Genomic DNA, 121,932 nt, shown 5'->3' with positions numbered 1-121,932 from the left:
TTCTTTGCTGACAGGAGTGGCACCCAATGTGGTCTTCTGCTGCTGTAGCCCATCCGCCTCAAGGTTGGGCGTGTTGTGCATTCAGAGATGCTCTTCTTCATACTTTTTTGTAACGAGTATTTATTTGAGTTACTGTTGTCTTTCTATTAGCTGGAACCAGTCTGGCCATTCTCCTCTGACATCTGGCATCAACAAGGCATTTGCGCCCACAGAACTGCTGCTCTCTGGATATTTTATCTTTTTTTGACCATTCTCTGCTGAGATGGTTGTGTGTGAAAATCCAAGTAGATCAAGTTTCTGAAATACTCAGACCAGCCCGTCTGGCACAAATAATCATGCCACGCTCAAAGTTACATAAATCATCTTTCTTCTCCATTCTGATGCTCAGTTTTGACCTGCAGCAGATTGTCTTGATCATGTCTACATGCCTAAATGCATTGAGTTGCTGCCATGTGATTGGATGATTAGAAATTTACAGTACTGAGCAGTTAGATAGGTGTACCTAATAAAGTGGCCGGCGAGTGTATTTGCGTATTTTTGGATTGGCTGAGCAGCCAGTTGCGATGTACATGCTTTTGTTAAATTTTAGATTATCAAATAAATGTAACCAGAATGAACACAAGAGCCTTAATAAACATGTATTTTGAAGGTCAAATATGGACATATAAATTATAAAACGCACCCACATGCGGTACATCTAGAAGAAAACACACGTGCGTGTTAGCAGTTGTGTAACGACTGTAATTATCATTCCTGTTGGGTCTGCAAGTAGGGAGGGACTCGGCTTTGGGGGGCTCAGTTTGAGGATAAAAAGGGGCTGCCATTCGTCTCCTCCACACACCCGACTCTGCCTTGTGAACTGCAAACAGAGAGAGAAGCAACACTTCTGCAAACATGACGAGTGTCGTAGTAAAGATGCTGTGCCTTCTGCTCTGCGCAGTTTTCGCCTCGGCTGATGTCATGCCCATGACTGACTTCGACCTGCAAAAGGTAAATTCCTCAAATATACGAGCATTTACACCATGCGTTAAACTGAAGGGCACTAAGTGAGATAATTGCGCTAACAAATTTTCTTCAGGTGGAAGGAAAGTGGTATCTCGTTGGCTTTGCTACAAACGCAAAATGGTTTGCAAGTAAAAAGGTTGACATGAAGATGGGAACTGCCATGCTGGTGCCCACCGAAGAGGGAGACCTTGAACTCAATTGCTATAAACCAAAGTATGCAAACAAGCTTCATTGGTGCCAAAGGAAATAGTTTTGATGCATTACCTTTTGATCAATACCTTCGGTAATTTGTTTTTTAGGAGTGATGGTACCTGCTGGAAAATGACGAACCTCGCCAAGAAAACCGAGACTCCTGGAAGATTTGTCTTCTACAGCCAGCGTAAGATTGTTTTTTTCTTATTTTTTCATCTAATAGTTAACATGCTTTATCTGGGCTAAAATACGAATGCAAATTTTTTTTCAGGTTGGAAAAATGACAATGATTTGCGCGTGGTTGATGCCACATTTGACAAGTACGCTGTTATTCATGTCATCAAAACCAAAGCAGGAGAATCTGATGTCCTCAACAAACTCCTCAGTAAGGACATCTTTTGTAGACAATACAAGTAGCCGCTTAACCTTAATGTTGACAATGTTTTCCCTTACAAAAATCAACCATAGTAAATGAACCATGGTTTTATTAAAAAAGGCTAGTCTGGAGTAAAACCATGGTAACAAAAAATCTATCATGGTTGTGCTACCATAATTTAAGAAAAAAATATTAAAAAATCAGTCATGCCTCTAACCAAGTTATTTAAAAAATTTGAAGTTATTACAAAAACTGAGATTCCCTTGGGATTTTTGTCACAGGTCGCACTCCAGAAATTGCTGATGACTTGAAGGAGAAGTTCAGGCAGTTCTGTCGGGACACTGGCATTCTTGATGAAAACATTCTCATACTTCCACCAGGCGGTTTGTTTTATGATTTTTCATGGGGAAAAAAATGTTATTTTAAAAAAACTGACAATGTGTTGAAAGAAACATCATTTATAAATAACTTTCTAACATAAACTTGTGTTCTACAGGAGAATGCTCAGTTGCCGCATAATCACCTCATCAAGCGAAGACAAAGACAGCTTCAGCCGGTCCACTCATTTCAGACAAAAACAGATCTGAATTTACTGTCGGCTTGGTTTTGGTCTCTTTCACTTTGTATGAAAACATTCTTTGTGCCTTGAACAGTCATGGTGTGCTCATATTGATTGACCAGTTTGCAACTACAGAGTAATCAAAAGCAGAGGTGAGAGAAGTATTTCCTTACCAAAACTCAGTTTTTCATGTTCTAGACCATAAGTGCCAATGCTAGCTAACAAGTCTGATCACCATTATGGCACACCACCTGTAAGACTTTTATAAGCTGTTTCATTTGATTAGATTTTTTAGAATTTACGGTCGGCTTGGTTTTGGTCTCTTTCACATTATATTGTTTTTATTTGTGCCTTAAACAGTCTGCACAATCTCAAGCAAAGGGAAGAGAATCACAAAGTATTTTTTACACCAAAATGATGCGTTTTTAACTCAATTCTTAATGATGTATCATGTTTAGAGGTGCCACTGTTGGCTAACATGTCTGATCACCATTATGGCACACCACCTGTAAGAATAACTTCTTTTTTCTCTTTGTTGGTTTTGTTTGCTGCCGATGGATTAAATAGGTTGGCAAAAAACTAATGTGTGAGTGTGTGTGTGTGTCATTCATGCTCAATTTTATAATGAAAAGCAAACACCTTGGACACAAAATACTGTTTATTACTTCTGTATTTACAAATATTTCATATACACATAACATAACCTCTTTTAGAATCTGTTTATTCCAAATTATACATTTTCTGGATCTGTGTAAAAAATAAAATTTACCCTAAATTTCTTCATAATAACAATAATAATAATATTTATTTGAGGGTGAGTTTTACAACAAACAGACCAAAAGCCAAATGGCCACATTCGAGGAGTACACAAACATACAAGCATCTAAATTAAAACAAATTTAGATTTCAGTCTGATGTAATGACGGCACACTCTGATCAAAGCTTGTTATATTACCAAGAAAACCTAAATTACATTCAAGTCCAGACAGCTGTTATTGGTAAATGAATGTGGCAGCACGGTTTGGTTTTAGAACCCAAATTAAAGCCTATATCAGCCATTTGCTCTCAAGTGACAACACTTTTCCAGCAGCCAGGGCATGAGGTGATTATTTCTAATTAGTTTTCATTAGACATTCTGCACATCTGAAGCTAAACATAAAGCATTAGCACCATCGTTTAACGACAATAGACTTTTTCAAGCCCATTCTCAAAACTTGTACTAGTAAACGCATGTGCACATTCACGCCACAATCATCAAAGCTGTTCACACACAGTTTGTGTAACATGCAATGCAGGAGTCATAATTCAAATGTATCACCAGATGCTCAATATCAACATGTAATGCCATCCACACTTGATTTAATATGCAAGATTATCTAGAGGTGCATTTACCCTACAGCTGGTCACAACAATGGTTAGCTTTTTATTCTTCAGGATCTAAAGAAAGGTTCATGAATCTTCGAAACATTCACTTGAACATTATAGAGGGGTAATCAGACACATTAGATGGTCCATTTACTCCCGCTTTCATTCTTTCTATACCATCTGCAATCTGAAAAAGCTCAACCAGACTTCGCTTTCAGCCAAAAAGGCCACAGCTATATCAGAATGAACCTTTTCCTGATTGGAGATAGTATGGCAGGTCACATGGTAGGCATTAGGTCTTTATGATGCCTCATGATGTGCTGATTCTTCTCGGATGGTCTTCTGAAACCTTTCGAGCAGAAGTCACAACGGTGAGGATAGTCTTTGGTGTGAATGGAGATCACGTGCCTTTTGAAACCAGACGCGTCGCCTGTGCTGTAGTCACAATACTGGCATTGGTACACCCTTCGCTCCCGGTGACCCTTCGACAAACCGGCACCCCCCAATATTTTCTTACCTCCATGAGCTCCGAGTCCAAACGTCTTCTTAAGACCCTTTTTATCAGGAAATGCCTGTTGCTCCTTGGTGTGCACCGACAAAATGTGCCGACTGAGAACAAATGGATCTGCGATCTTGAAATTGCAATGCCTGCATTGGTGCAACTTCTTAGCCTTATGGGCGGCCGAGTGTTTCTTGAGCTCGGACGGCCGGTGGAAGCCTTTGCCGCAGACTTCACATTTATGTGGATAGTCTTTGGTGTGAACTGAAATAATGTGGCGCTTCAGGTCACTGGAGTTCGAGCTTTTATGGTCACAGTGGGTGCACTGGTGCGTTTTGGCTTCCTCGTGCGTTAAGCTGTGCTGTAGAAGCTCCTCTGGTTCAGCGAATGTCTGGAAACATCGGTCACACTTGTAGGGCATTTCTTTGCTATGTTTGGTTTTAACGTGCGTCTTTAAATTGGACGAATCGGCTGATTTGTAGTCGCAGTAAAGGCATGAGTACGGTTTTTCACCGGTGTGTGTTCTCATGTGTTTCTTCAGCTCTGAAGGATGCCGAAAACCTTTCCCACACTCTACGCAAATATGCGGGAAGTTCTTGCTGTGAACGGCGAGCAGGTGCCGGTTGAGGAGTCCTTGTTCTGCAGTCTCGTATTCGCAGAACTTGCACTTGTGCATTTTGGTGGTTGGTGGTGAGATCTGAAGCTTGGCTTCTCTGTGGTGGTGCTGCAGACGATGGGAGAACAGCGCAGCCTGCTGGTGAAACTCTTTCCCACACACTTCACACTCAAATGGGGCTTTACTACTGAGAGTGTGGATCTCCATGTGGTTGTGGAGACTGACTTTTTTGTTAGTGGTAAAGTCACAGTCTGTGCACTGGTATTTCTTTCGGTTGACGACATCCTGGTGGTGGTTCTTGGTGTGGCGCTTGAGGAAACCACGTGACTTGAATTTCTTGCCGCAGAGCATACAAGGGTACACTGTAAGAGGCTGGCCGTAAGGCCCGATGATGATTGCTGAAGTTGAAAAAGTAAACAAAAATGAATGCAATATATTTTAGCACTGAGAAAGATTGAGGTTGGAAAGAGTCTTTAAGTAAGCTGCTTTCATTTGGTCAAAAAATGTAAAACTCTACAATCTTGAAATGTTATTTAGAATAAATACTTTTAATTTTTATTTCATTTTAAATGTAATGAACACAAAGATAAACGTTCAGCATTTACTTAGTCTTCAGTGTCACATAATCACAAGTGTTTTTAACATTGATAATAATAATATATTTAAAGGGTCACGAAACCCCCGTCTCAGCAGGGTGTTTTCATACCTCTAGTGGGTGAGTCCCGCACTGTATAGGAGGGAGTGTTGAGTGGCAAAAGAGGGTAGGGCTTGCATAAAAAGGGGAGTTTCATTAAGTGTACTACAGCTGATTTCCACACCGGCAACACAGTCACAGGGGAGATGATAGTGACTGCTTTTACATGGAAATCAGTAATCAAATGATTTGCCTTAATCTGAATAAGACAATAATATGATTAAAGCGTGTACATGAGTTGTGTTTTGATGATCCCGTTTTACATGTTATTGTACACAATTCGACACAGCACTATCCAAATTCCCTCTGGAGTTTCATGTATTTTCGGGTGTTTCATTCTTAATTTTTTTACTTTAACTGAAGTTTGGCACTTTCACTTTCATTCAGAAACCTTTCATGCATGCCCCCCATGACAAAACGAGATATTGGATGCGTGGAACAGCTGGAAGTGTAGTTTTAATGGAATTTTATACCACACAAAGTAGAGAGCACAATGATCGCACACTTACCAAATCTGTGGAGACAGGACACACAACACAAACTGGAGCCGTGTCTTTTTTAAAAGGAGCTGAGCGGCAAATACGAATTTCACCATTTCCAGACACAAAAAGCTTTTGGGTAAAAATGTTCTTTACAAACATTTTTGTTGCATGTTAGCAGACTACTGTAATCCACACGAGTCCAGCTGTGCTCTCATAGCGGGAAAACTGATGACCCATGTCTCCAAACAATTCTTCTTCTTCCACCTTTTTTAATTATGATTGGCAACACAACATGGCGTCTCTCTGATTGGTCTCTGAGTTCGCTGATTGGTTTGAACCAAGTCTTTCTCATAAATAATGCTGAAAGCTCAAAGATGTCACGTTGTATTTGCTGGTACAGACATCCAATCAATTTGCTTGAAATAGCGCAAAAACAACCAATTGTCACTTTTTTTTGTAAATATGTGTGTCCTAATAGTGTTTTTAGCAGCGTAGGACACATACAGTTGAAGTCAGAATTATTAGCCCGCCTGATTATTTTTTTCCAATTTCTGTTTAACGAAGAGAAGATTTTTTTTTCAACACATTTCTAAATAATTCATTCCTAATAATTGATTCATTTTATTTTTGCCATGATGACAGTAAATAATATTATATTAGATATTTTTCAAGACACTTCTATACGACTTAAAGTGACATTTAAAGGCTTAACTAGGCAGGTTAGGGTAATTAGGCAAGTTATTGTATAATGTTGGTTATAGTCTGTAGACTATCGAAAACTAATATAGCTTAAAGGGGCTAACAATATTGACCTTAAAATGGTTCTTAAACAATTAAAAATGGCTTTTATTCTTGCCGAAATAAGACAAATAAGACTTCCACCAGAAGAAAAAAATATTATCAGACATACTGTGGAAATTTCCTTGCTGTGTTTAAACACTATTTGGAAAATATTTAGAAAAGAAAAAAAAGGGGGACTAAAAATACTGACTTCAACTCTATATGACTGTCAACATCTCAAAAAATGTGTTTGTGTTTCGTGACCCTTTATGAATATACATGTCGCAAACATTTGTGTTGCTTAATATTTTTGTAAACACTGTGACAGGTTTTTCAGTGGAATTTTTTCACCAGTTTTTGCATTTACTGTTACTTTTGTAGTTAAAGTTGGTAGTATAATGTATTTTAGCTGAACAGAAGTTATTTCTTTTATTTCTTACTTTGTTTTAATTTTATTTTTGACCACATAAATTTGCATATAATATGTAACAGCTGTTTAAAGGTTAATAAATAAATTCAAATAAACAATGAACTATAAAAATAAAATCTAAAAAACCAACAATGAAGCAGTAAAGACGCACCTGTCTGAATGTGCCGAAATTCAGAGCGTTTTTTGCCCCTGTTCTTGTTTCGTTGCCGACTGAGCCTTTCAATCATGTCAGATTCATCAACATGCAGCAGAGCACTAGCTGCTCCATTCCGGTTCTCACAGCTTTCGCTCTCTTCCCCACCTGACAGACATTATATTAATTACCTTTCTCACATTGTAAACAAACACATTTACAAACTCCATCTAAACACATTTTCCCAAATTTATCCAAATAACTGTAATAAGCAAATACGTTCATTCTATACCAGGGAAAATATAAATGATAAAAGGAGACATACAAATGCAGATTTTCTTTAAAATTAACTGTAAAAAATATATGCGTTAACCATAAACAATGGTGACTTTACTGACCGTAAGCAGCTGCCCAAGCCACAGGCATGAAGTCTTTGCTAAGTGATGCGTTTTCAAGTGTCCTCTGAACATTTCCAGGGTCTTCACCCCCAACCACCACTTCCATGTAGACCTCATCTGTGATTTTAGCCACATCTGTTTGGGGAAGAACATGCAGTCTCAACAGAGCCGCTCTTCATATTTAAGGGATAGTTCCGCCAAATATTGAGTTTCTTTCATCTGCTCAACTCAAAGGAAGATATACTAAAGAATGATGGGGAAGAGTCACTGATGTCCATACTATTTTTTTTCCTACTATGGATGACAATGGCTGCATTTTTTTCAACATTCTGGGTTTGTTGTCAACCGAAGCAAGCAAGTCAACCGCTTTTCATTTTTGGGTGAACTACCCCTTTACAGAATCCCCTTCATATGAAACTGACAGTAACAAGACTCACTGATGTCATCCTGACTTTGATTGGCTTCATCCATTGACATGTACACCATTTTCTCTCGTATGGGCAGTCCAGAAGAATCCACCAGCTCCACGGTTTCATCCACATCTAGCTCAGCGTCTCCTATGTCGACTGTGCCTCCTGTGAATCACCAATAACTCTGTTAAAAACTATACTAGTAAACAACTAGAAATGATTTCATAAAAGGATATTGCAAACAATTTTTTAAATGCAAATGCAAATTGGATTTTCAAATGCATTTTCAATATGTGGATGGATAAATTGTCACATAATGCAAATGCAGTTGCAAATCCCGCATTGCACTTTCGTGACTTTGTTGTGATTGCCCCATTTCAAATAAAAAAATCCCAAACGTCCATTGTCTTACAATCTTACAAGCTATGCACCTGACATATCTAAAAAACAATATTAATGGCTGCATTTGCTTATTCTTTTTCCCTGCATCGTGCATGTAACCTGCCAAAGTGGAATCGCAAATACTTTTGTCATTTGAATTTCCGATATCTTCACAAAAACCTGTCAATCAAATGACAGTGGTGGGTCTACTTTATTGACATGTTTATTTTGGGAAGTCACATCACCAGTGCCAGCCCGTCCAACAGGCAGTATAGACGGTCGACTAAGCCACTGCGTTTCTTGAAGGGCCCCACGAACACTGCTCTTGTACATTTACTGTGAATGTAAGGGTGAGGATGAGCGCGCACGTATAAATCCTTAACAATACAAATTGAAACCGCATTAAAAGCGATACAATTCACAACAACAGTGAGAAGAAAAAAAAAACCCTTAATTTCATTAAGAGAATAGCTCTGCATAATTCATACATGACAAATAGCTGAAAACTATAATAAATACACAACAGTCAAATAAAAGCAGAAAATATTAGAAACATATCCAGCAGCACCACACTCTAATTTGCATAACACCGCCCTCGCTCGGCTATTGGGTGAACTACAATGAAGTAACGTTCACGCTAGAGATGCGCGGTTGGCGGTTATAGCCGCGGACTCCGTGGATAAACCGCGGATCGGGCGGATGACGTTACGAAAAAATAATATTTTAATTAAATTCGGGCGGGCGGCGGGCGGTTGTACTGTTTTTATAGGCATAGCTGGCACTCCAACGAAAAAGCCTAGGACTGACTTCACAGAATGGGAGGAGGAATCGGATACACTAATTCTGGATGAAGTACAGAAGTATTCCTCTACAAACTTCCGTATAGACGGATCAGCAGAGGAAAATCTACTTCCTTTTGGGAGAAATAAGGCCAGTCATTCCCACGACTACAGCAACTTTCCAAGAGAATTCTATGCATTTCAGCAACAAGTGCTGCGAGCGAGCGCTCCTTCAGTGCAGCAGGGCGCATTATAGTGGCTATGCAGGCGCTCCCGTCTGAATCCTGACACAGATGCTATTTTATTCCTGCATTGTGCCAAGAAAAAAAATCAAACTAGACCTAAGGTCAGGCATATTAAACCAATTAGCCTATGTTATTTAGGCTACACATATGTTCAATATAAACTTTTGAGTTCGGTCAGCTGATAATTTTACGTTCATATTGGTTTAGCCTGTTCTATTCTAGACATGTTGGCCTCGCTTTTACGTTTCGAGGCTAAGGTTATTTTGCCAGAATTTCTTTGTCGCAACTGGCGTAGTATTTCGTTATGCTTCAAATTTGAGGGGAATGGGCATAATCCTAAATCCATGGGTTATTGGGGCACTTGTCATACATGCACTTAGCCTGGTCAGACTTTATGTTCGCTCAAAGAGGGATGGCATATCTATTTTTCTAATTTAATTTCTAATTGTGGGGGTGACTGAGCCTACAAGGCTTAGGCACGGTATGACGTTTTTATTAAAAAAATTTTCAATTGTTTGCCAAAGCATGCGACTATAGCCTATGCCTACATTAAGATATTTATGTTAATATTTTTTTACTGCCTGTTGTTTCTTTTGGCATATAAAATAGGTATTGTCTGATAGAGATATAAATAAAGGTTCATCTTGTCGCAGAACTGGTGTTGTTTCCGATTTCTACAAGCTCAATAACATCCACAGCAAAAAATAAAAAATAAATAAATAAAAAATAGTCGAAAAACTGTGCCCATTAATTAGATGTGCAAGGCAAGCAGGTATGCTTTTGGGGTTGCTATGGACAACTACAAATGTAAACATTATTAGGCTATAATGTAAATGACTTATTATTCTATCTATTTACTAAAAAATAAAGTGAAATAGGCATTTAGTAGTAGACTAAATAGCAGCATGTTGAAATGATGTGTCAATGCGTTTTCTGTTAGGCTACAATAAAAAAAGTTGTATAGTACAGTGCGTTTAATTTAGGCTATTTATTTACTTTTGTCCCTGTGCGCCGATTGGAGACGGAGTTCACTGCTGATATTCTGAGAGCTCGGGTGCTTCTCATTTCTTATTTGTGCATCCTCGTTTCCTTTCCTTGTTTTCTTTCCTCGTGTTTCCACCCCACCGGGATACGAGGGAAGGACGCAAGGAAAAGACTGAAGGACCGAGGAATCGAATCAAGTGAAAAGACACGTCCTCGTATCTTTAGCGTAACTTCAAAGCGTCGTCAATTAATGACTTGCACGTTTGGATTAACTGCATGTCTACATTAAAGTCATTCTCTATTCTATAATGATCAATAAAGAAACATTCATTTAATAATAAAAAGGAATAAGCCATTCAAATAAAGAGCCCAATCAGCAGATGGCGGGCGGGTGCGGTTTTAAAAATTGGTCAAAAATGTTACTGCGGATGGATGGCGGACGGATGATGAATTTTGTCATGCGGTTGCGAATGAAATAATAGCCCATCCGCGCATCTCTAGTTCACGCTCACGTTCAATATAAACTCAAAAAAGTGTCTTAAAGTCTTAAGTAAAATTATATCACAAGAGTCGTTGCCATTTTTAATTGATCTTAATCAAATTTGAATTTGAATTGAAACGGCAGCTGAAAAAAGGAAGCAAGCTCAAAGTAAAGGTATGTTTTCTTTTATCAAAATAGTTCATATAATTCAAGAATCTGTGTCTTGTCCAACCTGTGCCCTTCTTTATTAATTCATTAATTTATTTGTACTTTATTTTATTTAGTTTGTTCTATATACAATTTCTTTTCACAACACACTTGCATTTTCATTTGCAATACTTTACAACACTTGCCAACTTACACTACCGGTCAAAAGTTTGGGGTCAGTTTTTTTTATTTCCATGTTTTCTTTTAATTATTCTGTTCATCAAGGCGGCATTTATTAAATGTCAAAAATTGTTCAATATTTATTACATTTTTAAATAACTTATTTGAACCTTTATTGTATGTAGTTTCAAATGAAATTATTACTAATATTAGAGTGATCATGTGACGGTAGACCAGAGTAATGAAGCTGAAAATTCATCATTAAATTCACTGGAATAAATTATTCAATTAAATGACAAACTACTTTTGAACAGTTCTTATCTTTACACTTTGTACTGTATTTTTGATTAAATAAACGAAGCCTTGGTGAGCAGGATAAGCTTATTTACATTTAAATTTTTATAAGCTTTAATTACTAATTTTTTTAATTCTTTAAATATAAATTTTTATACACTTATAAAACATTTAAAAATCCTACTGACCCCAAACTTATCGCTAAAGACCCATAGTGTGTTTGTTTAAATATGAGTGAATATTTGAAGAGTTCAGCTGCAAACATCTCTGAATGCCATCTAAACTTTTCATCTAAAATTAGCATTTTTCTAAGGCTCTTGTGGGTAGGTTTCAGTAAATACACTTTTAGGTTGAAATAATTTAACATTAACATAGGAGGTTGAGAAAAATTTTCATTTTTGAAAGAAATTTTAAATGGCATTAAGAGTTTTTGCATCTGAACTCTTCATTTTTAAATGTACTAAATGTAAATATGTTACAGTTAATACAAATGTATACATGTAAATATTAAAATAGTGTTTTTTTCTGCTTTCTTCTTTATGTTTTTACACCTGTGAGCCCAATTTTTTTTTTTATCTCGCCTAGGGCCGCCATTGCATGTCATTCACAGTTGGCGTAGTGTTTTGAACTTTACAGTCTATAGCTTTGAACAATGGAGGTAATTGGTGAAATTATGAAGAGCGTTTTGAAGCATTTGAACAGACTCGGTAAAAACACTGTAAGGATTGTGTTGGCTTAGTTTGGACAATGACTTGAAGTTTCAATCATATGCAATCTACTTTTATTGCAAAATAAATAAAAACCTGTTTAGAATCGTTCATAAAAAACAAAATCACGATTGATAAATCACATGTATATATTTGTGACGTACCCAAGTCATCCTCCCCTGGGTGAGCCTTGATGATGTACACTTTGATGACCTCTTGACCATCATCATCCTTCTCCACATCTTCTGAATCCTCTAAAGTGCCCTCAATGGTGACCTTAGCATCTTCATCAGACACCACCTTTCCAGCTTCATCCACTGAAAGCAAGTGAGTGTTAGATTATGGAAAATGTAATCCATATTTTGGAAAGCAGCAGCCATTATCTTCCATAGTATTATTTTTCCTGGTTTTGATGTCAATAGCCATGTTTCCATGCAAAGATCCAAATTAGATTTCACATGAAATGGAAATGGAATATCACATGAAACATTATTGAATAAAGACACCATCACACCAATTATACAGCATGGCCTGGAGAAAAAAATAAATCACAAGACTTTTTTGATGTGCGTGTTGGAATTGATTCAGTTTACATGTGCATGCTTTTTCTTATAGGATAAAAAGGTTTATCAAACAGAGTTGTGCGCATCAGTTGTTTATGCTCATTGCATTTTCAACATTTTTGCACATTTTTCCATTTCCATGAAGCTTTTTTAATGTGACATCCTGAAATGTGCATAAATATAGGTGAATGGAAACAGAGCTAACGGCTATAACATTCTTTCTGTGTTCAAGAGAAGAAGAAAAAAACTCAGATGAATTCAGAACCACTTGAGGGCTAGCAAATATTTACAGATCATTTTCGCTACAATCTCACTCACAGGAGATCATCAGATAGTCTCCGCAGGTGTCTGGATCCTCTTGTACCTGAGCGTCGGTCACCACATCCACCTGCAGCCCTTCATCCTCCAGAGCCACATCATCAGGTGACATCACACAGGTCTCCACGGCAATGGTGCCAAGCCCTTCATCATCGTCATCATCAACATCGTCCTCTTCATCAGTGCAAGGCACATACTCCGCCACCACATCCTCGATGGCCTCCTGGATGACCAGCTCCTCATGAGTGAGACCGTGCACCGCGATCTTCTCACCCTCCACATCAGACACCAGCACTGACTCCTGCAGCTCCACCACCACCTCGTCTTCTTCTCCATCACACTCTTCTCAAAAAAGAAGTTACAAATTCCAAAACATTAAGGTGAGATATTATTTTTTTCCATGCACATGCCAATTCTGAGATTTTGATTTGATTTTTCAGTCTTCTTTCTATTCTTACTTCTTTTTTAACAACCTTTCAACGTCCATATTCATAATCAGTATCAGGTTCAGCTATTCCAAACTTAAAACGAGATAAGATGTTTAAGATTACTTAAAAAAAAAAAAAAAAAAAAAACTTTTAACCTAAATCTGGTTAGACACTTTCAAAAATGTCAACAGAATAAATAATAGTTCCTGAAATGTATTTTTTGTCCTAAACAATTATTTTTCACCTGAATTCATCTAAACAATTGTTGCAAATTGGAACATATTTAACAAAAAAAGAATGCCTCATTTGCATATTTAAATTGTCCATTTTTATGCAAAAATGTCTTTTCTAAGTGAAGTTTCACAAACTAATTTCAGGAGGAGCATGTGATATGATTGACTACAGCTGGTCCTTATCGCTAATCATCAGCTAGCCTATCGGATCATTCCAAAATATCCTTATAGATAAGTTTTCATTCCCTATCTTCATTTTGGAAAACCCTCCTACATCCTTCCCTTCTCTCTTCTCCACAATTCTAGGATCGGGCGACATGGCAGCTCAGTGGCTGGTGCTGCTGCCTCGCAGCGGGAGGCCCAATGGTTCAAGTTCAAATTGAGCCAGTCGGCACTCTCTGCAGAGTTTGCATGTTCTTCCCGTGTCTGCATTGGTTTCCCCCAGGAACTCAGGTTTCCTCCCACAGTCTAAAAACGTGACATAAGCGAACTGTAATAACAGTCACAAGCACTTAACACATACATACTGAATTAATTCTAATAGATCCACCTTATCAACCAAAGTATAGGTAAAAACTTACTGGGGGGTTCTCGGGAAATACCTGATCTCGTATCCATACTAATGATCATTGACCATGCGGGAACCTTGGTCTCATCTATCTCCAAGCTCAGGGGTCTCTCCCGGGACAGCATGCCAAATCGGCTATTATAGTCAAGCATTATCTAAGTGTGAACTCTCGTAGTGGTTTAAACTGTTGGTTTAAAGTTGTGTGGCAACAGTATATGATACAGTAACAGTATAAGCCTCTAATGGTAAACATTAACAGTAATTCATACTTAATTCATTATATTCATTTGTAGCTCCGTCCTCTTTTGAAAATAGCAAAATCTAATGTGAATTTAAAGCGACAGTAGCTAAAATGCAACAATTTAGAACAAAGCCTAAAATGAGCAATTTTAAATAGCTAAAAAAGATTATGTGTGGGGTATTTTGAGTTGAAACTTCACATGCAGTCTAAGGACAGAAGAGACTTATTTTAAATGTTGTAAAAACGGGCATAATAGGTCTCCTTTAAACATTACATTTTAGAAAATGTACAATTATAATATTATTTAATTCTTAATATAAATCAAAGCAGGGGAATAGTTTATTGACTTTAAGTTGTGGTATTAACTATTAATGGACTAACCTTAAAGGGCACATAGTTTACCCCTTTTTTATGATTTAATGTTAATATTATGGTTCTTCTGAGTGTGAAAGTTTAGGTTCAGTTTAACACAGTTCAGATGTTTTTATTAAAACGTGTTAAACGGTGGTGGGCGTTTACACAGCTCGCTGTTTTAGGGGCGTGTTGCTTCACATGAAAATTTGTTTCAAGTTCCTGCCAACGTAACTAGGGGGCAGAGTCAAGAGCTCCAACGCTCTGTGTTTAGCAACAAACAGGCAGAGAAGCTGCATGAGAGGATCAGCATTCAGCCGTGCATGTACGCATCGGCCACAGACCAAGCAGAGAGTACAAAATCATTTGTGTCTTTGTATAGTTTTACAGCCAACTGTGTGCTAGTTTAAAGTAACGAGCTTGTACACCGAGACTAATAACCATGCACACTAAATTAACTTTGTCTGAGGCACCGGATGACCCGCTTAGAGCCGCGACACGGCACACCAGACACGGACATTCGCATGTTCAGATGGCGCTCTGTGGTAGAGATCTGCACGAGACTAAATTTTGAATCCCGCTCCCGCCAGGTTTTAGCCCGAACCCGACCGCTCCCGCTTATATTGAGCATTTGTTCTCCCGCTGCCCGACCCACCCTGTTTCCTACCCGTTGTGCCCGTTCCCGCTAACGAGTGGGGAGGAAAACAAAACCGAAAACCACCCAGCTATACGGAGTCCAGACAGCCTAACAAGCTGTCTGTATCAACACACACACCAACAAACACGCTAAACGCAGCATCACGATGTCTCATTCACATACATACATACACGTGCTCGCTCGCTCCAGCGGTACAGCCGCGGGAATGCAGACCTCTACTCTGTGGGGCGGCAGATATGAAGTCAATGCTGCACGTCGCCAAGCAGCGCTTCTGGTGTGCGACCTGCAGGCAAGTTTGCTATTTTATTTCCAATGGAGCGACACTCACATGAGGCAAAGTCGCTCACACTTTACAGCTGCACCTAGTTAAGATCACACTCACAGGGAGCTTCTGTGACCAAGAAATGCAAACTTCTGAAGTTTAAGGTAGATGCAATAAAAAGTACACTAGTATGCAAACCTACCTACAGACAAACTAAGTTGCAAACAATAATTCCAATTAGAGCGATCATGTGGTGAATGCTGATCTTGTGTTGAGCCCAGTGAGCTTTACATCTAAAAATAGAGCAAGGGTGTTCCTTTAGTGGCATCGCTTTGACTAACACGCTGAAAATGGCGGACGTGAAACGACAAACTGAAGATTAGATGGCGTGTGCCAGTCAATCAATATTGGTGGGCGGGTGGACTGCACTCCTACGTCAAGTTGCGGTCAATCTAAAAACCGCTCCAATTGGTCCACCGTTTTTATGTTGTTAAATTGAAAAAAAAAGGACTGGGTGTGTTTATATTACCCCAATATGACGGTCTATACACTATACTTATACACATGTCTGTCCAAACAGCTTGAAAAGTAGATTATTTACCATAGATGCCCTTTAAAGCAGTCCAAACTCTGTCCCAGTGGGCCGGTGTCCTGCATAGTTTAGCTACAACTTCCTTCACCACACCTGCCTGGAAGTTTCTAATATATCTAAACTGCTTGATTAGCTGGTTCAGGTTGTATAATTGGGGTAGGAAATAAAGTATGCAGGACACCGGCCCTCCAAGATTGAGTTTAGACACCCCTGCCTTAAAGGGTTAAAAGTTTTAGTGGTTTGGAACGACACGAGGGTGAGTAACTAATAACAAGATTTTAATCTTTTTAATGTCTTAAAACAAACAAACAAACAAACAAAATCAAACAAAACATATGTGAGAGACTTCAGCATAATGACTGTTTGTTTACCTGTGCCGTGGAATATGATCTTAGGCTCATGGGAATGAAGAGAGAGAACAGTTACATCTTCATCCATTGTCTTCACCGTTCATCTGCATAATATAGGATCTACAAGAGAAATCACACAAGAAATGTAACAAAATTCTTTTTTTTTTTATTCAATTAAGGTTTAGTTGTGTAGCTTTATAATTTTTTTTTTTTACAATATATACAGTGAGATAAAGAAAACTACATCACAAAACAAATGAACAAAACAGTTAAGGTGTTCTTGCATTCCTTTATTGCAAGCATACATACATACATATATATATATATATATATATATATATATATATATATATATATATATATATATATATATATATATAATAACTATATATATAATAACTTTAATTACTATATAATTACTTAATAACGTCTTGATTTACTGCATAAATAGAATTAAAAACTAAGATGGAAGTTACTTAAAATGAAATTTAATAAAACTTTTCTAAATATAATAATTACAATTTCTATAAAATGTTAGAAATAAAAATGCTTTGCAAATCACTATTGTAATGAATATTGTAATGCACTTGTAGAACTTGCATCAAGTGAACATTTTGATGGTTTCTGCATTTAATTCAGACAACATTTTAATGGATGCTTAATTCTCATTTATAGGTCATAACCATAAAGTAATATTTTGTAAAGAATCTATCATAATTAATAGATATTGGCAAGGCTTTACTTAATGGTCTTAAGTTAACATTTTATGCTAATGAACAGACATCAAGCAAAACATTTGCTACAGTATTAGGTAGTAGGGTAATGTTATCTAAAACAAGCAGCTTTTCATTGTTAATAGTTTATTTTAGATTAGGTGCATTAAATTAAATTTACTAATACATAACAAAAATAGCATAAGGTTAGCCTTAACCAACACAGATAAGAGTTCAGAGGTATTTTTGATGTAATGTAGTTAACTAATGTTAATAAATTAAACTATATTGTGAAGTGTCATTACAAATTTAAAAACACAACCTTTACATAAAAATAATTCAATCCTGTTTGCATTAAAACTGCACTTATTATTTATTTAACATGACCTTATGCGTTAATCAAATGAATATTAAATAAAGTACCTTATCTTGAGCTGCCTATTTCTCAGTCTATGAGTTGCAAATACTTTAAATTATAACTCAAGCATATTTATTTAATTATAAGTAACAGAGTTAAGAAATGACTGCACAATAAGAAGTAGGTTTAGCACACCAACTGTAACCCAAATAGCCTCCCATGAATCCTATAATCTGATACTGTAGGGTTGACGCCTCTCCTCCTCCCATCTGTTTACAGTAAAAAGGGCGTTTCCTTCTTGAGCCTTGACTATATCCCGCCCATCGTTATGAACCACCAGCCACGCCCCTTTGCCTAACATCGCCATTTTGAATACATTAAAATAATCCATTAAATTTCATAAATATACAATTTAGTCAAAGCAAACTAACACTAAATATAATCCCCAACACACACTGTAGTCAATGTAAATACGAAATCAACGTGTAGCTCTATTAGTGTATATAAAAACAGTCAAGTGGGTCGTGAGAGTCTGGTCTCCGCGGCCTACTTTAGGCCTCTGCAGGCCGCGGCTCGCTGCTAACAAAAGGCCTACGTTCCATTAGAGCGGCGTTAATCTCGCAAACCCATAAACACGCACTTCACTTCCCCTCTAAACCAACAAAACCTCACACATGTGTATTTTAAGACCGTGTTAAAGCCTGGGGCCTACCTGTTGTAGTATATATACGATTTGTTCCCAAGGCCGTGCGGGTTTGCGTCTCCCACCCCCAGACTCGGGCAGAATCAGACGGGGCTCTTGTGTGAGTAGGGCGGGCCGCGGCGGAGCGCGGAGGGGAGGGGCCGAGTCTGATGCGCTCCGCGGCGCTGCAGCCTCCAGCTCCTCCGGCTCTTACACCGCCTTCAGAGGCGCACGTCACTGCCTCACAGCCGCAGGAAAATGCGGAAGGAGTCTCAGACGAGTGGCCGCGCTCCGGCGCTTTTGGCAGGCCCACAAATTCTGTTTTTCTACGGTTTTGAAAGCAGTCGGTGTGTAATAAAAGCGGACGAATCGCTTTGTTTTTTGTCTGGCGCTTTTGAGGGAACGCTTGTGGAGTTTAATTTATGGTCCGCGAATGATGCGGAATGATTAGCGAGCTCGGAATATTAGCCAGTAATGGATTTACCATTAAAAATCTGGGTGAAAATGACCATTACACTGTTTTGTTGGAGAAAAATTGCTGCGTAGTACATTTACACTGTTCAGTGCGAATACTGATTTTACCGTTTTCTGTTTATATACGTTTCGCTATGGAAAAAAATAAGAGACGACTTCATAGTTATGGTAAAGTTTTTTTGTTTGTTTGTTTCATTTTGTAAACTACCGTTGACATTCTGTCGAATTTCAAATAAAAATGTAATTTGGAGATTTATTTTTTATTTTTTGCATAAACAGCCCTGATTTTTCATCCAACACAAAGTAGAACATTTGTTATTCTGACCAATCTTCCTTTGTGGAAAAAAATTACTTTTAGTTTCATTTTAAATTAGTTACATTTTTTATTTGGAAATGTTCATAAACCTTTACAGAACAAAATATATTTTTTATAATAAACTTTTATATCTTTTAAATTGTTATATTAATTAAACTAACATTTTCTTCTATATAGAAGTTCTATGAAGAACACATAGAAAACTAGGCAAACATATAAAACAATGTACAAATTGTAAGACAAATGCTAGTAATATAATGATACATTATGCGACCTAAATGCCCAAAATTATGGTAATATTAATTCTTTAACCCAATACATTATTTTAATATATTATTGAGTGTATATTTCAGCCGTTTTTTTTTTCAGTCACACTTTAAATAAGGTTTCATTAGTTAATGTTAATTTATTTACTAACATTATGAACAATACTTGTAATGCATATATTAATCATAGTTCAACATGTTCTAATGCATTAACAACCAAAATCCTGCTTGTCAACATTAGTTAATTCAACGTGAGTTAACATTAACAATGAACAACTGTATTTATATCATCAAACATGAACATATACTGTGATAAATGTATTGTTCATTGTTTGTTCTTGTTAGTAAATACATGAACTAATATGAATGAATACATCCTTATTGTAAAGGGTTACCTAGTTTTCAAATACTCTTTGGATAAACTTAAAGGCAGTGTGGAGGTAATTTTTCATTATTGTTAATTTCATTAATACATTATTAAGACAACTGCCACTCATTCAAAAGCCTTATAGTCTTTCTTTAATGCACAGACCATATTTTATCAGTCTTTTCAGTATGCACTGACAAGTTTTACAGTTAATCCCAGTTGTAAGAGCAACAAATATTAACTTGACTTCTGGTTGATCATTTGGAAAAGTGGCAGAAAATAGATTTTTCAGATGAATCAACTGCATCCCAATCATCACAAATAATGCAAAAGACTTCTTGAAAACTGCATGGACCCAACATTCTCACAGAAATCAGTCAAGTTTGATGAAGGAAAAAATCATGATTTGGAGTTACATTTAGTATGGGGGTGTACAAAAGATCTGCAGAGTGGCAACATCAATAGCCTGAAGTATCAAGACATTGGTGCTGCCCATGACATTATAAACCACAGGAAAGGGCAAAAGCTTCAGCAGGATAGCGCTCCTTAGACTTCAGCCTCCACATCAAAGTTCCTAAAGGCAAAGAAGGTCAAGGTGCTCCAGGATTAACCAGCCCAGTCACCAGATATCAACATTATTGAGCATTTCTGGGGTAAGATTGAGGAGGCACTGAAGATGAATCCAAAAAATTTATGAACTCTGGGAGTCCAGCAAGAACGATTTCTTTGTCATTCCAGATGACTTTATTAATAAGTTATTTGTCATTGCAGAAATGTATAGATGCAGTCCTCCGAGCTCATGGGAGTCATACACTACATTCGTTCTTTTTTCACTGCACCATGACTTTATATTCTATACTGTACATTATTTTTGTTAAGTGACAAGACTTGTGTCTAAGCAAAGTCAGACCTCACTGTCTTAATTGAATAATTAAAAATTAAGGCATGATCATATTTTATTTTGGTAAAATAAGCGTAAATCTAGTGGCCTTTGCCTTTCAAATAAGCTGCTTCTGATAATGATCAACTTAAGTCAAGTTACTTGCTGTTCCTAAAACTTAAATAGGTGACAAGACTTCTGTCAGGTAGTGTACAGCAGCGTTTGATCAAGAAATTTCTTCAGGAACAAAAAAAAAATTATAACAAAAATCAACAGTACAGTCTTGAATGAGTATCCCTACACTATTAATAAACCTTCATGTCACATTAAAAATTCACGAGTCATGTTTACAACACGGTTTGGCCAAGGTATGTTTACCCCCTTTTTAAAGATCAAGTACACAATTTAACTGCAATAAAAATAGCTTAACATCATTGCACACACTGAAGAATTATATTCTAATAACATCCTGCTGTTGTGTGAAATGAAGCACCATTCACAGACAAAAAGCACAATAATTGGTTTGATCCAAAAGGTTTTTTATTTGTCATCACTGAAAGATGTTGACAATTTCTTCGCCAAGCCAAGGAATAATGTTTTCATTGCATTTCTCATATAAATGACACCAATCTTTCCTCTGAGTATGGCGAACATCTTAAAATACAGGGCCAGTGCGTTCCCCTCAAAAAGAGCTCTTCCCTTCACTCTGCGCTGATGGCGAAACGCGCTGGCCTGTGCTCAAGTGTGTGTGAAAATGGTTTAATAATTATGTCCGGTAGAGAGACAGTGCCAGCCACTGACAGGTTGTGGTCACTCCTCAATCATCGTCGACTGTTGGTGTGATGGTTACACCTCTCCTGATCTGCCCCCATCCGATCAAACTAAAAAAAAAGAGAGAAAGAAGTCACCATCACTGTTTTAAACTGCACTAAAGTCTTAAGAAAGCATAAAATTCGACATCGCTAGACTTTTGCCACATTCGCTTAATTTTGCAATCATGTTAATCCATTATTAACCTGCTTTATTCCTTTACTGAAGTATGAATGTGTGAAATGTGACAGGAATATTTAAGAGGATTAGTTTAGTTCAAAGCTTTATTAATCCCCTTAGGGCAATGGTGGTGCTTCACATATAACAAGAATGACACACTTAACACAATGAACACCAACACTTCAAAAAAAAAAAAAACAGAAAAAAAATGTATGAATAATATTACCAATAATGATAATAAAGTAACGATAATCCATTGATTAACTACATTTATTACGTAACCGAATTACTTTAGGTGCAAAAGTAGATTTTTAACAATTTGTAAAACATCCTATTGTCCCTAGATGTCACCCAAGGGGCATCCGCGCTCAAAATATTTGTTTAAAATTCCCAAGAAAACAAAACTATTCATATGTTTTTGTTAGCTCACATTGCTAGCTTTGTGGTGAACAATTCATCTGTGCATGTCATTAGGAAAAAAAAAAGTTAAACTTTATTTGAAATCTGAAAATGTACTTTTTAAAAAATAAATAGTCAGAATATATACTTATACATCTTAGAAAATGGGGGTGGCTAACATGTTTAATCATGCCGCTCCAACTGTCAGTTTTGACAACAAACAGAAATGGTGAGCAGGAGTCTGTTTAGTTGTAATACCTCTACCCAAACCCTTTTCCCCATCTTTCTGAATGAAATGCCTACTTTACTACATCCATTCATCCTGCACTAGAAAAAAAACAAGCCACGCCCACAGTTTGCTCATTTAATATTCTGTTTCCCTAGGAACTGCATCACAAAACAAAACAAAACAAAAAATTTGTGGTAACAGCTTCAGGTTCATGGGGACTTTAAGGGGTGTGTGCTATCTCTTATTACTTCATGTGCCATCCTCAACACCTGCTGTTCGTAATAGGATGCAATACTTTGCAGGGGAACTCCCAAAATTTGAGCACAAATTAACACTGTCTTGAAGACGATTCATGTTTTTTATAGACAGTGAAGAAAACCAGCAAATAAGGAAAAAGGACAAATTACTTTCAACAGACTAAATATAAAAGGTCTTAAGAAGAACTCACTCAACATTAAATGGGTTGAGTTCCACAATAAAAAAAAAGTCTCTGATGAGCCTTAATAATGTATGCCTGTTTTGATTAAATTTCAGCTGTTATCAATAATCGTTACTAGGTATGTATAATCCTCCACAACCTCAAGCATTCAAGCATGAGCATTTATTTGGTTTTTGACACATTCAGATCTACTTTTGTTTTATTGCACCATGAGATAAAGTCATGCAAGACTGGTCCATGTTTCTGGTCTGGTGTAAGAAAGCAGGGATAAGAGCGCAGTGTCATCTGCAGATATAACCAGATAGCTATTTTCCAGCAGGGCTCGAAATTAACTTTTTTACTTGGTAGCACTGGTGCTCCCAACTTCAAATATTTAGGAGCACCAAAAATTTTTTAGGAGCACCACCAAAAATGAATGAGCACCGCTGCAAATTGTTTTTTAAGGGATTTATTGTATTTTAAAACAGCATCAATAGGACTGACAAAAACCAGAAACAACCATCTAACTAATGCTGCGAAGACATTGATATTTGTGTGCAATAATTCCAAAATGAATGTCTAATAATTAGGCCATAGAATATTAATGATGATGAAAATAATAATAGTAACAATGAATTACATTTCTCATTATGATACTGCCTTGTAAAATGAAGCATTGCAGTAAGAAATATTTATTTTGTACTGCTGTTTTTATATGCATGTCAATTTAATAAATAATATTTCTGCTACAAAACAAACAAAAGATTATATTAAATCATTCAATTCAATGATGAAAGCTGCAAAGTCATCAGTAGATAAAAAAAAAAATAATATACACCTCAAAAAAGAATAGACAAAAGAAAGTAAATAAAGTCTCACTTCTATCACTCTTTAAAAGTTTTGGTTTCAGTTTGTGTCAATTTAAATGTTCAGTCTGAGCTGATCTTCATTTTTCTGTGTTAGTGGAAAAGCTAGCGAGTCAGCCGATTTATGAGCAGGCAGAGCAGGATTCTTGCGATGAAAACCGGCGCAATACCGCTCTTTGTTATGAGCCGCAGTTTCAGTGTAAACTTGGTAAAGGCGAGCTTCTTTGGCGATGATATGTACAGTATTAGATTTGACTTTTAGTGGACATTTGTGCTGAACACGCAGTGAATGCAAAGCATGGAGATTCGGGCGCCTTCTCCAAGAAGCGCGTACTCGATTGATCTCAGCTGGTGGATCATTATTCACCACGTGACGTGTCATGATCGCTCTCATCTGCGCCTCAACTTTAGGTGGGGTTTGCAAACCTGTGTGCTTTAAGTTTTTACTCTTCAGCCGTTTGCATTTCCCGTGGTCATCAAGCTCCTTCCCTGTCATCTGACAGCGGAATACCTTGAGGGATTGACAGCTAATATAAACCAATATAGCGGCAGGGAAGAGCGATTCAGCACGTTTTTACAAAAAAATCAAAACAGGTCGCACTACAACCATTATCTGCAGTCGCACTAATGCGCCCAAATATATTATGCGGTCGCATAGATTAATTTTCGGGCGCATATGCGACCAAAATGGTCGCAATTTCGAGCCCTGTCCAGTGTACTCTGACAATCATTTGTATATACAGTGGTATTGTACATTACGTTCTAAAAATAGCCCGCAATAGGTGAAATTTACGAAGTAGTAGTTTTATTTTTTACAATGATTAGATACAATTTCTTAGACAGGCATTAACATTTTCACACTTTTCTCTCTTGTTTAAAACTCAAACACAGTAAATTATACACTTACTTTATAATCATACTTACTGTTACTTTTACACACACACACACACACACACACACACACACACACCTGGTGGTTTTTCTTTTACAGATATACCTGTACATCTATAAATGCAAAAAATGTTGAAAACGTGCCATAGACGTAAACATTTTTCAAAACGAAAGACTTCCATGTTTGGCTACTTTTTTGTCATGTAAACATAGCCTTGGATGATTTCTCCATTCAAAGATTTATAAAAATGTGTTCTCATCTCAAGCAACAAAAATAGAATATGGTAAATTTCTGCATCTTGAGAGAATTACATAGCTGTCGTTTAAGTTTTAATGAATTAATATGACAATAAACATAAATACTTCTAAATAATAAGTTAAATTCACAAATGATTACGTTTACCAAATAAACTGATTTATATATAAAGTCTTGCAAGCCCATTGCCAAGTAAATCTAAACAACAGATCATTTCAATAGTGATTTTTGTGGATTAGCAGCTGATTGGTGTGCATGTAAACTTGCTCGATGGATCATGAACTTATTTTGAATGAATCTTTGCTCACCGCCAATGTTTCTCCACTCTGCGACTCAAGGCGATCTTCTCCCCCACCTCTGTGCAAACAGGGTTTGTGAGCACAATCTTAGCCAGATCAGCTTTGACTGCACTCACACGGCCTCCTGTTGACAGCGAGCCAATGTTTACCATCAGCACCTCATTCTTCGACAGCTTCTGAACCTGTGGGCCAAATCAAATCAAAGAAAACTGTAACCGCTTTCAAAAAAAAGTGCAAGGGTACATTAAAAACTGACTACACAGCTCCCACTCTTAGCCAAATATAAACTTTTCCCTGACTTTCATTCATGTCAAAAAAGCTGAATTAGAATTACCATTAATAAATCAAAAAATATGGTTGTTCTTTGCATAATTTTAAAATAGTTCAGGCTTGAATGACATTTTTCATTAATTTAATAGCCGTAATAAGAGAAGCAATGGGTAATTTACCTCTGATTTTGAAAAGAAATTATAATGCAGGAAGACTACATACAAAGTCAAACAGTCATCGCATATACACAAATGTAAGCGAATTTCCTCTGGACGGCACAAATGACATAGAATTAGCCTCAAACACATTCTTTATGCAAGTTCAAATAAATAAACTTGAGAGGAAAATGCAAATCTCTTGAAATGGTCATTTCTCTGGTATGTGTGCCTCAGTTGATGTCTTGACTCACATAAGCAAGAGAATGAAAACAAAGGAACCGCCATGGTCGACCAGAGCTCAAACAAACATCGTTGTCTTGATGTACAGCCACAAAGCCAAAAAGAACAAAATCTACTTTGTCCTGTTGTTGTTTTACGAGCCTGTTAAAAGGTCGAGCGGTTTCACTTTCTCTAGAGAGCTCGCCACGCGTCTATATTTGAAAAACTTTGAGCTCATATTAATAACGTGCGCGTGATTATTGAAGTGCTTCTGACATCCGATCCTTTCAGAAAGGGACAAACGCGAAAGTGAAGCGCGAAAAAACAAAGGAGAAGGAAAACCAGCAGCAAATCATGCTTTCTGCAACCTAAAACATGAACAAAATGCTGTGTCTATCATCGCCTTTTGGACTATTATAAACTCAGAATGACGAAATTACTTTATAACATAAGGTTACAAATGCTGGTGAAGATTAAAGACACAGATGAGAAGTTTGAACCTGTGGAAATATAAATTTATATCATCTAATTTCAAATTAACAATAATCTACGTATAACTAAAAAGTTATATTCTCTGGTTTTTAATTATATAATTTCATTAACATTCCAGCTAGGAGGGACATTAACCTTTATCTTTCTGACAACAGGCTAAGCCAAAGTAATGCAAATTGTCAGTTTCACAGCATGGGGTGTCTATTGTTTTCTCTTTTCGATCAAATGGTCAGGCGGTTTCTGTCTCCAGAACTTGATGAGATTAGACCTGAGAAGCAGTTTACCCTGCCGACCACAACCCTTAATTTGCATCCTTTGTTTAGCTATATCCCCTCCTCCTAAGAACACAATATAGCCATGAAATCTTTGTCTTAATTCAGACTAATTCAGACTTGTGTGAGACTTGTGAGAGACTAGTGAAAGAACTTGCAGACTGCGGACCTCTAGTAGGCTCTTGCAGACACGGACATCTTAAAGACGCTGTATGACTGCAGATTAACCAACACGTCTCAATAAAGGAATTCTGCTTGTTTCGAGTCTCCTGGACTGGGTTCTCTCTCTTCTCTTTTCATTCATTTATTTTTTTTTACAACAAACCGATTGGGCTTGTTGCATGTTGTTTTTGAAACCAGCATCTGTTTTGTGAGAAGTGCTTTCTCATATGATATGTGAATGACCATGACGGAATTTTCTTGAGTAAAAAAGATGTTGTCTGAAACTTTTAGTACCCTTTTGGCAGTGGAAACGCAAGCCTGATAAAGGTGACCCATACCGACCGGTACCGTACTGTACAGTTTCACTCAGTGAAAACGGGCCATTAGTGACTGACAGCTGACGAGAAGGAAAGGTAAAAAAATGGTGCTTATAGTCAAAAACAGCCTAACCTTTACAATAGGTCAAAGTAGGAAATAGAGAAATATTGAAACTACATGATACAGTATAGAAAAACTACATTTTGATGAATGGAAACTAAAATTTGAAGTCAAAAATCTCTTATGATCCATGACTTTTAATGTCTATAAGATTCCAAAAAATTCCATGACCCTTGGGAACCCTGCATATCCACGAAAAAAATGTTTAATTATGAAGTAAATAATCTATTGTATAAAATCTACACTATATTTCTTCCCATATCATAGAATATCACACAAATAAGCTATTAGAAATATAACACACAACCAAAAAGTAATGGCACCTTGGGTATACATTATCTAATAACCGAACAGCAAGAGGTCAACTAACTTCTGCCTAAACTACTTTTACCACACCTCAAGACATTGTTTAGATTAGGGCTGAACAATGTGTTGCTTGAGGATTGATATCGCAATGTGTTTATCGTCAATAGTCACATCACATGATTAGCTTTTTATTAAAGATTAAAATATACAGATATTTTTAAATATTACGACGACCATGTTATTTTACAATTGACTGTTCAATTTCTTCACTTGAACACTGCCCAGAAAACAATTACTTATTTTTGCTGTCGTATTAATATGTGCTTATAATTTATTAAATAATTATGCTGATGCACTGCATAAAAAAAAGACTTCATCATCCCAGTCAATCTAAATTAATGAAATCTTTTTAAATAGAGCCATTCAAATCAACCAGTTGAAATTATATTTATATCGCAGCAAAACAAAATACTGCAATGTTAGATTTTTTCAATAACATGCGGCCATAGTTCAGGTGCTGTATTTCAAGGCATTTGTCAGGTTTTTGACCTAAAACATCTCCTCTGTGATCTTAAACCCTTCTGTTTTGTTTTGTTATATGGAAGTGTCATGCAGTTAGGATTTGTTAAGAACTGCTTTAACCATATATAACAGCATGCCTTAACATGTTCATCATCCAATCAGAATCAAGCATCCAACAGCACTGTAGAATAATGAAATTTGCTAAAAGATGCAAATCTACGGAAAAGTTCTGAAACGGGGTGCCCAACAAAAAATATGCAAACCACATCCGAGTTTGTTGTTAAGTTTTGAAGCCAAGATGTGCTCAAGTTTTTCTGAGGGACAGAATGCCATTATATTATACTGCATGAATACATGTTCTCCCCGTGTTCGTGTGGGTTTCCTCCGGGTGCTCCGGTTTCCCCCACAAGTCCAAAGACATGCGGTACAGGTGAATTGGGTTAGCTATAATTGTCTGTAGTGTATGTGTGTGAATGAGTGTGTATGGGTGTTTCCCAGTGATGGGTTGTAGCCTGAAGGGCATCCGCTGCATAAAACATATGCTGGATAAGTTAGCGGTTCTTTCCGCTGTGGCAACCCCAGATTAATAAAGGGACTAAGTTGAAAAGTAAATGAATGAATAAGCAAGATTCCAGCAAGATTTTCCTATGGCGGTTCAATCTTCTGGCTTTGGACGTTATTTGTGCACCCCTCTATTTAACTGTAGTTTAATCACAAATGAAAAGCAAATCTCAGAACAGCTCGTTATAAAAGAATAGTGAACCATCCTCATGTATTGATGCATAAATGATGAAACCAGCATGTCTACTAGCGTTTTCTTTACTACATATGAAAAACATCACTTATACACACAGAGACACTCATCTCTGCTATGTGAGCTGTTAAAATAATAAATAGAGGAAAAATGCTAAGACTGTGTTTTCTTTATCAGTATAAATTCTCAAATAGATATAATATAATAGATATAATGCTGATAATTTTATCCAGGACTCACTGAAAGAAGAGAGAGTAATATCTCAGTGTGATTTCCTGTTTAAGTAAAGAAATATAAAAAAAATAAATCATCATCATCATCATCATCCAACTTTGACCTGACAGTTTCATTTTTCATAAGGTCTTTTCGTATGCAAAATCGTGTTTTAAAACAATCCTGTTTCTCAATTTGCATCATGCTCCTGATGTTTATAAAAATGTAATTTATAATGTAGGATTTTGTGTAACAACAACAACAACAACAAAAAATGGAGATAATAACCTTGGCTGCTTTCTTGTCCCCTTCAGTGCGCACACCTAGCAGTCTTCTCAAGAGGAAGTAGGAGATCTCCAGCTCTGTAAAGATCTCAGGAAGAGCCCCCACTGCACCGAGGACCTGACCCACCATTCGATCCGCTCTGCACAGTGTAGGGTCAATCTTGGTGCCAACACCTGCAACCCAACGTGCATGGCAAATACTAAATCAATCATGTACTTCATTATTTTGCATAAAAAACTGAATAAATGGCGCAAATGTACAAATTAAAGATACTCTTGAATTAAAACAACAGATCCCCATGAAGCTATTAGTTTTAAGCTTTAAATCATCTGGTGTCTGAGAACAGAGAACATTACACAGTGACTCTGATAATATCAAAAATAAGCTATATGCACAGCAAGTGTTTTTCAGTCACAGATAAACTTCCAATTTTATAAGGTTCCTTTTATAGCATTGATGATGTAATTTAATTAAAAAATAGTCCATTTTATAGACTTAAGCATTAATTTCGTTGTTCAAGTGTAAAAGGAGATGAAAGATTGTTTAAACGAAAGTGCCTTCAGGAGCAGCAAGTGAGTGCAAAAAATCTGTTAAAAATTCTGTCACTGTGTTTATTATATTTTAAAGTTTTGGCGTTTACAATGGAATTTAATGCAGTGCTTTTTATCTGGTCTGAGACCCACTTCATAAATCGCATCTCAACCAGGCAGTGAAGATCATTGATTTTTATAGAAACCAGATCTTAATTGTGCAATTTTATAATGGAATGACAGTTCACCGGAAATGTTTGAGCTGGCTTAAGGCTGGTTCATACGTCTGTGTTGAGTGATCGCTGTGATCCACAGCACCTCTGCATGCTGTTTGTGTTGCTCTGCAATAACACTTCTAGAACTCTTGATGGCATTGGGAATTTTATGTTCCTCTGTTTCGAGTTTCTTTTTCTCCCCAGAATGCTACCTTAATATACCAGTAGCTACATCTCGCTTATTTAGAGGAGGGAACTGGCGGACGTGCAACAACTTTAATCATAAGGTAAACACAAAACAAAAGTTTCAATATGGAGCTCCTGCACAGGACTTAACATTTGTAAACACTCGCTGCTCAACTGCGGCTCTCAGCACCGCGCACACTCTTCAACGCTACCAAACAGACCAATCAGTCGTTGTTGCGACATGTAGTTACATTTTTTTTGAGAGGTTAGCATCAGCCACGGTGAGGGGTTTGTGACCTTACAAAAGATGTGCTGGACCATACACGTGTGCTCAAGGCAAAAGTATGAACCAGCCTTTACTGAAAATTAAGTCCCCGCGCATACACCCCACTGGAGAAAAAAATGGGACAATTATTTTAATTAATTTCATGATAACTTTAAGTTGTAAGGATAAACTGCTTATGCTTGTGTTCTAGTACCCATCTTTTAGCTTATTTTATGCTGAATAATTTTGGATAAAAATATAATATTGAACATAAATTAGATTAGTTAAATGGCGGATGACAAAAAAAAAAAAAAAAAACTTGCACTCAAGAGAAGATCTGGATACAGGAGTTTCATAGTGGATGTATGGCCAACAACAACAAAAAAGCATTGTTGAAGTCAGCTCCAACAAAGGGATATCCTATCATTTGCAATATAATGATAAAAATGCTCCGTACAATAAGACTTAATATTCTTGCAGCACTAAAAGTACTGCCTACAACTGGCCTCTCTAATTACTCCAGGAGCATGTGTGCAATACAGTTGTGTGTGTGTGTGTGTGAGCCTGTAACAAATAAAGAAAGTGATATACTTTCATTTTAAATTAACTTTATAACATAAGTCAATTAATCATTACATATTTTTTGCAAAAGCTAATTTTGTAGGAGATTCATCCTGCAAGATCGCATAAGGTTCAGTGTTAAACCTAAAATCTGAACGTAAGCGGTCACAATAGAGATACTTTCAGGTTAATTTAGTCATTTGTAATGGAATCACTGAGAACATGTTAATATGATGTGGAAAAAGGGAACTCTCTTTACAAGCACAATTACATAATTCCAGCAACATTAAAGTTTGCATACCAATAAGGCCACCAGGAGCAGCATACTGAAGGTCATTGTGTTCGGCAAAAAGTGAGACGATTTTGGAGAAGATGGGTTTGCACATTAATTTCCCTTCATGGTCCTTTGAAACGATACCTGGTCTGACCTCAAGCTCCTGTCCGACCTTGAACCAAAATAAATACAGAGGAAAACAACATTAAAAGAGGAACAGTAGAGCAGAAGGCTGGCCTGACAATAAACCTGTTCAGTTATTGTGGAACAGAAATGGAGCTTTTACTGCCTCAAACTAGTCAGAGTTATACCTTCAGGACACCTTTGAGGATACTTCCTCCAGCTACACCACCTTTCAGATCATCTACTTCACAGCCAGGCTTATTGACATCAAACGACCTGATTACTGTGGGGAAAACACAATCATTCATCTAAACTTTTATAATAAGCCCTCTTCAGTGCCATTCAAATGAAAGCAGTCTCATACCAATAAGTCGAGGCTCAGAGGTGAAGTCGCGGACAGGCACGGGGATCTTATTTACAATGTACTCGCAAACAACTTCGATGTTGTACTTGAGCTGGGCTGAGATCGGGATAATTGGAGCTCCCTCTGCTACTGTACCTGTAGGAAGATGAACGAGAAAGAAATCACCTCATTTTGGAATGCTTTAGAAGTTTGTATAACCCAGAAAAGCAAATCAGCTGCCCTTTACACTGTTTTTTTTGTTTCATACCTATTGACCTTATTCTTCGTGTACAAATGGGCGCAGCCTTTTGAATCTTTTCGGCTTGAGACTTTCGGTCTTATTCAGTTCTATTCATTTTTAGACGTTAAAAACAGCTCTTTGCGCTGCCTAATGTTGCAAACTAACATTTTCTTATTATATTATTCTGCTTTTTCTGTATTGTCATGCACACACTTGTTGTTGAGCAAGAAATTTGACCGTTTTTTGCTGTTTTTTATTCCTAGTCATTTCTCCCATAGGCAAATGAATCGGAAGTTCTAAAACAAATAGCAAAAACGAGCGCACTTCGGTATTGAAGAATAGGGTAAATAGATTAATCATTTTGTTTCGAAACAGATTAAAATTACTACTATGCTATGTTTTGTTCTTGTTGTGGTTCATTTTCATTGAGCAAAGTTTCTAAATGGACCAAAATAGTTCAAACTAGTCACATGCGAGTAAACAGAGCGCAATTGCAGTGTTCACATGCCCAAATGAACTGAGGGGGGCAAATGCACCAGGATTCGAAATAAACATCTAGGTGTGAAAACACCCTAAAACAAGTTTTTTTTAAAGGTTGTTCATTGCATTCACACAGCATTGCTTTGAAAACTCTCAACACAATGTTTTAGTTTGAAAATGCTGGCATTTTGTCTCAGTATAGATAGACTTAAATGCTGGTTTTGCAACCAGAGGCACAGCATTGGGCTTTTATATTAGCACATTCAGGCATTCTCCTTGATAATATAATTTCAGAAAAGCATTCTTTGCATTGCTAAATAGGAAAATCATATTAGCAGGCAATGACTATCAAAGTACAACTTTGTTAACAGTCAATTAAACAGTCCTTTTTTTGAAGTCATATTTACAAGCAATTTTCGACAGAATATTTAAAGTAGCCTAGTAAACAATATAGGAAGCGTGTCACAAGTTGTCACTGTTCAAAAATGAATGAATGTGCGAAAATAAAACCAACTTCCCCTCAAAAGCCATGGCTTTCCAAAATAGTTCTCTGATTGGTGTTCTGGACTATTGCATATTGATCCCTGATTCATCAAGCCCTTTTCATATAACCTTTAACGCTACACAGCAAGTATGGATGCCAGCAAAACATCTGCATGTCCATTAGGCATCAAGTAACACATCATGTATTGTAGGCTGTATAGTGTGCACTGAGATCATCTTCTGTAAGGCAGTAAAAACAGCAGCTTGGACGAGAAATGTTTTCATTCTAAAATAAATGTTTTAAAATAATTGTACAATAGTTTAAACTGTACTTTAGAGCAGTGGTTCTCAACCACTGAGCCGCAGACTGGTATTTTATTTTGAAAAATGACCGCATTCTCTCACTTAGGTCTCTGTCACTTGAGCACCCAAATTTAACCCACAAGCAGCAAAATGAGTAAGAAACAGACATCTTTTTGGAAAGTTTCTTTGCTAAGGGGAAAATGCCCAGTGAAGGACCCACGAACTGCCAAGGAATAGATCCGCAACCCATGCGTCAACAAATCAGGTGAATCCAACATGTCTGTGCAAGATAGTCAAATGCTGGAGATCGCAAATGACATATCGTGTATTTTGAGGAGTTTGTTATTTCCAAAGGAAGCACACGGCGTGATGCGCTCGCGCCTTCCTGACCCATCAAGTTGAATGAATGTGCAAGCGCACTGCGGGTCACATGACAAGAACTGATTAATCAGTTTCATGTTTTATATAAAATATACACATTTCGGTAGACTAATTATCTCAGACAAACACAGAACAATTTTCTCCATAAATAAAACTTGTACGAGTGACACATGTTTTGTCAGCTTGTTCCTCTTAGAAAACGTTGATGGTCACCTAGCCACCCACAAAGCGTTGACCAGTCCGCGGTGATAAAAAGGTTGAGGACCACTGCCTTAGAGGACACATAAGCTAAAAACAAGGTAATAGAAATGACTATATTAAGCCAAAAGCTTGATTTTTTTTATTATTATTATTATTACTACACTTTGGAATAAAACATGTAAGAACCTACTAAAGACAACAAAAACAGTATTTTATCACTAAAAGCGGAAAAAGCAGCTAAAAGTAGCTGAAACTTCATAAGTATTAAAAAATACAATGGCATGTAAACATAAAAAAAATACAATTTAGCATCAAAACTTTGAAATACACATTTAGAATTAAAAATATCTAATAAACACAAAATCCACAAACAAAACTGTGCATTGCTAACTATATATAAATGCATTATTAGTTCTCTGCAAAAGAACACAGAAATAGTTCTGTGTTGACAGCACTGTACTACAGTTGAACATTTTTAAAGACTATTTAGAAGAACTGAATAAAACGTATCAAAAGTGACAGAAAGTCATTTATGTTACTATAAATCAAGCCCTTTTGACCATTGATAATTCACCATCTTTTCACCCTCAAGTGGTTCTAAATTTTAAGCAGGTAACACTGCAGCCCGGAGACCTCCAAGTGGTAGGGATTACACCTCAGGTAGGTTGGGTGACCTCCAAGTAACCACAGTTTGGAAAATTCAAGGTTTTAAAACCGTAAAAAAATTCTGCAATACCATCCCTAATGTATGTGTAACAATTTTTTATTGACATTTTTTGTTTTTTGTTGTTTTTTTGCAGTTTCTTCAGCAGAAAAAAGACATCTGAAGATGCTGTTTTAAATTGTAAAATAAAACTGTTTTTTAAACAAATGAAGACAGAAGTCAATAATTCATTCAGCCTAACACGTTTACTCTTCCAAAATATTTTAAATGTTTCTTAAAATAAAATGTGTTTAAAAGGGAAAAAAGTTTTTTTTTACCCAGACATTTAAAAAGAAGCATTTCAGAGCAGAAATCATAATACCGTGAAACTGTGATATTTTTATCCAAGGATATCATACCGTCAGAATCTTATACCGGCCCATGTCTTGTGAAAAGGACTTAAACCACAAGTAGGTTGGGTTTAGGTGGTGTAGGTGAAGTAGATATTAATAAAATACATCATGTTACTGTGAGGTTGGGTTTAGGGTTGGGGTAGGTGTAGACATTCATAAAGCATAATATTGGACTCATTAAATAAAATGCCATTAAACAAAAACATAAACTACAGGTTTGTACAGCCTACTTGGAGCTTGAAAGCCCACCCACTTGGAGCTGGCACCACCCTTCATTTATACAGTTTATATGATTTTTTTCTTTATTTTTTGGCATTTATGTTGCTAAAAAAGGCATATGTTTCAAATAAATCAAGTGCTTTTGACCATATTTTTTTTTTATCAAGCTTATGGACTCAAACTCCAAAGGTACTGTGATTGTACACCAATTAAAGGCATAATTCACCTAAAAATGAAAACTTACTCACTTTTTTCAAACCCTCAAGTGGTTCTAAATTGAGTTTATTTTATTCTGTTAAACATTAAAAAAGGCTGGAAAGTGGAAGACATTAACTTCTATTGTAGGGGGGAAAAAATCACAGAAAAAAGAAACTTAACCAGGTTTAAAACAATTAAGAGGATTATTAAACGATGACAGAATTTACTTTTTTAAAGAAAACTATCTCCCTTTAAACCTCTATGCAGTAATACCATTATGGTTTCCCGTAACCATACCAGTAAATCTATATGTCAAATAAAACATTGAGCTAAAACTCTTACCCTGCACAAACGCCAGGATCTGTTCATACTGCTCTTTGGCCTGACTCTCTTTCACCAAGTCGATTTTATTCTGCAGAATCAGTATGTGCTTGAGCTTCATGATCTCAATGGCAGCCAAATGCTCTGACGTCTGAGGCTGAGGACATGATTCATTGCCAGCTGAAGAGAGAAAAAAATGATTATCATTAGCCACTTGTACAACAATAACACTTTGGCTTAACTTCAAAAGTACCCTACATGCTGCAAGGTAAATACCCACCGATTAGGAGCAGCGCAGCATCCATTACAGCAGCACCGTTTAACATGGTGGCCATCAAGATGTCGTGACCTGGGCAATCCACAAATGAGACATGTCTAAAAGAAAGAAAAAAAGAAAGAATCATGAAATGCACACTGGATCTCTGAAGCAATTACAACTGAATTACATAAAGGGTAAAGAATAAATCAGAATACTGCAATAGTTCAGCAAATATGAAGTTACCAGAAAGTTCAGGGTGTCAGGCTTTTACTTGACTTATCAAAATTTTCTCTGGCCCAACCAAAATTATATATTTCTTAGCCAAGTTTTAATATCAAAACAAGTCAAATACAGTCGTACACATACACTTTTTATTTAACATCAACTTATTACAATTTGCTCATTTTCTAAAATCAAAATTAAACTTAGTGTGATTTAGTCATTTTATAGGATCATGGCAAGCAGAGTTTAAGTCAGACACAGAATTCTGCACTTATTTTAAGTTTTACCTTGCAAATCAACTAGCAGCTATCACTCACGCATGATCATTGAGATTTTTGACAGTAAAAATTCCATGACATGTTTTTGGTGCTCTGGTATGAGCAGAGTAAAATATATATTTTCAATATTCATTAATCACCTCTGGTTCAACCTGCTACCCGAGTTCTCTCCGATAATGTAATAACCAGTGGGGTGGGGAAAACTGTTTGCCTGTTCAATAATTGTAGAGTTATTGAGTCTGCCACAATGAAGACATTTTTGTAGTAACATGAACAAAATATTTCAGGCCATTAAATATGAAGTCAAGGGTTTAAGACTTAAAGCCCTTTTATAAAGCAAACTTTAAGACATTATTACTTTTTAAAGACCTGTTGCTACTATGGAGTTACATTTCAGACAGAATGTAGCCCGTTTTGCGTTTAAAAACAGCTTCAAATAAAGCCAGAGCAGAACATTTGTGTCTCAGAGCAATGCTATCATTTTTAGTCCATGCTTCAATGATCCTTGCTAAATGAACCAGACACCTTGAGGAAATCATTTCAATGAATATTTTAAAAGGCACTCATTAAGACAAGGTTGCTCTGTCATCTACTGGCAATTGGATGTCAGACTGATTTAAAAAGCACCTTGGTTACCCCTTTTTCAGAATAAATATGAGTCTTTTGTGTCTCCAGATTGTGTCTGTAAAGTTTCAGTTCAAAACAATTATCAGATTTTTTATTATACCTTTTATAAGTTTCTGTTTTATAACTCTGAGCACCAGGTAGCGTTTTTTTGTACAGCGCCTTTAAGCCTGGTCTTCCTCGCCCACTGTTTCTATGTGCCTTTCAGCGTGCCTCATCTCCCCCCTCGGCTGCCTCAGACAACAGACAGACATAAAGGAAGAATATCTCACGTAACATTTGTGAGAAATACTACAGTAAGAACTTTTTCCAATGAGTATTTGATGCAGTTGTTGTAGAGTTGCAAGGACGAGTCAAAGACAATGACTCGTCGTTGCAACTAATACGTCAAGTTGCTGTCACTCTGAAAACCGCTCTAATTGGTCCACCGTTTTTATGTTGTTAAAAAAAAAATAAAAAAAAGACTGGGTGTGTTTATATCACCCCAATATGACGGTCTATACACTATACCTACACATACGTCTGTCAAAACAGCTTGAAGAGTAGATTTTTCACCATAGGTGCCCTTTAACAAATAACAGGCCCAAGCCAGCTAATGTACAGCACAAAAACAGACTCAGCAAAATGGTTTAATTATCATTATACAAAAAAAATATCTATTTTAAATTAACTAATTTACTTATCTTAAAATTTTTGTGTCTATTTTGTAACTAAAGCCCAGCAGTAGGGGTTGCACAGACTAGTCAGCTGGTCTGCTTTAATCCTCTGCCATGGCGCTTTTTGATTGACATCGACAGGGCATGACGTGCAGATCACATGGTTTTTGAGCTGAAATATATGAAAGGTGGGTTCACGGAATGAAACCCTTCTTAGATTATTGAAATTCATTTAAATGTTATTTTGAATGTTATTTAAATGTTATTTTATTATTTTGAAACTTTAAAGTGTAATTGTGAAAAAGGCCAGACATGAGCGAGATTGAATGATTGATGAAAAAGCATAAATTGGAGAAGCCGGAGGAAACCCACACGAACATGGGGAGAACATGCAAACTCCACACAAAAACGCCAGCTGGCCCAGCCAGGACTCGAACCAGTGACCTTTTTCCTGTGAGGCGACAGTGCTAACCATTGAGGCACTGTGCTGCCTTTATGCATTATTTTTGCAATAAAATATCTGCTTTTGCTACATTCTTAGTAAAACGTGCAGTGATCAATGTGTTTACTGCATTTATTTTGCAGCAAAATTAGCCCGTGCTAATGTTGAGTTGGTAACTAAATGAACAATGCTGAAAATTTATTCGTTTTCCACTAAATTTGTGATTGGTAAAGTTGCATTGTTTTTGCAACATGTTATGAGCTGCCAAACAGCATGTATATATATTTTTGCTGCAAATAAATAGCAAATCGTGGCATGATGCAAAACATTTGCATCTTGAGTTTTAGTGATTACATCATAAGTGACCAGTCGACATCAGAACATCATTGAAAAAGTATTTCAAACTTTTCTTTACACATAAGCATGTAGAAAAAAAAAACTTGGCTATAATAATATCAGGACCTTTACTCTCAACACTTTCTTAAATGTAATCTAATAACACACAAATAAACATACCGGACTAGTTTGAAGTTGCCTTTGGTGCCAGGAATGTCTGTAGGGAACTCATCAGGTGTGCTGCTGCCACAAGACCTGTAACACTCCGGCCGTGGACAACTTGGGTCGTCCAATTTATACACCTAAATACACAAGATCAATGTAAAAGATTCACATTTTCAAGAAAACATGACAACAATCTAAATAAATCAAACCCTGGGGAAAAAACACTTTTACCTTCAGAAGCAATGACATGTAACAGCCTCTCTTAGAGGTGAAAAAACAACAACAATTTTCCCTAAAAAGAGAAGCTGTAATTTGCTGTTGCAAGCTTAAATTGAGTCAAATAACTGCTATTTCTAGCTTCTGACTCAGAGTGTAGCTTGCAATATTTTTTATAGTTAGCTTTGTGAATGACATACACACCTTGGCATTAGCATAGCCCAACTTGATTGTAATGTTCCTCTCCAGCTCGTTTTTGAATCTGACAGTGTGAACTCCAGAGATGGCTTTCACCACTGTTGATTTTCCATGGGCTACATGACCAATAGTTCCTACAGACAAATCAATAGGTACAATTAATTAATATTTGGACATTGACTTGCTCTCCAACCAGAATCTAACAGAAAAAAAAGAAATCTTACCTATGTTTATTGTGGCTTGTCTGCTGATGATCTCTTGGGAGAGAGGAGTCAGTTTGCTCACATCCTACAAAGCAAAACCAATCTTTTAATACCAATCTTTAGTACAAATTAAAAAAAGAGAATTGCAAACTGCTTATCAGAAATATAAGTTAAGAGCTGCTGCTGCATATAAAACTGTGTGATGTGATCGATTCTGAATGAGAGAACAAAAACGACATAATTTTTACATAAATATAAATACATATTGATGTTCATGTACTTAGTAGAAATTAACTATTTATCAGACAAGGAGCTAAATAAGAAAGTAATTATTGTTCAGTAGCCTTGTAATAACCCCACGTAACACTCCAGAAAGTGCCCATTAAATAGTTAAAAGTTTTTTAAAAGAAAAACTAACTTTTGTGGAATTAGTAATTATCAGTTTACTTCTAAATGATTCTGGAAAAATTAGATCGATTATAGGTTCTGAATGTCAATTTCGTTTACTTTTCAACTAATCGCCCAGCCCTAGTTACTACTTTGCGGCGTATTTGGAGTGTCTGCAACAGAGAGTGCCCACTGCTGACCATACAACATTGTTTTCCTGACAAGATGTGCATGATAATGAAAGTTACAATTCAATTTCAATTATTCACTCAACCCTAGTTTAAAACTTGTAACAGCCTCTATGAAAGGGTAAAAATGTTTTACCCTAGAGAAGGGAAGCTGTTATTTGCTGTTGCAAGCTTAAATTGAATCAAATAATTGCTATTGCTAGCTTTTGACTCAGAGTGTAGCTTGCAATGATAAAAAAGGAATTCGCGGTTATACTGACAAACAATTTAAAAAGTGAATTACAGTAAAAATATAAATACTCCATCGTTTAACGATAACTATAAGATAAGGAGCTTGGCATAACGTTAATGAAACATCTAAGTACTGTCAACCACATCACACGAGACGTCAATGACGAATTGATTAGAAGTTAATTCAACCACATTTGTCGATAATTGGAACTATATTGAAAATAACAGCACGATATAAATGACAAACAACGTTTTAACGATATTTTCATATAATTTCTACACGGGGTCCTTCTCCATCCCCGAATGAATCATGTGGTGAGCTTTCACCGGTACTGCTAACCAGCACGCCTGCCTTCATCAGAGAGCACAAAACCGCTCTACTCGAACTGACGACGAAGACAGTACATCTAGATCATTTCATATTACCTAAATGAACACAAGATGCAGACTTACTAGTGTACTGAGATCTTGTTTATAAAGATGGGGCTGACCCAACGTTGTTCCAGACTCGTCGCCCGCCATCTTGAAAGAAAAGGAATGAGGGTATGACCACGCAAGCGCCTGACCGTTTTTTACAAATAAATATATGCGATTAAATAATATTCTGTGCAATTACATCGCAGTTTCGGTCATATGAAGTTAGATAAAGTTGTAATTCTTACTATTACACTGTATCAAACCATTAAATGAGACAAATAATTATAAACTCATATATTTAACGGCGTCCAGGAGGTAACGTATGGGATGATGCAATCCGATTCTAGAAAAGGACAGGAAATCCCAAGAAGAGAAGATAGACCGGAAATCGCATTCTAAACTATGGGTAACAAATAAAATGAAAGCAGCAACATACAAATATCACGATTTACCTAATTGTGATTAACGTCAGCAAACTTGAAAACACGTTGGGCTGATACTGATGAAACAAGGGTCCGTCTTATTATAATGACGTCAGAAGTTTTGTAGTTCTTATGTTATTCGTGAAACTCACAATCAGTGGTTGTTATTTGCGAAACGGCTGTTTGTTTAATGATTTATATGTTAAGAAATGTACTGTACAGTCTACAAATGCTGCAAACTACATCTTTCAGAAAAAAATGGCATTTGGTTTTTATGTGTGTCTAAACTGGATTTTATTCAAAAGTAATGCAGGCGGAGGCGGTTCATTCCGTTGTGGAGATTTTCCGTTGTAAGTAAATAAGCTACTAAGACGAAGGACAGTGAAGGAATAAATGATAATGCATCTGATTTTTGGTTTCCACATCAAAATAAATGTACGAAATTTGTGCAAAGAAACATATTGCTTGCAATTTTGCCACTAGTGTTTCAAATAATTTTAATGAAAATTCAATGTCAAAACATGGGTGAATAAATAATTTGAGTGAAAATTAAATGTCAAAACATGAGTGAATATCATCATTCAGTGAAGCAATTGCTTATGTAATATAGGCCTTCTTATTGTAATCTCTAACAATTAGTTATGAATGGGCAAAACATACTTATTTAGGGTCAAGAGCACTCACAAATTTTTGCCTATTTTGTCCAGTAAGTTTAATTAACCTCATTTTATTTGTGTTATGTTGTGCACAAATAGAGGAAGCATGAACACTTAAAAATTTTTAATTGGATTTGCTCTTTTTTTTAAGCTAATGATTGCAAATGGTTCTTAATGTATGGTTGCAAACAGTTTATATGGGCAGCATTTGAACAAACAAATTAATTTGAACATTACCAAATTTAGGCGAGGCATTGGTGCAGTAGGTAGTGCTGTCGCCTCACAGCAAGAAGGTCGCTGGTTCGAACTTCTGCTCAGTGGCCGTTTCTGTGTGGAGTTTGCATGTTCTCTCTGCCTTTGCGTGGGTTTCCTCTGGGTGCTCCGGTTTCCCCCACAGTCCAAAGACATGCGGTACAGGTGAATTGGGTAGGCTAAATTGTCAGTAGTGTATGAGTGTGTGTGTGTGTGTGTGTGAACGTGTGTGTGGATGTTTCCCAGAGATGGGTAGTGGCTGGAAGGCCATCTGCTGCGTAAAAACTTGGTGGATAAATTGGCTGTTCATTCCCCGGAATAATAAAGGGACTAAGCTGACAAGAAAATGAATGAATGAATTACTAAATTTAATTTGTTTGTTTAAATTCAGCCCCTCAAATTTTTTTTTTTCAATAAATCAAATGAATTGTTTTTTTTTTCAGTGAACAGGGGACGAAATATTTTATTGTCTGACTTCCACTGTTGTTTAATAATGAAAGAGGTATTAGAAATGGAGGAGATCAGCCTATAAAGTAGACCTAAAGACTTTGAGAATTTGGTCCAGTCCAGATAACGTTCTGCTTCGTAAAAACATGTGCCGGATAAGTTAGTGGTTCATTCCACTGTGGCGACCCTGGATTAATGGGACTAAGGGACCAATCTGAAAAAAAAATTAATGAATGAATAATATTCTGGTGGAAGATTTGGAAAATCTGGAAATTAGTTTAGTTTAAAAACAGACAGTATCTAAAAATAAAAATGAGCACTGGGAAGGCAAATCTTTTGTGTATTAATATATTTAAAAAGTAACCATTTTGAGTGATTGCTTTAAAAGCTTATTGGTGACATGTCACCCAAAATAACTTTCTATATCAGTTTTGATTTAAAGAAAAAGTATAAAGTCAGTGTAAATAAAAATATCACATAAATGCTGTCAACTACACATACTAAACATTGTAGAAACATGAATGTGGGGAGTGCATCATGTCTCTTGTACAGAGGACTGTGTTTTTATTTATTTATTTTTATTTCACAAAAAAATTTACAATTAATCAACATTGACATAAATGTACTCAGAAGAGCCCTCTAATTTTTTCTCTTATATACGTTTACTGTATGTGTATATCACTGTCCTATATGCCCCATTCAGTGTTGACCTATTTTTTTTCAATCTGCTGAATAACTTCCCTTCAGGGATCAATAAAGTACCAATAATGTGAGAGGGAAACTAGTTCAAAGCCTGCACTACATTGCGAAGAACCATTATAATCTCCTAGCGTGTCTGAATGTATACAAATTCTGTAAAAGTAAACAAATAAAAAATATATATTCTTAAAATAAAACAAGTAAAAATAACAATTTTGAAAAAATGGTAGCCTTTGACTTCTATTATTTTTCATTAAGTTGGCTACCGGTTTCCAATGTTCTTTACCTCTATGACTGCCGCTCTACTAAACGGTTGACCATGTTAATACTGTTTTAAATAAAGACTGTTAAAGTAATTTAAAGAATGACTGTTTTAAATATTAGTTTACACACAGCATTGATGGTTTACAAAAAAATAAATAAAAATCAAACAAACGTAACCCTGTTGCACTACTGCACTTGATTAAAATTTTACTGTAAAAAAACAAACAAACAAACAAACACACAAGAAAGCATGTTAAATGAAAATGTAAAATATTTTATGCCATACTTCAACAAATAAAAATGATTTAGTATTCAAAATGTTTTTATTTTGAATATTTTTTAAAAATAAATTGGTCCTACACTTTTCATAGTATACGTGTTAATTCCATTAATTTTACCATGCACAGACATATCAATCATTTGGTAGAGGCTGATATTTTAGAAGTTATTGGATGTGCTGAAAAAAAAGCATTGAGTGTGTTAACTAGCAACATTAGGAGTTGGAAATGTAATCTTTTTTTTTTTTTTGGTGGGGCAGTTAAAGGGTTCAAATGTATTTTTGTGTTAAAACAAAACACAAGTATTACAAACATTACAAAAGTAAAACTAATAAACATTCGAGGGGGAGTGAGTGGTGAGGAACTTTTTCGGGGACAAAGTAACTCTATAAAAGGCTGATAATAAAATAATATTTTATCACACAATGGCAGCAAATTAATTAACTGGGTCTTCATTTGAAATAATAGGTAGTAGGTAGGTAGTGCTGCCGCCTCACAGCAAGAAGGTCGCTGTTTCGAGCCTCGGCTGGTTTAGTTGGCGTTTCTGTGTGGAGTTTGCATGTTCTCCCTGCATTCGCGTGGGTTTTCTCTGGGTACTTTGGTTTCCCCCACAGTCCAAAGACATGAAGTACAGGTGAATTGGGTAAGCTAAATTGTGTATGAGTGTGTCTGAATGAGCGTGTGATTGTTTCCCAGTGATGGGTTGCAGCTGGAAGGGTATCTGCAGCGTAAAAACATATGCTGGATAAGTTGGTGGTTCATTCCGCTGTGGCGACGCCTGATTAATAAAGGGACTAAGTCAAAAAAGAAAATGAATGAATAATATAGCTATAATATAATATAATATAATATAATATAATAATATAACATAATAAAATATTAATTAAACAGGAGATTTCCCCTCTCAAATCTTTCAACTGCCTAATGCATTATCTAAAATCATAATATAGTCATAAATTTTGTGCTCATAACGATTTCCAGCTCTGTGACGGACTAAAACATGTTCATTTAGACTCCATAGACAGTCATTGCAGTGGACACAGAGAAACTCCAACAACATTTCCGTCCGACCGACAAATGTTCGGGAAATGACGTCAGTGCAGACAATAATATGGCGTCTACGATCGCTGTGGTGCCTATAGACAAACAACATTTAGCGATTCCGTACAAATAACATTGATTTATTGTCACCTAAAGTCGCCAATGGGCAGCACAGCTCCGTCGATAATGAGATGTAATCTTTAATTTCTCTGCTCTTTGTCTGACATCAGCACTCCATGTCCGAAGGACCTCGGGCTCCCTGGTCGAAGCGGGGTTGCGTGGAGTCGCATCGCCGAGGTAAAGCCTGCTACAAACCGTCTCATTTCACACAGCAACATTGTCATGCTTTAAAACACACTCCTTTTAACCTGGCGTTGCCGAAAACACCGGAATTCTTATGTTTGTAGAGCGTTGACATTTGCTAGGACATGTCACCGGTGATTATTGACTGTGTCTATGATATTGACCTATCTAGTGAGCTCCCTAGGTAGACAGCTTGTTTGGTCATTACATGTAAGTGAAGCGTTTTTTTGAGATTTAGTGATCACGAATGCAGTCTAGGCGGACAGATTAGTAGGTGACACAATATTGACAGTCAATTTTCAGTTTTGTTCAGATACTGAATTCTGAACATGACATAATACATTAGATGATAATAATACAAGCTTCTCTGTGAATCAGTCAAGTGTTGTTTTTGTGTCTGATGGTGGTTTGCTGAGATTTTGAGCATGAGGTCATTCAAATTCAAAGGTTTTCATTCATGTAAGGTGTAATATAAGGTTTAAGAGTAGTATTTGCCTTTAGTAGTGTTCACACTTTTCTCTAATTGTCTTGTTAGTTATTGTTACAGAGATGTTTATCACATTGTATGTCAAAACAAGAAGATTTATTGTAAAAAAAAATTTATATAAAATTAAGAGGCATCTGGGTAGTTATGGAGCAGTTAGCATTTGAGACATACAATTGAAGTCAGAATTATTAGCCCCCCCTGAATTATTAGACCCATTTATTTCGCCCCCCAATTTTTCTTTAACGGAGAGAAGATTCTTTCAACTAATTTCTGAATATAATAGTTTTAATGACTCATTTCTAATAACCGAATTGTTTTATCTTTGTCATGATGATATTTTACTAGATATTTTTTAAGGCACTTTTATACAACTTAAAGTGACATTTAAAGGCTTAACTAGGTTAATTGGGCAAGGTGGGGTAATTAGGCAAGTTAAAATACAACAATGGTTTGTTCTGTAGAGTATTGAAAATAAAAATAGCTTAAATGGGCGAATAATTTTGATCTTAAAATGGTTTTAAAAAAATTAAAAACTGCTTTTATTCTAGCTGAAATAAAACAAATAAGACTTTCTCCAGAAGACAAAATTTTATCAGACTGTTATTCACTGCTATTATAAATATTATTCACTGTGAAAAATTCCTGTGCTCTCTTAAACATAATTTAGGAAATATTTAAAAAAGAAACAAAAATAAAAATGTGGATAATAATTCTGACTTTAACTGTATGAGTGACATTTGAGTTTTTTTTTTATTAAGTTCCATCTAAAATATAGGGATCTGTTCAATTTTTTATTATTTATTTAAAAAGAAGTGTCATGTAAAAAAACAACTATAAAATTAGGATATATTAACATGTAGGAAAATGACCTTTATTATAGTAATATTAATATAAACGTAAATCAGTTCATATTTGTTTCTGTACTACACATAAATGTGATCTATTATTTTAATGGCAAACCTAATTTTTGGTATACAGTAGCCTTTATGCAAGTCCTAAGTGCCACATGATCTTTGAATAATCATTCTCATCCACCTAAATCTCATTCCCATCCCAAACGAGCCCCCTTGTATCCTACTGCAGTTCTACTGCACCCAACCCATGCTGAGCTGGGATCGAACCGGCGATTCTTTGTATGGGAGTTGGTTGCCTTAACAAGGAGTCTAACGCCTCACACGGGGCTCAAGTGTCAACGCTTGACAGAGGACGTGTCTAAAGTTAGGGCTGACGTGATCGTCATAGCAACGTCAGCCAATGAAAATAGTCAGTAATAGGCCACTGTCTGAGCTGGTGTATTTGCATACCGTGATCTGATTGGCTGACACTTCCGTCGGTGCTTGAAAAGTTGAGCAAGTCCTAACTTCTGCAGCGAGCAACGCCACCAAAGAGCTTAGAATGACCAAGAGGCGACACTCTAGTGTAATTTGGGAAACAGCCACTAGAGGGCGGCTGCCATTTTGGTATGAAAACTCCAATAGAACAACAGCATATTATAAGTCTGTTAAATAAACTATTAAAAGTGCTGATGATTGTGATAGTAAGTGTTGTATTGTCGTCTTTCAGGTTGTATCTCAGCTTTAATGCGCTTTTTAAATAAATAAATAAAAAACAAAGCAGCTGCTTGCCATCGCGACAGTAATGAGATCCAATGGACGGCCGATCACTTTAACTCCAACATGGCGGAATCCGGGGCTGTTGCTGGGTGCTGCTGTTGCAATGGAACGTTCTATTGAGTGTCGCCTCTTGGTCATTCTAAGCTCTTTGACGCCTCTGAAGCGGCACCGACGGATCCACAATGCAGTTCGGCAACGCCTGACATCATCCATTCAAAGTGAATGGGAAGCTTTAACGCTGACGCCCCATGTGAATGTGGCGTAAAGGCCATGGCCTCTAGCATTTGTTGCTAGCGCACCTTTTAAGGTCAGAGAAATGAGGTTTACCTGCATCTCCGTTACCTACAGATTCATGATCATGATCTATTTTGAAATAATATGTGCTGGATCATGTTTGAACTATTTACATTTGATCACAATTTATTTTAAGATTCTTTGATTAATAGAATGTTTAGAAGAAGGTTGACGCTGTGGCACAATGGGTAGCAAAATTGCCTCACAGCAAGAAGGTCGCTGGTTCGAGCCTCAGCTGGGTCAGTTGGCATTTCTGTGTGGAGTTTGCATGTCCAGAAGACATGTGGTATAGGAAAATTGGGTAAGCTAAAATTGGCCGTAGTGTATGTGTGTGATTGAGTTTGTTTGGGTGTTTACCAGTGATGGGTTGCAGCTGGAAGTGTATCGGCTGAGTAAAACATGTGCTGGATAAGTTGGCGGTTCATTCAGCTGTGGCGACCCCATATTAATAAAGGGACTTAGCTGAAAAGAAAATGAATGAAGGAATGTTTAGAAGAAATGCTTTTTATCTGAAATATGTATATATTATAGCATTATAAATGTATTTGCTATAACCTTTAAGCAGTTTATTGCCTACATTGTACATATTTCCTTAAAGTGAAATTTCTCTTGTATTACACATGTAAATTATGATTTCTTCAGTATCCGTTTAATTTTACAAATTTTTTTCCTAATTTAGCAAAAGTGCAAACTATAATAAAATAACACACAAAAAAAAAACTATATAAAATAACACACAAAAGCAAAAATGCTTTCTTTTCAAAAATGTTTCCTTAAGATTAACATGGTGTTGTTTAAAAGTACCCCTATAAAAATACATCAAATATACCCCAATATTAATATTACCCCAATAAAACAAATTGTGTTTCATTAAGACTGTAAATAACACATTGAATTACACATGATATCTTCAAGTAGATATGAACATGAATCAAATGCTGCTTAGTGTCTTGTATGTGTATTGTAACATATTTTTGCTCTTTAAAAAATATTTTTTAAAGGGTTTTAAAGAATAAAAATATTGGTAAAAGAAAAATACGATAATCAAAAAATATAAATGATCATTATTTATCCTGTCTGTTTACAAGCATCTGGATGTGGTCTTTGTTTTAGAGCAGGGCAAGTACAAGCAGAGGAAATGTGAACGTCCCTTCAGCGCAGTAAAGCCCATGATTGGCCAGGAGGCCTCGAAAAGGTAAGGCCACAAACTCATCACACTATTGTTTTCTTAACTGCATAACTTGGTAAGGATGAGGAACATGAAGTGCTACTCAGTGTCATACATATCAAGTGCCCTGATATACTCAAGGGTAGTTCATTTAGGGCTTAAAAAAAGTTTAGTTCAAACAAGGGCTGGGCGATTTGGCCTATAAATTTAAATCTCGATCAATTAAACATTTTAACTCTGTTACAATTATTGAGTGATTATTTATTTATTTCGCCCTCATAGTTTACTGACGTGTTTTGTACAGTAAATATGCTCACATAATACAAGTGACAGATATTTCTGAATGAAGCGTGCATTACTTGATTGCAAAATGATTGAAGGAAACACAGTCTACTTTCTATGATTATTTACAGACATCAACTTTGAACAACTAAAATTAAAACACACATCACCCAAAACAAAGTCACGTTTTTCTTATAAAAAACAAAAATAAATAACTTGAAAAATTATTTTCAGTATTTTTCATATGAGAAGTAAAAATTAGGAATATCTCTTTTAAATAAAATAACACTTCTTAATTGTTTAAACAGTACATTTCTTGCATCTACTATAAACAAATATTTCAAAGTAAATTATAGTTTTAGTGTAATGGAAAATAAGCCATCTCAAGGCATCTCTGGTGCAGCTTCCATTCATCGTCAATGTAGTGCAAAGTAAGGCTCAAGAATGGGTCCATCGCCAGGAACCGGTGGACGTGCAACATCTTTAATCGTAAGGTAAACACAAAACAAAAGTTTCCATATGTAGCTTCTTCATGGCACTGTCCACTTGTTAATAATCGCTCCTACATGCTCTCTAGCGACTCTCCGTGCTGCCCACTCGTCGCCGCTACCAAACCGATTAATCACAGAGCTTGTGCTACATGTAGTTAATAGAGCGGGGGCACGTGACCTCACACGCGGTAGGGAAAGTTATTGAAAAAGTCGACCAGGAAAAATTTGATCGATTATATTGTTCTGAATGTCGATTATATTACTTTTCGATTAATCGCTCAGCCTTAGTTCAAACTGCAGAGAGTGTGTTCAGATGAATATGTAAATATATGTTGCACGCTTTCCTCCAATTACCACAATAAACATACAGCTTAAATAACATCAATGGGAAAACAGCAGTTAAAACATTAGTTCAGGAGCTGAAAGATCACATTGCAATTTTAGTGCAGCATAAAAGGCCTCTACTACACAACACCGCCAAAGGAAGAAGGCTCTTGTCTAGCAAAATTAGGTTTTGTTAACTACAAATGCTCCTCAGATTCACACATTAAGTAATCCTGTTTAAAAGATGCACGTGGCAAAACTTCCAAGTAGTCCTACATTGTTTCACTAGGGTGGCACAGTGGCTGAGTGTTTAGCACTGTCGCTTCACAACAAGAAGGTCACTGGATCGAGTCTCGACTGGGCCAGTTGGCATTTCTGTGTGGAGTTTGCATTGGTTTCCTCCAGGTGCTCCGGTTTCCCCCCACAGTCCAAACACATGCGTTATAAGTGAATTGGATGAACTAAATTGGCTGTAGTGTAAAAGTGTGTGTGTGTGTGTGTGTGTGTGAATGCAAGAGTATAGGGGTGTTTCCCAGTACTGGGTTGCGGCTGTCCGCTTTGTAAAACATACGCCAGAATAGTGGGTGTTGTGATCCCTGATAAATACTAAGCATGAATGAATGAACGTTGTTTCTCCTTTTTTGTAAAGGGAATTAGGTTTGGCTTAAGGCTTGTGCACACCGGGACGATTATCGTGTGTGATTATCACTGAAGTTTAATGCCATGTGATTAAACAGAGTGAGCTAATGCACAAAACCCCAGTCATAAAAGCGTGATAAATAACCCCAACACATCGGCCTTGTTTCAGTTTGACACTTTTGTCATGTTAAAAACCGATCATGCAACCGTGATTGATGCTTTTGTCCACATGCCTTCAGCTGCTGAAGTTGCAGTAAATTGCACACAACTTGGTGGCACTAGCATGCAGGAATTGGAATTGTTCTAGCCAAGCACACAGGAAATGCAGATCAGATAGTATTCAATGGTGGGTTTCCTTGCAAACTTTTAGACCAGGTGTTTGTGTGCTGTAGTGGAGAAGATCAGACAAAAGCGGAAAAGCTTATGCGACCAATAGACATGGAAAAAACGTAAAGGTGACTACTTCTGTTCAACAAGCCAGTGTCATCACTAGTAAGAATCGATTGTGCATAAATGTTGTATAACAACTCTAAATAAATACACTGGTGATAAGTGTGAGTGATAAACCATTGGGTGTGCATAAGGCTTTAGTCTTTGCATGTTTGACTTTGTAAACACTTGGTTGGTCCTTGACTATCAACAACTATGTAATGTGTGAAGTTGTGGACACACATCAAAGAGGAAGTAGAATAAAAGACAAGAATATGTGGTTAAAAGTGTCTGATTTTAAATATAATTTAGAAAATGTCTGACACTAGCTATGTTTCAATCCAAAGCTGCAAATTAGATTAATGGGCAAATCTGCAATATCGCAGAAAACATTTGTGAATAATGTATTTGATGAGTCAAAGAGAACAAAATCACCACTTCCTTATAAACTGATCCCAAATATCAAAAAGAAAAACTGAATTTGCTGCAGTGACAGTGAAACTCCTTTTTCCTTTTAAAATAAATGTCTTGTGCCTCAGAAGACAAAGACAAAATGCAATGAATGGGCAGTGGCTTTTGAAGGCACGGGATGACTCCTATGGAGCGCAGCTACTAAAGGCGGTTCTGAGAGATATTAATACTGAACCACTTTGATGACAGACTTTGGCTGAGGCATTTTACATTGACCAAAACAACATTTTGGATGTTTTACAATCTGGTTAATCTGCTGGTTTGTCCATTAATGCAGTATCATTGCACATATCACATTGACCCCGTTTCAGAAAGTAGACCACGCTAACTGTCTCTGTTTCACTGATGCAGTGGTGTTGCTTTTTTAAATATATGGTCAAATTTACTAAAACTTCACAGGAGCATATCAATTTCAGCTGGAGAAAGAAATGCTGATCTCTTTTCTCAGATGTTGCCATGGTGACTCGTAATATCTGCACTCTATTGATAATGCCTTTTTATAGTTGCGGTGTGTGCACTTAACTCTGAGTTAGTCTACTCAAACTCGATTGACCTGACTCAGATCAGCTATTCTAAAACCGAAAACTCTGAGTTTTTAATCTCTCTGTAAATCAACTCAGAGGTCAAGTTTAAGCTCCAAGTTGGTTGAACCTTCTTACTTAAACAGGCCCATTATCCGTTTAAATAAAATTTTATGTGTACTTGTATAGCGCATTTATTGTGTATGGCCATACACCTAAAGCACTTCACAATCATGAGGGGGGTTTCTCCACACCACCACCAGTGTGCAGCATCCACTTGGATGATGCAATGGCAGTTACAGGACAATGGCGCCAGTGTGCTCATGACACACCAGCTATAGGTGGAGCGCAGAGACAGTCATACAGCCAATTCAGTGGATGGTTAAGGAATTTACAATAAGTGCCATGAGATTTCTAATGACCACAGAGAGTCAGGACCTTATTTTAACGTCTCATCCAAAAAGAAGGAGCTCACTGACAGTACAGTGTCCCCTTCACTATACTGGGGCAGTAGGACTCACAGGTTGAGCGCCCTCTGCTGGCCTCACTAAAACCATTTTCATCAGCAACCTAGTTTTCCTATGTCTCCCTTCCAGGCTCAGCCCTGCTTAGCTTCAGTGAGTAACCGGTTTTGGGCTGCAGGGAGATAAGGCTGTGGCATACTGTAATTTGTTCTGTTTCCTTCATCTTTTATGCACATTTTTTCTTATCAGATAAAAGTTTATGCTACTCGTTTATGAGCAAGTTTTTTTATGTACATTTTCAAAATGTATGCGCATGATGGCATTTACACTAAGTATTTTGTATGCAAAATTTTAAAATGCAGATAACAATAGGTGGATGGAAACAGCAAATTTAGCTAGATAACTCCCAAGTTCTCCAATCTAATGCTTTAAAAAAGCATCTCCTATAAGAATGTGGATGTTTGTACCAAATCAAATCACGTTTATTCAGATAGAAGTCTGTGTGTTTTAAATAGTTTTTGCTTTTCAAATTGTGTTTATGTTTGTATTTGTAGATTTCCAAGTTGAAGAAGGCAACAAACAACTAATAATAGTTGCACATGATTATAGTTCCACTGTTTAGTTTATTAGTTTAGTTTAACTGAGGCAAATATTTCCAGAAAATTTCCTTTGTTATGTGGTTTCAAACTTCTGTAACAAATGTCTAACTAACACCATGAAGCCTGATTTACCTAGAAATGTATTTTACAGGATATTGATGTATTTTACAGTATGTTGATGTATCTAACAGTATATTGGAGCATTAAATGCATTTTTTCCCTTCAGCTCTGTATTCAAATTTGCAGATTAAATGTTAAAAGGTTTCTCTTCTGGTTTATTTTCAGTGTGCAAAGTGGCATAAATGTGTATGTGATCAATGATCTTCTACCTCATTTATGTATCGAGTAAAAATGTTTCCTGTTTGCACACAGTGGGACGTTCGGTTTTTGGTGCATCTTTAGTATTTCAGTCTGTTGGTAATGATTACATAAATATAATGATCAGGGCTTGTTCAATTTGTCATTTAGGTGAATATCTTCAGAATTAAATTTCCTACGGACACAAGAGGTACTGTCCTCTGATTGGCTCGGACACCACCTGTGACATGCCCGTGGCCAATCAGAGGTGAGTGTGCTGTGTGTGTGTGCATTAGAGGGAGTGTGTGGGGGAGCATTGAGACTGAGTTTGGCTTTCAGCAGCAGAAACTGAAGTGCTGAGGTGTGAAAGTTCTTGAAGTCCTTCCAGAGCCTTTATTAAAGTCTGGCATGTTTTTTCACTGTCTATTATTCACTAAACTACAAGTAGATCAGACAATTAGCTTGATAATGAACTTGAGGAGATGCTGTTTAGTTTTAATAAGCATTTAATGAAAGACTTGAGTAATTATATTTAGTTTTAAAGGGATAGTACACCCAAAAATAATCTATACTTCAGTAAATGAAATTCTTAATGAAATAAATGTCTTATGTTTACTAATTTTGCATTTATTTTAGCCTTTGTAATTATTAATTATTGGTAAATAACTGAGTTGTGATAAAATAACTGAATCATATTAAAGGAAATGGACAAAGAACAGCAAAAATGTATAATATTTTAATATAATAAATGTTTTGTGCTGCAAATATTAAAATGTTTTCTGAAGGATCATGTGACTGGGGTAAGAATGCTTTGAAATTACTGGAATAAATGACAATTATATATACACATTTAAATAGAAAAAAGTTATTTCAGTAAATGTATTTTACAGTTCTATTCTTTATGCTGTAATTATTTGGTATCAGATAAATATAGGCTTGGTGAGCAGAAGAGACTTCTCTAAAAAACTTTCAAAATCTTACTGTTAGAAATTTTAGTACTTTATGTGTTATGTATTTAAAATATTGAAAATGCATAACTTGTATCTATATTCAGTTTTTTATTCATTCTAGATTTTCAGTTCACATCAAGTCAGCTTTATTTCTATAGCACTTTGTATAATCTAGATTTTGTCAAAGCTGCTCTACATGGATGAACAGAAGAAAACAGTCAAAAACTATATTTTCTATTGTGGGACACAATCAGCAGGTTGAAAAATAATGCTTGATTACTAGTTTAGTTCTAGTTAGTTAAAATATTTAGTTCAAAATGGTAAAATTTAACAGGATTCACAAGATTGGTGGTCATTTTATTTAGTCATGCATTTAGGGTCCTCATGGATTCCTTTTATCATTAAAAAAAGATCTTTTAAAAAGTTTTTTTTAAAACAATTGTCCAAGCTGTTTGTTAGATGCTGTTAGTTTCTGTGTACATAATATATACTAATATACATAAATACTACCAGGCGAGGTAGTAGGTACTAGTGGCGCAGTAGGGAGTGCTGTCACCTCACAGCAAGAAGGTTGCTGGATCGCTGGTTCGAACCTCGGCTCAGTTGGCGTTTCTGTGTGGAGTTTGCATGTTCTTACTCCCTGAGTGTGATTGTGTGTGTTTCCCAGAGATAGGTTGCGGCTGGAAGGGTATCCGCTGTGTAAAAAAAACTTGCTAGTTAAGTTGACGGTTCATTCCGCTGTGGCGACCCCGGATTAATAAAGGGACTCAGCCGACAAGAAAATGAATGAATGAACATAAAAACTAAAATACTTATAATTAATATGTATGACGAGAAAATTTGGCCATCTTCTATAAATACAACTTGTCTCCTACAAGTTTCCTCTAATATTTAAAAACAATGGGATAGTTCACCCAAAAATGTAAATTCTGTCATCATGTACTCACCCTTTATTTCTTCTGTTGAACACAAAATAATTTATTTTTCAAGAAGGCTGGAAACTTGTAATCATTGACTTCCATAGTATTTGTTTTTCCTGGAACTCAAGGGTTACTGGTTTCCAGCTTTCTTCAAAAATAATTATTTTGTGTTGAAAAGAAGAAAGAATCTCAAGTTTTGGAACAACTTGATGTTTGTGTCTCTGCAGGTGCCTAATGTCGGGGGATGTGGAGGTCTACCTTTCCCAAGTGCATGACGGCAGCGTGTCGTCGGGCTTCAAAGCCTTGTATGAGGAGCGACTGCTTCTCGATGTCACTCTGCTCATCGAGGAACACCACTTCCAGGCGCACAAGGCTCTGCTAGCAACTCAAAGCGACTATTTCCGGGTCATGTTCACGGCAGATATGCGGGAACGTGACCAGGATAAGATCCACATGAAGGGGTTGACGGCAGCCGGCTTTGGTCATGTCCTTCGCTTCATGTATTATGGCTCTTTGGAGTTAAGCATGCTCACGGTGCAGGAGATATTACAGGCTGCTATGTACGTTCAACTCACTGAAGCTGTAGAGTTCTGCTGTTCCTTCCTGCTGGCCAAAATCTGCTTAGAGAACTGTGCCGAAGTCATGCGTTTGCTGGAGGACTTTAGCGTCGGTGTGGAAGGCGTGCAGGAGCAGCTTGATGCGTTCTTGTTGGAGAACTTTGTGCCCCTGATGGCCAGGCCGGACTTTTTGTCTTATTTGAGTTTGGAGAAGTTGATGGCATATCTGGATAGTGACCAGCTAAGCCGATTTCCAGAAATTGAGCTGTATGAAGCTGTGCAGGCCTGGTTGAGACACGACCGGAGACGCTGGAGACACACGGATGCAGTGGTGCAAAACCTACGCTTTTGTTTGATGACGCCTGCCAATATCTTCGAGAAAGTAAGAATGGTCTCTTGGTTTATGTGTGTGAATGACAAATTACAGCTCAAGGGAAAAGAAAATATAGGGTGAAACAGGGTTAAATCATAGGTTCCAAGATTTTACAAATGTGCTCTGTGTTACGGCTTGGGAAAACTTGTGTATTGGTTTCAAGAAAGGCGTAAGTGTAATCACTTTAAAATGACTTTTTTTGCTAGTGTGAAACTTATTATTTGCTAATGCTGTAGTATATATGTTCAATCATAATCTTATTATTATTAGTTAGTTGAAATGAAATTATTGAATTCTTTAAGTGTGATCTTTATGTTGTTCAGACATAAAAATGATCTTCTGTAAACATTAAGTTTAACAGACATAAGGAGGACAAAGGGAAGGGACTGTGCCCAACAAAAGAAAAGAATAAAACAAAAATCAACTAACTAACCCATTAAACTCTTTACAAAATAAAGCAAAAAGTAAACCTTTAACATCCGAGACGTTGTATTTTACCTACTCTTTCCTTCCAAAGCAAAACATACTAAACAAGTGTGGTACAAATCCGTAACCTAGTATGTATAACTAAAAGAATGCTGCGTGTGCGCCATGTGCATCATGTGACAGAGCTTACCTATTCCCTCTCCTATGTCTAGAATAATACAGAAATACGATGATCAGGCTCCAGCTCTCAAATAAGTTTGAAACAAAGCCTTTCAGTAACTACATTGCAAACAAAGCACAACAACAAAAGTTAATCAAACAATGATGGATCGAAGCAAAAGGGGAAAAAACACACAGAGAAATAAACGTCAAACACCGCTCAGGTTTACACGAATTGTTTGCTATCGCAAACTGATGCGGCGTTTTCCTTATATAGTGTCCCGCCATCCTGCAGCGTAGCAATTGGGGCTGTTCATTATTGCATCATCACACATCAGTCCGTGTCCCAAAAGGTTGACATCTAACAGAGCCAACCCGCATATCCTATAAACACTAAATGAAATCAGCTGAAAGGAAAACAACAGTCCCCCAACTGTATAACGTCATAGACGTAACATACTCTTATCGTACATGAAATGCCTATACCATGCACTGATACAACTCAACAGTATTTCACTGCGTGGATGTGATTTGTTGTCCTACTTGACTTCAATGTCTTAATGTATTAATTCATGTATTATATATTAATAGCTTAGTGCTTATAAACACTCTGTTTATAAAATACATTGTCAAAGACTGAAAGTGCAATATGATACTTGCATAATGGTCACAGCAAAACAAGCTAGCATTCATTTTATATCTAAACTATAAATATAAAAAGAAATGTAAGAAATTTTGAGTAATGGAACATATGTAAAAAATCTAAACTGTTATATAGTAGACTACAAGCTGAATAAAAGTGCCTAGTCAGAGCTGAACATCACTGGGATCACCGTGCGCACGCATGTCTGTTTACAGCTTCTAAAATGATCAGACAGCCTATACTTCACAGAATTTTTTCAATATTGTGCAGTCCTAGTGAGTATATAACTTACTATATGTGTGTCCTGACATTGTTATCTAAGCATTTTATTCCCTTTTACACCAGGTGAAGACATCAGAGTTCTACCGTTATTCCCGCCAACTGCGACTAGAAGTAGACCAGGCGCTCAGCTACTTCCATCAGGTGAATGAACAACCGCTGGCAGAAACCAAATCCAACCGCATCCGATCAGTGAGACCTCAAACTGCTGTATTTCGTGGAATGATCGGCCACAGCATGGTCAACAGTAAGATCCTCCTCCTTCACCGGCCTAAAGTGTGGTGGGAACTCGAAGGCCCTCAGGTGCCGCTCCGGCCAGATTGCCTGGCCATCGTCAACAACTTCGCCTTCCTGTTGGGTGGTGAAGAACTAGGCCCTGACGGAGAGTTTCATGCTTCTTCCAAAGTCTACCGCTATGACCCCAGACAGAACTCTTGGCTACGCATGGCCGACATGTCCGTTCCCAGATCAGAGTTTGCAGTCGGCGTTATTGGGAAGTATATTTATGCCGTCGCAGGTCGTACTCGCGATGAGACCTTTTATTCCACAGAGCGATATGACATTGTCGAGGACAAATGGGAGTTTGTTGACCCGTACCCAGTAAACAAGTACGGTCACGAAGGCACTGTGCTCAATGGGAAGTTGTACATCACTGGCGGCATCACCTCCTCATCCACCTCAAAGCAAGTCTGTGTTTTTGACCCAGGACGGGAAGGATCGTCCGAACATCGAACGCGGCGCACGCCAATCCTCACCAACTGCTGGGAGAACAAGTCGAAAATGAACTACGCTCGTTGCTTCCACAAAATGATCTCCCACAATGGGAAGCTGTACGTTTTCGGCGGGGTTTGTGTGATACTCCGTGCCTCTTTTGAGTCCCAGGGCTGCCCTTCGACAGAAGTGTACGACCCAGAGACTGACGAGTGGACTATTTTGGCCTCGATGCCTATAGGACGCAGTGGACACGGAGTGGCGGTGTTGGACAAACAGATCATGGTGCTTGGAGGACTTTGCTACAACGGTCATTACAGCGACTCTATCCTCACATTTGACCCAGAGGAGAACAAATGGAAGGAGGACGAGTATCCCAGGATGCCTTGCAAACTGGATGGACTGCAAGTGTGTAGTTTGCACTTCCCAGAATACGTTCTGGAACACGTGAGACGCTGCAGCTGAGTCTCTGCAACTTCTGGACAGTTTAGAAAACAAACGTTTACAGGTGTGACGAGTAATACTAATACTGTTGAAGCTTTTAAACTGTAGGCCAGTGCTTATTTAAGAAGAAAAAACCCTTTTTAGGCTTTCATTGTAAAAAGAAAGGTTTGTTACTTGGTCCGAGCATTGGCGTTCTTTTAAAAGAAAAAACAAAACACAAACAGACGACCTTTTTGACTCATTGCACTGTAATCATCCTATAGAGCACATAATACTCTGCATCTTTCACATTGTCTTCTCTGTGACGTTCTACTTCTATATCCCTTCATTCTATACACAGGAAGTCATGTTTTTCCACAAGTAGTCTACAAGCTGCGTTTAGAAACGGAGACTAGGGGAACTCATGAAAAAAATGGAAAACTTCCATGTCCCTTTTTTCTTTAATACTTACTAATCTAAGAATGCATTTGTGCTGATACTAGTGATGTTGTAGTGGACGATATTGACTGTAATCGATGATGTTGACAAGCATTGCACTCGTATAAGGGCGTATATTACTGCTCTACAATAACACCGGTCCTCCACTGCTGACTGCAAAGGGAGAAAAAGAGGACGGCAGAGATTAGGGGACGCGTAGTTCCTACTTCTCCAACCTTTATTAGTTGTGCTTATGCTTATTTTTAACTTATTTATTAAAATGGCAAAGCCTTGCCTTGATCAAATCCGTGTAATGTAATGAACTACTTTCTGTGTGCGCGTGCGTGCGTGCGTGTGTGTGTCTGTCTCATGTTTGGTTTCACCAGCAAAGGGCTAAAGCACATATGCATCTCGTGTTTAATGTTTAACACTAAATGCAGTTCTAAGAGGTTAGGCGTCCACCAAGTATTCAATCAGCTGTAGTTAAAGGGATAGTACACCCATTAGTCAATAGTTCCTCAATATCATGTTCCAACATACTTTTTTGGACCACACTTAATGTCATTTAATGGACGAAGGATTATTATTTAGTGTTCCAAAGAAGTAAGCATGTGTTTAATTGATCCAACATTATTTTGGCAGAACAGTAAAGAAGATTTTAGTTGAAGCTTTGGTCCTTCAAACAAACATACATACATACAGTCAAAACAAAGTAAGACTGAATATTTCAATTTTTAAGACCTCAATGCATTGTCAGGAATCATGTGTATTACTTTTGTTTTGACTTTATTTTTCTGACTGCATTTTGTAAATCATCAAGGACTAGTTTTATCTACAGACCTTCCATAATATTCTACTGAAGAATAAAGTGAGTAGTCTTTTGGGTGAACTATCCCTTTAAGCCAGATCTTGAAGATATTAGGCTCTGTAAGTTCCTGTTACGGACCCTTACATGTGATGCTGTGTGTTTCTTCAGAGTTCCTGGTTGGTTTGTACTTCCTCAAACACTGACTTTGACCTTTTCTCTCTGTTGTGTGACATCTTTCCATCCGAACCTCATGTACATATAGATGCCAAACTGTGGTCTGTAAGGGTCAAGCTGTAATAATCAGACGCAGCAATAGATTTTAACCTGGTCTTGTTATTTATTTTAGTAGAATAACAGACAATAACTATAATAATGATAATCCACAGCCCTGTATCTTGTTCTTGAGAGGAGTATAATCAGATCGCTAACTTGTTTACCAGAATCTGGTGGCTCACTGCTATTTAAAGACTTTGTAATTCATTTCCAGAAATAAATGTTCATACTGTCCGGCTGTCTGAGTTTTCTGACTGAATATAAGCACTCGCTGTGTTTTCTGTGTTTGGGGTTTAATGTGTGTTTGAGCCTCTGGATATCAGCATCTTATCCTGTAGGTTTATCCCTGTAAGAGGATCCATCAGCAGTACATGTGCTGTGACCTAAGCCTGTTTTCCAACTTGTGTGTTGCCACGTCTGTCAGAAGGTAAACACAGCAGAATTGTGCGTTTTTGTAGCTGAAATGGCAAAAGCTTGGTGCGGCACCAAGGTCATGGGGTTTGGTTTACAGGAACAGACCTTAGTTACAATAACGAGGGGTTATTTGAGTTACTGTGGCCTTTTCGAACTGATTCAGTGTTCTCCTCTGACCTCTGGCATCCACAAAACATTTTCCACCACAGAACTGCTGCTCACTGGATATTTTCTCTCGCCCCACACACACTGTTCTCTGTAAACCCGAGTGATGGTTGTGTGTGAAAATCCCTGTAGATCAGCAGTTTCTGAAACACTCTGTTCAGCCCGTCTGGCACCAACAATCAGGCCACATTCAGAACTGCTTAAAACAAATTTCCTCCCCATTCTGATGATCGGTGAACTACAACAAATCAACTGAAGTGTTATTTTATATATCGTCACATTGGATTTATAAGGTTCTGTCTCCGTTCTGAGTGATTTTGAGATATTGAGCTTAAAAGTTTTTGCATTCAATAGCAAACAGCATGTGTGTAATATTTGTTTTTTAAATAAAAAGTCTTAAAATGTTAACAACTTAAAAAAAAAATCCCACAATGTAAATAAGTTGTCATTTAATAAGAATATGTCATTTCCCAGAGATGGGTTGCGACTGGAAGTGCATTCGCTGCGTAAAAACTTGCTGGATAAGTTGGCGGTTCATTCCGCTGTGGCGACTCCGAATTAAAAAAGGGACTAAGCCGACAAGAAAATGAATGAATGAAAGACTATGTCAAAAACTCAATTTTGACAAAAATGTCAGATAGAACCTTATAATTCTAAGGTGACCATATAAATATTGCTGATGCAAAAATGCATTTTAAATTTCACTAATAACAAACCTGGGTATAGTTAGTTTTGTCATAATTTGAATGCAGTAAATTTGTCTGCCATGGACCTCTTGTTATATAAACTGCTGTGTCATTAACTCATTATGGTGTCTGAGTATGGTGTAGCTGTTTTTGTAGCCTGTGACTTTAAATCCAAATGAGCTGCTTTCTCCCCGCACGTGTCTGCTTCTCCTGCATTATGTCAGATAAACAGCACAGTGACAGAGACAGGACTGGACGAAGCTGAAATACAGCTCATTAGTCAAAAATACCAAGTAAGTTTATTTCCTGTGTTTGTGGTGGAGTCGTGCTGATTATAGTGGTTAAGAATTACATGGTGATTTTACTGTCTTTATTACAAACTTGCTCTGTTTTAAAAATGTTTTAAAACTATATATATATATATATATATATATATATATATATATATATATATATATATATATATATATATATATATATATGTATATCCTATTTTGTCAATTAGAGTTGAAGTCAAAATTATTAGCCCCCCTTGAATTTGTTGTTCTTTATATATATATATATATATATATATATATATATATATATATATATTTCTCTAATTATGTTTAACAGAACAAGGAATTTTTCACAGTATTTCCTATGTTTTTTTTTTATTCTGGAGAAAGTCAGTAAAAAAAAAAAAAATTTTAAATACCATTTGAAGGGCAATATTATTAGCCCCCTCAAGCCTCGTTTTTTTAAAATCATTTAGTAGAAATTTGTTATTAAAACTGTTAAACAGAAATTGGGGGAAATATGCACAGGAGGGCTAATAATTCTGACTTCAACTATACTGGCTAACATATACAACATTATATATTGATCTATTTCTCTGACAAAGTATAACGTCAATACAAATAAAGGTCTTTAGAAACAATTGGTATCTCTCAAATGCTAAAAAGTACTATATTTGATATGGGTCATTCTACAGAAATGTCCACTTTTGTTAGCTAACCAGATTAATCAATTACCTTTTGACTTTGTCAAAATAAATGACTGCGTAATTTTATTTATTTGCAAAATATTTATTTGCACATTTATTTAAAGTTCAGATGTATCATTTTTGTCACTGGTGTTAGCTACTTTTTTGCCAATAATAAAGATTTTTATGAAATATTATTTCTAGATTTTTTTTAGCAGCTTAGAGAAATAATCGTAATTCACCAAATTGTGTTTTTATTTGTTCTAAACAGGGTTATTTAAAGTGTTATTTAATGATGTCAGCTCATTTACACAACAATTTGCTATAATAACAATGAAAATATTTGAAAAAAAATTGTAAATAACTAATGATGCAACCATTTGAATCCTAAACCTTGAGTGTAGTAGAATTCAATGGATGTAAAAGTATTTTCTTTATTCATGTGACGGGGCAAAACAGGCAAACACAGCAACACAAAAAATCATCAGTGGGAAACAATGATCCACAGGGGTGTAAACCAGAAGAAAAGCACTCTGTAAAAAAAGTTGACTCAACTTAAAGTTTTAAAGCAACAAACTTTAGAACATTTTGAGTATACTCAACTTAAATATAGTCAAGGGAGGTAATTGGGTTGAAAGTTGAGTCAATTTCTTTTTTTTTTACAGTGCAACACCAGTGATACACGTGACAAGTTTTATGAAAAATGTATTTTACAGAATGTCTGCAACAAGGTATCTGACCACATTGACAAAATGACATACTAAATTAAGAATTTATTTTTTTTAATTCGAGTTTTTTTTCACCCTAACATTAAAATAGGTCACACCAGTGACTCCAACTAAAAGCTTAAGATATCATGCGATATGATGAAATGTGACTATTTTTTTGGGACTTTGGTGATTGCAATTACAATGGGCATTTCTTAAAGATCTTCCGAAAATATGAAGAAAAAAAGTGGAACTTTTTGTAATTAACAAACAAATATTGCCACGAAAGGTTGTTCAAATAATCTGTTGTTTCATTTTTAGATATAAAGAAAATGTAAACCTAAAGAGTTTTTCAAGACTAATATTTCTCTCAAGGCTAGAGACAGAACAGTTTCTGGCATTTCAGTAACTTAGAGCTGGCATTTCTGTAGAAAGCTACGCTTCAAATTATATCAGGGGAAATAAAGCATAGATGTAACCTTTAAAGTGAACAGCCATTTTTCTGTTGATTAAAACAAATCACTTTAAAATACATCTTAACAATATAAACAAAAAATAAATTACCACGATTTTACGAATAGCGACTACAACAACGACGAGAAAAACTACGCCAAACTAGTTTATGAGTAGTGACGTTAATGCATTAGGCACTTTAACTGAACGGTCAGTTGCTCTAAACATACAGCAAATATTAAACAATAAACAATATCAAGTCGTCACAGGTTTCCACTAAGGAAAAAACACCTGCATTTTGCCCATTGCGCACGTGGCGCCGTGGCTTAGTTGGTCAAAGCGCCTGTCTAGTAAACAGGAGATCCTGGGTTCGAATCCCAGCGGTGCCTTTTGAGTCTGTCTGCCCTTCACATTGCACGTCCTGATATTGCAGACAGATTTCTAGTAAAGAAGAGCAATAGTAAAAAAATATTACTGTAATGTAGTAATGAAGGGGCACGTTCTGATATTGCAGAGTTTTAAGTGTTCCAGGGATAACAAGGGTGGAGCTTATAATACAATGTTTTAACCAATCGATACAATGTTTCAACCAATAAGACGCGAGTGCGTATGGTCACGTAACGCTTCAGCGCAAATTTAGGCGCCATCTTTTATATCCCATCGCATCGCTATATGTGGAGGTTAGTCAATTTCCTCAATATTTGCATGTAAGACTATTCATTACTCAATATAAGATATTGGTTGTGATTTCATAATAGTTCGGTAAAATCCTCAAATAAGACATAAATCGTTTGAAACCCTCATTATTGATGCTGTTATAAGCGTCATCAGACCAGGGGTGAGAGACGCTTTTTCCTGTGATCTATTATTATCAACAATAATATAATCATAATGATTATAGGCTAAAAATAATATTGAAATGTTTTGTATAACAAAATTATTTTAAAAATATTTTTTCTTTATAGTTCCATCTTTCTTTTTATAGCTCATGTAATATTAGACAGACACACTCGATCACCGTATAATAATAATAATTCTAAAAACAATAATATAAAACATTAGTTTAATAATAATGATAATAATAATAATATTATTATTATTAATAATAATAATAATAATAATAAACAGGAACAATGAACATATTTTGTCTTAGCACAGGGACATCATTCATTAAATACAATGATAATAATATATAAATAATAATAATGATAAATAGGCTAATAATAATAAAAATGAAATATCTTGTTAGCCCAGGGCGATTATTTATTGTGGACCATATAACATAAAACCAGCAATAACTGATTATTGCATTACAAGAACAACAATAATAAAGATTACAATAATAATAATAATAATAAGACTAAGAAGAAGAAGAAAAAGAAAGAGAAAAAGAAGAAGAAGGATTAAAAAAAAAATGATGATAACCACAGGCTTATAATAATCATAATGGAAAGTTTTTTTTTTTTTAGCCCTGGGCCATCATTTATTATATACTATAATAATAATATTATATGTAAATAATAATAATATTGAGCTAATAATAATACTAAGATTCTAGGAAGAAGAAGATTTTGATAATAATAATAATAATAATAATAATAATAATAATAATAATAATAATAATAATAACAGGCTTATAATAATAATTTAACATTTTTTGTTAGCACTAGACCATCATTCATTATAACAACAAAAATAATAATATATAAATAATAGTAATAATTTATAAATAATAATGATAATATCAGGCTAATAATAATAATAATAATTATTATGTATAAATAGTGATGAAAGTAATAGGTTAATAATAATAATAATATCATGCTGGTATACAAGGAAGGTTATCGTTTTATCAGTTTTATTGAAACAAAGTCTCTTAAAGTGATGAAGTGGTGTCAATGCTGTTAGTGATCTTTAACAGCATAGTAATGTAAACATCTGATGTTAGCGATCTCATTTATAGTTCGTTCGTAGGAACATCAGCAGGTGAGTATACAGACACACAGTTCAGGTTAATGGCAGATCTTCTAAACACCATATAAGTGTAAGCACCTCCATTGATCAGTGTGAAGGATACAAAGGCACATAAGGAACATTCGTGGGTGAGTACGCAAACACACAGTTTATCAGATAACTGGCAGATCTTCTAGTAAACACCATATAAGAATTGTCACTTTTTTTGATGAGTGATGGATTCGAAGACACATAAGGAACATCCATGGAAGCAGAGGACAACCATCCGACTTTAATATGCCTATGCTCAGCCGATGACTAAGAGGAGTTGAGCTTATGTAGTGTCCTTTGATGATGGGGAACAGGTGCAATTGATTAGAAGGCCGGTGAGGGTTCACGGGATTGGATGGAGGTGGGTTTTGAGGGAGAGCAATGATTCGGTGAGCAGGAATGAGCTGGGGATGTGATAAATAATGAAATATCTTGTAAGCCCAGGAGCATCATTCATTATAGACCATATAATATTTAGGGATGTCCCGATCCGATCTTGATATCGGAAATAGGTCCGATATCAGTCCAAAAAACTATATCAGACTGTGTTAAAAATCTCCATTATAAGCAGTCCGATGAGCTCTAAATTCCGTTACAGCTATTTTATCCAGCAGTGTCTGGAGCCAGCGTGCAAAGCCCACTTAATCACGACACTGCTTGCTAGCAAAGTCTCTTTAAGATTTAACATGCTCTTTACACTAAATTACGGTGTATTACGATAGAAATCTATTGTGACACTGACGCTATCAACAACGGCACTTTTCTAACATTACTGGTTTATTTACTTCACGTCAAGCGATCTTTACATTGTTTTGTATACGCTGCTACGCAATGCAAGGCACCGAATGGCGACGTAGCGCACATCGTGCGAGCCTATATTTGGTCATGGCATGTCGTGGGGTGGTACCTAATTCAACACCAGCACTTCCCACACAAGACTTTACCTCAGCGGCCCGGTTTTTTGTGCATGAGAATACTACGCCACAGACTCACATACTCTGCTGCTGCAGACCCAGGGCCGGATTAACGTAAGGGCTAGGTGGGGCTGAAGCCCCAGGGCCCACGGAAGAAGGTGGCCCTTGATTGGCTGAATAATTAAATTGCGCTATGATGTGGGAAACGCCTCCTTGTGTTATGCTAAACACGAGTTCGGAGTGGCTGTAGCCCAGTCAGAATATCGAATAACCCTGTTTTAGTCACCAATAAGGGTGATCAGATGTCCCAGTTTTCCCAGGACAGTCCCTTATTTTGGCACTACCACAAGAATCCTCCAGTCTGTCAAAGGTAGGCTAACCAAAGCTCAATTCAAACAGTCTTCATCATTGATACACTTGTACATGTAGTAACAGAAGCTGGGATAGGCGGAATCAAACTGAATAGACTCATAACTCTCGGCCGCGTGGCTGTTACAGCTGGACTCAAAAACCGGCACGTGCCCGCATAATCCTTTCATCACACAATATAACTGAGAAAGTGTGCGGATAAATCAAATAGCCTACACGAGCAGTTATCAAAATATCCATCTTTGAGGAGTATCTGAAGTTAATACACTGGGTTAGGATTTACAGTAAGTCTCCCTGAACTAGTTAGAAAGCAAACTTTTTTACTGATGTTGATTTTGCTCCTTTTATGAAAACGATAGTAATAATATGGAGCAATGAAATATTGGCGCTGGCTTTTATCAGACAATATATCTGATGCAATAAATAAATAAACAAAATAAAATAAGCATGCTAGCCTTTTGTAACTCAGAACACCAATAATTTTGATATTAGCAGCATGGATTTTAAAGATATCCTATCATTAGGGATTTATATTCAGCTAAAGTTCTAAAGAACCTTTTTAAAGGTAAACCCCTGTTTAAAGTATTTATTATAAAGCGCTAATTTAGGAAGTGTTGCAAATATATTTTTTGTTTTGCTGATATTTGCAGCGTGTTTGAACTTTATATTATGTCGAATATAATTTATATTATATTCTCAATGTTGTATAACCTGCTTGCAGGCCTATTTTAATAAAATAGAAACAAAATTATATATATATATATATATATATATATATATATATATATATGAGGTAACAAAAATAAAAGGGGTCCTTGGATTTGCTAAAGCAAATAATAATAATACGTTCATTAGACGTATAATCATATAATCAGGGCAGGAGTGGGACTCCTTTTCAGCCCTGGAGTTTCAAGCCATAGACTGGCCCACCTCAGTTCACGACTGACTATATTAAAATAAGGTCATTTCCAATTCATTTTTTTAATTACAATATCACGTCGTTTTCAAGAAAACAGCTGCTTTAGAACTTCAAATGTTCAACAACCTTACAGTCTTATATGTCTTAATAATAAAAATGAAAAAAAAAAAATTTCACTCAGATGAGGATCAAACATGGATTGATAGCATCAAAACGCAAAGCGCTGAGCGCTAGACCCAAATGGGGCTGTTATGTTTGCCAGGCTGGAACAATACTCAATCCTCATCTTTACCGTGCAGGCTACATTTTCCGCATGGGGCAGCGAGACAATAAAAAAGAAGAGCGGAGCTGCAGCAAAATATTGAATAAAAAGAGTGAGGCTATGGTCAAATAAATAAATAAATGAAAAAAAGTGCGACTGCTGATTTCTCCTTTCCCCATGCTGGAGAGAAACAGTCTGCGCAAATGGAGCGCAGAGTATGTGTCATCGACTACAGCTGTCATCTGATTGGCTGAAATGTACGAGTTGCCCTGCTTCTGGCAGGAAAATCTCATAAATACACACACACGTATCCAGGGGGAGTCGTACGTCAAAGAGGATTTGCACATTCTCATTCAGGATGAAAACTCGCAAGTTTTATACATTCAAAACTTTTTGTACACTCTTATACATTTGCAAATGGTGTTTTGCATTTGTGAAACGTATTTTATGAAAATGTATTTTTATTTTGTGCACGTGAAATTTTTTTGTGAATATAAATAAATATTTTACGCACGTGAATTTGTCTACGCATGTGTACATCGTGTCTTTTGCGTAAATTACTTTTGAGGCTTTTCTGACTCCATACGTACCTTTCACTGATTGCGCTGCACCTGACTCTCATCACACACACATACACACAAACACACACACACACACACACACACACACACACACACACACACACACACACATATATTTAAGCAGGATGCACGCTCACTTCACTCACACGCTGACACACTCTATATATTAACATCAAGCGGCAACCTCTCGCTCTCATTCGGGAACCCAATACGGAAGTAACTGAAACTGCAATTCATCGAAATTCTGCTAGTCCTGGCTCCTTAATAGAGCAAATTTCAATTAAGCCCATTGTTAGAATGGCCATCTTTACAGCAGGAATAAAAGGTGTTCACAGCTTGGTACAAAGAACGATTTTGGTTTCTATAGCTAATATTACCCTTCATGACAACTGTGGGGGGGTGAATTTTTTTTACAACTCATTTGCTTCCTTTATGTTTGGTCATATTAAGTTTGCATAATTAAGGGTGTGGCCACTTGAGTGACAGCTAGGTCTTGCTGGTCGCCGTCACTTCACCTCAGCTGACTCTGGCTTATTAGCCACTGAACACGGCATATTCATAATTTTTTGTTGTTTTATGTGGCTTTACACAGTCTTGGACTTATTTCTTACAATTAGGGATGCACAATATATCGGCGGGAATATCGTTATCAGCCAATAAATGCTATTTTTAAGATTATCGTTATCGATCCGATGTCTAAATTAGGCCAATATCTTTAAGCCGATAAAATACGTAATTGTACAGACCTGCGTGCTGCGCACGCGTGGGCAGAACATGTTTAGACTTGCCCAGTGCACTCTAATAGAGCTCTCCTCACACTGTTTATTCCTTCAAAGTCTATCCTTTCTTCACACGGTGTTGCTGTGCATTAAAACTCAGTAAGTAACCATGTTCCGTATCATTGTAGATATGTTTGATTGAGTGTCATTGTGTATTTTGCTTAAAATACACAATGTATTTTGTTGTGTTAGAGATAGCAGGGGAGATTCACTTATTACTCCAGGGCCGAATAATATTAGTTTCGGGGTGAACTCTTTTAGTTGCAGCCAGATTGTAGTTTCTTTTGCAGTGTTCAGAAAACTATGGGTGACATCACAGATACTAAGTCCATATATTTTACAGTCTATGATTAACACACATTATACACTCCATACATATGCACACATGATACATTATATACATATACACATATGAAGCATTCTATACAAATACACACACACGATGCATTCTGTACAAATACACACACACACACACAATACATTCTATACATTTGCATACAGGTTACACTCCATACTTATACACACACATGATGCATTCTGAAAGTTGATGAACCCATACAATGAAAGGGCATCACACACTCTATACATTATATAAATATAGACACACAATACTTTCTATACATATAAACAAATGATAGACTCCATACATATGCACACATGATACATTCTATACATATACACATGATACAGTCTATACATTTAAACACAAGATACACTCCATACATATACACACAAATGGTACATTCTACACATTTGCAAATAGGATACACTCCATATATATGCACACATGATACATTCTATACGTTCTATACATATACACACATGATAGACTCTGGCATAGAACCTGGGTCACTGGCTTGAAAGGTGAGTGATGTAACCGCTGAGCTACTGGAATTTGATAAACTCATACAACGAAAAGACATAACACACCTTATACATCCAATACATACAATAAATACACAAGATACACACCATGCATATGCACATATGATACATTTAATCCATACACACACACACACACAATACATTCCATACATACAAACACATGATACGCTCCATACATTCTATGCATACACACACACCCGATATACTTTATATAGAAACACATAATACACTCCATACATATGCACACACCATACATTCTATACATATACACACGATACACTCTGGCATAGAACCCGGGTCTCTGGCGTGAAAGGTGAGTGACATAACTGCTGAGCTAAATTGAAAGGACATAATTCATTCTATACATTTAAACACAATACATTCTATACATATAAACACATGATACACTCTATACATATACACAGACCATACATTCTATACAAATACACACGATACATTCTATACATACACACATGATACACTCTATGTAAACACACATAATACACTCCATACATATGCACACACTTTACATTCTGTACATATACAAACTGTTACATGTCCATGTATTTATTATTTATGTTACTTTGTCGCCCTCTAGTGTTTTGTTGCTGTTTGTGTTTTGATTAAGTTGATTCCTCCGCACCTGCAAACTATTGACCATCGGCGATTTAAGAGCTCGCGCTGCAGTGCTTTAGTGACGGGGATTTGAGCGGCCGTCCAGACGTGGGGTTGTGCTCCTTTTGTGTTTAGCCTTCGTTTATTGTGTTTTCTCCCCACACTTTGTTTACATTTGGTTATTCAGTTAATAAAACCCCTAGACCGATTCGTTTGTGTTTTTCCCTTATTTGATGTTGTGACTGTGGTCGTAACACAAACACATGATAAATTTTATACATATAGTCACACACCAAACATTCTCTACAAATAAACACATGATACACTCTATAGATATGCACACATAATACATTCTATACATATACACACACATGATACACTACATACATATGCATACATAATACATTCTATACATATACACACATATGATACACTCTGGGATAGAACTTAGGTCTCTGGTGTGAAAGGTGAGAGACATAACCACTGAGCTGCCGGAAGTTGATAAACCCATAAATTGAAAGGACATGACACACTCTATATATAAACCCACATGTTACATGATACACATGACACATTCTATACACACACACACACACACAATACATTTTATACAAATGCACACATGATACAGTCTACACAAATACACATACATGATAAATTCAATACATATACACACATAATACACTCCATCCATATACCTTATACCACTCCATCTATATAACCCATACAACGAAAGGACATGACACTGTAAATACAAACACACGATACATCCTATACATTTACACATACGATACACTCCATACATATGCTCACGATACATTCTATACATATATACACACATTTATGATACATGCTACACAAATACACACATGATACACTCTGGGATACAACCCGAGTCTCTGGTATGAAACAATGAAAGGACATGACACACTCTATACATATGCACACATGATACATTCTATACAAATACACACACATGATAAATTCTTTACATATACACACGATACACTCTGGAATACAACCCAGGTCTCTGGTATGATACAATGAAAGGATATGACACACTCTATACATATACATTCCATACATATGCACACATGATACATACTATACTTATAAACACATAATAAACTCCATACATATGCACACATGATACATTCTCCACAAATAAACATATACATACACACACATGATAAACTCCATACATAAACACACATGATACATTCTATACATATACACTCTGGTATCAAACCCGGGTCTCTGGCAGGAAAGGGGAGTGATGTAACCGCTGAGCTACTGGAAGTTGATGAACCCATACAATGAAAGGACATGACACACTCTTTACATATTAACTCCATACATATATATTTATGTATATGTATATCCATTTATATATATATATATATATATATATATATATATATATATATATATATATATATATATATATATATATATATATATATATATATATATATATATATATATATATATATATATAGACATGATACACTCCATACATATATGAACTCGTACAACGAAAAGACATGACACACTCCATACATATGCACACACGATACATTCCAGACAAATACACATGATAAATTCGATACATATACACACATGATACACTCTATATATACACACATGATACACTCCATCCACATACCATATACCACTCAATCTTTATAACCCATACAATGAAAGGACATGACACACTCTATATATAAACACACGATACATTTTATACATTTTACATATGATATACTCCATACATATGCACACGATACATTCTATACATATATACACACAATCACGATACATGCTATACATATACACACACACGATACACTGTGGGATAGAACCCGGGTCTCTGGTATGATACAATGAAAGGACATGACACACTCTATACATATACACTCCATACATATGAACACATTTTAAACTCCATACATATGCACACATGATACATTCTATACAAATACATGCATTAAACATTGTATACATACACGATACACTCCATAAATATGCACACATTATTCATATACACACACAAAACATTCTATTCAAATACACACAATAAATTCTATACATATACACACATGATAAACTCCATACATAAACACACGATACACTCTGGGATAGAACCCAGGGCTCTCGCGTGAAAGGTGAGTGACATAACCACTGAGCTACTGGAAGTTGATAGTTGATACTGGAAGCCAATACAACGAAAGGACATGACATACTCTATATATAAACACACATGATACACTCCATAAATACGAACACATGATACATTTCATAAATACACAAACACATCATACTTTCTATACATACACACACTCACCATACCTTCTATACATACACACACACACACACGATACATTCTATACATATAAACACTTGATACATTCTATACATATACACACACAATACATTCTACACATATAAACACACATGATACATGGGATAGAACATGGGTCTCTGGAGTGAAAGATGAGTGACGGAACTACTGAGCTACTGGAAGTTGATGAACCCATACAATAAAAGGACATTACACACTCTATACATATACACTCCATACATATGCACACATGATACATTCTATACATATAAACACATAATAAACTCCATACATATGCACACATGATACATGGTATACAAATACACACATTAAACATTCTATACATACACACACGATACACTCCATAAACATGCACACTTTATACACCCTATACATATGCACACGATATATTCTATACAAAAACACGATACATTCTATACATATACACACAGGATACACTCTGGAATGGAACCTGGTTCTCTGGAATGAAAGGTGAGTGACGTAACGGCTGAGGTACTGGAAGTTGATGAGCTCATACAACGAAAGGACATGACACACTCTATATATCAACACACATGATTCACTCCATAAATATGCACACATCATACATTCTATACATACAAACACTCACCATACCTTTTATACAGGTACATACACACACATGAAACATTCTATACATATAAACACGATACACTCCAAACATATACACACAATACATTCTATACATACACACACACATGATACGCTCTTTATATAAACACACATGATACATTCTATGCAAATACAATCATAATATATTCTATACATATAAACACATGTAAAACTCCATACATATGCACACATGATACATTCTCACACACCCACACACACACACACACACACACCATACATTCTATACAAATACACACATGATACATTCTATATATAAACACAGATGATACACTCCATACATAGGCACACATGATACATTCAATGCAAATAAACGCATAATACATTCTATACATATACGCACACGTGATAAATTCTATACATATGCACACACTATACATTCTATACACAAACACACATGATACATGAGATAGAACCCGGGTCTCTGGCGTGAAAGATGAGTGAACTACTGAGCTACTGGAAGTTGAAGAACCCCTACAATGAAAGGACATGACACACTCTTTACATATACACTCCATACACATGCACACATAATACATTCTATACATATAAACACATAATAAACTCCATACATATGCAAACATGATACATTCTATACAAATACACATGATATATTTTACACATATACGCACATGATAAACTCCATACATAAACACACATATATCATTCTATACCTATACACAGATATGATACTACGGGGGCCCAATAGTGCAAAATTATTGATTTTGCTCAAGGGAATCACCTCAGCCGTGGTACTGAGGTGAATATTTCCACCAACAATCCCTGCTGGTCCCGGCACTTTGAACCTGCAACCTTTGGATTATTCAAATCCAACTATCTAACCATTAGGCCACAGCTTAAAAAGAACACAGTGTAAAAAATAAAAAAAGTATAAAATATATAATAATAATAAAATAATAACAATAACTTTGTCAATAAATAATAATGTTAAAAATGTTAAATGTTAGTGAGACATTAGCTAATGTTGTTTTGTACACTTTAAAGTTCATTATTCCTTTAACGAATGCTTTGTTACTGATAATGTTAGTAAAGAATTTACAAATGTTAGTAAACCATTAGATAATGTCAGAGTAGTCTACACTTAACAAAAATGTTCCTAATTTCCTTAACAAATGCTTTATTACTGATAATAATCATGTTTGTAAAGTCCACAAACATGACTAACATGACAGTTTTAGATTGTATCATTTTTAAAAGTTTTTAATTATTTGTTCATGTTAACTACACTGTTAACCCTTACTGTAGATTATGCAGTAAATAAATGTAAAATAGCCAGTGTTTTGCTGTAATAAAAGGAAACAGTATTTTACTGTAAAAGGAGCAGGATTTGTATGAAATTTTGTAGTGCAAAGAATAAATTACAGTAATTTACTTTATGTACCCATTACAGATAGTTACTGTGATAATAAATGGTAAATTACTGCTCAACCATTATTACCCTATGTACTCTGATGCTTTATGTTGCTATATATATATATATATATATATATATATATATATATATATATATATATATATATATATATATATATATATATATATGTATATACATACACACATACAGTTCAGTTTTGGTATGTGTATGGTCAGTATTGAGGAGAAAGTGAGACAATGCATTGATGATAAGCTAAATTTCTCTGCAGCCATCTCTGTGTTTTCTTTGGTTCCTTTTATGTTTTTAACATTGAGTATCAGGAGTCAACCAATGTCAATGTCACAGAGCTAATTAAAAGGTAAAGATATCGACGAGATGCATTTAAAGGCAAAAATATTCACACAGAGCAACCAAATTATCACAATCATTTTTATAACTTTGTTTATTTTTCTATAATTAATCTAATTTGCCTAGTTTAGCTTTTAAATTGCACTTTAAGCTGAATATTAGTATTTTGCTAAATAACTAGTAAAAATGTGTTATTTAAAAATATCTTAAACAGCACGTACATACATTTTTGCAGAGACTCAATGAATTTGTTTGGAAAACTTCAAATGAAGTAGGTAAAAGTGCCATTAACAGTATAGTATAAAGACTTTTCTAAATAAATGTATTAATCAGGTTATTTGTTTTATTATTATTATTATTATTATTATTATTATTACTACAGGTTTGGAACAACATGAGGATCAGATTATTTTTTTATTTTTTTATTTGTTTGCTTTGGATGAAGTTTTTATATTTTTATTGTTTTTAATCAATGATATGTGCATGATTGGGATAAATGTAGGCAATTCCTTTGAAAATATGCTATGTACCAGGGATGTCAAACTCCTGAAGGGCTGCAGCCCAGCAGAATTTAGTTCCAGCCCTGCATCAACATACCTTTAGATTTAGTTTAATCAGGTGTGTTTAATTAGTATAACTGCATTGTTACTCTGTAGATTGTGCAGTAAATAACTGTAAAATAACCAGTGTTTTGCTGTAATAAAAGAAAACATTTATTATTTATTAACACATATTATTTTACTGTAAAAGGAGTAGACTTTGTATGAAATTGTGCAGTGCAAAAAAATAAATTACAGTTATTTACTTTATGTACTCATTACAGATAGTAACTGACAATAAATAGCAAATTACTGTTCAACCATTACTGTCCCATCCTCTCTGATGGTTTATGTTGCTATTTATAGAGGCGTGCATTTTAAAGGCAGAAAATAATGATTTAGGCATCACCACACACTCCCACAGGCTGTCTGTCTTATTCTAAACACAAAGGTGTTAGAAATAGTTTTCAGAAAATGCTGGCCCTTTAAGGGAGCCAGGTGTTTGATTTGTTTACTGCTGAGTGTGCTCTATGCTATGTCCATCAATTCAGATGTAGAGTCTGATATGTTTTAGGCTTAAAATAAGAATCTACAATGAGTAAGTAAAATGTGTTCAAATGTTTTTGAGGGTTTCTAAAATAAGGCTGTGTTTTAAGTTGTATTGTTGTTATCTTGAACTGTGTACTTGAAAGCTACATTGTTAGCTAGTTAGCCTCTCCTCATATAACTTCTTACATTACTTTTAAGTATATGTATTTATTGGATATTGCATACTGCCATAATGTACAGATGCTAACAGTTGTATTTATCTTTCTGGCAACTAAGCTAAAATTAAATTCCATCATCTCAGTAAGGTAACATGTGCACATCATCACAGGGAATCACAAAAACATGATACACATAGCCATCCACACACAAAAGCTCCCCTGTCCGGTCCCAGGTTGTGAGTTTGTTGCCAAGAATTTTTCAGAGCTGTGTTTCCACCTATGAATTTATATTAGAAACAATAGAAAGTTTGTTGTCATGAGATAATTATAACAATAAAAGATTGGATCCTTTGGTTTTTCGATGTTGCCAACTTTATTTTTATTTTTTATAATTATTTTAAACTTTTTATTGAGATTTAACACAGTTTTTAATTATTTAAAACTTTAAAATTTAAAATAATTATGTTGTGTTTTTTGCTGTTCATTTGCTGATCTACCTTCCTGCAGATTTCAGTTGCTATCCATATCAAACACACCTAAACCAATTAATTAGGACCTGAACACCACTTGATAATTACAGGCAGGTGTGTTTGATATGGGTAGCAACTGAAATGTGCAGGAAGGTAGATGCCCAGGAACAGGATTGAGCACCCCTGCTATATACCATGGGGGTCAAACTCCAAGTTCCTGGAGAACTGCAGCAGCAGAGTTTAGTACCCACCCTGCTTCAACAAAAGGCTCGTTTGAGGTGCGCCTCGCCTTGACTGCATTGTAAACGAGAGCAGGCGTGTGCAGTAAGAGGTGGGCTTAAAAATTACATCAGAAGTCGGACACTTGCCGAATCTCGCTGTTTAGCCACTTGGAAACGTCACCAGTGGCGGAGATCTCGTTCGCGTTTTTTATCGCAGACGAATGAAAAAATACTATGATGATTTAGTAAATATTATAGCGTTTTTGAACATGTTTTTTTTAAGTATTTGGTTATGTTTATAGTTGTTGTGATACCAGAGCAACTATACAATTTAAATAGGCTATTTTATAATATGGTTCAAAAACACAACAGTATACATTAGTATTTTTTAATGTGGATGCAATAGAAATATCACTGTTTTTACAAAAAGATGGTCAGAATTACAGAAGATGAACAGCTTATTAACTAAAAGGGTGTATTTAAAATATAATTCTGTATATTCAACAAACTTTAAAAGAATGCCAAACAAACAAACAGCTAATACAGCAAGAAAACTTTCAAGAAACCTAATTTGGCTACATTATAAATGAAGTAGCCATAGATGCTTTTGAGTGGCAGGAAATGTTTGTTTGACATAAAGGAATTCGTATGGGGTTAATTACATTGACATGCTTATTAGGTTTATATAAACTGCTTTTACTCCAACCAGACTAAAATAAATAGCCCAAGACTTTATCCAGAATAAAAACTATTAGACTGTAGGAAAAACTGTGAAAATGTTCTTGGTCTATTAAACATGACTTTTGACTTCACATACATGTGTGTGTGTGTGTGTTCTTGTTTACTATACCCCTTTCACTTCTCATATGAAACTAACAAAGATGAGGCATAATGACAAAACAGTCTGATTACCTATGTGTGTATGTATATATTGGATTGACTTTCATGGAATAATGTTGCATAAAAATTACAATACAAAATTCACATAAACATACAAAAAGTGAAAATGACAACAAACAGCACTTTAAACTGACAGAGAAATAAAATACAGCACACACACATTTTAATGATTTATTAGTAACATTTATATCAGTGTCACCGATTCGGTCCCAGTCAATCCCCTCGCTGGCCAGCAGAGGCCACCATCTCCGGACTTCTAACATTACGTCATCCTTTCACCCTGATTCCAGCACACCTGATCTCCATTCCGCTAATGACCCACGTACCCTTCATAAGCAGCTTACACTCACACAACAGTGCAAAGTCTTGTTTAGCCCCGGCCAGCATTTCTGAGCGTTCTATCCTGCCTGATCTCCCGTTTACTACTTCAGCCCGTTTCCTGACTCTGCTCTGCCTTCTGCCTGCCCTCGACCAAAGCCTGTTACACGGACTCTGATACTCGCTGCCTGCCCTCGACCAAAGCCTGTTACACGGACTCTGAATCACGCTGCCTGCCTCTGACCCATGCCTGGTAATCACTCTGTGTCTGTCAATCACCAACCCTTATTCATTGAAGTGTATGTTGTATGTTCTCACAGTCGTGCGTGCTGTATGTTGAGTGTGACTTAATAAATACTGCAAATGGATCCCTCCGTGTCAGACTCCCCGTTACAGAAGACTTCGCCCAACATGGATCCCGCAGCCATACAGGTTTTGTCTCACGAAGTCACAGCTCAAGCTCAGGTTCTGACCACTCATCAACAGCAACTAACGCACTTAACTCAGTTGACAGACGAACTTGTGAAATCACTGCAAAACCTGCAAGCTGCTCCCACAGCGCAACTCACCGCCAACTACTCTCTAAATCAACCCGTTGTGACACAACCGCCGACGGTCTCCGGAGCTCGATTGGCATTTCCTGACAAATTCTCAGGTAACCCAGCAAAATGTAAAGGCTTTCTGTTGCAATGTAAACTGTTTATCGCCCAACAGCCCCAACTGTTCAAGGACGAGAATGGAAAAATTGCTTTTGTATGCTCATTGCTCACAGGGAAAGCATTAGACTGGGCTACTGCAGTTTGGCCAGACAGCACCCCGATATTTCCCTCGTTTAATGACTTTCTCAAACGTTTTTGCACTGTGTTCGATCACCGTAATGCTGTCGTAATGCTGGTGAGGAGCTATTGTGTATCCAACAGGGAGATCGCTCCGCAGCTGAATTCGCACTGCATTTCCGCACTCTGGCAGCGCAAACAGGCTGGGCTGATGATCCACTTACTACACTCTACAGAAAGGCTCTAAAACCAGAACTGCAAAAAGAGATGGCATGTCGTGACGAGGGAAAAACGCTGGACCAGCTGATCGAACTATCCATAAGGTTAGACATTCTTCTCCGCACTCGTAACCCACTGTGCTCAATTGCTTCCAGTCCTGTATCTCCTGAAACCCCCGCTGAACCTATGCAACTGGGCAGAACCCGCCTAAACCCTGAGGAACGTGAACGAAGGAGGAGAAATCACCTGTGCATCTATTGCGGACTTCCAGGTCATACTAAGGTTTTATGTCCCAACAAGTCTCCCCCTAAAACCCTTCCGGTGAGTGCTACCACAATGTTCACGACCACAAATGACATTATGCGTATACCTGTCAGTTTGAAACACAAAAGAGATGAGATTGTGACCATGGCCATGATCAATTCAGGAGCCGCTGGCAACTTTATCGATTACACGTTTGCTATCACTCACTCCATTCCTCTAACCTCCTGTGATTTCTCCCTAGCCATCACTGCTGTAGACGGGCGCCCACTAGGAGAGGGTCACATAAAATTCCAGACTCTACCAATCTCTCTTCAAACAGGCTCCCTCCACGAAGAGGAGATTTCCCTCCTTGCCATCGACTCCCCTCGACTCTCTGTAATCCTTGGGTTACCATGGTTACAACTACATGACCCTCAAGTTTCCTGGAGAACTGGTGAGATCATTAAATGGAGCGATCATTGCTTTACTCAGTGCCTGCATTCTGTTTCCCCAGTCCAGATCAACACGATTACCAGCACCGAAGACCCTGAACTCTGTCAAATTCCTGAGGCTTATCATGACTTAACTGAGGCTTTTAATAAGCAGAAAGCTACCAAGCTCCCTCCTCATCGTGAAAATTACTGTGCCATCGAACTACTGCCAGGCACCACGCCCCCTCGTGGTCTAATTTTCCCTCTCTCTCAACCTGAGACTGCAGCTATGAACACTTACATCTCAGAGGAGCTAGAAAAGGGCTTTATCAGACCATCTACATCACCCGCTTCAGCTAGCTTCTTCTTCGTTAAAAAAAAAGGATGGCAGTTTACGCCCCTGCATCGACTACCGAGGATTGAACGAAATTACTGTCAAATATCGCTATCCCTTACCATTGGTTCCAGCAGCCCTCGAACAGCTCCGCTCAGCCCAGTATTTCACCAAATTGGACCTCCGCAGTGCCTACAACCTCATCCGTATCCGACAGGGAGACGAGTGGAAAACCGGGTTCTCTACCATCAACGGCCACTACGAGTACCTCGTTATGCCTTTCGGCCTAGCAAACAGTCCTTCCGTGTTCCAGGCTTTTGTAAATGAGATATTTCGAGACATGCTCAACCAATGGGTCATAGTGTACATTGACGACATCTTGGTCTACTCCAATCCCTTATCAGAGCATATTCAGCACGTCAGAGCGGTGCTCAAATGCCTCATCCAGAACCAGTTATACGCTAAAATTTCCAAGTACGAGTTCCATCAAACTTGTATATCGTTCCTGGGTTACATCATCAGCCCCGAAGGCGTGGCCATGGACCAACAGAAAGTCGATTCAGTTATGCAATGGCCACAATCAGAAACTATTCGACAACTGCAACGATTCCTGGGCTTTGCCAATTTCTATCGATGATTTATAAGAAACTTTAGCTCAGTAGCTGCTCCACTTACCGCCATGGTTAAGGCAAATAATGCTCGCCTCAAGTGGAACCCAGACGCTACTCGAGCATTTACCCAGCTCAAATCCCGCTTCTCCAGTGCACCCATTCTGCGTCATCCTGATCCCGAGCAACCCTTCGTGGTTGAAATCGACGCATCTAACACTGGCATTGGAGCCATTCTGTCCCAGAGATCCCTATCTACGAAGAAACTCCATCCCTGTGCTTTCTACTCCCGCAAACTCAACTCCGCAGAGAGGAACTATGACGTGGGAAACCGAGAACTCCTCGCTATGAAGGCTGCTTTAGAGGAATGGAGACATTGGCTCGAGGGTGCCAAACATCCATTCACCGTCATTACAGACCATAAAAACCTGGAATACATTCGATCCTGTAAACGTCTGAACCCTAGACAGGCAAGATGGGCTTTGTTCTTCACGCGCTTCGACTTTCAAGTCACATACATCCCTGGCTCGAAGAACGTTAAGGCAGATGCTCTCTCCCGCCTCTCAGACGAGGAAACATCAGATAACGGTGATGAGACCATTCTCAAAGATCCCCTGATCATCGCTCCCATTCAGTGGGACATCGAGCATGAGATTCTACAAGCTTCTGAACACAGTCCCACGCCACAGTCCTGTCCTGAAAATAAGATCTTTGTTCCCCCGTCACTCAGTGAAAGACTCATCGCCGAGGTACATAACCACCCCAGCTCCGGTCACCCAGACAGCACTGCCACAGCACAATTAATTCAATCCCGATACTGGTGGTCATCTATAAATAAGGACATCATTAATTTCATTAACAAGTGCTCACCCTGTCAGATGTCCAAACACTCCCGTCACCGTCCAGCTGGACTGCTCCAACCCCTGGAGGTGCCACGTCGTCCCTGGTCACACATTGCCATAGATTTCGTCACCGACTTACCTCTATCGCAAGGAAACACCACCATCCTCACTGTTGTGGACCGATTTTCTAAATCCTGTCGCCTTATTCCCATAGCCAAACTGCCTACAGCCATGGAAACGGCCAAACTGCTCTGCGAATTTGTGTTCCGATATTATGGTCTCCCTGAAGACATCGTATCGGAACGAGGGTCCCAGTTTACCTCCCGACTCTGGTCCGCCTTTTTAAGAACCTCCGAGTGAACATTAGCCTAACATCCGGCTACCATCCCCAATCCAACGGCCAAACAGAGCGTCTGAATCAGAAGATCGGCAGATTCCTCCGCACATACTGTCATTCCAATCAGGCTGAATGGGCTAAATTCCTCATGTGGGCAGAATACGCTCAAAACTCCCTGAGAAAGGCATCAACAGGTTTGACTCCATTTCAGTGCGTCCTAGGCTTCCAACCTCCTCTCTTCCCCTGGTCCGGCGAGACCACTGAACTTCCCGCTGTAGACACTTTGTTCAAAAGTTGCAAGGAAGTATGGAACGCAGCTCACACCCATCTCTCTCACGCCGTACGGCGATTCAAAGAACAAGCCGACCGACACCGTCGTCCTGGTCCCACGTATTCCCCAGGACAGTGGGTATGGCTCTCCACCCGTGACTTACGCCTCAGACTACCCTGCAAGAAGCTCAGACCCAGGTACGTGGGTCCTTTCCAAATAGACAAACAAATAGCTCCTGTTTCGTTCCGACTGACACTCCCTAATCAATACCGTATTTTTCCCACTTTCCATGTCTCTCTGCTCAAGCCTGCTGTTAGTCCAGCCGAGGCGGACAGGGAGGTGGCAGCCGGTGAACAGGGTCCCCCGCCTCTCATGATCGATGGAGAGGAGGCCTACCAGATCCACGAGATCCTGAGATCCAGACGCCGGGGTGGACAACTCCAATACCTCATTGATTGGGAGGGGTACGGCCCGGAGGAAAGATCATGGATCAACCGTAAGGACATTCTTGACTCAACACTACTGGAAGAGTTCCACTTGCAACATCCGGATATGCCGGCCCCTCGCCCCCGTGGAAGACCCCGGCGTCGAGATTCTCCTCACTTCAGGAGCCGCTCGTTGGGGGGGGGGCTCTGTCACCGACTCGGTCCCAGTCATTCCCCTCGCTGGCCAGCAGAGGCCACCATCTCCGGACTTCTAACATTACGTCATCCTTTCACCCTGATTCCAGCACACCTGATCTCCATTCCGCTAATGACCCACGTACCCTTCATAAGCAGCTCACACTCACACAACAGTGCGAAGTCTTGTTTAGCCCCGGCCAGCATTTCTGAGCGTTCTATCCTGCCTGATCTCCCGTTTACTACTTCAGCCCGTTTCCTGACTCTGCTCTGCCTTCTGCCTGCCCTCGAAAACTGCCTGCCCTCGAAAACCAAAGCCTGTTACACGGACTCTGAATCACGCTGCCTGCCTCTGACCCATGCCTGGTAATCACTCTGTGTCTGTCAATCACCAACCCTTATTCATTGAAGTGTATGTTGTATGTTCGCACAGTCGTGCATGCTGTATGTTGAGTGTGACTTAATAAATACTGCAAATGGATCCCTCCGTGTCACTCTCCCCGTTACAATTAGATAGGTCTCGTTATTTTTTACAAAGGTGTGTTTCGTTTTTGTTTGCGTGTTAATCTAAATAAATAACCATATGTAATGCTCTTTATGATAAATTTTTTTTTTTAATTATCAACGAAAATACAAAAAAGGTATTCAACAAATCCAGGTATAAACCTTAGTTAAACAAGATAATAAAGTGTAATGTATCAGTCTCATCCAATGAGCATTCAGCTGTGTTGTCAGCCAGTCGTTTCCCATCATGCTTTTGGTAACGCAGTCTTTTGAGAGCAACTGCGGCCGACTGCTCTATCCGAGGCAAGGCGGACACATTTCTAACCGGCATGCATCCTGCGGTGATCGATTCTGCGCAGATTTTGGCCATCTCAAACAAGCCTATTACCTGTAGATTTCTAACAAGCCTTAATTAGTTTGATCAGGTGTGTTTAATTAGAGTTACAGCCTAAAGTCCCGGTCACACTGCATTTTTCTCCCTATAGACTTCCATTCATACGCATGTGAGTACTGCAGACCTGGACTGATAGCTCATGCGACAAATTTCACAATTCGCAGCATTGGAAAGTTCAAGCTTGGAGAACGCTGACATGCGAAATCACATCATGTGATTGCTTGATACCAATCAAAGATCAAAACATGACCTCTCTGGCTTGCTTTTTCAATCTGTAATTATTTTGTTTAATTCCACTACTCGCTTTGTTTAGTTCCACTTCGCAGTGCAGTATGATAGAATTTTGCATGCGTTAATGTGACAGCAGCCTTACTGTGCAGACCTGTAATATGCCAGACAATATTTATATCAGCTGATTTCTTAATTTTGTTATACTTTTTCTGTTATTTATTTGTTTGGTGCCAAAACAATAAAATAAATTTGTCTGAAAAATGTTATGCCTTCTATTTTTTATTAACAGCTAAGAATACTGATTAATTTTAGTAACACTTCAATAACTATATATGACATACTATTAATGTGTATGCATTATAATGCTGTGATTTGTAACACTACAATACAGTAATTAACTGTACACAGTTTCCAGTTAGTAACCACTGCTGCTCTATTACAGTAATTAACTGGCAACACTGTTGCCAGCTACTCACTGTATCGGTTCAGTTACAGTAAATAACTGGCAACACTGTTGCCAGCCACTCACTGTAATGGTTCAGTTACAGTAATTAACTGGCAACACTGTTGCCAGTTACTTACTGTAACCGAACTTTTACAGTGAGTGGCTGGCAACAGTGTGACCAGTATTCTACTGTAAAAAAAACCCGGTAAGGTCTAACAGTGTGGTGTATTTGCATACAGCAGTCTGATTCACTGACGCTTCCGTTGGCACTTGAAAGGCTGAGAAATCCTAACTTCAGCAGCGAGCGTTGACACTGACGTCCCATGTATAATAATCGTTTTTTCGAATACATAGTTTTTGTGATTGCCGGGAGCCAAAATCGAAATCGAAAATTCGGTTAATTGCACAGCCCTATCACATAGTGCCTTGCTTGCAAGTAACGAAAAAAAATGTGAATGTGGTAAATTAAACTTTTCTCTCAACTGGCTGAATGATGCAAATCTCTCTTCTACATAGAAATCCTTTATGGAACATAAACCCTTCTTCTTCCAAGCAAAGAATGTCCTATCAAATTGTGGGGGTAAAAAAGAATGATTATCGCATATTGGTGTGTACACAGAGGTCTCTGGTAGGGACAAGACTTTCCTTACTTGGTTTAAAATTCTAATCGAGTTTTTCAGTACTATACTTAACATATTTAAGACCATGGGCTTGTCTGGTTTTGCAAATAGCAGGGCTGGCAGTGCAATTTCAGCAGCCAGACCTGTCTCGATCCGAGCCTTGTGGGTCACGCCACTGAAAACTTCTGTAGCGATCCAAACATATAGGGCCACTCGACCTGATCAAAGGCCTTATGTGCATCCAGAGAAAGAATCGCCGGTTCAGTAACTTTGGAGTGATTAGCGTATAATATATTAAGGAGACAATGTACATTGAAAAAAGAAAATCTGCCCGGAATAAATCCTGTCTGATCAGAATGTATTATGGAAGATATATGTTTTATATGTATATATGAGCCGATTGGCTAATGTTTCAGTAAGAACTTTTTTATCAACATTTTGAAGGGCAATTGGCCTGTTGCTAGCTGGATCAGTTTCATTTTTCAGATTTCATTTTTAGAATAAGAGATATGTTAGCTTCATATAATGTGTTGGGTAGGATATTATTCTTTTTAGAGTCAATTATCATTCTAAAAAGAAGTGGGGCCAGAATGTCACAAAAACAAAGAATTCTGAGCTGAAGCCATCTGGCCCAGCCGCCTTTCCTGCTGGAAAAGACTTAATGGCCGAAATTATCTCATCTAAAGTTAAAGAGCCCATATTATACATGAAATAAGGTCATATCTTGGTTGTAAGGGTCTCCAACAACAGTTTAATATGCATGCAAGGTCAAAAAAACACTTTCATGGTCTTATAATCTGCATTTATTTTTACCTAATTATTCCAGCGACTCCTGTATGAATCGTCCAGTGATTCATTTGTTCCCAAACCCCTCCTTAGCGCGAAGCTAATCTGCGCTGATTGGACCAATGACAGTCTGTTGCGATTGGTCGACTGCCTTCAGTCAGAGAGTGAAAAGCCAAACAGCTAATCAGCAATATAAAAGTAATCACAGTTCATACACGCTCGATAGTGTAGGCGTGGATTTTAGCTGCCAGTGGGTCAATGTAAATACAGACTATGGACTTGAAAATTCAGACGACTAACTATTTTATTGAGCAAAAACTCCAAAAACAGTTGAGGAGATCTCCTAGCTTCTCACTCTGCTCTTTTCACAGACACACACACACATATTGCACACACACACACACACTTAACCCTGCTCCGGACGACAACGCGCACACACACACACACACACACACACACACACACACACACACACACACACCTCCGGACGACAGCGCGCGCACACGCACACACAGACGCACACACTTCTCCTCGTCCACGGAGCTCCGTTAACAAAGCAGCACGCATCGCGTTTTTAACGTGACTTTGCACGCGATAAGAGAATATAGCCAGTTAACCTGATACAGTACACGCGGTTACAAGTAACAAATCACAACTAAATACATTTGCAAGCTAGAGTAAACGAGGCAACTTTAATCGCACATACTTACACTTGAGAAATGGAGGAAGAAAAATCCATCCTGACGTCCATCAGTAAGTTACTCTTTACTGATCCTTCCTTTAACAAACGCTGATGAAGTATTCTTTGTAGCATGTAGTTTCCAGAAGTTTCCAGTAGTTTCCAACTGCTTGGCTATAATGCTGAGGTTTCATGTTTGGGTAGAGACTCAATATATCCATCTGCAGTGTGACTTCAATCGACCGGCATGTTTGTGTGTGTGTGCGTGTGTTTGTGGGTGTGTGTGTGTGTGTGTGTGTGTGTCTGGGTTTCTGCGTCAGAGGGCGGGGCCTCAGGTTTGAAATCTCCCGGGTTTGCGCGTGCACGTGAATAACTTGGTTTCGTTCGTACGTCATGGCGAAACACCTAATGAATCGGTATCAAGGCGACTCGTTTGAAGCACTATGAGTCGACTCTTTTATAGATGAATCAACAGTTTTAAACACTGTATTCTTACAGATTTAAGCCTTAGCTGGATACTTCACTTCACTTAGAGCTGTGTTACACACTACAAGGAGGGGAATTTTCAAAAACCCATAATATGGGCTCTTAAAGTCTGAGTCTAACTCTCCCCTGGCTATATCACTGGGAATAGGCGTTTCAAGAGAATCCCAAAAATCTGTTAGGTCAGACTTTACAGCCATATTACTAGAGGTGTATAGTTCACTATAAAATTCTTTAAAATGGGTGTTGATGTGTTTAGGGTTTGTCAATAGGGTACCATCTTTAGCTTTGATACTATGAATTGATTTAGAGGCATGGGCTCCTTTAAGTTGTCGTGACAGAAGCCTGTCTGGCCGATCACCAGTTTCAAATTTTTTTTGTCCTGTTCTTAACAGTAAATTATTTATTTGATGATCAAGGATGGAGTTGTATTCATATTTACGTTTTACTATTTTATTATAATCTTCAGATGATTTTAAAGTCTGATATATTGACTCTAGACTAGGAAGTACGTTTTTTATTTCTGAGAGTCGTTTCTCTTTTTCTTTTTTAAAGGGTCACGAAACACCAAAACACATTTTTTGAGCTGTTGACAGTCGTATATGTGTCCCACACTGCTAAAAACACTATTAGGACACCTATATTTCACAAAAAAGTGTAAATTGGTTGTTTTTGTGTTATTTCAAGCAAATTCGTACTTCCGGTTTGAAACAAATTTTTGAAGCTGCGTCACGGTCATGACATAATAGCGTTGTATTCCAGCGTGCAGACTGGGCATCTGTGCCAGAGTGTGTCTTATTACGTCTTACAGTTGTGGAAATATAAATTTTTATCATCTAATTTCAAATTAACAATAATCTACGTATAACTGAAAAGTTATATTCTCTGGTTTTTAATTATATAATTTCATTAACATTCCAGCTAGGAGGGACATTAACCTTTTGTCTTTCTGATTAAAGGCTAAGCCAAAGTAATGCAAATTGTCAGTTTCACAGCATGGGGTGTCTATTGTTTTCTCTTTTCGATCAAATGGTCAGGCGGTTTCTGTCTCCAGAACAAGATGAGATTAGGCCTGAAAAAGCAGTTTACCCTGCCGACCACAACTCTTAATTTGCATACTTTGTTTAGCTATATCCTCTCCTCCTAAGAACACAATATAGCCATGAAATCTTTGTCTTAATTCAGACTAATTCAGACTTGTGTGAGACTTGTAAGAGACTTGTGAAACAACTTGCAGACTGCGGACCTCTAGTAGGCTCTTGCAGACACATTGGACACCTTGAAGACGCTGTATGACTGCAGATTAACCAACACGTCTCAATAAAGGAATTCTGCTTGTTTCGAGTCTCCTGGACTGGGTTCTCTCTTCTCTTTTCACTCATTTTTTTTTTTTTTACAACAACTTGGTGCCGTGACCCGGATAGAGACTGAAATTATCAAATTCTCAACAATTTGCTACAAAAGACTGAAATCCACCTGAAATTCAACTTGAAGCTTCAAGATCAAGGAAACTTCTTTAGACGGAATCTTCAGCTCAACGGCAATTTGAAGTCACTCAGCGGACGTCACAAATTCTCAACTATTTGCTGACTGCAACCCTGATGAACATTGAAGCTACCTGAATACAAAGATCAGATCACTCCAGACTGAATCTTTTCAGCTCAACCTCGATTTGGTGAGTTTCACTCTATCAAAAGAACCATACAGACCAGTCTATACACATGGTTATTCTCTGCTCCATCAGAGAAAAGTTAACAAACAGCTGCAGGGTTTGTTTAACAAAAAGTTATCCTCTATTTCAATAGAGAAGTAACAGTTTATCCTCTGTTCAGACAGAGAAGTAAAGCCTTGCGTGCTATTTTCTTTTCTTTTATTTCGTTTTCCCTCTGTTCAACCAGAGAAGTTTACGTTTAGCTATACAAGCTAATTTATGTTATCTCTTGTTCAGGCAGGAAGTTTTAGCAACATGTGCTAATATTGTTACCCTCTGTTTCGCCAGAGAAGAAATTACTACACTTTCATCTGAAAAGTTTTAGTATTTTTACTTTGTGATAATAAGCTCACAAAATGTTCAGACAGAATACAAGACTGATCACTACAACTGAAAAAGGTAGTTTAAAAACTCCTTTATTGTCAGATCAGGATTTCAAATCGCTGCTACAACAGCACATGGACTCAATTACAGAGTCAGTCAAACTAAATTTGACAAAGAAATTTAGCATTGACCCAGATGATGTTTGGACATTAGGTGAATGCAAGAAAGTGCTTGATGCATGCATTCGCAAAAACAATGTAAAAGGCATTATCTGCTGCTACAGAGAATTCAATTTATCTCGAGCTAAACAAAAAGCTCAGGCTAAATCTGAATTAGAGAAACAGATCCAAGAGCTTCATGCTAAGATAACCTCATTAACAAAACAACTGAATCTCAAGAAATCAAAAACTGACATTTAGGAGGTTAGTCAGCCTGATAATAAACATCCTGACTTACAAATTGTCTCTGAAACAGACATTTCCATCCAATCAGATAGTGATTTGCTCATAGGTTCAGTTGAGGTTTGTGGTGCCAGAAGATCTAAGAGAACTGAGAGTTCACACAACAACACTTCTGTTGTTCAAATTCAAACAGTTTCAAGAACACTAGGACCTAGAGAAATAGACAGATTGTCTCAAAGCTTACCATCAGCACGCACAAATTTTTCAGAGTTTAGCAGAGCACTAATCAGCAAAATGCGTCTTTATGACATGACATTAACAGAAGTCACCCAGCTAATGTCTCAAATTCTCACTGAATCTGAATTGAACAGTTTTGAGCATACTGTGACCTCTAAATTACAACATGCCAGTAAGGATGATTTGAGAGAGGGTGTTTTGAAAGCTCTAAAGAACATTGTTGCCCAAAGATCGACTGGTCAAAAGTGACTTGTTGTGTGCAAAGGAAAGATGAATCTGTGAATGAATTCACTGAGAGATTTTGTCAATCCGCCATAATTTACAGTGGATTAGCTGATAATTCGGACAGTGTACTAGATGATAAGGGACCCCTAGTCCGCATCTGGTCAGATGGCCTTGCAACTGAATACAGACAAGCTTTGCCATTTCTTAATATCACCTGGTCTTCCACCACTCTCAGAAATAATAAGAACAGTTTAGCTTTGTGGGAAAGAGACTCTTACATCAAAGACAGAGTCAGATTTGAAGCAGCTGCCACTAAGGTCAACACAGAAAAGACATCAAATCACAAATGTCTTAGGAAAAATATCTGTTGTCATTACTGTGGAAAAAAAGGACATTGGATGAGGGAGTGTAGAAAGAATAAAAAGAACTTTAAAGAGATGAACAGGGTAAATCAACTTCTGAACAGTTTGCTAAATGCCCTCAACATACCCCTTCCTTCATCACTAAATCCATTGAGCTGTCCACAAAGATGCTAACCATTTTTTGGCTGTAAGTGCTTAATGTCCCAGTTCATTTACAATTAAGATGAAAGACTCTTTGTAAAAAGACACAAAGGAAACTTCTTCCTTTGTATTAGGGAACTCTGCTTAAGTCCACTTACAGCCTTGAATGTGTTTAACACATTTTCCAATCACTACCCATTCAATGTTATGATGTCTGATAGGACTGATATTTATTGAATGATAGTTTGTGTCTCACATTTTAAAGTTTGCCCACCACACTCAGGGACAGAACAGGACACACAAACCAGTGAGGAGCCCAGGGCAGAACTGAAAGCAACAGGCTTCAGGGGCCGCACCCTGTGGTGAAGACTCCCTTTTCCCCATTTATCCTCACCTCACTGTTTTATAGGTGTCATAACTTTAGGATTAGGAGACAGAAAATACACAACACTATACGATCACCAACTTAACACAACCACTATACGATCACCTGAATAACTAGACACATGAACTGTGTAATCATACAAGTCTATGCATGAATACTGCTGGTCTGCTGTTTCCGTGTTTTCTTGTGTGCAGGTAAACACAAACACTGCATCTTCTCAAGAAACACTCTAAACCAGAGGATCACTACGGAGATCCATGAATGACAGGAAGTCATCAGATCAACTCTGTACTGGAGAAGAACCACAAGAAACACACCTCACAAAAGACTGAACACTATTCACAAGCCATGGACTTTCAGAAGATCTGCAGTTTAACTACATGATTTTTTTTTGTGTCATCATTTAGGATTTATGACATTACAACTGATTGTCATAAACGTGTGAACAGTTTTAGAAATCTACACTTACATCTATGTAGATATTGAAATGACACAGAATAAGTTAAATGTGCCTGTAACTTTTTTCAAGTTACATGACTAGAAGATGGGGCTTCTGTTATCAAACAGAAGCCATTGAATGGTTTTAGGAAAGCTTACAAATTTATATTTTTTTTGTGAGAGTTTTTAAATAACTCTCAAAGGGGGAACTGTGGAAATATAAATTTTTATCATCTAATTTCAAATTAACAATAATCTACGTATAACTGAAAAGTTATATTCTCTGGTTTTTAATTATATAATTTCATTAACATTCCAGCTAGGAGGGACATTAACCTTTTGTCTTTCTGATTAAAGGCTAAGCCAAAGTAATGCAAATTGTCAGTTTCACAGCATGGGGTGTCTATTGTTTTCTCTTTTCGATCAAATGGTCAGGCGGTTTCTGTCTCCAGAACAAGATGAGATTAGGCCTGAAAAAGCAGTTTACCCTGCCGACCACAACTCTTAATTTGCATACTTTGTTTAGCTATATCCCCTCCTCCTAAGAACACAATATAGCCATGAAATCTTTGTCTTAATTCAGACTAATTCAGACTTGTGTGAGACTTGTGAGAGACTTGTGAAACAACTTGCAGACTGCGGACCTCTAGTAGGCTCTTGCAGACACATTGGACACCTTGAAGACGCTGTATGACTGCAGATTAACCAACACGTCTCAATAAAGGAATTCTGCTTGTTTCGAGTCTCCTGGACTGGGTTCTCTCTTCTCTTTTCACTCATTTTTTTTTTTTTACAACACAGTGTGATGCATTAATGCATGAGTAAGGCTTGGTTTAAACCAATCAGCACGCTCCATTGTGCAACTTCATTAATATTCATTACTGTCAGTGTTTAGACGGCAGAGACGCCACGTTTTGGCAAAACAAGCGTGAAGTGTTGCTTTTATAGTTTGCTGCCGTTAAGTTTTGTTTTCATTTTCTCTCTGTGAGAGCTCAGCTGGAGTCACGCGTGGATTAACTGTGTACGCGAAGCTCGACAACAATAACTTGCGTGTCTAAGGAGGATCATTGTTTACCTGAGAGCTGTTCTCATCTGCAAACACTGAGATCCGGATTTGCTTTAGTCTCCTCTTAATAAAGACGCGGCTCTAGTTGCTGGTGATTGTCCTGTCTCTACACATTTGGTAAGTGAGCGACCAGTGCTCTTTGTTTATTCAGTTTGTTCGTATCGAACTAAGTTAACTATTGCACCGAGTACAAACATGTTAGCACCACAACCAATCTTTAACCTCGTGTAGGATTTTCGCCGCATTTAGTGACCAGAATAACACACACGGCTTTCTGACGCTACCTGCCGAGTGCATCTAAGTTTCCGGAAAATGCAGAGTTTTTTTTTCTCTCATTCGCCGTGCGGTATCAAACATTGCATGAAAAATGCACGCTTAGAGCAGATCCTCGAATCAAATATCTCGTTTGTCGCGAAGGACATAAATGAATTCCCTGAATGAAAGAGCCAAACTGCAGTTCACCGTTGCAAGTCCACCATTTAATAATTTGGCAAATAATTCGACTACAGATGTCCATGTAAACACCGTCACTTTGTCCCCTGTGTGGGTGTGTGTTTTGACAGCGCGCCCAAATAGACACTCCCACACCATCCCTCTTTACTTCCTCCGACACTCCCCCCTAAACAAAGCTGGACACGCCCACTTTTCTGACTTTTTCCAAAGTAGAGGTGTGAAAACACCCTGCTGAAATGAGGGGGTTTCATGGCCCTTTAACATTGGATTCATAAGAAATAATTTCCACGGATAACCACCTTTACACCACTCTCTCCCAGAGTGTGGAGTCTGACACCTCACCATTATCATTAAATTCTAAGAATTCTTTTAATTTACTTGTCATTTATTAGTCTATGAATTTGTTGTCTGTAAGCAGAGTTAAAACGCCAAAAATAGAACTGTTTTGGGAGGGAGAGATCAACTGATATTGTAATAGGATTGTGATCAGAAATCAGTATGCTGTGATATTTAGTTTCTGTAACACGAGAAATTAACTGGGAGTCAACTAAGAATTAATCTATACGACTATAAGATGTGTGAACGTGTGAATAATAGGAAAAAACTTTATCAGTTGGGTGCTGTATTCTCCAGATATCCACCATATTTCTTGATTTGAGCAAATTATTTAAGACCCTGACCGATTTGCTTCCGGGTGGGGGGCATGTGGATAATCTGTCTAAATAAGGATCTAAATAGCAATTTAAATCTCCCCCAATTATAATATTAGAATTATTTGTGTCAGGGAGTAAATCAAATATCTTCTTAAAGAAATTAGAATCATCTGTATTTGGCCCATAAATATTCAAAAGAGTCAGGGGCAGTGAATTAATGGATCCAGTAATTAAAATATATCTGCCATAAGAGTCTGTAGGCATTGATGAAAACTGAAATGGGATATTTTTTTCAAAAAAGAATAGCCACGCCACGCGCATGAGAAGTAAACGTTGACTGGTATACTTGTGATATCCAGCTGCATCTCAATTTTCGTTGCTCGATAGCTGTGATATGAGTTTCCTGTAGGAAAATCACATCTGCTCATAAAGATCTAAGATGTTTGAATACTTTTCCCCTTTTTACAGTATTTCTGACCCCCTTAACATTCCAAGATGCTAAAGTCAGCATCTTCCCCTCAGTCAGTCCAGTACCAGCAGACCTATGCATCATTGTAAAATGGGGTAATCATGAAATTGGACACATACCTTTGGCAGATGATTTGTATCAAGACAATAAGAAAAAACTGAACCAGCAAGTGTAATATAGGAAAAGTCAAAATAAGAAAATAAAAGATAAAACACATCTGAGACAACTTGACCAACATCAACCCACAACTTTCCCCACCCCCTATCGTGTCTCCCCAAACTAAACACTTTCTTCCCAAATCGATACAAAAAGGAGCTGCCGGGCAGTCCACAAAAGTCAGTTTTTCTATGAAAGTAAAAGGAACTCTCTTCGAGGCCTCAAATATATGCACCTCAGAGTCTTGATACTGTGAAGAACAGACCGATAAAAAAATACAAATAAAATAATAATAATAATAATGAAAAAATAAAACAAAATGACAATAAATAAATGGGCGGTTGTAACAGTAATTCTAAAAGATGTATAATGTAAATAAAGTTTTTTTTAATAAATAAATCAAATAAATGTTAAACAATAATAATAGTGGTTAAAAATAAAATAAACAATTTAAATCGCATGGTAATACTAAAACCTGAGTGATGTAATTGGCGAATAAAGTGACAAGTAAACAAAAAAATAAATGAAATGAAATATAAAGAATATTAACTAAATAAATATTAAAGGGGGGGTTGAGAATGTAATTTTAAGGCTTGGTTGTGTTTATAAGATGCAATGCAATGTGTGCTCATGTTTTACTTGAAGGAAATCACGTAATTTTTTCATTTATCTTACTTTGATTATACACAGCTACTCAGCTAACATGAAAACCACTGTCATATTTCCTAGTTCCTCTAAAAGGCCCGCCTTTAAGTGACTCTGATTGGTCATCGTCATAATGTGCTGCTATTGGCGGATCGGCTCCACGTCACGCCCGTAAAAGCATGCGCTTTTCTGCTGTGTAAACATGCAGTCAACCTCCCGCCCGCTCTCTAAAATAAAATCTGACAAGTGTCTGTAACTAACGAGTGAAAATGGGGTGCAGCTCCTTTAACAGCAGTGTGTGCGTCTATGTGTGTGTGGTGTGAACTTTCTGTGACAAGCGCATGTGCGCTAAACTTTCTTTTTCTTTTTCTATGATGCTCGGATTAAGTTAGTTTCTGTAATATATCGTGACAGAAGAATAAAGCACAAGATGTGGTATGCTACCTGTTGAGCCTTGATTTATTATTCTGCTGCGACCACGAGTCAGGTAAACTAATCTGTAGTTTTTTTTTTCTTTTTATGTGTTACATGACGTCTTACACGTGTATCCGGAATATACAGGTGTAAGTAATATGAATCATTCACATATGCTTTGCGACTTCATTATCTGAGATGTGAAACACATTAAAAAGCTGCCTGAAGACAATCAGTGCAGTAGCGCACACACATAAGAGACCGTGCTGGTGGAGTGTGTGTGTGTGTGTGTATTTACAGCAGTTTGACTGATAAATATGAATTTGTAGCTAAATCGTTTGCCCGCAAAGCAGCATTTCGCATTGTTTACATCATTGCTACAGCATACCGTTAACTCTAGACACTGTACATGTCATGGTCAATTTTAACAAACAAAAACGCTTACTTGTAGCTTACAACTTCTGCTTTGAGGATATTTTAGCCGAATCCAGCACTGAACTGGGAGAGATTCTGGAGCTGTTTTGTCAAATCATGCTTGCGGTGTATTTTATAATTCTCTGGAACATAATTAATATTGAATCTCTGCTGTAATGTTACAGTGCCTCTGGCCACGGCCCTTACCTGCATGCGCAGTGTGGGATGTGCAGTAACGAACTTTTGTGATTTCACAGGGGGCGGAAGTATTTTTTGTAATCCCCAAAATTCGTTCATTGTAGGCTTTGCTAAGCTAACTCGGTAAAAACCAAGGTCTCCCTTTGCATTGAACTTAGAACTTTTTACATTCAGAGATGTTGTTTATGTTCACACAGCTACCTTACTCATCAACTAAAGTTTAAAATATGAGATCGTAGTGGACCACCCCTTTAATAAGATTGTAAGGAGAACTGCAAAGGGGGAGAGCATAACAAGTATGAGGCGGATTTTCTGAGTTTTCATCATAACTCTCCAAGAATCGTGCAGCTTTCATCGGATCCACAAATACTGTAGGTGGCCCTGCTGACTGACTTTGAATTTGCAGCCTAGCTGGGTATCGTAGCGAGTACTTGACTCCTTTTTGTCGCAGGCTTTGAATGACCTCACAGAAAGCGTTCCACTGAGACATGACCTCGTTAGTATAGTCGAGGAAGATCAGGACTCTTTTTCCTTTGTATTCCAATGGTTGAGACCTCCCGAGGCGCAAGATCCGTTCCTTTTCTTAAAAGTGATGAATGCGTGCCAATATTGTGCGTGGCTTTTCGCTTTCGGTTGGTCTAGGCTGGAGAGGACGATGCGCTCGGTCCACTTTGACTGGATGGGGGAAAAGCTCTTCCCCGAATAGTTTGGGAATCAGTTTTGAGATGAATTCAGGAGGTTTGCCTTCTTCTTCTCCTTCACGTACACCTACAATTTTGATGTTGTAACGTCTGGACCGAGCTTCTAGATCCATGACTTTAGCCTGGAGCTGGCTGTTTTTTTAGACAGCTCCGAGTACTTAGATCCCAGCTCTTTAAGCCTCGCCTCAAAGTCGTTGGTCGCCAGCTCTTGATTGGCCATCCGGGTTTATAGCTCGGTCTGGGTGGCCATAAGCTTTTGAAAAGTAAGTTCGAAGGCATCAAAGCGGTCATTTACACCTTGCAGAATGGATTCGGACATCTCTTTACACATCTCACGTCACATGGAAAGAGTGGCATCGGGAATTGTTTCTACCATGTCGGATGAGCTGCTAGCTTTAGCACTAGCTCTGGAAACCTGGTCATCGGCGCACTTTCCTTTGTTGAAGGCACTAGGCTTTGGCATTGTCAGTAATGGATGCAGTTCGTGATGAACAAAACATATAGATACAATTTAAACATAAAATATAAATAAAACACGGTATAAACTTAGTTTTTAGAAACCACGAAGAGGAGCCCTAATCAAACCACACGGTTGGTCTCGTTGCTAAAATGCTTCTCCTACTCACCGAGCCTACTGTGCCCTTTATATTCTCTTAACCTGGCATTTGGACAAGCCTCCATTATCAGGATGTGCTAGAAGAAAGTGCGAAACCGACAGCAAAGGACAAATGAAAGTGTTTGAAACTTTGCCTTTTCATATCAAGCTTTATTTAAATGTTGAAAAAAAAAGCTACTGATTGTGAAGTTTTAAAAGCTTTTTTTAACTTGCCTCCAAAACATAGTGTGACAAGTTTGCTTTGTTGGCGGTCACTAAATGTTCTAAGTTTAAGGCTATTCTGTGTGGAAAGCAATCTGGTGGACAATTTCAAGGGACTAAAGAGTTCCAACCTTGAAATTAGCAACGAGGTATGCTGTCTGCTTATGATACTCAATGCTTTGTAAAAAAGGATGTGTCATCTAGTAGGAAGCTGGATAAGAGAGATAGTAATAAAATTCTTAGTCAGTTGGTTTTTCCCATGGTGGTTTGGAACTGTAGTGGTAAAGCACTTGTAGATACAGGAGCTACCTATACATTGCTCCATGTTGATTTATGGAAAAAGATAAAAGAACTCAAATGAACGGCTATATGCATGGCATTAGGGACCACTTTACCTAACTAATGGTGATTCTACTGTTCCTCTTGGCCAGAAAGTACTTGAAGTCTATTTGTAGGATTTGCATTTTCAGGTTCCAGCTGTAGTTCTGCCAGATCAGAACCTATTGTGTTCAATTGTTCTGGTTTTAGATTATATAGCATTGACTGGATTGCAACTGAACATTAAAGACCAATTGTACAGTTTTTCAGTTAATCCACAAGGTTGTTTTTTTTCTTTTCCAACCACCTATTACACCGGGGGACTCTTGGAAGTGTTGTAAACCACCAGATAACTATAATCCATCTGCTTCTTTGGATTCTGCTATACCTCCTATTCAGTTTATATGGACAGCAAGTGAATGTGCGGATAAGAATGATGTGGGAGAGTCTGGTTTGGGATTGACAGAGCTTTTGCAAAGTAAAATCAAAAAGGAGAAACTGATTTTGGTGAAGATGCCAGACAGTTTGTAGAGGAAGACTTCTACATGGATGACGAACTGAAGTCTTTACCCTCGCCAGAAATGGCCATAAGCTTGCTAAAAAGGACACAAGACATGCTGGCTGGATCTAACTTGAAGTTGCACAAATTGGCTTCAAACAGTAAGAAAGTCATGCAAGCGTTTCTATCTGAGGATTATGCCTACTCACTGAAAGAACTGGATGAACTAGGTGTTAATTCACTTCCTATGCAGCGCACTCTTGGCTTACTGTGGAATTTAGAGACAGACCGTTTCAATTTTCAAGTGCAAAGTGATAATAGACCATACACTAGACGTTGACTGTTATCAGTGGTAAACAGCTTGTACGACCCACTAGGATTTGTGGCTCCTATAACAGTTCAGGGCAAGTTATTACTGAGAGAATTGACTGCAACGCTACTAACTGGGACTCATCCTTTCCTGCGAGCGGTCAGGAGCTGTGGGATTCATGGAAAAACTATGTGCAAGAGTTGCAACATATACAAGTACCGAGGAGCTATGGACTCATATCACTGTCAGGTGCCAAGTTCAAGGAGATTTCTGCATTTTCAGATGCTTCCGAGAAGATAACTGTCGCTTACCTAAAAACAGTTGACTCGAATGGTAATTGCCAGGCAGGATTCATCACAGGCAAAGCAAGATTAGCGCCACTACCAGAGCTCTCAATACCTCGCTTGGAACTATGTGTGGCTATGTTGTCTGTGAACATGATGGAAACTATCATTGCAGAAATTGCTATCAGGTTTGACTAGATAAACCTCTACACAGATGGTTCAGTTGTTCTTGGCTCTATCTGCAACGAGAAACGTAGATTTCATGTCTATGTGAGCAACCGTATACAAAGGATTCGGAGTAGCATTATGTGAGCTTAGACCACAACTCTGCGGACATTGCAACACGACCGATAACTCCAATTAAATTGCAAGACACAATTTGGTTCAGTGGACCTGCATTCTTGCATCAACCAAAATCGGAGACTGTCTCTAAAGCACCCTTTCCACTTGTTAATCCCGATCAAGATGTAGAAGTTTGCACGCATATGACACTGTCAAATATCTCAGTCTCAAACTGCTTAATTAGAGCTATTGGCAAGTTGATTCACATTGCACACTTCTCAATGCAAGACTAAAAAGGCTACACTCCATCATGCAAAGGTTGGCACTGTTGCAAACTGCTCCTTAGTGCTGATACAATACTTCAGAGCACAAAAAAACACATCATCAAGGTCGCCACTTTTCAAAAGGTACGATAAGATCTGCGGGCTACTGGATAATAGGAGGCACAAAACGTTATTGCAGTCTTATCCATTCCTGTGTCGTATGTAGTAAACTCAGGAGGGGCTGGGAAACTCAAAAGATGGCAGATCTGCCCAAAGACCGACTCAGTGCAGAGCCTCCCTTCACCCGTGGTACTGAATGTATTAGACCCTTGGTCGGTATCTGCTCGAAAGACAAGAGATGGGTTGCAGAAAGCAAAAGATGGGCAGTGTAATTCATGTGTCTAAACATCAGAGCCGTCCACATAGGGGTGGTCCACATAAAGACCTATCCTTAACTACATTAATGCCTTAAGGAGGTATTTGGAAATCCGAGGTCCAGTGAAACAGATTCACTCGGATAGAGGAACCAATTTCATTGGAGCTTGTAAAGACCTGCAAATACCATCTAACATAGATGAAATGGCAGAGGAACGATTTCTGTCAGATCATAGTTGCACATAGACATTCAACCCCCCTCATTCATTGCACATGGGTGGCGCATGGGAGAGGATGATCGGTCTTACCCGCAAAATCTTGGATTCCATGCTTCTTCAGCTGACATCCTCCAGGCTTACGCATGAGGTACTCTCTACCTTTATGGCTGAAGTCACTGCCATTATGAACAACAGACATTTGATACCAGTGTAAACTGATCAAGCGGATCCTTCATCTTGACACCTGCTACACTACTTACCCAAAAGTCTGGTACCAACTTAGTTCCACCCGAGAACTGTGAAAAGCCAGACTTATACAAACAACAGTGGTGTCAGGTTCAGAGCCTTGCAAGTACCTTTTGGAACAAATAGCAAAAACAGTCCCTTGCAACACTACAGTATAGGCGAAAATGGCAACATCAACAAACATCTCCAACGGAAGCATAGTCCTGCTTAAAGACTCCCAGTCCAAACAAAACAACTGGCCACTGGGAATTTGACAGAAACTTAGCCCGGTCAAGATGGATGAGTCAGAAAAGTCCAAGTAAAAATCATTGGAAAAGATGGACCCAAGTTGTTCCTCAGACCAATAAATGAGGTCATGCTGCTTCTTCAGGATGACTAAATAGACTGTTCAAGACTAAACTTCAAGAAAGGTTTCTTATTCATGGAATACCAGGCGGGGAGTGTTCTGTTTTATCCAGCTGGTATTTAGTATGACCTCTTCTGGTCTTACATGGGTATTACACTTATGTTAGAGTCCTTATTTCATGACATCATAAATGTGAGCCTAGGTATTCAGAAACCACATGTAAGAGCACACTGCCGTCGCTATCATTTGCTCCCTGATACAAGTTGTACTCTAGGCACATTCGTTATGTAGACATTATTTTATCATAATCTGACTGATTTGTTTATGCTTACGCTAAAGAAATATCATTATACATGCAAGATGTTTATTGTGTTCTTTATTTAGTTAATTGTAATATATGACTACATATATGATTTGGTTAAGTGCGTAACCAGTGATCTATTTTGGATAGAGCACCGATTGTGCTTGTGTATGTACATATTGTTCTAGCATACTTAGCATTCTGTATTTTATATGTTTTGCAGTTTTAGGTTATTCCATAAACAGTAAAAGATTCAAACTTATGCCTCGAGTCTGTTGTCATTGGAAGATGTTATCTCTCTGTCGAATCAAGTAAGGCGTTTAATATAAGGGGCAGAACACATACACATATAATACACTCCATACATACATATACACATATGGTACACTCTATACATATGCGCAAAGGATACACTCCATACATATACTCACGTGATACACTCTGGAATAGAATCCGGGTCTCTGGCGTGAAAGGTGAGTCACGTAACCATTGAGCTACTTGGAGTTGATAAACCCATATATAAATATACGCACAATACACTCCATACACATGCACACTATACATATACTCACACACATATAATACACTCTATACACATACATAATACATTTTAAACATTTACACATGTTATACTCCATACATATACACACACACACACACACACACACACACACACCATACACTCTATACATATACAATACACTCCATATCCTCCAGCTCAGTGATTATTTGACTCACCTTTCACATGAGAGACCCGGGATAATGCACTTTATGTATATGCACACACCATACACTCTAAACATCTACACTGATGATCAATCTGCCATCTAGGATAAAACCCGGGTCTCTGGCGTGAAAAGTGAGTCACATAACCACTAATCTACTAGGAGTTGATGAAACCATACGAAAGGACACAATACACTATACATATACACACAACACACTCTGTGCCAGGGATACCCACACTTGTTCCTGGAGGGCCGGTGTCCTGCAGATTTTAGCTCCAACCCTAATCAAACACCTTAACATGCTAATTAAGGTCTGACTAGGTATACTTGAAACACCCAGGCGTGTGTGTTGAGGCAAGTTGGAGCTAAACCCTGAGGGACACCGGATACACTGAGCTACTGGCAGTTGATGAATCCGTACAACAAAAGGACATGAAACGCTGGGTTTTTATCAATGTCCAATGGCGGGGGTGGTTCTGGGGCCTCCTGGTCGGGGTCAGCCTTGTTGGAGGCGGACATGGGCACTGTCCCACATCCTCTCACTATGCTGAATCCATTCGTCGACCGCTGGAACTGCAGAAGGCTCACCAGACCAAGGGAACAATGGAAGCTGAAATCCTAAGATGCACTGGAAGGGGGTAAGTCCGGTTGAGGAGCAGGTTAATGAATTCTGTGCATATTCTGCCCATGGTAAGAACTCAGACAAATGATGTTGGTCCCTCCTGCAGTAAATCCTGGGGTATTGGCCTATTTTCTTGTTGAGACGTTCGACTTGGTCATTAATTTGGGGATGATATCCAGATGTGAGACTCACATTTATGTCAATTGCTTACAGAAGCCTCTCCAAACCTGTGATGTAAATTGTGTGTCTCGATCACTGACAATATCTTCTGGTAGTCCATAAACTCTGAACACATGTTGGAATAAAGCTTGAGCGGTTTCCATGGCTGTGGGTAAACTTGGTAATGGGACCAGACGACATGGTTAAAGAGCCCATATTATGGGTTTTTGAAAATTCCCCTCCATGTAGTGTGTAACACAGCTCTAAGTGAAGTGAAGTATCCAGCTAAGGCTTAAATCTGTAAGAATACAGTGTTTAAAACTGTTGATTCATCTATAAAAGAGTCGACTCATAGTGCTTCAAACGAGTCGCCTTGATACCGATTCATTAGGTGTTTCGCCATGACGTACGAACAAAACTAAGTTATTCACGTGCAAGCGCAAACCCCGGGAGATTTCAAACCTGAGGCCCCGCCCTCTGACGCAGAAACCCAGACACACACACACACACCCACAAACATGCCGGTCGATTGAAGTCACACTGCAGATGGATTTATTGAGTCTCTACCCAAAGATGAAACCTCAGCATTATAGCCAAGCAGTTGAAAACTACTGGAAACTTCTGGAAACTACATGCTACAAAGAATACTTCATCAGCGTTTGTTAAAGGAAGGATCAGTTAAGAGTAACTTACTGATGGACGTCAGGATGGATTTTTCTTCCTCCATTTCTCAAGTGTAAGTATGTGCGATTAAAGTTGCCTCGTTGACTCTAGATGGCAAATGTATTTAGTTGTGATTTGTTACTTGTAACGGCGTGTACTGTATCAGGTTAACTGGCTATATTCTCTTATCGCGTGCAAAGTCACGTTAAAAATGCGATGCGTGCTGCTTTGTTAACGGACCTCCGTGGACGAGGAGTAGTATGTGTGTCTGTGTGTGCGTGTGCTGTCGTCCGGAGGTGTGTGTGTTTGTGTGTGTGTGCGCGCGCGCGTTGTCGTCCGGAGCAGGGTTAAGTGCTTGTGTGTGTGTGTGTGTGTGCAATATGTGTGTGTGTGTCTGTGAAAAGAGCAGAGTGAGAAGCTAGGAGATCTCCTCAACTGTTTTTGGAGTTTTTGCTCAATAAAATAGTTAGTTGTCTGAATTTTCAAGTCCATAGTCTGTATTTACATTGAACCACTGGCAGCTAAAATCCACGCCTACACTATCGAGCGTGTATGAACTGTGATTACTTTTATATTGCTGATTAGCTGTTTGGCATTTCACTCTCTGACTGAAGGCAGTCGACGAATCGCAACAGACTGTCATTGGTCCAATCAGCGCAGATTAGCTTAGCGCTAAGGAGGGGTTTGGGAACAAATGAATCACTGGACGATTCATACAGGAGTCGCTGGAATAATTAGGTAAAAATAAATGCAGATTATAAGACCATGAAAGTGTTTTTTGACCTTGCATGCATATTAAACTGTTGTTGGAGACCCTTACAACCAAGATATGACCCTATTTCATGTATAATATGGGCTCTTTAACAGAATGGTGGTGAAATTGTTTGATGGAGGTAGGTCAGTGATGAAGTCGATGGAAAGATGGGACCGGGCTGTGGAATGGTTTGAGGAGGCTGATGGTGTCGCCATCCTGCAATAGCCTCCTTCTTTTAGAGTAGTTCTTTATTACCCACATTATAGTTGCATTATGCAGAAGTCAGCTTTCTTGAAAAGAACGCACATGGGTGCAGTTTACCTGGTGTTCCTTTGTGACAGCCCTGCTCCTATGCCCAGATCTGAGGCATCAACCTCCAAAATGAAAGGTGAGTTGGGGTCAGGATGTTTAAAAATGGAGGTGTGGTGAATCTTTCCCTTTAAGGCACAGGTGTCAAACTCAGTTCCAAAAGGGCCGCAGCTCTGCACAGTTTAGTTCCAACCCTAATTAAACACACTTGATCAAACTAATTGAGTCCTTCAGGCTTGTTTGAAACCTTCAGGTAAGTGTGTTGGAGCAGGGTTGGAACTAAACTGTGCAGGGCTTCGGCCCTCCAGGAATTGAGTTTGACACCCCTGCTTTAAGTCAATGAATGCCCGTTTAGCTTCATCAGTCCATTTCAACGTCTTGTGTTTTTTCTTTAGTAATGATGTCATGTGTGATGTTACGGAACTGTAATTGCAGATGACCCTCCTGTAAAAGTTTGTGAACCCCCAAAATACTGGGTACTGGCCCTTCTGAGACTGTTTGGACCTTGAGTTCATCCATTCGCACTCCATTATGACTGATACAACAAAATAATAGTTTACATTAAAATAAACACAGACATGTCTTCTGCAGAAGCATACCTAAATTCAAACATTTTTACAAAAGGTAAAGAATAAAACCCTTTCTGTACCTGTAGAGATGGATGGTCCTCAGTGCTGCATCCTGTGTCTGCATGTGCAGCTGCTGGTGCCTCTGGAGCAGAGCTGGATCATGCCACCTCATCTTCTTTTCAGACAAATTTTAGCATTGAACCTCCATGTACAATACAGAAGAAATTAGTAATTTAAAGAAAAACTCATGACATACCATTAAGATAATGGGTTAGTCAAGCACTCTTCATGTCTAAACTACAACCAAAAATGTGGATTTAACCTGCACTATAATCTATAGTGACAAAAACTGACTCTTGCTTTCAGTATAAATCAAAGGCATTTGTGGTTTTTAAGAATTAAAAAGTGCATTTTTAAACAAAAACTTTGTTATCATTCAGAAAAATAATCATTAATGAATTCATGCAATAGAAATGGTTTATGGCCTGTGGTTTACAGTAATTTGACTCGTATATTATTAGTCTTTCAGAAATCACAGAATAATAGTCAGTTTTGTTATTTTATATTGTAATGTACAAAAATAAAAAAAATGGCCTATTAAATACACACAAATACACCGATGTAAGGACTAAAGAGACTTTGGCATTGCAACGTGTTACGGCAAGCTCGCTCCTGACCGTACCATAAAAAGGATCAGATACACAAAAAGGTTTATAAATGAAATAAACATTTATTAAAGGGAATAACAAAGTATAACAAACTGTCTAGGAATTTGAAATAAATAAGTCAGCTAAAATCCTATAAAAAAAACTAAAAAAACATAAGACGGCAACACAAGAGTTGGAACAAAATGACCTCTCTGTGGAATAACGGTCCACCAGAGGAAGTGCCGTTCTTCACAAAATAAATAAATAAATAAAAATCACATATATACATTCTCTAAATTAACTAATTAACTGTGATGTCACACTGCGAGGCCACCGAAAGGTAAGAAAAAAGACAGGGTCGTAACAAACGATACAATGAAATTCAGAAAACTTGGCAGCTCTCGGAAAGAACAGCAGTTATAAGAAATGTATAGAAATAGACAAAACAATAAAAAAGATAACTGCCGAGAATTATAGAATATAATAACTATATAATAATTAATAATACATACAGTAAAATAATTGTGCAGTGCATGTGTATGTAGCTGGAGTGCAAACAGAAATGTAAAGTATTGCACAGTTAATAAAAATAATTGAGTTTGTGTAATTATCAGCAACATGGGGAAGAGTGGCAAACGTGAAAAGTCATAAAAGCTTGTTTAAAGCACAATGCATAGCAGCAAAGCAAGAAACTGAACGTAAACAACAACAAATCAGGCAGATTTGTGCAGTTGTGGCAAAGTTTAAATGTCAGCCTTACTAATTTACTTGAACCAAAAAAAATAAATGTTTTCCAGATTCTTTTTTTTTTTTGAGCAACCAAAATGGTGCCCCCATCCGGAGTAGGTGCCCTTCGCCACCTGCGTACTCTGCGTATAGAGAGCGGCAGTACTGATTACAACCAATATAATATGTTGAGTAATGAATAGTCTTAGATGCAAATACTAAGGAAATAAACTTAGCTTCACAGATCGCGATGATGCCGTTAGGATGAGATTTAAAAACTGGCGCCTACATTTGCGCTGTCGTGACACGCACATCTGATTGGTTGAAACATTGTATCAATTGGTTGAAACGTTGTATCATAAGCTCCACCCTTGTTGACCGTGGAACACTTAGAACTCTGGACGTGCCCCTTCATTACTCCATTATAGTAATATTTGTATTTATTTACTATTACTTTGGTCAATTTATTTAAAAAAACAGAGAAAAATGTACAGACTTCAAAAACAACACATTTAAATTGCGATATTAAATAAAAACATACAGAAATAATTTAACATTGTTTTTTTGGTAACAGAAAAAATCTGAATTTAGCAATATAAACTGCAATAGTGTAATGCATGATATTTTACAGATGAGCCTAAATTTAAAAGTATGCTGCCTTTATACGTTTTCTACAAAAGCAGCAGTAATAAGACAGCCACAGCACAGATAAAACCTGGCTTTATTGAACAGAGCGTCCAACATTCACAAAACCGGTACGAGGACGCCCTCTTGTGGAAACTCAACCACATAGACGGTTTGAGTTTTTTTTTCTTTTGCTTGCAGATGATGTACAATATAGTTTACCTTTAAATAATTTCTAAATGGGAAAGTGCAGAAAAACGACACGACATCTGCATCTAACATATTGTATACGTTATTGTATACAAACATATAATAGTCTTAACAGAGACTGACTGAAAAATATATATATATATATATATTTTAGAAAATATAGCTCAAATCTATAGCTGACAACACATGCAAACTCTGCAGTTTCTCTTTTCGCTAGATCTGTGTTCTTCAGTGTCAAAAAGTTTATAGGGGATTCTATGCTCTTTGCTATGATGACTGAACATGTGAGTGACGACATTAGGAAATGTAAACAAATGCCAAAACTGTCCTCGCAGCAGGATTCACTCTAAATATTACGAACAACTGCACAGGCCATCTGGATGAACATTTTATTCTGCTAACTCATGATGATTTGCTAAAACATTCAGAGTTACAGGTTGTCTATGGTTGAGAGCATTTGGTGGGCGTTGCTGGAACAGACGACAAACACTGAGTTCTGCAGTCGGTTTCGTCGACTGAATCAGATTTCAACCTTTCGTTTCCATACAGCGCATAAATCTAAGATTCAGCGGTGCGGTAAGTGCATTATTGCAAAGTATAACCTTTGAGAACGCAGTGTGTTTTGGTCCACAGCAGCTCACTGCTAAGTTACTTCACCGAAAACATGTTTTTGTGACTTTTTTTTTAACACAAGTTGAATGTAGTTTCATAATTCAATCACGTGACTCATTTACAGATTTCTTATGAAAAAGGTTTGTGAGAATGTGGAGGATACACATGATTTTGAGTAAAAATGTCAAATATTTAGTCTTACACAATACCACTATTGTATTTCGGATTCTGATGATCGATAGATTAACGATTTTACACAGTTGTGTAAAGTGAGTTGTGGACTTTAAACATGCTCAACGTTAAATATGCCTGTTTACTCAGGGAAAGTCTATTAATGTTAGTATGTTATTGTGGTTTTCGCGACCTTGCTGAAAAATCCAGCTTAAACCAGCCTTGGATGGTTGGTTGGTTTTAGCTGGTCAACCAGGCTGGTTTTAAAGGGGTTTTGACCACTTCCAGGCTGGTTTCCAGCCATTTCCAGCCTGGTTTTAGCTGGTCAGGCTGGGAGATGACCAGCTAAAACCAGCTTGACCAGCCTAGCCAGGCTGGAAGCCGAGCCAAAACCAGCTATGTCCAGCTTAAACCAGGATTGGTCAAGCTGGCTTTAGATGGTTTTAGCTGGTCACTTTCCAGCCTGACCAGCTAAGACCAGGCAGGAAATGGGTGCAACCAGCCTGGAAGTGGCCAAAACCCCTCTAAAACCAGGCTGGTCGACCAGCTAAAACCAGCCAACCATCCTAGGCTGGTTTAAGCTAGATTTTTCAGCAGGGGAGCCATTTTTTTGACATCCTGAAGAAACTATCATTATGAAAATGCACTATAGTTTTAAAAACAAGACAAAACGTAGTTAAATAATGCTTTTGTCACATTAACAATAGGATAACTACAGTATTTTATTGTGCAAATAGTGGTTCTTGGTTCATACACATTTACTATAATAAAACCACCATTTTCATGAAAATACACGCTTATTAACATTCTCTAATGATTATTTTGGTCTTATTTGATGACAAAGAATGTTTTCTTATACCTAAAAGTTGTTAGCTTCTTGTTTTTTCATCTGAATCTTTGTTATAGCCTACCCCCAAAACCAAAATAACACAAACACAATAGTTTCATAAAGATAAAATAATATTATTTTATGTTAATAGAGTTAAAATTATGTTAATAATGCAATGTAAAGAGTTCTCCATGTCATGATTAGGCTAAAGAGTAAACCTGTTCATTGCCAGTTACAATTAGTAAAAACTTATTCTGGGTTTATAATTTTGTTTAACTCACATTGCCTTTAAGGTTATAAACTGTTACTTTAAATGTTTAATACTAACTGAACAATCAATAAGTTAACACCCAGTGTCTTTAGTAAATGGTGTACATTTGGCTTCCATTTAAAATTGTGATAGAAAAATATGTATCACAAACTTTTAGATCATAGTAAATAAGTGATTAATTTACAATTTTCCTTTCAAAAACAGATGGCAAATGAAGCGAAGCCCTGTCCGTGTGATATCGGGGACAAGATTGAATATGGAGGTGTTGGAGAGGAAGTTCAAATCGAGCACATTAAAGCGTATGTGGTGAAGCCTCCAGCATCAGAGAAGGCCATTATTGTAATTCAAGACATTTATGGATGGCAACTTCCAAACACCAGATACATGGCGGATATGCTCTCATCCAACGGATACATGTAAATATCCATTTATATCATTATAAATATTCTAATTGTTCTGGAAATCCCTTTTCTTACTTGATTATGTTGCATTTGCAGTGCTATATGTCCTGATTTCTTTGTTGGGAAAGAGCCTTGGAGCCCATCTCACGACTGGTCAACATTTCCGCAATGGCTTGAAGACAAAAAGCCTACAGAGATCAAGAAGTACAGACACAGTTCATTGAAATGATATTATTTGATGCACTCAAAGAAAACAGTAATCGGTTTTGTCTTTTGATCAGGGAAGTAGATGTTGTGTTGAAGTACCTGAAGGATCAGTGCGGTGTGAAGCGGATAGGTGTTGTGGGCTTTTGCTGGGGTGGCGTTTCCACACACTACATTGCTCTTCAGTATGAAGAAATCAAAGCTGGCGTCTCCGTCTATGGTAGTGATTTTTTGTCTACAAAAACTGTCAAGCACAAAATTTTGAAAACAATCAAAGCTAACATGTATATTAATATATATTTTTAAAAATCCTTTTATCCAGGTATTGTTCGAGAACGAGAAGACAGGTTTGATCTGAAGAGTCCAACACTTTTCATCTTTGCAGAAAATGATGCAGTCATCCCACTAGATCAGGTATGGTCATTTAATTTTACATATGTAAACTACACTCACCAGCCACTTTATTAGGTACACCTATCCAACTACTCGTTAACGCAAATTTCTAATCAGCCAATCAAATGTCAGCAACTCAATGCATTTAGGCATGTAGACATGGTCAAGATGATCTGCTGCAGTTCAAACTGAGCATTAGAATGGGAAAGAAAGGTGATTTCAGTGACTTTGAACATGGCATGGTTGTTGGTGCCAGATTGGCTGGTCTGAAAAACTGCTGATCTACTGGAATTTTTATGCACAACCATCTCTAGGGTTTACAGAAAATGGTCAGAAAAAAAAAAAAACTAGTGAGCAGCAGTTCTGTGTGTGCAATTGCCTTGTTGTCCTGTCAGTTTAAAAACTATAAAATGAGGCTACAATTCACACAAGCTGACCAAAATTGGACAATAGAAGATTGAAATAACGTTGCCTGGTCTGATGAGTCTCAATTTCTGCTGCGAGATTCGGATGGTAGGGTTATAATTTGGAGTCAACATAAAAACATGAATCCATCCTGTCTTTTATCAACGGTTCAGGTTGGTGGTGGTGTAATGGTGTGAGGGTACTTTCTTGACACACTTTGGGGCCATTAGTTGCACTTGAGGATCATGTCAACGCCACAGCCTACCTGAGTATTGTTGCTGACCATGTCCATCCCTTTATGACCACAGTGTAACCATCTTCTGATGGCTACTTCAAGCAGGATAACAACTCAGACTGTTTTTTTGAGCATGACTTTGAGTTCACAGTACTTAAATGGCCTCCACAGTCACCAGAGCTCAATCCAATAGAGTACCTCTGGTGTGTGGTGGAATGGGAGATTCGCATCATGGATGTGCAGCCAACAAATCTGCAGCAACTGTGTGATGCTATCATGTCAATATGGATCAAAATCTCTGAGGAATATTTCCAGTACCTTGTTGAATCTATGCCACAAAGGATTATAGCAGTTCTGAAGGCAACTAGTAAGGTGTACCTAATAAAGTGTAGATTAAGATTAGATATTCATACAGGTGGACCTAATAATAAACTATTACTAATAAAAATTAATATTTATTCACCAACTTAACTACAACTAATATAGCAGTATTTGTAGCATCATGGTATAGTTAAAATACAATAATAGTTTACAATTTTATTTTATAATATGCTTTCATTTGAATTTCAGCAGGTAAGAAAAATAAACGAGCTAAAAGAATTTTATGAACCCAGTGTGTAAAAGAAATAAACCCTTCTCAGGGCCAATAAACTTTGTACTTTCATTCAGTTTTTTATTGTTCCCTTAACTAAGGTGACGACACTAGAGACAAGACTGAAGGAAAAGTGCACTGCTGACTTCCAAGTGAAAATCTTCCCCAAACAGACACATGGCTTTGTCCATCGCAAGAGAGAAGACATCAACCCTGACGACAAACCCTACATAGAGGAAGCAAGGAAGGATATGATCAACTGGTTGAACAAGTACATGTAAATTGCAGGTGAAAGTTAAGTGATAAAAATCAGTTGACTACCCCAGAAAGCTTTTGCACGTCTGTATTTGAGCTAAGACGCTAATTAAAATGACAAACAGGACACTAATTTGAAAACAAAAGTTTAATGATCACTTCGTTACGACAATGAACTGTAACAAATGATAAATAACAGTACGAAGGTTCGACACATTCCTTTAGAAGTGCTTGAGACCGTTCATTTCAACACTGCTACAGGACGCTCAGTCTTCAGGCTCGCCGGGGCCTCTGATGTCATCAATCTTCAGAATCATCTTTACAACTTGAGTGGCCAGAGAGATCTGCTGCTTCTTCCCGATAAGGGTCTCGATTACATGCTGCTGCTTCATGTCTGCAAAAACCAAAAGTCTTTTTTTAATGTCAAATATAATAAATCAATTTATCAATTTAAAACTCGTCAGATAAATGCAATTATTTATATTATTGGCAAAAGTTTAAACTAGAACACACAGCAATTTTGGGATAAAGTGCATCACTTTCTCTACAAAGATATTACGTCACAAAGGTTTCTCAATGATAATAGAAAATATTTCACCAATGTTGTACATAACTGTACATTGTACATAAATATTAGATTCAAATTTAAAAGATGATGTCTATTCTGATTTTTGTACACAAAACTCATTCATCATGCGTAATTCCCTTCCATTTTATTGTTTGCTTATTTACAATAAATCACTAATTTACAATAAAAAGTCCATACCATTCGTTGATAAATGTAGACAGTCAATTCCAAGTGCAGAGTTGTTTTCTTTGACTTGTCGGGCTCTGACCTCCGTCATTGTCTGAATGGGGTTCAAACCGCTGTTTTCAGCCAGTGCCATTGGGATGACCTCTAGAGCGTCAGCGAATGCCCTCATGGCGTACTGCTCCAGAGACGGGCACTGAACACAAGACAATCTGCTCAACAAAAACATCCTGTACCTCAGAATTAAAAGCATAGTCGACCGCAGAAATAGCATACCTTATCAGCAGCTTCATTAACCGCAAGAGCGCAGGCTATCTCTGAGGCTCCACCACCATACACGATACGATTATCCCTCACCAGGTTACGGATGACACACAGGGCATCATGAAGAGCTCTTTTGGCCTCTTCAATAATCTAAATGATTTGGATGAACAGCAGATAGGAAGGACAAAAAGAGAAAGATATAAAACATGTACTTTCTTTGGGTGACAAACATCCATGTTTAGCACTAAAAATGTACCATTTTGTTCCCGCCACGGATGAAGATGGTAACGGCTCTGGAGTTCTTGCACTCCTCGATGACCAGCATTCTGTCTTTTGTGGTCCCGAAGCAGATTTCTTTCACCAGTCCAGCGGTGCCCAGCTTTTCTGGGGTCAGTTCACAGAATCTGGGTACTATACGTCCTCCAGTAGCAATGGCGATGAGCTGGAAATGTTTGCAGAAATTCATTGTTTGTTACTCATTTGTGTTACAGATGGAGAGATTAAATAGAAAACAAATTGCTACGCTTATTCAGCATTAGACTGATCAGACATGAGATTAAAGCCTGCATGAACCTGAAGCTGCTGAGAAATATTTTACTATGTTGATGTATTTCAGACTAAAATGGAATATTGAGTAGGGGAAGTGCTTTCTTTTTGTGCATCATTGCCTTGTAGGAAACTAACGGTAATCAGTTAAGCTAATCAGATTCACCAGAGAAAGACCACCACACCAAATGCTAAAGTAAATGGTCAGACTTTGATTTAAGATAACAAAAATCAACATAATTGTTTCAGAGGATTAACTTGTACAGATGAATTGTTTCCCTAACAAATGTGGGCTAGCAAAATGAACATGGTAAATTTAGATTTCACACAGACTTTAAAGATTTAAATTTTGACTAAAGATTTTCATTTCTAACAAATGGTGTTATCCAAAGATAGATAAACTACAGGGTATATACAGGTAGAGAATGAAATTCAGTGACTTAAGACCTTTTTAAAGACTTTGTATATACATTAAGACCTCATCATTGACATTTTACCGTTCAGTGTTTTTACTAAATACTGATCGTAAGAAATTAATCCTAAACAAACATTATTCATATACTGAATAAAAATGCTGATCCAGCAGGTGGCGCCGAGAGAACAAGAGGAATAAGTGTTTCCCTGGTTACTACAATAAAGAAAGCAGTGATGTAAAATCTAGCAGGATTGTATTGATTTCCAAAAAATTGCACAACACCACAATATTCAATTATTAAATTCATGCAAACGTTAGCATATTGTTACAAAACGTAATACCTTGTAAAATTAATATTTTTTAATACTTTAAGAGCCTTAAATTTCTCTAAATGGATCCAACTTTTAATACTTTCTAGGACCCTGCAGACAACCTGAACTAGCTGATATTAGTAAAAACAATGAATGAATTAATTTAAATGAATAAACAGCATACAACTAATTTCTTGAATGTCACAGAATGATTTCTGAAGCATTATTTTACCCTAAAGACTGCGGTAATACCTGCTTAAAATCAGCCGCCATCACAGGAATAAACAAGATTTTCAAATGCATTAAAATTTATTTATTTTAAAAACGATATAATATTTCATAATATAACATTATTTACTGATCAAATAAATACTGTATTGACAATAAGACACTTATTTCAAGAAACATTTTTAAAATGCCAACCCCAGCAGTAGTGTATTGCGTTTAGTTCTTACAAACCTCAATCTCAGGTCCACCGACCCAGCGGATCGCAGGAAGCTCATTCTGCAGGAGTAAATGATTGGCCTCGTCGTCAAATCCCCACTGGCAAATGGCAAGATTGGCGCCATTCTCCTTGACCTTAAGATGAATTGTAAAGAAATTAAAGTAGAAGATTAAGTAACATTTTTCTTGAGAAAATTGAAGTAATGAAAAAAAAGTGCTGTAGCTTTAAAATAGCTCTTATTGCTCAAAATTAAAGATTGATGCTTTACTGAGGCAGGCTATTATGCAAATTAACAAAATAATAACAATAATAATAATTAGCATTTGTCATTTTTAAAAAGTACTTCCATACACTTTAACACACTTTATTAATGTTACATTTAAATGTATAGATTTTTTTTTTTTACATATATTGCTTAACACGTTTCATCTTTGACCTTAATAATAATAATAATAATAATAATAATTTGTAATAAAGAATGAAACAATTACATCCATATAAAATAAAAAATAATAATTTAATCAATATATCTGCATAAAGCCTGGTTTATACTTCTGCGTCAAGTGACCAGCGTAACCCACGGCGCATGCAATGTGCGTAGTCGTGCATTTATACTTCTGCGCGCTGTCTCTGTTGGTCAGCATTAACACTTCCGAAACGCTAGTTGGCAGTGAGGTGTTAATGTTCCTCTGTCTTAAGTTTCTTCGCTGGAGTTTTGCTTTTCCTGAACACTTCCTGTATGTACAAGTGGCTGTACTCATTTTGAGGCAGGAACCGGCGGACGTGCAACAACTTTAACTATGAGGTAAACACAAAACAACTTTCCATCTGGAGCTCCTTCATGGGACTCCACACTTGTAAACAATCGCTCCACTGGGCTCGCGCCGCTCGCATGGCTCTCAGTCCTGCCCAGACTCGTCAGCTTTACCAAGCCGACCAATCACAAAGCTTGCGATACGCGTCGATGCGACGTGTAGTTACATTTTTTGAGAGGCGCACGTCAGCGACGCCGACGGCCAGGGCTATGCGTTAACACCGAGCATACACATGCGTTTGAGGCAGAAGTATAAATCAGCCTTAAGAACCGCAAAACAAAAGCAGGCAATATACAAACCTGTCGGATCATTTCCTGAAACTTGTCCTTCTCGTACTTCTGCAGAGCTTTATAATCCTCCACTGATGTCACATCAAGCTTATGCTTGGTTTTGGGCTTGGGAGGCTCAAATGGGCAGGTGAGGATGGCAATTTTGGTGTCTTTGAGCACCTGGAAGAATGCACTAATAAATAAATAACCTAAAATATTAGAACCAGAGCATGCATGAAATGAACATTAACACTAAACACAAACCTTGGGCATCTGAGGGTGACTGAACTCTTTGTCCACAATGACACCTTTGATGAGCTGAGTGTCCTCTAGTTTACCACCAACCTTTCCTTCCACTTTAATGAGCTCAAAGTCCACATCCTTCCTCTCCATGTCTGCCACTGTCAGAATGGCATTGACAGCAATCTCTGCCATCTGTCTGTGGCACCGGTTGATCCTATAAACCAGGAAAAAATATTAATAATGAATATTCTCAGTAATTATCTGGTCAAATCAAACACGTAGTAACAGAAAAACTCACACTTTGGATCCTAGTGTGGTCATGGCTGTCTGAACGAGAGATTCTGTGTTGTTAGGATCCACAGGGAAACTATCACCGATTTTGTCGAGCTGTTCGATGGCGATCTTTGCGGCCTGATCATAACCATCTGCAATTCTGATGGGGTGAATGCCTCGGTCTAACAGCTGCTCTGCCTGCTCCAGAAGAGCTCCGGCCAGAACTACAGGACAAAACAAACATTACAGTAACTCAATAAGCAAGAAAATAAGACTTCAATCTGCTTGTCAATCGTGACGTATGAAATGTTTCCGGGTCCAAGCCACTACACGTTAGAATTGACAAAATATTTGTTTATGACCACTTTTTCAGTCATATTGAAAATAAAAGTGAATTTTATATGAAATCACGGTGTACACAACGGTCTCTGGACATGCTGCATCACAAACACCAATATTTAACAATTTACAAAAAATGTATTACTTTCTGATCATCGAATATTAGGCATGGATGTATTTATATATACACACTGCGATTTAGATTTTTTTTTAAAGTAAAAAATCACGTGAAAGTAAAGCCGCTTCACGTAAAGTCACACTTAACAAGCGGACAAACATAGTACATAAACACTTTTTACATTTAGGAATATGAACTATAGCCTACAGGTAGGCCTGCATGAAATCAACATGTCAAGCATTACAATAGTAAAAGTGTGATACAGCTTTAAATTGTTCTTTCTCTCTACATTTAAATGTACCCTGCTCAATTTTATTGTTTTTATTTTTTTTTTTTTACCATTATTTAAGATTTATTTCTTGTCACATCAGTAACAGTAATAAAAGTAACATATTACATATTGACAACTACATGCAGCAATAAGAGAAAACAAAACATTAAATATGATTTTTTCATTCTCCACTATATGGAGTAAGATTACAATATTATTTCACCAGTGGTTTTTATCAATTACTTGACAATTTAATTCAAACAGCAAAACAGTACGTCTTGCGTATAAACCTACATACACCTACTTATACATTCAATTTAGCCTTGTACTAATTTAATTACTAAAGTCCTTCATGCTATAACGAGTAAACACAAAACAAGTAAGAATAATTCATTAAAAAATAATTAGGGTGACATTTATATCTTAGAACATTTTCCCCCATTAAAGTGTCCAGTCTAGAAAAATGTTTAGCAGTTTTAGAAGCCTGACAAGAAATGATTAACTGTATATGCTTTACTATAATATTCAGATATGAAGTCAGAATCATTAGCCCCCCTTTGAATTTTTCTTTTTTTTTTCTATTTACTAAATGATGAACAGAGCAAGGAAATTTTCAGTGTTTGATATTTTTTTCTTTTGGAGAAAGTCATGTTTGATTTATTTCGGCTAGGATAAAAACAGTTTTTAATTAAAAAAAAAATATTTTAAGGTCAATATTATTAGCCCCTTAAAGCTATATTTTGTTTTAATACTCTACAGAACAAACCATCATTATACACTAACTTGCTTAATTACCCTAACCTGCCTAGTTAACCTAATTAACCAAGTTAAGCATTTAAATGTCACTTTAAGCTGTACAGAAGTGTCTTGAAAAATATCTAGTATAATATTATTTACTGTCATCATGGCAAAGATAAAATAAATCCGTTATTAGAATTGAGTTATTAAAACTATTGTTTAGAAATGTGTTAGAGATTTGTTAGAAATTGTGGTGTTAGAAATTTTATCTCTGTTAAACAAAAATTGGGCAAAAAAATAAACAGGGGGGCTAATAATTCAGGGGAACTAATAATTCTGACTTCAGCTGTATATTGTACATAAAGTATAAATATTGTAAATAGCATCCATATATCATATTAAAGTAAAGCATATATATCATACTTAGATCTGTAAAAGGACCTTTTATTATTAGATTTTGTATAAGCTGGGTCATTTCCCATAGCATATCATCTCCAGAACAGTATGCACACATGCTCATTTTTGTAATGGCACATAAAATGTACACACAGCTTGGAAAAGAGGATTTTTAAATTTTTTCTAATGTGCATTTCAATGTATTTGTAAGGCTGTACATTTATCCATGTTTATATACGAGCAAATCAATGCATTTAAACAAAGACAGAAAGAAAATGCTCTTGCTAGTGTTGTGGTTGTGTTTTAAAAGGGGAGAAGAAGAATATCAAGCTAAGCTCACCAACAACACCAGTGGTTCCATCTCCAATTTCATCATCTTGAGACTTGGAGAGCTCAACCATGAGCTTGGCAATCTGATGGTCCACATCCATCATGCTGAGGATCGTCGCACCATCATTGGTCACGGTCACCTCACCATCCTTATCCACCATCATCTTGTCAAGTCCTGTAAAGAACATTTACCAGCATTAAAAAAAACAGCATGAAATAAACTAGGAAGAGTACATGCAAAATTAAAAACATACCATTTGGACCTAGCGATGTTCTCAGGGTGTTAGCAACTGCTTTTGCTGCAAGAATGTGAGACTGAAGAGAACAGAAATAACATTGATGTCAGTAGATGCCACGCCAAGCTTATGCTTGGTTTTGGGCTTGGGAGGCTCAAATGGGTAGGCAAGAATGGCAATTTACGGTTTTAAGGGAAAGATAATGTGCATTTCTGGTAGAATATCTTATATAAATTTAATGTATATGTATGTATGTATATATAAACTAAAAATTTGTTAGTAAGGCGTGTCTCAAATAACAACCCAATCCTCTTTATAGGATTTTTGTCAAATAATAGAACTGAAACTATCATTATAAAACAAGGCAAGACACTGCAAGCCCCCAAAAAACACAACAAAAACATGCACCTGTCCGTTTAGAAAAGTTTGGCTTTTTGCAATTCTTTATGCAATCAAACAATTGGGGGAAGTAGAGTGATAGCTATCATCATTACTTATTTATTAACAACATTCAACTGAAGTATATTGCCACAAATAAAATGTGATGAAGACATGTCTGATGAATGAATGAAGGCATTGCGCATTATGACTCGACGTCTTTAGACTAGACTAGAGGAAGCACATGGACCATCCCTTGACATGCGCACATTGTTGATCACGTTAGACAAATAAATGTGCAATAACTGAATGCATTCTTAACATGTCAGACTGCAGAAGTACGTTTTCATAAAGAATCAATCTACAGTATACAGTAAATGCGGTATTCTGGATTACAGATATGATTAAAATCTCCGTTATAGCCCATTAGCCCGTTAGCTTTTGTAACGTTACCTTCAGTGCTTCCAGGCCAGTCAAGCGAGATTTCTTGTCCTGGTCCTTTATGATGATGAAAGGCCTTCCATATTCATCGAAGGCGAGAGTCCCAAGCGCGGACATGTTTAATTTCCACCCCAAAGAAATGCACAGTTATGAAAAGTGATGTTATACTAGAGAATTTAATCCTCTAGCTGCGCACCTCACCGCGCGGATCTGCCGGCTAGTTCTGGAAGAATCTCGGGGAGGGACGGACCAAACCAAGTTGACAATGTTAAAACATCCACATTTTTGTACATTACATTACCATTTAATCCCTAATTAAATAACAATATTAAACATTTAAGACAATTATGAAGGAGAAAAAGCAATTAACGAATCTTTAAATAATTTTTTTAAATTGAAGCATATTAATGGTTTATTCCATTCTCGCGATAACGACAACAAATAACGCGAGTGCGGGTACAGATTTATAATTCATGCAGATTGACTAACAAATAGACGTTACAAAATTGATTTGTGTATGTGCACACGTACAACTTGTGTATTTGAGAAAGGCCATGTGCTCGTCGTTGGTAACGTAATTTCCGATTACCTGTTCCTCCCGTTCATGCTTCTGACAGCACACCAGTGTGGATTTCAGTATGTTACATGACCGAAGAGGCTGTTTGTGTTGTTATTTGCAAAAGCAAGGTGACTTTTTTCTCTCTCCATCATTTACGTTTTACATTTGTGACCGACATTTGTTTTTGAAGTGTCTTTGTGAGGTCTACATGACTTTAAAGTTAGACTTGGTGAAGCTACAGCTTGTTTTGATATCTTTTTGGATATCTCTTATAAAACTTATGCAACATTCACATGATCAGGGTTGCTTGATTTCCGTTTGCACCTGTATATTATAATGATTCTTTTTACATTACAAACGTACACAGATTAGGTCATATTTAAAGTAAATTGTTTCATTATATCATACAGTACATACGTGTAATAAACTAAAAGAACTTCTCACAATCACAAAATGTAAATACAGAGGTTCCTTTAAAAAAACGAAGCTCATAAATAAACATTTCAATGAAAAAAAAGGTTAATTGAACATAAATGATCATATGCTATGCAACCTTCTTTTGGAATTTATTTATGTTTTGAATAATATATTTTATTGAATAATAATTATTAATAATTTTTAATAATTAACTAATTATTGTTTAAAAGCATATAAATAATACTTGTGTTTAGTATGTTAAATTATGATAATGTTCTAAAAATAATAAACCCTCATCAAGTAATGGCATATTTGCTTTTCCACATTTGCCCTCTACATTTAGGATTGGTTTTTGTTGATAAACGTGCCAGTATGCTTATTGACAAACCATTTCTACAAGTAACATGCATTTGAAAGTGGTTTATGCCTGTCAAATTAATTTACTTGTTTTAAAAACCTTTTTAGTACTGTTTATTTTAGAAATTCTGTAGATATGAATGTGGACAGAGTTTGAGCAATCATGAGATTTATAAAGTGATTAAGTAAAAATATACTTCATTAAATTTACTTGATTTCAGTTGACTAAATATGGTTGATATCTGCAGTTATGCTTTTTTTTTTTTAATTATTCATCAAATAAAAACTAGAAATGTATAAAAACAGATATATAAATCAGATTTTTAATGTGGATCATTTTGTGTTTTTCAATTCATTTCTCAATTCCTAAATTCATCAATAATAATAATGCAGTAAAAAGTATTTTATTTTTTACTTTATTAATGACAGTTTTATTATGAGAGTTCTGACTTTTATAAAACAGCACTTATTCTGGTTAATAATCACATATAGGTTTTTAATGCATTATGATGTCACATGCAGAAATATTTTTCCACATCTTTCTCAAGCTTTTATAATATGCCGTGTGAAGCTGCCGCTCACTTCTTAATTCTGTACGGATCTCAGCGTGGTCAGGCTCAGTCTATAGCAGAAGAGATCTGCCAACAAGCCGCTGAGCATGGATTTACAGCAGACATCAGCTGTCTGAGCAAGCATGACAAGGTATGCTGCTTCTTCACAGCAATTTTCAGGGATCTTGCACAAATCAGAGTTGGCTGATGTTGATCTTGAACATTCACAGTACAACCTAGACAGTGAAAGCCGCCCAGTCGTTTTTGTGGTTTCCACTACCGGTGATGGTGACCCTCCAGACACCGCTCTGAAGTTTGTAAGAAAAATCAAGAATAAATCTCTGCCACACGACCATCTTTCTCATCTGCGGTATGCACTGTTAGGTAAGCTGAACTTGCTGTTGGGTAAGAGTGAGCTCCACCTATGAGCAATTAGGTTGCTGCACACTGTAGCCAAAATGTGGCCCAAATCAGATTTTTTTTGTGCTCATGTTACTCAAATCTACTCCGATCATGACACACTGAACACCACAAACCAAATGGATGATGGAAAGTGATCTTTGAAATTTCGATTTGTGACACTTTCACATGTGGGATTTTTTGCAATGCGAATGCAGTCTAAATGCAGGGTATCTGTGGGATCTTAAATAGTCTTTATACGTCTTAAATTTCAAAAACAAAATTTTAGGCCTTAAAAAGTCTTAAATTTACAAAAATTTTGTGTTGTAGGTCTAAAATTATTTTAAACAGGTCTTAATTTTAAAAGTTGTTGATATAATGTTACCCAGTCGGGCCAAAACCCATCCATCCATCCATCCATCCATCCATCCATCCATCCATCTATCTATCTATCGATTTCTAAACAGCTGTTAGACATTTTGCAGAAAGTAAAGGAAGGCATAAAACTTGTGTTTTATAACAGAAACACATTGCAGTTGGTTGAATAGGAGTTCAATTAATTTGGACAAAAAGCAAACAAATATATATTTTTTGATTATTTGTGTAGTTCTTCATAATAAATATACCTTTAACAATGTTAAAATTGTTATAAAAAAAAGAAACGTGCTGAAAAAAGTCTATACAACTAGAATTTTTTTAGTTTTGACACATTAAAATATGTGGTTAAGAAATGACTATGGCGATGCAGTGACGCAGTAGGTAGTGCTGTATCCTCACAGCAAGAAGTTCGC

General features: G+C 37.3%; 7 protein-coding genes and 1 non-coding gene across 19 annotated transcripts in view; 5 read left to right on the top strand and 3 right to left on the bottom strand.

Annotated features, from left to right (window-relative positions):
• Window positions 1-835: 835 nt before the first annotated feature.
• ptgdsb.2 (prostaglandin D2 synthase b, tandem duplicate 2) lies at window positions 836-2,715 on the top strand. Its single transcript, NM_001045413.1, is given in 6 exon segments — window positions 836-990; window positions 1,079-1,218; window positions 1,305-1,384; window positions 1,469-1,582; window positions 1,855-1,956; window positions 2,070-2,715. Coding segments are annotated over 6 exon segments (555 nt in total). The 5' UTR covers window positions 836-894; the 3' UTR covers window positions 2,093-2,715.
• Window positions 2,716-2,772: 57 nt separating this feature from the next.
• Window positions 2,773-18,564, bottom strand: zfx (zinc finger protein X-linked). Of its 4 annotated transcripts, XM_073940621.1 has the most exons (9): window positions 18,485-18,564; window positions 16,560-16,821; window positions 14,282-14,402; window positions 13,019-14,147; window positions 12,302-12,454; window positions 7,967-8,104; window positions 7,530-7,664; window positions 7,150-7,299; window positions 2,773-5,010 (listed from the first exon to the last, which is right to left on the bottom strand). In XM_073940621.1, the coding sequence occupies exons 4-9, from the start codon at window positions 13,128-13,130 to the stop codon at window positions 3,776-3,778; spliced, it is 1,923 nt and encodes a 640-aa protein (XP_073796722.1). In that variant the 5' UTR covers window positions 13,131-14,147; window positions 14,282-14,402; window positions 16,560-16,821; window positions 18,485-18,564; the 3' UTR covers window positions 2,773-3,775. The 4 variants fall into 4 exon arrangements, with proteins under 4 accessions (XP_073796722.1, XP_021325975.1, XP_073796721.1 ...); XM_021470300.3 differs by lacking the exon at window positions 14,282-14,402 and having other exon boundaries at window positions 13,019-13,360; window positions 16,723-16,821; window positions 17,838-18,564; XM_073940620.1 differs by having other exon boundaries at window positions 13,019-15,780; window positions 16,723-16,821.
• A 2,713-nt stretch (window positions 18,565-21,277) lies between these two features.
• Window positions 21,278-40,925, bottom strand: eif2s3 (eukaryotic translation initiation factor 2, subunit 3 gamma). 4 transcript variants are annotated; one of them, XM_073940036.1, is made up of 13 exons: window positions 40,598-40,925; window positions 40,435-40,503; window positions 39,197-39,260; window positions 38,979-39,106; window positions 38,574-38,695; window positions 35,857-35,951; window positions 35,598-35,756; window positions 31,715-31,849; window positions 31,539-31,633; window positions 31,255-31,399; window positions 29,200-29,369; window positions 25,115-25,287; window positions 21,280-21,638 (listed from the first exon to the last, which is right to left on the bottom strand). In XM_073940036.1, the coding sequence occupies exons 2-13, from the start codon at window positions 40,501-40,503 to the stop codon at window positions 21,575-21,577; spliced, it is 1,419 nt and encodes a 472-aa protein (XP_073796137.1). In that variant the 5' UTR covers window positions 40,598-40,925; the 3' UTR covers window positions 21,280-21,574. The 4 variants fall into 4 exon arrangements, 3 of the variants coding, with proteins under 3 accessions (NP_997876.2, XP_073796137.1, XP_073796136.1); XM_073940035.1 differs by having other exon boundaries at window positions 40,851-40,925; NM_212711.3 differs by having other exon boundaries at window positions 21,278-21,638; window positions 40,435-40,802.
• A 3,526-nt stretch (window positions 40,926-44,451) lies between these two features.
• Window positions 44,452-60,033, top strand: klhl15 (kelch-like family member 15). Of its 3 annotated transcripts, XM_005162614.6 has the most exons (5): window positions 44,452-44,754; window positions 48,268-48,349; window positions 53,011-53,107; window positions 54,937-55,648; window positions 57,213-60,033. In XM_005162614.6, the coding sequence occupies exons 3-5, from the start codon at window positions 53,088-53,090 to the stop codon at window positions 58,320-58,322; spliced, it is 1,842 nt and encodes a 613-aa protein (XP_005162671.1). In that variant the 5' UTR covers window positions 44,452-44,754; window positions 48,268-48,349; window positions 53,011-53,087; the 3' UTR covers window positions 58,323-60,033.
• A 3,470-nt stretch (window positions 60,034-63,503) lies between these two features.
• On the top strand, window positions 63,504-63,577 carry trnat-agu (transfer RNA threonine (anticodon AGU)). Its single transcript has one exon. It is a non-coding gene; the product is annotated as a tRNA-Thr (tRNA).
• Window positions 63,578-107,399: 43,822 nt separating this feature from the next.
• cmbl (carboxymethylenebutenolidase homolog (Pseudomonas)) lies at window positions 107,400-112,055 on the top strand. The gene is given in 6 exon segments (NM_001109832.1): window positions 107,400-107,487; window positions 108,999-109,210; window positions 109,292-109,399; window positions 109,477-109,619; window positions 109,722-109,813; window positions 111,126-112,055. Coding segments are annotated over 5 exon segments (735 nt in total). The 5' UTR covers window positions 107,400-107,487; the 3' UTR covers window positions 111,306-112,055.
• On the bottom strand, window positions 111,413-119,089 carry cct5 (chaperonin containing TCP1, subunit 5 (epsilon)). The gene is given in 11 exon segments (NM_212613.1): window positions 111,413-111,673; window positions 112,046-112,226; window positions 112,307-112,444; window positions 112,551-112,736; window positions 114,026-114,145; window positions 115,126-115,275; window positions 115,360-115,552; window positions 115,637-115,835; window positions 117,814-117,978; window positions 118,058-118,118; window positions 118,871-119,089. Coding segments are annotated over 11 exon segments (1,626 nt in total). The 5' UTR covers window positions 118,976-119,089; the 3' UTR covers window positions 111,413-111,545.
• A 199-nt stretch (window positions 119,090-119,288) lies between these two features.
• The window catches only part of mtrr (5-methyltetrahydrofolate-homocysteine methyltransferase reductase), a 49,856-nt gene continuing 47,212 nt past the window's right edge, over window positions 119,289-121,932 (top strand). For 2 of the 4 annotated variants that reach the window (XM_073940454.1, XM_005162621.5), the window contains exons 1-3: window positions 119,450-119,545; window positions 120,798-120,893; window positions 120,973-121,126. In XM_073940454.1, coding sequence (XP_073796555.1) covers window positions 119,504-119,545; window positions 120,798-120,893; window positions 120,973-121,126 — 292 coding nt within the window. In that variant the 5' untranslated portion in view covers window positions 119,450-119,503. Of the gene's footprint in view, window positions 119,546-120,739; window positions 120,894-120,972; window positions 121,127-121,932 lie in introns of all 4 variants that reach the window. The other 2 variants (NM_001386530.1, XM_005162620.4) reach the window with 2 other exon arrangements.

Source organism: Danio rerio, chromosome 24 (genome assembly GCF_049306965.1).
Source record: "Danio rerio strain Tuebingen ecotype United States chromosome 24, GRCz12tu, whole genome shotgun sequence".
Taxonomy (NCBI): Eukaryota; Metazoa; Chordata; class Actinopteri; order Cypriniformes; family Danionidae; genus Danio; species Danio rerio.
The sequence above is the reverse complement of the archived record's forward strand: the minus strand, read 5'-3'. Positions and strand labels throughout refer to the sequence as shown.

What these genes read in the sequence shown, in the direction of transcription:
- klhl15 (XM_005162614.6), top strand. Translation starts at nt 53,088, where the DNA reads ATGCCCGTGGCCAATCAGAG. An exon ending in ATGCCCGTGGCCAATCAGAG is followed by an intron (nt 53,108 to 54,936) that starts GTGAGTGTGCTG and finishes GTGTCTCTGCAG; the next exon opens with GTGCCTAATGTCGGGGGATG. An exon ending in CTGCCAATATCTTCGAGAAA is followed by an intron (nt 55,649 to 57,212) that starts GTAAGAATGGTC and finishes CTTTTACACCAG; the next exon opens with GTGAAGACATCAGAGTTCTA.
- zfx (XM_021470300.3), bottom strand. Translation starts at nt 16,789, where the DNA reads ATGGATGAAGATGTAACTGTTCTCTCTCTTCATTCCCATGAGCCTAAG. An exon ending in GATCATATTCCACGGCACAG is followed by an intron (nt 13,361 to 16,722) that starts GTAAACAAACAG and finishes TTTTTTGAGAAG; the next exon opens with AGTGTGATGGAGAAGAAGAC. An exon ending in CCCAGGGGAGGATGACTTGG is followed by an intron (nt 8,105 to 12,301) that starts GTACGTCACAAA and finishes GGTGATTCACAG; the next exon opens with GAGGCACAGTCGACATAGGA.
- eif2s3 (XM_073940036.1), bottom strand. Translation starts at nt 40,503, where the DNA reads ATGGCGGGCGACGAGTCTGGAACAACGTTGGGTCAGCCCCATCTTTAT. An exon ending in TGCTCCTGGTGGCCTTATTG is followed by an intron (nt 29,370 to 31,254) that starts GTATGCAAACTT and finishes GTTGGGTTGCAG; the next exon opens with GTGTTGGCACCAAGATTGAC. An exon ending in GGGACAAGAAAGCAGCCAAG is followed by an intron (nt 25,288 to 29,199) that starts GTTATTATCTCC and finishes TTTGGCCCACAG; the next exon opens with GTTCAGAAGCTGTCGAAGAA.